The sequence below is a fragment of the Chiloscyllium punctatum genome, chromosome 36 (genome assembly GCF_047496795.1).
Source record: "Chiloscyllium punctatum isolate Juve2018m chromosome 36, sChiPun1.3, whole genome shotgun sequence".
Lineage (NCBI taxonomy): Eukaryota > Metazoa > Chordata > Chondrichthyes > Orectolobiformes > Hemiscylliidae > Chiloscyllium > Chiloscyllium punctatum.
This window is the reverse complement of record NC_092774.1, coordinates 9,392,290-9,536,468: the sequence shown is the minus strand read 5'-3', so window position 1 is coordinate 9,536,468 and position 144,179 is coordinate 9,392,290. Positions and strand designations below refer to the sequence as shown.

General features: G+C 50.0%; 4 protein-coding genes across 6 annotated transcripts; 2 read left to right on the top strand and 2 right to left on the bottom strand.

Moving 5' to 3' along the window:
* Positions 1-43,753: 43,753 nt before the first annotated feature.
* LOC140460222 (uncharacterized) lies at positions 43,754-47,628 on the bottom strand. Of its 3 annotated transcripts, none has more exons than XM_072554647.1 (2): positions 47,517-47,628; positions 43,754-46,067 (listed from the first exon to the last, which is right to left on the bottom strand). In XM_072554647.1, exon 2 carries the CDS (start codon positions 45,755-45,757, stop codon positions 44,972-44,974), a length of 786 nt encoding a protein of 261 aa, XP_072410748.1. In that variant the 5' UTR covers positions 45,758-46,067; positions 47,517-47,628; the 3' UTR covers positions 43,754-44,971. The 3 variants fall into 3 exon arrangements, with proteins under 3 accessions (XP_072410748.1, XP_072410749.1, XP_072410747.1); XM_072554648.1 differs by having other exon boundaries at positions 46,982-47,620; XM_072554646.1 differs by having other exon boundaries at positions 47,106-47,620.
* Positions 47,629-56,274: 8,646 nt separating this feature from the next.
* Positions 56,275-62,949, top strand: LOC140460221 (uncharacterized). The gene has a single exon (XM_072554645.1). The coding sequence runs from the start codon at positions 56,281-56,283 to the stop codon at positions 57,184-57,186; it is 906 nt and encodes a 301-aa protein (XP_072410746.1). The 5' UTR covers positions 56,275-56,280; the 3' UTR covers positions 57,187-62,949.
* Positions 62,950-64,984: 2,035 nt separating this feature from the next.
* LOC140459982 (uncharacterized) lies at positions 64,985-94,951 on the top strand. The gene is made up of 3 exons (XM_072554398.1): positions 64,985-65,086; positions 84,059-86,097; positions 93,985-94,951. Exons 2-3 carry the CDS (start codon positions 85,264-85,266, stop codon positions 94,621-94,623), a joined length of 1,473 nt encoding a protein of 490 aa, XP_072410499.1. The 5' UTR covers positions 64,985-65,086; positions 84,059-85,263; the 3' UTR covers positions 94,624-94,951.
* Positions 94,952-117,004: 22,053 nt separating this feature from the next.
* LOC140460223 (uncharacterized) lies at positions 117,005-124,426 on the bottom strand. The gene is made up of 2 exons (XM_072554650.1): positions 124,353-124,426; positions 117,005-123,140 (listed from the first exon to the last, which is right to left on the bottom strand). Exon 2 carries the CDS (start codon positions 122,840-122,842, stop codon positions 122,084-122,086), a length of 759 nt encoding a protein of 252 aa, XP_072410751.1. The 5' UTR covers positions 122,843-123,140; positions 124,353-124,426; the 3' UTR covers positions 117,005-122,083.
* Between the last annotated feature and the right edge of the window lie 19,753 nt (positions 124,427-144,179).

Sequence of the window (144,179 nt, the reverse complement as noted above, 5' to 3'; positions counted from 1 at the left end):
CCTTTCCCAGGACTCCGTCACGATACCAAGCACCTTCATGTTTCCCTGGTCCAGATGTCCTGGTAGCGCAGTTGGGGGATCCCACGTGGGTCTCCACCCGGATGCGAGCTCTCCATAGAGGGGAGACTTTGAGACGTGGCCGTCCTCCAGGCTGTGGTTGTGACCCCCTCCCCCCCCACCCAGCACAGTTTCTGCCACCTGAGCAGAGGTGGGGAGTGGGGAGAGAGAGGACTATCTTCTGTGTTCATCTCAGTTTTTAACTCCACCACCATCCCAGCGACCCATAAGCCTGAATGCAACCCATCTCTCTCTCTCTCTCACTCTTATTCTCTCTCTGTCTCTCTCTCTTGTTTCTCTCTCTCGTTCTCTCTCCTTTCTTTTTCTCTCATTCTCTCTCTCTCTCTCGTTCTCGTTCTCTCTCACTGTCTCTCTCTCTCGCTCTCTGTCTGTCTCTTTCTCTCTCCCTGTCTGTCTGTGTCTCTGTCTCTCTCTCTCTCTGTCTCGTTCTCTCTCGTTCTATCACGTTCTCTCTCTTGCTCGTGTTCTCTCTCTCTCATTCTGTCCCTCTCTCGTTCTATCTCTCTCTGTCTCGTTCTCACTCACTGTCTCTCTCGCTCTCTGTCTGTCTCTTTCTCTCTCATTCTCTCTCCCTGTCTCTGTCTCTGTCTCTCTCTGTCTCGTTCTCTCTCATTCTATCACGTTCTCTCTCTCTCTCGTTCTGTCCCTTTCTCGTTCTCTCTCTCTCTGTCTCGTTCTCACTCTCTGCCTTGCCCACCCTGAGGAGCAGCTGCCTGCCTCAAGCACAGGCAGGTGGGACGGTGTGGTGTCAGCCTCACGTGTTCCCTCCTGTACCCGACCTCCCGGGACCGTGGGCGCGCTGGTGCATTCAGCCACCCTGGAGCTGCAGTGTTTTCTTTTACAACCGGAGACCGTGAGAGGCCAAAGGGCGGGGTCAAGGGGGGATAAACATGTCGCCGGACTTCCCGAGTGACCTCTGCACGGGAGCGGGAGCCGACGTTGGCTTGAAGTCTATGGCGGCTGATGACGGTGGTCATATCCAACAAAAGGTACGGCAGGGCAGCTCAGTCCCGTGGAAGCCTCATCCTGTTCCGTGAGGGGGAAATCCGGATGCTTCCCATGTGCTAGAGCAACGGGAAGCAAAAGGGAACAGTTCCTTTGTGGAAGAGAGAACGCTTCCAGCCCGTGCCGTGGAGAACCACTAAATCCTTTGACTTCCGTGGGATGCACTTACACGTTAATGCGTTATTTCGTATATAGCAGGTATTAGCAAAGGTTTTGCAGCATTTATGACTGAATTTTTTTTTAAAAATGTATAATTTGGACATTATAGAAGTTTATAAGATCATGAGGGTCATGGATACCTCAGATTACAACGTGACCTTGACCAGATGGGCCGAGGAGTGGCAGATGGAGTTTAATTCAGATAAATGCGAGGTGTTGCATTTTGGGAAAGCCAATCTTAGCAGGACCTATACACTTAATGGTAGGGTCCTAGGGAGTGTTGCTGAACAAAGAGGCCTTGGAGTGCAGGTTCATAGCTCCTTGAAAGTGGAGTCGCAGGTCGATAGGATAGTGAAGGAGGTGTTTGGTATGCTTTCCTTTATTGGTCAGAGTATGGAGTACAGGAGTTGGGAGGTCAGGTTGTGGCTGTACAGGACATTGGTTAGGGCCACTGTTGGAATATTGCGTGCAGTTCTGGTCTCCTTCCTATCGGAAAGATGTTGTGAAACTAAAAAGGGTTCAGAGAAGATTTACAAGAATGTTGCCAGGATTGGAGGATCTGAGCTACAGGGAGAGGCTGAACAGGGTGGGGGTGTTTTCCCTGGAGCGTCGGAGGCTGAGGGGTGACCTTATAGAGGTTTATAAAATCATGAGGGGCATGGATAGGATAAATAGACAAGGGCTTTTCCCTGGGGTCGGGGAATCCAGAACCAGAGGGCATAGGTTTAGGGTGAGAGGGGAAAGATATAAAAGAGACCTAAGGGGCAACTTTCACACGCAGATGGTAGTACGTGTATGGAATGAGCTGCCAGAGGATGTGGTGGAGGCTGGTACAATTGCAACATTTAAGAGGCATTTGGATGGGTATCTGAATAGGAAGGGTTTGGAGGGATATGGGCCGGGTGCTGGTAGGTGGGACTAGAGTGGGTTGGGAGATCTGGACGGGTTGGACCGAAGGGTCTGTTTCCGTGCTGTACATCCCTATGACTCTATGTCACCAGACCTGCTGAGTCTGTCCGGCAATCTCTGCTTTAGTTTCGGATTCCTGGCACCCGCGGTCATTTTATTACAGCTACAGCGTGGCATCCGCACTTGCAGTAAAGGGTGTGACTGCACCAGTGAAGGTGCAGAGAATGTGGGTGGGAGTGCCGCGTTTACCCGCACGGGGAAATTGAGTAGACTGAGGCTAGAGCAGTGGAGAACGAGGATTGTGTGTGTTTGGTCGAAGAGGAATTCACTTCCTTGAGCAGAGGGGAGGAGGCGGAAACTTAATGCAATCAGCGGGAGAGATGGGAGGAGGAATGCGGAAATCATTTCACCCGAGGGGAGGTGGGGACCCAGAATTCTACTGCCTGGCAGATTTATTGGTAGCTATTGAAAACCACTTGGACAGGAGTCAGAGATGATCTTAGTTAGAATGCGGGCACAAACGCGATGGGGCAAATGGCCTCCTGTGTGACCGATGTACAGTGTTACTATCCTGACAGCTGGGGTTTACGCTGCAGATGTGAACGACCTCCCAGAAGTGGACCAGAGTTGAGTATTCTGGATGAATGTGAAATAAATTGGCTTTGCGTTCCGCATACCGTCCTGCATTTTTTGTCTTTTCCCGACCGGTGTGTTTAATTTAGAATCGTACAACACGGAGTCGTCGAGTTCCTGGAGTATGGAAGCGGGCCACTCAGCCCATTGAGTCCACACTGACCCTCTGAACAGCATCCCACCCAGACCCACCCTATGCCTGTAAATCTGCATTTCCCACGGCTAACCCACCGAGCCTGCGCACGCCTGGATGCTATGGGACAATTTAGCACGACCAATCCACCCTAACCTGTACATCCCTGGGCACTATGGGTAATTTAGCACGGCCAATCCACCCTAACCTGCACATCCCTGGGCACTATGGGTAATTTAGCACGGCCAATCCACACTAACCTGCACATCCCTGGGCACTATTGGGCCATCATGCCACTCCTCTGAAAAATATCTTTAAGTCGAACCAGGTAAACAGACCCTTCGACCCAACCAGTCTGTGCCGCCCCCAATCCCAAATTAAACTAGTCCCGCCTGCCTGCGCCTGGCCGATTTCCGATATGTGTGCTTATCCAAATGTCTTTCAAATGTTGTAACTGTAACTGTATCCTCAGGAAGTCCATTCCACACGTGAACCACTCTTTGTGTGTAAGAAATTTGTCCCCCCCCAGTCTTGAAATCCCCCACCCTCAGGGAAAAGATACCTGGCATCCATCCTATCCATACCTCCCAGCTGGAGCTCACCTTGGGCAGCGTTACAGCAGGAATGAACTTTAACCTGGGCATTGTCCTTTGGGGTCAGACCGGGGGGGGGGGGCAAATCGAATGGTCTCTCTTCACCTGCAGCGCTGGTGTTCAATTTTGAGGCGCTTTAAGAACTGTGATGCTCCCTTACAATTGTGTTCAGAGTCAGGAAGAACGAGGGTGAAATGTGCTGTCAATTCGGAGACAGATGGGACGTGTTGATCGAAAGTTAATCTGGATTAAAAATAGCAGAGCTAAAAGGAGCCTCTTAAAAGCAGGAACTGTCACACGGTAGATACTTGACCTTCAGGTAAAGAAAGACTGGCAATATGTGTGGTGGAGAAAATGTAGAGAACCACCAGAGAGTTTGTTAAGAATGAGGTCTTTTATTTGCAAACAAAAAACAGAAAGCAGATTCTCGAATGCCCACAAACCTCAGCGTCCATGGTTTTTAACATTTTTTTAATCATGTTTCTGTGAACTTATCAGCATGTCCAACTATATCAATCAAAGTACCTTACTCTAGCCACACAATAAACCAATGATGTTAGTTCCCATTATCTCTTTAGTTGTACATTCTACTTACTGTTATTCTAATGTCACGGTTAGATATTTAGTGCTAACCTTTGCAACAACAGTCCTTCACTCTAAACCCTACTTAATATTTTCCTAATGTCACGATTAGATATTAGATCCAGTGATCTTCCATTCCAGACTAACCTGTCACGATTAGATATTTAGCTATTCCATCTCTTACAATCGTCTCCTGTCTCAAGCGGACTCGACTAACTATTCATTAGATACTTAATGACATGTCCCAAATATTTATAGACAATAGACAATAGACAATAGACAATAGATGCAGGAGTAGGCCATTCTGCCCTTCGAGCCTGCACCGCCATTCAATATGATCATGGCTGATCATTCCTAATTAGTATCCTGTTCCAGCCTTATCTCCATACCCCTTGACTCCACTATCTTTAAGAGCTCTATCCAATTCTTTCTTAAAAGAATCCAGAGACTGGGCCTCCACTGCCCTCTGGGGCAGAGCATTCCACACAGCCACCACTCTCTGGGTGAAGTAGTTTCTCCTCATCTCTGTCCTAAATGGTCTACCCTGTATTTTTAAGTTGTGTCCTCTGGTTCGGCACTCACCCATCAGCGGAAACATGTTTCCTGCCTCCAGGGTGTCCAATCCTTTAATAATCTTATATGTCTCAATCAGATCCCCTCTCAGTCTTCTAAACTCAAGGGTATACAAGCCCAGTCGCTTCAGTCTTTCCGTGTAAGGCAATCCTGCCATCCCAGGAATTGACCTCGTGAACCTACGCTGCACTCCCTCAATAGCCAGAATGTCTTTCCTCAAATTTGGAGACCAGAACTGCACACAGTACTCCAGGTGTGGTCTCACCAGGGCCCTGTACAGCTGCAGAAACACCTCTTTGCTTCTATACTCAATCCCTCTTGTTATGAAGGCCAGCATGCTATTAGCCTTCTTCACGACCTGCTGTACCTGCATGCTTGCCTTCATTGAATGGTCCCAATCTTGTCATAATGGCACTTAACATGGAGACTACCTCTCCTAACTGTTATCTCATCTCGCCATAGTGACCTTTCAGCCTCAGCCTTACTCTGCTAATTGGTGTTAGAGCATTCCAATATTCTTACCCCATCCTACCTTCCACAGACCACAGGTTGCCAGTGGTCTTCATGCTTTAACCCTGCCTATACTTTCATGCTCTTTATTTCCCATACACCTTCGTGCTCCCCCGTTTTATCGACGTGTGTGATTAAAACACAAGGGTGAATACAAACACCTTGAATGAGGCACGTGTTGCGACGCGATGCCGAAAGTCACCCTGGCACACTGCCATCGTCAAACCCCTGACGACTGGAGGTCGTTGGCTTAAGGAGCAGTAAGAGAGCTGGCTTTCAAAAATCCCACTCGTAAAGGAGGGTGTGAGAGCGGCCGAAGGCCCCGCTCCCGCGCTGAATGAGATCGTGGCTGATCTGACCATCTTCAACGCTCATCTTTCTGCCTTTTCCCCTTGTTTTCTTTCCCCGAGTCAAAAATCTGGTGGCGGGGTTTGCTCTGTTGATTCAGGAATCAGCGAGAGGGTTGGCCGATGATTAGATTCCCTTCGGTGTGGAAACAGGCCCTTCGGTCCAACAAGTCCACACCGACCCTCCAAAGAGCAACCCACCCATTCCCCTCCCTTTACCCATGACTAATCCAGCTAACACTACGGACAATTTAGCGTGGCCAATTCACCTGACCTGCACATCTTTGGACTGTGGGAGGAAACCGGAGCACCCGGAGGAAACCTACGCAGACACGGGGAGAACATGCAAACTCCATACAGACAGTTGCCCGAGCTGGGAATTGAACCCGGGTCCTTGGCGCTGTGAGGCAGCAGTGCTAACTACTGAGCCACCATGCTGCCCCACGGATTGAGTCGACCATGACTATATTCATTGAAATTTAGAAGGATGAGGTGGGGGGATCTTATAGAAACATATTAATTTATGAAGGGAATAGACAGAAAATAGGTGCAGGAGTGGGCCCTTTGAGCATGCATCCCATTCAATATGATCGTACAATCTCCCATTCCAGCCCTCTCCCCAGACCCGTTGATGCCTTTAGCTCCCGTCCAGCCCCATCCTGAATGTATCCAGTGAACTGGCCCCAACAGCTTTCAGTGGGTGACAATTGCTCAGGTTCCCAACCATCTTCCAATGTGCCAGGTATGATTCCAATCAGCAGAGTGTTTGCCCCCCCCCCCCCCGATACTTATTGGTTCCAGTTTTGCCAGGGCTCCTCAGTGCCACACTCGGTCCAATGCGGCCGAGATGTCAAGGGCTGTCACCCTCACCTCACCTAAGGGATTCAGCTCTTTTGCTCACGTTGTTCAATAGGGTGTTAGATAGTTCACAGATGCCTTGTGTACGCTGTCGTTAACACGCTTATAGGACCCCCTTTTTCAATACCTTACATCAGTCTTGCATCTAAGTGACAGGTTTGCTGCTATTCCAAGGAATCTGTTCAGATATACTATTTGTCTGACATTAAATCCTCCAAACTCATCCAAACCTTCCCATCACTATTTGTCCCTGAGATGTTGGTGGCCTTACTGAACCACTGCAGTGCACGTGAAGTAAGTAACCCCCCCCCAGTGCCAGCGGAGAGACCCAGCGACACTGAAGACATGACCGATACGTTTCCGAGTCTGGCTCGGAGGGATGGTTGCGGAGGGTGGAAACCGAGGGTTTGAAAGGTGCTGCCCAAGGACCCTTGCTGAGTTTCGGCAGGGAGCCTGGTTGGTGGTACTCTGTGCTCTGTACTCTGGAGGGGTGGTGGGGAAGGTAGCCTGGCGCACGCGTGGAATGAGCCGCCAGATGGAGTGGTACAAGGGCAACCGTGGAAATGGCACCTGGCTGGGGACATGACTAGGAAGGGACGCGGGCCAAAGGCGACTGGGTCAGTTTCGGGCATCTGGTCGGCACAGGCGAGTTGGAACGCGAGGGTGGGCTCCTGTGCTGCTCGCCTCTGACTCGAGTGGACCCTCGCTTGGCAGAAATTGCCGTGCTCCAGATAGAATCGTGGAATCCCGACTGGGCGGAAAGAGGCCGTTTGGCCTGTCGAGTCTGCACTGGCCCCCTGAAGAGCTCCCCTACCCACCCCCCGTTCCCCCCACCGCCCTATTCCTGCTTTTCCCCACGGCTAATCCACCTACGGTGCACCCATCCCCAGTTGCTATGGGACAACTTTAGCGAGGCCGGTCCACCCAACACTTCTTTGGGCTGTGGCAAGAAACCAGAGCACCCGGCAGAAACCCACTCAGCCAAGGGGAGAAGGTGCATACTCCACACAGTCAGTTACCCGAGGCTGGAATCGAACCTGGGACCCTGGTGCTGTGAGGCAGCAGTGCTAACGACTCAGCTACCATGCCACTCTACGTTGTGTGAATTCAGTTTTGATTCAGTGTTGGGATTTTAAACCACATCCTCTAGGTGTTCACCTGTGTCTCTGATTTACTGGTTCAGTATTAGTACCATGACACAATCCTTCTTCCTCTAAGTGGTCATCGAAACCCAGTGACCAGGAGAGAAAGTGATCGACCATTAATTTCATTCTCACTCTGGCAAACGTGGTCTGGAGAAATCGACTGGAATAGAGTGAGATGAAATAATGTACAAAGTCTTCAGATTTGGCCCAGGTGTGAGATGGTTGATTAGATTAGATTCAAATCCCTACCGTGTGGAAACAGGCCCTTGGGCCCAACAAGTCCACACCGACCCTCCAAAAGGGTGGCCCACCCAGACCTATTTCCCCCTGACTAATGCACCTAACACTACGGGCAATTCAGCGCAGCCAATTCACCCTGACCTGCACATCTTTGGACTGTGGGAGGAAACCGGAGCACCCGGAGGAAACCCACGCAGACACGGGGGTGGGGGAGAGAATGTGCAGACTCCACACAGACAGTTGCCCGAGGCTGGCATCGAACCTGGGACCCTGGTGCTGTGAGGCTGCACTGCTAACCACTGAGCCACCGATGGAGGACGTCTTGGGACAGGGAATCACAGCTTTAGAAGAGCCCGAAAGTGTTCCGCCGGGTCTAGAATCCCCCCTCTGAATTTCTGTCCAGTACTTGGCAGTGAAAGGTTTTGTGAACTTTATTCTCCAGGCGTTTGGGACCGAAGGATTCACAGACGGGAATCTCGGAATGCGGGAAGGCCTTCACGGTCTTGCCCGGGCTGCTGAGGCACCAGCGGGTCCACACCGGGGAGCGGCCGCTCGCCTGTCCCCCCCCCTGGGTGCGGGGAGGGACCCGCTCAGTCCCGCTGCCTGGCCAGGCACCAGCGGCTTCACGAGTGACCTGCGGCTGTGGGATCCCGCTGCCGCCGGGGCGAGAACGACCCGCTCGCCGTTCACCGTCCCCCCCCCGGTAACCGGCTGCTTCTTCGACGTCCGGGATACGTTGCCGAGTTCCCGCACTGTTGGGCGTCTCCTCGTGAAAAAGAGTCACCTGGGCTCCTTCCTCCCTACACCAGAACTCCCGGTTCCCGGTGAATTCGCAGCAACGTGAGGATCCTTTTTGCTTCCATATCTCAATCCCCGTGCCGACACTCCCGGGAAATTCTCTCAGACTATGAGTTTCCTTTCAGGGATTTCCCCCTCAGTTCGCACGATTTCATGTTGTTATACTTGTTTCGGGTTCCTCTCTGGTTGGCTAATATATAGGACGTACCAAGGACTGTGCCGAGGTATACGTGAGTGATTGAATCTTTTCAACTAGGAGTCTATAAGTCAGACCCTTGTTAATTTATTTTAAATACATTCTTCCCCCATTCCGTTTCTGACGTTATAAACTACCTGCAGTAGGGTCTGATGAGTCTGGTGTGTGCGTCGCCAGGTTGGTGGGAAAGGCAGAAGGCAGAGAGTTGGGATAAAAGGTTCTTTTTCAGAATGGCAGCCGGTGACGAGCGGTGTCCCGCAGGGTTCGGTGCTGGGGCCAAGGCTGTTCGCATTATATATTAATGATTTGGATGAGGGAACCGGGGGCATTCTAGCGAAGTTTGCCGATGATACGAAGTTAGGTGGACGTAGAGTGGCATGGTAGCTGAGTCGTACTACTAAGACTTTATAAAGCTCTGGTTAGGCCCCATTTGGAGTACTGTGTCCAGTTTTGGTCCCCACACCTCAGGAAGGACATACTGGCACTGGAACGTGTCCAGCGGAGATTCACACGGATGATCCCTGGAATGACAGGTCTAGCATATAAGGAACAGCTGAGGATACTGGGATTGTATTCGTTGGAGTTTAGAAGATTAAGGGGAGACTTAATAGAGACGTACAAAATAATACATGGCTTGGAAAAGGTGGATGCTAGGAAATTGTTTCCGTTAAACGAGGAGACTAGGACCCATGGACACAGCCTTAGAATTAGAGGGGGTCATTTCAGAACAGAAATGCGGAGACATTTCTTCAGCCAGAGAGTGGTGGGCCTGTGGAATTCATTGCTGCAGAGTGCAGTGGAGGCCGGGACGCTAAATGTCTTCAAGGCAGAGATTGATAGATTCTTGTTGTCTCGGGAATTAAGGGCTACAGGGAGAATGCTGCTAAGTGGAGCTGAAATGCACATCAGCCATGATTGAATGGCGGAGTGGACTCGATGGGCCGAATGGCCTTACTTCCACTCCTATGTCTTATGGTCTTAGGAAAGGGTGTCTCTTGAGCTTGCGTGGGGTGATGCATTAGGGGAGTTAAAAGTTCTATTTTCCAATAATAAACAAACGTGCTCTCTAAAGGATCTGTTTTTTGCATACCGTCTTTTTACATGTCTGACTGGCTGGTGCCGTTCAATATGGTCCCAGCTGATGGTTTTTATTTACAGAGGAACCTCAATGTGGGGCGGCACGGTGGCTCAGTGGTTAGCACTGCTGCCTCACAGCACCAGGGACCCAGGTTCAATCCCTGCCTCGGGTGGCTGCCTGTGTGGAATTTGCATGTTCTCTTCCCCCGCACTCCCCCGCCTCGTGTCTGCGTGGGTTTCCTCCGGGTGTTCCGGTTTCCTCCCACAGTCCAAAGATGTGCAGGGCGGGTGAATTGGCTGTGCTGAATTGCCCACAGTGTCAGGTGCATTAGTCAGGGGGTAAATCGAGGGTAAGGGGACGGGTTACTCTTCGGAAGGTCAGTGTGGACTTGTTTTCATACTGTGCAGAATCTACTCGAAGGACACGGGCGGGGCAGTATTTCGTCTTCGGTTGATCGAATGCTGGATAATCGAGTAGAAAGGCAAACATCGGGACCTCGTGACCTTGTCTGGATAATCGAGGTTCCTCTGTACATGGCAGTTCAGATTCCAGACTGAAATCCGACTTGATTGATCGATCATGTTTTGTTTTGGTTTTGACCAGGTTGTCTCACTGAAATATTTATGTACAGACTGTTTGTTGGTTTGCCTCTAACGAGAGAACGAAATTTTCTTAAGCAAAATAAATAGCGACAAAGCAGAACAGACCGAACTATTCGCATATGATACATCTGTTTAAAGATTTTGAAACTCACGAATGCAAAACACTTAATTGGTACCAAAATTGGCTTAAGGGCAGGAGATAAGGAGGTTATACTGCAGCTGTACAGGATGTTGGTGAGGCCGCACCTTAACTACAGCGTACAGTTCTGGTCTCTTTACTTGAGAAAGGACGTACTGACACTGGAGGGGGTGCACAGACGGCTCACTGAGTTGATTCCAGAGTTGAGGGGGTTGGATTATGAGGAGAGACTGAGAAAACTGGAATTATACTCGTTGGAATTTAAAAGAATCATGGGAGGTTGTCTTCAGGTTCCCCCGAACAGTAGTCTGGATGTCGGATGTAAGTTGAATCAGGAGCTGAAATTGGCCTGTCGCAAAGATGTTACTACAGTGGTTATGGGGGATTTCAACATGCAGGTAGACTGGGAGAATCAGGATGGTATTGGACCTCAAGAAAGAGGCTTTGTGGAGTGCCTCCGAGATGGATTCTTAGAGCAGCTGGTGCTGGAGCCGACCAGGGAGCAGGCAATTCTGGATCTGGTATTGTGCAATGAACCAGAATTGATCAGCGACCTCGAAGTGAAGGAGCCATTAGGAAGTAGTGACCATAATACAATAAGCTTCAATCTGCAATTTGAGAGGGAGAGGGTACAATCAGAAGTGACAATATTTCAGTTGAATAAAGGGAACTATGGAGCTATGAGGGAGGAGCTGGCCAAAGTTCAATGGTGCAATACCTTAGCAGGGATGACAGTGGAGAAATAATGGCGGATATTTCTGTGTATAATGCAGAAGGTGTAGGATCAGTTCATTCCAAAAAGGAAGAAAGATCCCAGGAGGAGGCATGGGTGGCCGTGGCTGATGAGGGAAGTTAAGAAACATGTAAAGTTAAAAGAGAAAAAGTACAACATAGCAAAGATAAGTGGGAAAACGGAGGACTGGGAAGCTTTTAAAGAACAACAGAGGATTACTAAGAAGGAAATACGCAGAGACAAAAATGAGGTACGAAGGTAAACTGGCCAAAAATATAAAGGAGGATAGTAAAAGCTTTTTCAGGTATGTGCAAGGCAAAAAAATGGTTAAGACTAAAATTGGACCCTTGAAGACAGAAACAGGGGAATATATTCCGGGGAACAAAGAAATGGCAGAAGAATTGAATTGGTACTTCAGATCTGTGTTCACTGGGGAAGACACAAGCAATCTCCCTGAGGTAACAATGGCTGAAGGACCTGAACTTAAGGGAATTTATATTTGCCAGGAATTGGTGTTGGAGAGACTGTTAGGTCTGAAGGTTGATAAGTCCCCGGAACCTGATGGTCTACATCCCAGGGTACTGAAGGAGGTGGCTTGAGAAATCGTGGATGCGTTGGTGATTATTTTCCAGAGTTCGATATATTTGGGATCAGTTCCTGCAGATTGGAGGGTGGCTAATGTTGTACCACTTTTTAAGAAAGGTGGGAGAGAGAAAACAGGAAATTATAGACCAGTTAGTCTGACCTCAGTGGTGGGAAAGATGCTGGAGTCTATTATACAGGATGAAATTTCGACACATCTGGATAGTAGTAACAGGATAGGTCAGAGTCAGCATGGATTTATGAAGGGGAAATTATGCTTGACTAATCTTCTGGAATTTTTTGAGGATGTAACTCTGAAGATGGACGAGGGAGATCCAGTAGATGTAGTGTACCTGGACTTTCAGAAAGCTTTTGATAAAGTCGCACACAGGAAGTTAGTGAGCAAAATTAGGGCACGTGGTATTGGGGGCAAAGTACTAACTTGGATTGAAAGTTGGTTGGCTGATAGGAAACAAAGAGTAGTGATAAATGGCTCAATTTTGGAATGGCAGGCAGTGACCAGTGGGGTACCGCAGGGATCCGTGCTGGGACTGCAGCTTTTTACAATATATGTTAATGATATAGAAGATGGTATTAGTAATAACATTAGCAAATTTGCTGATGATACTCAGCTGAGTGGCAGGGTGAAATGTGAGAAGAATGTTAGGAGATTACAGGGTGACCTGGACAGGTTAGGTGAGTGGTCAGATGCATGGCAGATGCAGTTTAATGTGGTTAAATGTATGGTTATCCACTTTGGTGGCAAGAAAATTTAGGTAAAGGGGCGAGTACAGAGAGATCTGGGTGTTCTTGTCCACCAGTCAATGAAGGTAAGCATGCAGGTACAGCAGGTAGTGAAGAAGGCTAATAGCATGCTGGCCTTCATAACAAGAGGGATTGAGTATAGAAGCAAAGAGGTTCTTCTGCAGTTGTACAGGGCCCTGGTGAGACCACACCTGGAGTACTGTGTGCAGTTCTGGTCTCCAAATTTGAGGAAAGACATTCTGGCTATTGAGGGAGTGCAGCGTAGGTTCACGAGGTCAATTCCTGGAATGGCGGGATTACCTTACACTGAAGCGACTGGGTTTGTATACCCTTGAGTTTAGAAGACTGAGAGGGGATCTGATTGAGACATATAAGATTATTAAAGGATTGGACACCCTGGAGGCAGGAAACATGTTTCCGCTGATGGGTGAGTGCCGAACCAGAGGACACAGCTTAAAAATATGGGGTAGACCATTTAGGACAGAGATGAGGAGAAACTTCTTCACCCAGAGAGTGTGGTGGCTGTGTGGAATGCTCTGCCCCAGAGGGCAGTGGAGGCCCAGTCTCTGGATTCATTTAAGAAAGAGTTGGATAGAGCTCTCAAGGATAGTGGAATCAAGGCTTATGGAGATAAGGCAGGAACAGGATACTGATTAAGGATGATCAGCCATGATCATATTGAATGGTGGTGCAGGCTCGAAGGGCAGAATGGCCTACTCCTGAACCTATTGTCTACTGAGTTGGGGGGGGGGTGCGTTCTTGTGGAAACTCAAAATTATGAAGGAAATAGTTAAAAGAGAAAGGGGAGTGGTTATTCCCACTGGTGGGTGAAACTAGAACTGGGGGGGGGCGCATAGCCTCAAAATAAGGGGTAGGAGATTTAGGGCGGAGTTGAGGAGGAACCTCTTCACCCAAAAGGTCGTGAACCTGTGAAAATCCCCGCCCAGCGAAGGGGTTGAGGCCCCCATTTTGAATGTTTGGAAGGCACAGGTAGATTTTTGAACAGTGAAGGGATTAAGGGTTAGAGGGGGGAGCGGGTGGGTAAGTGGGGCTGAGTTCCCAGAAAAAGATCCGCCGCGATCTTATTGAGTGGCGGAGCGGGCTCGGGGAGTGGGGTGGGGCCCAGAGGGCTGACTCCTGCTCCCGTTTCTGAACACTGCCTTTTTTTTATTTTCGGACTGGGTGCCTGTGACCAGCGGTGCTCCACAGCATTCAGGGCTGGCTCCACTTCAGTTTGTGGGTGGGGGGGGGCTCTTTGGAAAGTCAGTAACGGGCCGAACGGCCTGCTTCCACGCTGTTGGGATTCAACGATTTGATGCCAAAGTCCATGAAATCACTGGCAGAGCACGTAACTGAGTCATGGAGATGTCACACCAGGGGGTATGCACATCACTGTTCTACTTTATCGCTTGCATGATGGGAATGGAACTTTGCCGTCAGTAAAAATTGCCAGCAGAGAGCTTCCTCACTCACACGTTCAACTGAGTAGAACGTAGGACAGTTCAGCCCAGGAACAGGCCTTTCGGCCCACAATGTTGTGGTACCAAATTAAACTAATCCCTTCTGCCTGCTCTTGGTCCTCGTCCCTCCATTCCTTGCAAAATCGTCTACTTCTCTGTAAGTCCCTTAAATGCCCCCATCGTATCTGCCTGCACCACCATCCCCCTTGCAGTGCGTTCCAGACCCTTACCACACTTTGTGGGAACCAAACACTTTACCCTCCCATCTCCTTTGAACCCCCCCCCCCCATTCCCCCCCCCCTCACCTCAAATGCGCGTAGGAGACATTTCAAATCTAGGGAGGAACGATTCCAATCGTCGACCTTATCTCTGCGTCTCATAATTTTATTGACTTCTTTCAAGTCTCCCCTCAGCTTCCGCCACTCGGGAGAAAACAACCTGAGTTTTTTTTTTCCCCTAGCCTCTCCTTATAGCTCATACCCTCAAATCCAGGCAGTACGTCTTTATGCCCCCTCTCCAAAGCCTCCACATCCTTCCTGGAACGGGGTGACCAAAATCAAATGCAATACTCTAAACTGCGGCCTGACCAAAGTCTTCTCAACCTGCACTCGGGGCCCTGTGGAGATTGCAAAAATACAATGGACTTCCCGTATTTCCGGGACCGAGGGACCTCAATTATCTGAACGCCTAGGGTGGGGAGTATTTTGTTCGGAAAACCAATGGTTCGGATAATCGATCGCCGGATAACACAGTTAGCCAAGCATCAGGACCTTGCAATCTTGTCTGGATAAACCGTAATTCGGATAACCGAATGCTGGATAATCGAGGTTCCTCGGTATATATCTTTTACTGGTTTATCGAGAGCGCATGTTCAATACGATACCAGTTAAAACAGAGTTCCCACAGGTGGGTAAACTGAGCAGCTCAATGGCGAAAGATCGGTCCCCAGTATTTGCCACTATGTACAAGGAGATAAAACCAATCTCTCCTGAATTTCTATTCGGTACTGACCGTGATCATTTCTGTAAACTGTGTTTACAAGGGATCAGAGCGAGAAGATTTGCAGATTTTCCTTAATCCGTTTGCGAGATCTAGCTGCCTTTATTGCCCTTGAGGGGATGGTGAGCTGCCTGTTTGATCCTCCGCACCCCTTGGGGTGTAGCCCTGAATTGGAAAGGTCAGTTCCAGGATTCTGACCCTGTGGCGCTGAAGAAACCGAGAGGTATTTCCCAAGTGGGGACGGTGAGTGGCTTGGAGGGGGATCCTGCAGGGGGTGGTGTTCCCATGTATCTGCTACCCCTTGTCCTACCAGATGGAGGGGGATGGAGAAACTGCTGTCTAAGGAGTCCTCGGTGAGTTACTGCAGTGCATCTTGTCGATGGTGCTCGGTGCTCGGTGCTGGGACTGACCGTCGGTGCTGGGACAAGCTTCTCAAGTGTTGTGGGAGCACTGGGCGCCAGCAACCAATAGGAAACGCTGATGGATATTTCACTCCACAGTTGGGCTGGCTCTTGTCTATTCCCACATGTGCACATGTCCGGCCTTTTGTCTGTCCGTGGGAAAACACACGTTTCCTTGTTGATTGCATGGAATTTCCTCTCCCCCCCCCCCCCAGAATTCAACTGTCTTCCTCCACTAAGCTAGTCCGGGCAGGCTCAAAGCATGACCTCGTCAGCACAGATTCCACACCGCAGATCAAATCACAGGCAGAGGCAGCACACAAAATGGGCAGGCCAAAAAGCAACACAACTCCTACAGTTTATATTAACGCACTGACAAAGTAAGGAAACAGCTCCTACAGGCTATATTAACACTGACAAAGAAAGGACACAGCTCCTACAGGCTATATTAACACTGACAAAGAAAGGACACAGCTCCTACAGGCTATATTAACACTGACAAATAAAGGACACAACTCCTACAGGCTATATTAACACTGACAAAGAAAGGACACAGCTCCTACAGGCTATGTTAACACTGACAAAGAAAGGACACAGCTCCTACAGGCTATATTAACACTGACAAAGTAAGGACACAGCTCCTACAGGCTATATTAACACTGACAAAGAAAGGACACAGCTCCTACAGGCTATGTTAACACTGACAAAGAAAGGACACAGCTCCTACAGGCTATATTAACACTGACAAAGAAAGGACACAACTCCTACAGGCTATATTAACATTGACAAAGTAAGCATGCAATACCTCCGGATTAATATTGTCCGTAATAAATCAAGAACACAACATCTACAGGCTGTATTAATACTGACAAAGAAAGGACACAATGTCTACAGGCTAAATTAACACACCGACAAAGAAAGAACACAACACTAAAGGCTATATTAATACTGACAAAGAATGAGCACAACACCTACAGACATTAACACCGACAAAGCAAGACTAACATAATACCGACAGGTTATATTAATGCACTGATAAAGAAAGAACACATCAATACAGGCTATAATTACAGCACCAAAGGAAGAACACAACTCCTACAGTCAACATTCACGCTGATGAAGAAAAAACACAATTCCAAGGATTACATGAACACACTGGCGAAGAAAGAGCCCAACTGCTACAGGCTATATTGACACCACCAAGAAAATGCACATCACCTACAGCTTGTATTAACACACTGACAAGAAAAGTACAGAACGCCTGCAGACTAATTACATCAACACACTGACAAAGGAAGACACAACACCTACAGACTACATTACCACTGACAAAGAAACAGCACAACACCTGTAGATTAGACTAAAACTGACAAAGAAAGAACACAACACCTATAGAGTATATTAACAGTGACAAATAAGCTACACAACAGGGACAGGCTGTGTTAACACAGACAAAGCACATGATGCCTACAGGCTAAGTTACCACTGACAAAGAAACAGCACCTGCAGGCTATGTTAACACTGACAAAGAAGGAACACAGTACCTACAGGCTATGTTAAATCTGACAAAGATCACAGCACTTACAGGCGATGTTAACACTGACAAAGATCACAGCACCTACAGGCTATATTAATACTGACAAAGAAACAGCATTGATGAGCTATGTTAACATTGACAAAGAACACAGCACCTACAGGCTATGTGAACACTGACAAAGAACACAGCACCTACAGGCTATGTTAATACTGACAAAGAACACAACATCTACAGGCGATGTTAACACTGACAAAGAAAGAACACAGCACCTACAGGCTATGTTAATACTGACAAAGAACACAACACCTACAGGCTATTTTAATACTGAAAAAGAACACAGCACATACAGACGATGTTAACACTGACAAAGATCACAGCACCTACAGGCTATGTTAATACTGACAAAGAACACAACATCTACAGGTGATGTTAACACTGACAAAGAAAGAACACAGCACCTACAGGCTATGTTAATACTGACAAAGAAATAGCATTGATGAGCTATGTTAACACTGACAAAGAACACAGCACCTACAGGCTATGTTAACACTGACAAAGAACACAGCACCTACAGGCTATGTTAATACTGACAAAGAACACAACATCTACAGGCGATGTTAACACTGACAAAGAAAGAACACAGCACCTACAGGCTATGTTAATACTGACAAAGAAACAGCATTGATGAGCTATGTTAACACTGACAAAGAACACAGCACCTACAGGCTATGTTAATACTGACAAAGAACACAACACCTATAGGCTATTTTAATACTGAAAAAGAACACAGCACATACAGGCGATGTTAACACTGACAAAGATCACAGCACCTACAGGCTATATTAATACTGACAAAGAACACAACATCTACAGGCGATGTTAACACTGACAAAGAAAGAACACAGCACCTACAGGCGATGTTAATACTGACAAAGAAACAGCATTGATGAGCTATGTTAACACTGACAAAGAACACAACACCTAAAGGCTATATTAATACTGACAAAGAATGAACACAACACCTACAGACATTAACACTGACAAAGCGAGACTAACATAATACCGACAGGTTATATTAATGCACTGATAAAGAAAGAACACATCAATACAGGCTATAATTACAGCACCAAAGGAAGAACACAACTCCTACAGTCAACATTCACGCTGATGAAGAAAAAACACAATTCCAAGGATTACATGAACACACTGGCGAAGAAAGAGCCCAACTGCTACAGGCTATATTGACACCACCAAGAAAATGCACATCACCTACAGCTTGTATTAACACACTGACAAGAAAAGTACAGAACGCCTGCAGACTAATTACATCAACACACTGACAAAGGAAGACACAACACCTACAGACTACATTACCACTGACAAAGAAACAGCACAACACCTGTAGATTAGACTAAAACTGACAAAGAAAGAACACAACACCTATAGAGTATATTAACAGTGACAAATAAGCTACACAACAGGGACAGGCTGTGTTAACACAGACAAAGCACATGATGCCTACAGGCTAAGTTACCACTGACAAAGAAACAGCACCTGCAGGCTATGTTAACACTGACAAAGAAGGAACACAGTACCTACAGGCTATGTTAAATCTGACAAAGATCACAGCACCGACAGGCAATGTTAACACTGACAAAGATCACAGCACCTACAGGCTTTGTTAACACTGACATAGAACACGTCAGCTACACGCTATATTAATACTGACAAAGAACACAACATCTACAGGCGATGTTAACACTGAGAAAGAAAGAACACAGCACCTACAGGCTATATTAATACTGACAAAGAAACAGCATTGATGAGCTATGTTAACACTGACAAAGAACACAGCACCTACAGGCTATATTAATACTGACAAAGAACACAATATCTACATGCGATGTTAACACTGACAAAGAAAGAACACAGCACTTACAGGCTATATTAATACTGACAACACAACACCTACAGGCAATGTTAACACTGACAAAGAAAGAACATAGCACCTACAGGCTATGTTAACACTGACAAAGATCACAGCACCTACAGGCTATATTAATGCTGACAAAGAACACAGCACATACAGGCGATGTTAACACTGACAAAGAAAGAACACAGCACCTACAGGCTTTGTTAACACTGACATAGAACACGTCAGCTACACGCTATATTAATACTGACAAAGAACACAACATCTACAGGCGATGTTAACACTGAGAAAGAAAGAACACAGCACCTACAGGCTATATTAATACTGACAAAGAAAGAGCATTGATGAGCTATGTTAACACTGACAAAGAACACAGCACCTACAGGCTATATTAATACTGACAAAGAACACAATATCTACAGGCGATGTTAACACTGACAAAGAAAGAACACAGCACTTACAGGCTATATTAATACTGACAACACAACACCTACAGGCAATGTTAACACTGACAAAGAAAGAACACAGCACCTACAGGCTATGTTAACACTGACAAAGATCACAGCACCTACAGGCGATATTAATGCTGACAAAGAACACAACATCTACAGGCGATGTTAACACTGACAAAGAAAGAACACAGCACCTACAGGCGATGTTAACACTGACAAAGATCACAGCACCTACAGGCTATATTAATACTGACAAAGAAACAGCATTGATGAGCTATGTTAACACTGACAAAGAACACAGCACCTACAGGCTATGTGAACACTGACAAAGAACACAGCACCTACAGGCTATGTTAATACTGACAAAGAACACAACATCTACAGGCGATGTTAACACTGACAAAGAAAGAACACAGCACCTACAGGCTATGTTAATACTGACAAAGAACACAACACCTACAGGCTATTTTAATACTGAAAAAGAACACAGCACATACAGACGATGTTAACACTGACAAAGATCACAGCACCTACAGGCTATGTTAATACTGACAAAGAACACAACATCTACAGGTGATGTTAACACTGACAAAGAAAGAACACAGCACCTACAGGCTATGTTAATACTGACAAAGAAATAGCATTGATGAGCTATGTTAACACTGACAAAGAACACAGCACCTACAGGCTATGTTAACACTGACAAAGAACACAGCACCTACAGGCTATGTTAATACTGACAAAGAACACAACATCTACAGGCGATGTTAACACTGACAAAGAAAGAACACAGCACCTACAGGCTATGTTAATACTGACAAAGAAACAGCATTGATGAGCTATGTTAACACTGACAAAGAACACAGCACCTACAGGCTATGTTAATACTGACAAAGAACACAACACCTATAGGCTATTTTAATACTGAAAAAGAACACAGCACATACAGGCGATGTTAACACTGACAAAGATCACAGCACCTACAGGCTATATTAATACTGACAAAGAACACAACATCTACAGGCGATGTTAACACTGACAAAGAAAGAACACAGCACCTACAGGCGATGTTAATACTGACAAAGAAACAGCATTGATGAGCTATGTTAACACTGACAAAGAACACAACACCTAAAGGCTATATTAATACTGACAAAGAATGAACACAACACCTACAGACATTAACACTGACAAAGCGAGACTAACATAATACCGACAGGTTATATTAATGCACTGATAAAGAAAGAACACATCAATACAGGCTATAATTACAGCACCAAAGGAAGAACACAACTCCTACAGTCAACATTCACGCTGATGAAGAAAAAACACAATTCCAAGGATTACATGAACACACTGGCGAAGAAAGAGCCCAACTGCTACAGGCTATATTGACACCACCAAGAAAATGCACATCACCTACAGCTTGTATTAACACACTGACAAGAAAAGTACAGAACGCCTGCAGACTAATTACATCAACACACTGACAAAGGAAGACACAACACCTACAGACTACATTACCACTGACAAAGAAACAGCACAACACCTGTAGATTAGACTAAAACTGACAAAGAAAGAACACAACACCTATAGAGTATATTAACAGTGACAAATAAGCTACACAACAGGGACAGGCTGTGTTAACACAGACAAAGCACATGATGCCTACAGGCTAAGTTACCACTGACAAAGAAACAGCACCTGCAGGCTATGTTAACACTGACAAAGAAGGAACACAGTACCTACAGGCTATGTTAAATCTGACAAAGATCACAGCACCGACAGGCAATGTTAACACTGACAAAGATCACAGCACCTACAGGCTTTGTTAACACTGACATAGAACACGTCAGCTACACGCTATATTAATACTGACAAAGAACACAACATCTACAGGCGATGTTAACACTGAGAAAGAAAGAACACAGCACCTACAGGCTATATTAATACTGACAAAGAAAGAGCATTGATGAGCTATGTTAACACTGACAAAGAACACAGCACCTACAGGCTATATTAATACTGACAAAGAACACAATATCTACATGCGATGTTAACACTGACAAAGAAAGAACACAGCACTTACAGGCTATATTAATACTGACAACACAACACCTACAGGCAATGTTAACACTGACAAAGAAAGAACATAGCACCTACAGGCTATGTTAACACTGACAAAGATCACAGCACCTACAGGCTATATTAATGCTGACAAAGAACACAGCACATACAGGCGATGTTAACACTGACAAAGAAAGAACACAGCACCTACAGGCGATGTTAATACTGACAAAGAACACAACACCTACAGGCTATTTTAATACTGAAAAAGAACACAGCACATACAGACGATGTTAACACTGACAAAGATCACAGCACCTACAGGCTATGTTAATACTGACAAAGAACACAACATCTACAGGTGATGTTAACACTGACAAAGAAAGAACACAGCACCTACAGGCTATGTTAATACTGACAAAGAAACAGCATTGATGAGCTATGTTAACACTGACAAAGAACACAACACCTATAGGCTATTTTAATACTGAAAAAGAACACAGCACCTACAGGCTATGTTAATACTGACAAAGAACACAACACCTATAGGCTATTTTAATACTGAAAAAGAACACAGCACATACAGGTGATGTTAACACTGACAAAGATCACAGCACCTACAGGCTATATTAATACTGACAAAGAACACAACATCTACAGGCGATGTTAACACTGACAAAGAAAGAACACAGCACCTACAGGCTATGTTAATACTGACAAAGAAACAGCATTGATGAGCTATGTTAACACTGACAAAGAACACAGCACCTACAGGCTATGTTAACACTGACAAAGAACACAGCACCCACAGGCTATGTTAACACTGACAAAGAACACAGCACCTACAGGCTATGTTAATACTGACAAAGAACACAACACCTACAGGCTATTTTAATACTGAAAAAGAACACAGCACATACAGGCGATGTTAACACTGACAAAGAAAGGACACACCTCCTACAGGCTATGTTAATACTGACAATGATCACAGCACCTACAGGCTATGTTAATACTGACAAAGAAAGGACACACCTCCTACAGGCTATGTTAATACTGACAACGATCACAGCACCTACAGGCTATGTTAATACTGACAAAGAAAGGACACACCTCCTACAGGCTATGTTAATACTGACAACGATCACAGTACCTACAGGCTATGTTAATACTGACAAAGAAAGGACACACCTCCTACAGGCTATGTTAATACTGACAACGATCACAGCACCTACAGGCTATGTTAATACTGACAAAGAAAGGACACACCTCCTACAGGCTATGTTAACTCTGACAAAGATCACAGCACCTACTGGCTATGTTTGTGGGCGGCACAGTGGCACAGTGGTTAGCACTGCTGCCTCACAGCACCGGAGACCCGGGTTCAATTCCCGCCTCAGGCGACTGACTGTGTGGAGTTTGCACATTCTCCCCATGTCTGCGCGGGTTTCCTCCGGGTGCTCCGGTTTCCTCCCACAGTCCAAGGATGTGCAGGTCAGGTGAATTGGCCATGCTAAATTGTCCGTAGTGTTAGGTGAAGGGGTAAATGTAGGGGAATGGGTCTGGGTGGTATACGCTTCGGTGGGTCGGTGTGGACTTGTTGGGCCAAAGGGCCTGTTACCACACTGTAAAGTAATCTAATCTAAAACACTGACAAAGAAAGGACACACCTCCTACAGGCAATGTTAACACTGACAAAGAACACCGCGCCTACCAGCTGTGTTAACACTGGACATAACTATATTACCACATGAAGAAGCAGCATAATTTTACACACCAGGAACTCGATGCTCCCTTGTCCACCTCCACCTCAGTGCCATTGATGCAGACAGGGATGTGCCCCTGAAGTCAATGACCAGCTCATTTGTTTTGGCTGAAGATGAGAAGAGATTCTTGGGTTTGAGGCTGTGCATCAGGTCAGCTATGCTATTGGCAGCAGAAACACACGTTCACCTCTGCTGAGGGGCTCTCAAACCAGTCCATCTCTCCCTCCCCAAATGTTGCTGCTGCTCCGTCAGAAATCGGTGAACACGGTGACTTCCAAACCCTTCATCACCATCAGCGTGTAACACGTTTCACGACGTCACACTCTTCGATAATTTAGGTTCGGAATGGAGAGGTCACAGTAGAGAAGGTGCGAGAATTTGGCGTATCATTTTATTGCACTTTGGGGCCAGTGACCATACTTCTATTCGTTTTAAAATAGTGATGAGAAAGGACAGACCAGATCTAAAAGTTGAAGTTCTGAATTGGAGGAAGGCTAATTTTGATGGGATTAGACAAGGACTTTCAAAAGCTGACTGGGGGCAGGTGAAGGGACGGCTGGAAAATGGGAAGCCTTCAGAAATGAGATAACGAGAGTCCAGAGAAAATATATTCCTGAAAGGGTGAAAGGCCGTTAGCTGTAGGGAATGCGGAATGACGAGAGAAATTGAGGTCTGGATTAAGAAAAACAAGGAAGCATATGTCAGGTGTAGACAGAAGAGATCAAATGAATCCTTCGAAGAATATAAAGGCAAGAAGGAGTATATTTGAGAGGGAAATCAGGAGAGCAGAAAGGGGACATGAGTTAGCTTTGGCAAATAGGATTTAGGAGAATCCGAAGGGTGTTTATAAATAAATAAAGGACAGAAGGGTAACAATGGAGAGAAAGGGGCCCCTCAAAGATCAGCAAGGTAGCTGAGATGTGGAGCCACAGGAGATGGGGGAGATACTAATTGAGTATTTTGCATCAGTGTTTACAGTGGAGAAAGACATGGAAGACATAGTCTGTAGGGAAATAGCTGGTGACATCTTGAAAAATGTCCGTATTACAGGGGAGGTGGTGCTGAATGTCTTGAAATGGATTCGAATGGATAAATCCCCAGGACCTGATCAGGTGTACCCTAGAACTCTGTAGGAAGCTACGGAAGTGATTGCTGGGCCTCTTGCTGAGATATTTGTATCATCAATAGTCACAGGTGAGGTGCCGGAAGACTGGAAGTTGGCTAACGTGGTGCCACTGTTTAAGAAGGGTGGTAAGGACAAGCCAAGGAACTATAGACCAGTGAGCCTGACCTCGGCGGTGGGCAGGTTGTTGGAGGGAATTCTGAGGGACAGGATGTACGTGTATTTGGAAAGGCAAGGACTGATTAGGAATAGTCAAAATGACTTTGTGGTTGGGAAATCATGTCTCATGAACTTGATTGACTTTTTAAAAGAAGCAACAATGAGGATTGATGAGGGCAGAGCGGTAGATGTGATCTATATGGACTTCAGTAAGGTGTTCGACAAGGTTCCCCATGGGAGACTGGTTAGCAAGGTTAGATCTCATGGAATACAGGGAGAACTAGCCATTTGGATACAGAACTGGCTCAAAGGTAGAAGACAGAGGATGGTGGTGGAGGGTTGTTTTTCAGACTGGAGGCCTGAGACCAGTGGAGTGCCACAAGGATCGGTGCTGGGTCCTCTACTTTTTGTCATTTATGTAAATGATTTGGATGTGAACATAAGGTATATAGTTAGTAAATTAGCAGATGACCCCAAAATTGGAGACGTAGTGGACAGCGAAGAGGGTTACCTCAGATTACAACAGGATCTTGATCAGATGGGCCAATGGGCTGAGGAGTGGCAGATGGAGTTTAATTCAGATAAATGCGAGGCGCCGCATTTTGGAAAAGCAAACCTTAGCAGGACTTATACACTTAATGGTAAGGTCCTGGGGAGTGTTGCTGAACAAAGAGACCTTGGAGTGCAGGTTCATAGTTTCTTGAGAGTCACAGATAGATAGGATAGTGAAGAAGGTGTTTGGTATGTTTTCCTTCATTGGTCAGAGTATTGAGTACAGGAGTTGGGAGGTCATGCTGCAGCCACTTTTGGAATATTGTGAGCATTTCTGGTCTCCTCCCTATCGGAAGTATGTTCTGAAATGTGAAAGGGTTCAGAAAAGATTTACAAGGATGTTGCCAGGGTTGGAGGGTTTGAGCTACAGGGAGAGGCTGAACAGGCTGGGGCTGTTTTCCCCGGAGTGTTGGAGGCTGAAGGGTGACGTTATAGAGGTTTATCAAATCATGAGGGGCATGGATAGGATAAATAGACAAAGTATTTTCCTGGCATGGGGGAGTCCAGAACTAGAGGTCATAAGTTTTGGGTGAGAGGGTAAAGATTTAAAAGGGATCTAAGGGGCAACTTTTTCACACAGTGGGTGGTGCGTGTATGGAATGAGCTGCCAGAGGAAGTGGTGGAGGCTGGTACAACATCTGGATGGGTATATGAATAGGAACGGTTCGTGGGATGTGGGACAAGTGCTAGGAAATGGGACTAGATTGGGTTAGGATAACTGGTCTGCATGGACGAGTTAGACCAAATTGTCTGTTTCTGTGCTGTACATCTCTCTGACTCCATGATTCTAATTGTCGGTGAGAATTCAAATGAGATGTTCATTGGTGGAACTGAATTTTGCACCCAAGATCCATTCAGGTTTGAAGCAAATGTTCTTCATTTTATTGCAAATGAGTTCCTGGTGAGACCTCTTCGATGACGGAAACAAATTGCACTTTTACAAAATAAAACACTGCAGCCCCGAGCAATGGACAGAACATTAAACCCTGGCTTGTTATTGGGACTGTTAATGACAGCAGTAACAAACCTAACAGTGTTAAATGATCAATTGTGGACATCCTGATTAACAGGAGGACCCAACCCCTGCAGTCACTTATGAACTCGCTGGTGTCTCAGGAGGTGTTGCGATTGAGTGAACTCCATCCCACAGACCGAGCAGCTGAAAGGCTGATCCACACTGTGGACCCGCTGGTGTGTCAGCAGCTGGGACGACCACGGGAACCCTTTCCCGCACACGGAGCAGGTGAACGGCTTCTCCCCCGTGTGAATCCGCTGGTGCTCGGCGAGCAGGGAGGAAGACTTGAACCCGTGCCCGCAGGTCGTGCAGCTGAACGGCCTCTCCCCGGTGTGAATGCACCTGTGGATATCCAGCCGGGACGAACAAGTGAACCTTTTACCGCAGTCCTCACACTTCCACGGTTTCTCCATGGTGTGGGTGACCTGTTAGACGATCAGTTGAAGCCACACTCAATCTCTATCCTCTGGTGACTGATGTGGTGCTTTTCTTCGGCTGTGTTAACTGGTCAGAGCTTTTTCCCGGAGAAAGTGAGGACTGCAGATGCTGGAGATCAGTGCTGGAAAACGTGTTGCTGGAAAAGCGCAGCAGGTCAGGCAGCATCCAAGGAGCCGGAGAATCGACGTTTCGGGCATTTCGGGATTCCTGAAGAAGGGCTCATGCCCGAAACGTCGATTCTCCGGCTCCTTGGATGCTGCCTTGACCTGCTGCGCTTTTCCAGCAACACGTTTTCAGCTTAGAGCTTTTTTTCCCACACTGGAATACTCTCACTCAGGTCATGTATTCAGCAAAGTTTGAAACCATTTCCCCGCAGGCAGAACCGAGAAGTGACTCTCTTTCCACGTTCAGAAGCCTTTGATCTTCACCTCTTGATGAATGCAGTCACTCTGAAAGGTGTTAATGTGATGATGGGGGTTGACCTCCCTATCTCCAGTGCCCTGCAAAAGGAGTTTTTAAACAGTTCTCACTTCCAGCACAAATCTTACTCTCACACACTCGTCCTTCCCCTCTGGGCTGGATTGAAAAAAAAACAACAAAGTGCTGGATAATTCTTCTCCTTTGAACAGACTGGTGCACTTGGAAGACAATAAAGATGGCACTGGTACCACTAACATCCATCTACCCAAAGATGGGGATCGCGCATGCGTCCTGTAGGGCAGCCTTTGCATTGCTTATGCTCCCGCGCAGTATGGGGCCATCACAATTGGCAGCAGCTCCGGCCAATAGGACGGAGAGGGGCGGGGCCAGGGCCCCACGTGGGTGCAAGCAGCGCCCTCAACCAATCAGAGTGAATGGAGGCGGCCGAAAGTGGGGAGGTCCTCCAACCAACCAGAATAAAGGTGGCCCGGTCCGCCAACCAATCGAAGCAAAGCGGCTGGATAAAAGGAGGGTTGGGTGGGAAACTGGTCCGCCAACCAATCCAAGTAGAACGGGCTGCTCCTCCAACCAGTAGCAGACAACGGGGCGGGGCTGGATGACAGAGAGGGGCTGGTCCTCCAACCAATGGGAATGAATCAGGAAACAAAGCCAGAAGTTAAAAATCACCCAACACCAGGTTATAGTCCAACAGGTTTATTTGGAAGCACTTGCTTTCTGAGCGCTGCTCCTTCACCAGGTTGTTGTTGGAGTACACAATCATAAGACACAGAATTTATAGCAAGTTTACAGTGTGATGCAAGTGAAATTATACCTTGAAAAATACCTTGATTGTTTGTTAAGTCTCTCATTTGTTAGAATGACCTTGATAGTTTCACTTCTTTGATATGTAAATCACAAAACGTTTTTTTAGAAGTTACATTCTTCAGCTTAGCTTTAACAACTGGGGTCAGCCCAGATAAGATCTTAAGATGTTGAAGGTGTCTGTCCCCGTGTTTTGTTGTCTGTGCCATAATGTTTCGACTGATTCTAATCTAAGAAGTGAGTTGACAGAGTCTTACATGGATTCATGCAGTTTTTGAGCAAAGTACAATGTAACTCTGAAAGTACACGTCCACCCCACAAACGTATATGTGTACATGTGGGATTTTTTTTTCAACCAATCCCATACATGCTGATCAGATATCTAAATTAACCTAGTCCCATCTGCCAGCACTTGGCTCACATCTCCCTCAACCCTTCCCATTCATATACCCATCCAGATGCCTTTTAAATAGGGGAGGCAATGGCCAGGTGGTATTATCACTGGACTGTTTATCCAGAGACCCAGCTAACGTTCTGGGGATCCAGGTTCAAATCCCGCGAGGGCAGATGGTGGAATTTGAATTCGACAAAACAAGATCTGGAATTAAGGGTCTAACAATGACCATGAATCCATTGTCGATTGTCAGGAAAATCCATTTGGTTCACGCATGTCCTTTAGAGAAGGAACCAGCCATCCTTACCTTGTCTGACCTACATGTGACTCCAGACCCAAAGCAATGCGGGTGACTCTTAACTGCCCTCGGGGCAATTAGGGGTGGGCAATAAATGCTGTGCCCAGCCAGTGGTGCCCTCATCCCATGAATGAATAAAGAAAGCAAAAATATTGTAATTGTACCAGCCTCCACCACTTTTTCTGGCAGCTCATTCCATACATGCACCACCCTCTGCGTGAAAGAGTCACCCCTCATGTCCCTTTTATACCTTTTCCCCTCTCACCCTGACCTTATGCCCTCTAGTTCTGGACTCCCCCAGCCCAGGGAAAAGACCATGTCTATTTATCCTATCCATGCCCCCTCATGATTTTATAAACCTCTATAAGGTCACCACTCATCCTCCGATGCTCCAGGGAAAACAGCGCCAGCCTCTCCCCATAGCTCAAACCCTCCAACCCTGGCAACATCCTTGTAAATCTTTTGTGAAACCTTTCAAGTTTCACAACATTACTCGGACAGAAGGGAGACCAGAATTGCACACAGTGTTCCAGAAGTGGCTTAACCAATGTCCTATACAGCTGCAATATGACCTCCCAACTTCTACACTCAGTGCGCTGACTAATAAAGACAAGCGTACCAAATGCCTTCCTCACTATGCTGTATACCTGCGACTCCACTTTCAAGGAACTATGGTCTCGCACTCCAAGCTCTCTTCATTTCAGATGTACCTTAAATGACGTTTGAGCAATTAAGGACTGACAATAATTCCGAGCCAGCAATGTCCTTATCCCAAAAATAAATTCAGAATCTAATCCCAGTTGTCTCAGCCTGTGGATCCATAGCAATGTGCTTGACTCTGAATCTGCTGTCTGCCCCAATTAGAGAAAGGCAATGAATCCCATGAACGAATAAAAATCAAGTCGTCATAACACAAATTCCTCAACCACTTCACAATCCACTACTCTGTCTCTGATCTCCCGTTGTCATTCCAAAATCCTAAAACATTTTGTCACCTCACAACACGGTGGCTCGGGGTTTAGTGCTGCGGTCTCACAGCGCCAGGGACCCGGGTTCGATTCCAGCCTCGGACAACTGTCTGTGTGGAGTTTGCACATTCGCCCCGTGTCTGCGTGGGTTTCCTCCAGGTGCTCCGGTTCCCTCCCACAATCCAAAGATGTGCAGGTTAGGGTGGATTGGCCACGCTAAATTACCCACAGTGCCCAGGGATGTGCAGGTTAGGGTGGATTGGCCATGCTACATTACCCATAGTGCCCAGGGATGTGCAGGTGACGTGCATTTGTCGGGGATAAATGTAGAGTAATGGGGATTGGGTCTGGGTGGGTTACTCTTGGGAGGCTCAGTGTGGACTTGTTGGGCTGAAGGGCCTGTTTCCACCCGGTAGGGATGCTAAGATCATAAGAATGACTGTCTGGCTGAATGAATACAACAGGTGAGTGAGTGAGTGAGTGAGTGAATGAGTGAGTGAGTGAATGAGTGAATGAGTGAATGAGTGAATGAATGAATGAATGAATGAATGAATGAATGAATGAATGAATACTATGAAACTCCTAAACGCATAGCTATCTTTCCTTAGAATGCCTCCAATCCAGCTTTCCGCCCCTGCAACAGTTCTCCAACCAATGTCTTGTCGTGAGTGACATTCTCCGGGACGGAGACACCCTCCCCGTTCTTCCTGATGTCTCTGCAGCCTTCAACGAGGTTGAGTACACCATCCACGCAATGCACCTCATCCAACGGCTCCCAATTCAGCGTTCTCGACAACGGAGCTTCGTTTTGAATCAACTTTAACGAGGCCAAGTCACAGAGCCAGAGAAACGGGCCCTTTGGCCCAACCAGTCCGTGCCGACCCTAATCCCACCTAAGCTAGTCCCACCTGCTTGCTCCTGGCCTCTTGTTCATGCCCTTATCCAAATGTCTTTTAAATGTTGTAAGTGTACCCGCATCCACCACTTCCTCCGGCAGATCGTTCCACACGCAAACCCACTCTATATAAAAAAAAAGTCGCCTCACGTCTTTTTGAAATTTCTCTCCTCTCTGCCCCTTTGTCTTGAAAGCCCCCATCCTCAGGAAAAGACACCTGTCATTCACCTCATCTGCACCCCTCATAACTTTATAAACCTCAACACTCCAGTGAAAAAAACTCCCAGCCTCTCCTTATAACTCAAACCCCAGCAGTATCCTGGTAACTCTCTTCCGAACCCTCTCCAGCTGAATAATATCCTTCCTATAACATGCGCACAGTACTCCAGAAGAGGCCTCACCGATGTCTGGTACAAGTTAGGACAAGCTTCTCTCCCCTGCAACAAATGACAGCAACAAACCCAGGCAATTGATTTACAGATTAACCCGGTCGATATTTACTTTCCTTTGTTACCGGTGTTGAGAACGAGTGAAGGACTTCCATCAGTTTTCACAGCATCAACTCTTGGTCTTTCATCTCCGTCTGGTTCCTGACCATCACTTAACCTCGCTCTGTGTCCCCGTGAACAATGCTCGCTTCATTGAACAGGGTGTTCGCTCGCCTGTTTCCCCTTTTTATCACAAAGCTGCGACATTCAGTTCGAAATTCTTTCGAACAGAGTCTCCTGCGCGAGCAGTTTTCGAGCCTTCCTTAAGAGATTTGATTAACTCCCGGCGTTACGCAAAAGCCATTCGCCGTATCACTCATGAACCTGCTGGTGTTTCAGCAGGTGGGAGAGCTGAGCGAATCCCTTCCTGCACACAGCACAGGCGAACGGCCGCTCCCCGGTGTGAAGCCGCTGGTGTATCAGCAGGTTGCACGACTGAGAGAATCCCTTCCCGCACACAGAGCAGGTAAACGGCCTCTCGCCGGTGTGAATGCGCCCGTGTGTCTCCAGGTGCTGCGAGCGAGTGAACCCCTTCCCACACTCGGGGCAGACGAAGGGACTTTCCCGGGTGTGGGTACGCTGGTGTCTGTGCAGGTGGGATGAGTCGGCGAACCCTTTCCCACACTCGGCGCAGGTGAAGGGCCTCTCCCCAGTGTGACTGCGCCGGTGAATCTCAACCTCAGATGGGGTTCTGAATCCCTTCCCGCAGTCCCCACATTTCCACGGTTTCTCCATCGTGTGAGGATCGGGCAATCGGCTGATGCTGGTCGTCTACATAAAGAGAACACACATCAGTTTCCCCCCCTGCTATGAATGATACAAATATTCATCAGCCGGTGTAAGCTTTTTTCATCCAGTCCCTCTCACTCAGGATTGTAACTGGTTCAAGGCCCTTCCACAGTCAGTGCGCTGAAACGTGCTTACTCCTGAGTGTATGGGCATCTTGGTACTCTTGCAGTCTCATCAATGTTTGAAATCTTTCCCACAAACAGAACAGACAAAGGTACTCCTCCCAAAGACTGATGGTACTCAGGTCAGTTTGAATCAAGTGACTCCGCCAGATCTTGAAGTGATGTTCAATTTGCGTTTCCAGTCTGGGAATACTCTCATTTTAAGATTCTGCAAATGGAGATTACAAACCCTGTCAGTACGGGATAGAAATGCATGAACAGACATCTCTAGTTTCTGCAGAACATGGTTTCCCCTTCTTCTCAATCGTTGAAAATGTCCCATCCCACATACCCTCTCCCTCTGCCTCCACCCATCGCTTTCCATCAGTCCATTTCCCCCGTCTCTCTCTCTCTCTTTCTATCTCTCTCTATACTTGGGATGGGTTCAACACTCCAGCCCTTCTTATGCAGAATGGAAGTTAAACCGATCATTTTCTCTTCTGATTGCAGTGACCCTAAAACTCCCAGTGAATCAAAATGGGTCATTTTATCTGTCTCGGGAAATGCCTGCAGGTTTTGGTATCTTCGAACTGACTTGCTCACAAACGCTATCGTAGAATCCCTACAGTGTGGAAGTGGGCCATTTGACCCATCAAGTCCATACCGCCCCTCTACCTATCTCCTGTAACCTTGCACTTCCCATGGCTAATACACCTAATCTACACATCTTTGCACTGTGGGAGGAAGCCACGCAGACATAGACTTCACACCTCACGTTTAAAAACCTGAGCTACCTTGAGAATGTAATTTAAAAGCAGTTCTGGGATTTATATATCAAAGAACAGAAACCAGCAGATCCCATTATAAAAGATGAAATTATGGAGAAAGTGAGGACTGCAGATGCTGGAGATCAGAGCTGAAAAACGTGTTGCTGGAAAAGCGCAGCAGGTAAGGCAGCATCCAAGGAGCAGGAGAACCGACGTTTCGGTCATGAGCCCTTCTTCATTCTCCTGCTCCTTGGATGCTGCCTGACCTGCTGCGCTTTTCCAGCAACACATTTTTCAGTAAAAGATGAAATTCTCAATCTAAGATTGTTTACTGTACATGACACTGGGCTCCTTTGGCTATATATTCTGTGAACATGATCTTAACCTCCATAACCACCTGATGAAGGAGCAGTGCTCTGAAAGCTAGTGCTTCCAAATAATCCGGTTGGACTGGAACCCGATGTTGTGTGATTTTTAACATAGGACATTACAGCACAGGACAGGACCTTTGGCCCTTGATATTGTAGCGACCAGTGAAAAGGGGGAGGACATGCAAACTCCTCCCGGACAGTCGCCCAAGGGTGGGATCAAACCCAGGTCCCCACCATTTGCAAAGCAGCAATGCTAACCACTGAACCACTGTGCTGCAATGTTATTGCACACCTCTGGACCAGGTGGGATTTGAACCTCAGGTCTCCCTACCCTAGGAGGTAGAGACATTATCACTGCAGGAGCCTACCTGTAGCCTTGGGGCCTCCAACTTGCGGGTGAATCTTCCCCATCCACCTTCCAGGGTTTCCGTCCTGATCAGAGCTTTACTGATCCCCACCCCCCCTTCCTAAGTGTTACTCCTTATTTATTATATCCTCTCCCCTCCCTCCTCGAATTGCACGGCTAGAGTTGACTCCAGTGTCTCTCTGCCCCAACATCCCAGCGCCTCTGACTCCAGTAGCCATCACTCCCTGTACCACCTCAGCACAGCTTCCGGGAACAGTGTCGCGCACGCTCAGTCAGGCCTCCCGGGGCGGAGACCCGGGGATTGATGCACTTGCGCGGCACAACCGCAGCGATGGAGATAGGCCGTATTCACACGCGCGGGGCGTGCTGGGTAACCTTCCCTCCATGCGTTACATTGCAAGTGCAAACAAAAAATCTCTGGCAGGGCTGGGAGCAAGACATTCCTGAATTTTTAAAACCAGTTCCGAAGTTCGAAGGGTGGAGTTTGAGACTATCAATCAGCACAGCCCGTGCGAAACCCGCAGCAAATAATTTATCTCTTGGGAAACATTTACGTTGTCCACTGAATCGTTCAACATTGTCAGTGTTTGGGTTCAAAGACAGAACTAGCTGGAGAAACGCAGGCTGCCCCCTGTCTTTCTAAATGCAAACGGTCAGGAGGTTGGAAGGTGCCGTTTAAAATCTTTAGTGAATTTCCGAAGTGTGTTTTAGATTAGATTAGATTAGATTACTTACAGTGTGGAAACAGGCCCTTGTTAGCGCCTGACAGCGCCAGGGACCCCAGTTCGATGCCAGCCTTGGGCAACTGTCAGTGTGGAGCTTACACGTTCTCCCACAGAGGCCAGACATGTGCCGGCTCGGAGGAGTAGACAGTGCGGAGTTATGCGGGCAGGGTGTGGGTCTGGGTCGGATGTCTCCCGAGTCTGTACAGACTTGTAAGGGCCGAATGGCCTTTACCTGGACAGTAGACATCCTCGGACCCTAGATAGTATATATTACTGCTTCAAGGCATCAGTGGTTGAGAGAGTGGATGCATGTGTATGTTATTTTGTCCTGGATGGTTATAGAGTGAGAGAGGTCTCCAGCACAAGAGGGAGGCCCTTTGGCCCATTGAGTCAAAAACAAGCAACGATTCGACTCCTATTTACCCGCACTTGGCTCACAGCCTTGTTTGCCTTGATATTATTAGTGCATATCTAAATATTTCTTAACTGTGACGAGGATTTCTGCTTCCACCACCCTTAGAAGCAGCGGGAGGTGAGATGGCTGAGCTCACAAACAACCACAAGCAACTTCATTTGTGCCGGGTGTGTTTTCGTTCCCCGATTCCTCCGTTTTGACAGGGATCCTTGATGCAGCGCTCAAGTCATTCTCACCTTACCTCTGGAATTCAGCTCTCTGTTTGAACTGAGATTGTAATGAAGTCAGGAACTGAGTGGCCCTGGCAGAATCCAAACCGGTTGTCACTGAGCAGGTTATTGTTGAGCAAGAGCTGCTTGATCGCTCCTGTTGGTAACCACGTCCATCGCTTTCCCGATGGTGGAGGGTAGGCTGATGGAGCGTCCAGTTTAGTTTGCCCTGCCTTTTTGTGTGTCCAGGACACATTTGGGCAACTTGCCACTGCGTCAGGTTTGTGCCAGCGTTTTAGCTAGACCGGAAGAGCTTAGCTAGGGCTGAGGTATATCTGGAGCAGAATTCTTCATCTTTGGTAAATTCAGCGGAGTGGGGGGGGAAGGAATGGAGGATTTGTAAACACCAAACTCACACCCATAAAAAGTGTTTGTCTCTTTTTGAATTTCTAACCTAAAGTTGTCTGCAATTTTACAGCAGAGTGGAACCAGAGGATTGACAGATGGGAAGGTGAAGTCAAACGCCACGTTGAGACTTGACTGGGGGGGGTCACTTATTTCTTCACGATCGGAATGTCATTAGTCTTGGAACATGAAAGGACAAAAGGTTTGTCTGCTCTGCCTACGGGTGGGGATTTCAAGTATTAGTTTGAATGGAAAAGCGCTGTAATTCTTAAACGTGGTTAGGTCAACTCCAGGTAAACTGTGTTCAGTCCTGAGCAATTAGCCTCAGTCGAGGTCGCTTCTGAGGGAGTGTAACAGGCTTACCTGGTGACCTCCCAACTGCAAGTGCTAAAATGCAAAGGGACATTTCACAAACAAGTCATTGTGGCACAGAAGGGGTTTACCTTAAAACGCGTCTACCAACAGATTCAAGAGCAGCTTCTTCCCCGCTCTTATTGGACTTCTGAATTGACCTCCCAAATTACAAACGTAATTATTGCTCTTAATATATTACTGCTTCGAGGCATCAGTGGTTGAGAGAGTGGATCCACGTGCATGCTATTTTGTCCTGGATGGTTATAGAGTGAGAGAGGTCTCCAGCACAAGAGGGAGGCCCTTATTGCTCTTCATGCACCGCCTCTGAATCTATTACCCTATTCCTCCCTCTGATCTATTACCCTAATTATCTCTGTATGGCATAATCTGCCTGTACTACATGCAAAACAAAACTTTTCACTGTACCTAGTTATTTGGGGCAACACTACATCAAATTAAAAACTCAGCCCATTGAGTCCAAGTCTCTGGGGGCAGAGAGACTGAGTGTGACGGGGCTTTACAGCTTTGGGAGAGCGAGAGGGGATAAATATTTATAACAATTTAGATTAGTTGGTAAATTACTAACTCCGGTCTGACCGTGATGATGTCTGTGATGCCCTTCTACAGAGAATTCAAAAGGGGAGAGGTTACATTCGGAAGGCTCAAATCAAACAACACAGCAAGTCATTTGAGACATCAGGACCTGAATATCATCAGCCATTGCATATGGAAGGGGAAGTGCGTATCTCTTTGTTCTGACTTTGAGGGTGCATTTTAAGGGTCAGTGTGGCTGGAACAAGTACTGAGGGACGGACACACACACACACACGTGTGAGAGTGTTCCAGTGCAGCAGAGAGCGTGGAAGCACCTTTCACCAGTTACACAGCCTGCAGAAAATAAAACACACCATTCAACATGTCTGCACCCAAGGATTGAACCTGAAGAGACGGATGGACACCCCAGCTCCATGGTGAAACCGTGGAGACGCGCGGACTGCGGGGAGGGATTCGATCACCCATCTCGGCTGGAATTTCACCGTCGGACTCACACCGGGGAGAAGCCGTGGGAGTGCGGGGACTGCGGGAAGGGATTCAATTATCACGACCCGCTGGAAGCCCATCCACACTGGGGAGACGCCCGGACGTGTGCTCCAAGGGCGGGGAATGCGTTCGCTCAGTTGGCCCGGCCTGATGTCACACCCTTCTCGAAAGCAGCTCTCAAACTTTCAAACCTATTGTCGAGCTTGCCCTGCGTGCACCTTCTCCGCACCTGGAACATCGCATCCCTCGCACTGTTCTATCGCCCTCTGGTCTCTGTGCAGCACGATCTGCCTGTACTAAAAAAACTTTTCACCAGCCCGTCAGTGTCTTGATTATTAAGCAACAGGACTCCCGATTACGCATGTAACAGGACCAGTCAATGTAATCGGTCTCTGGGCATTGCCCTGACAGGGTCCTCCCATTAATGACGACACAGAAGTGGTTGGAAAGGCTAGAATTAGCCAGGATTAACCCAAGAGTCCACAGAGGGTTGAGAGCGTGGATGTGGGAATACTGCGTGTGAGAACAGGCTTTGGCTACACATAGAGAGTAAAGAAAGTGGGTTATTTTACCACTGCAGAGGAGTCGTGATAAGAATTCAAAGTCATGAACGATTCCGACAGAGTAAGTGAGGAGAAAGTGTCTCCAGTACGACACCGAGGTATCGAAGGCTAAGTGCTGGAACGTGGGATTAGAATACAGAGGAATCTCGATATTCTGAATATTAATTGCCTGAATTTTGGATTATTTGAGGAAGATCTCAAGGTCTCATAAAAGCGTTCCATCAAAGTGGTGTTACCAACACTGGTGCGACAATCACATCTTCTGTTGACAATGGTTAAAAGTGAAGTTGGCTTACTCGAAATGCTGCCAAGAAGAGTCCTGGGCATTGTTGGGAGCCCAGGCACCACTTCCAAATGACTGACCTCCCTCCCTCTCTCTCTCTCTCTCCAAACAAAGACAGACAGAATGACGGTCTGGGCAAATTCAGAGCACTGAATATTCTCAAATACAGACCCCTGATCATCTCCCCAACATTGTCCTGTACAGGGCAGGGCGGGCTCTTGTTGACTGGCCCACGGTGCTGCTGCCTACTCTCCTGAATGGGGAGTGGACTCGCTCTGTCGATCCCACTGAAGTGAAGCAGCGGCAGGGAGAGGCTACAGCGATGCTGCAGGTCCCTTGGGCACAAGTGCGTGTCTGCTCAGGAACAACCCCTGAGACAGAGGGAGGGAGCAAGGCAAGGCAGAGTGAGGAAAACAGGAGACTTCAGAAAACTCCCGAGTCCCAGAAGAGAGGCATTGAATCAGTCATCTGAGTAATCAATTATCCGAATGAAATACTGCCCGCCCATCTCGTTCCTCTGCAGTTAGGTGCTTGCTTTCGACTGGCACAGACCCCCGATGGGCTGAAGGGCCTTTATCTGTGCTGTAGATCTCCATGGCTCTGAATAGGAGGGGACTTTGCAGAAGAAAGGAAGATTAGAAAAGGAGCAGTAGTTTGTGTAATGGTGGGCTTGAGAGTTTTGTCCCCCCCCCACCCCACTCAGGTTGGGGGAAGACGGTGAATATGAAGATGAAAGAGAGACCACCACAAACATTGCCTGTGAATGTGGGAGTTTGCACAGTCATTGGTTTTGTAGGAGTTGAGAGACTCGGAATCGGGCCTCCTGGGAAAGGTGAGCTCTGACAGGTTATAACTGGAGAGAAACAGGAGAAAGGTACGAGTGGAGATTTAAATAAAAAACACCTTGGGCGGCGGGGGGGAAGCTGCCTGTTGATTCACGGTATCTGATCGGATGGCCTCAAGGTAGTCTTAGTGACACATTTCATGAGCTCCTGACACTTGTGACAGGGACCAGCCCACCCCCTCAAAACATATTGAGAAGACAAACCTCTTCTTATTTTAAAGGCATCGCATTCCAGATGCAATTCCATTGGTCAAACTACCAGGCTTGAAGCAAAACACACTTTATTCTTATACTCTTGTTCAAAGAATGAAAACATTGGAATAACTTAACTCTATTAGAAAACACAACAGAATAATGGATTTCTTTACGACTGAATAGTCACAGTCCCAGGATAGTATAACGTTCATAAACACACCCTTGGCAAAGGCAAACTTAGTAAAATAGATTGTCTCGATTAGATTAGCTTAGATTCCCTACAGTGTGGAAACAGGCCCGACAAGTCCACACCAACCCTCCGAAGAGTAACCCACCCAGACCCATTTCTCTCTGACTAATGCAACTAACACTATGGGCAATGTAGCACGGCCAATCCACCTGATCTGCAAATTTCTTTTTGGGTTGTGGGAGGAAACCAGAGCACCCAGAGGGTGCTCTCTCTCTCTCTCCCTGTCCCTCACTCCCTCACCAATGACTGTGCAAACTCCCACATTCACAGGCAATGTTTGTGGTGGTCTCTCTTTCATCTTCATATTCACCGTCTTCCCCCAACCTGAGCAGGGGAGGGGGGGAACAAAACTCTCAAGCCCAGAGGAAACCCACGCAGACACGGGGAGGATGTGCAAACTCCACACAGACAGTTACCCGAGGCTGGAATCGAACCTGAGTCCCTGGCGCTATGAGGCTGCAGTGCTAACCAATGAGCCACCGTGCGTCCTCATGCAATTCTACAGTCCAGTCAGCAAAACATCAAGAGAAGCCTCTGAGACTGAGAGGGTGGCAGGGACAGATGTACTGCAGCTTCCAAACTCGGTTTCAAGACCCCAGCAACTGCTCCTAAAAGACTAAAACCCAAAATTCCTGGCTCTGGGGCGGGAGCTTGATCCCACCCACTCAGGCTGCTTCTATTGTTCCAACTTCAAAACAAACAAAAACAATCCCAAGCCCTCTCAAGCTGTTTACTTTATTGGATTCAAATAGACTGTTCGGTACTCCTGTCTTAAAACCTCTCTTCAAAACAAAAACCCAGAACCTGTTAAAGCCATAGTGTCAGCATACAATGAGAGTGGGGGAGACACAGAGAGCACAGAAACAAGAGTAGATCAATCTATTGCACCAGCTCTGCCACTCAGTTAGGTTGTGCTGATCATTTTCCACCTGCATTATTCCCATCATGTCATCAGTGCCCAGGAAACTATTGATTTCTGTCTCGAACATTCTCAGTCATTGGAGCGTCCAGAAACCTCTGGTTTGAGAATGCCAAAGAGTCGACATCCTCAGAGTGGAAAAAGGTCGTCCTTAAACGACTTGCTTCTTACTAAATCCACTGGTTCCACACGCTGAAGCCAGGAGCAATGTACCATGAACATCCACCTTGTGAGAATCTTGTATAGATGAGATAATCAATCATGCTACGAAGCCCAGCTGAAGGTAATGGTGCACAAATAGATCACAGGTTTTATCTTTTTGGTGTTTAGTTAGGATGGTAGTCACTGAATATAATCACATGAGGCTGCCAATGTTCTTTTAACAAAATAGTTGATTACACAACAAAAATCCTGTATATATAGAGTCATAGGATTGTACAGCATGGTAACAGACCCTTCGGTCCAACCCGTCCATGCCGACCAGATATCCCAACCCAACATAGTCCCACCTGCCAGCACCCGGCCCATATCCCTCCAAACCCTTCCTATTCATATACCCATCCAAATGCCTTTTAAATGTTGCAACTGTACCAGCCTCCACCACTTCTTCTGGCAGCTCATTCCATAAATGCACCACCCTGCGTGAAAATGTTGCCCCTGAGGTCTCTTTTATATCCTTCCCCTCTCACCCTAAACCTATGCCCTCTAGTTCTGGACTCCCCGACCCCAGGGAAAAGACTTTGCCTATTTATCTTATCCATGCCCCTCATAATTTTGTAAACCTCTATAAGGTCACCCCTCAGCCTCTGACGCTCCGGGGAAAACAGCCCCAGCCTGTTTAAGCCATCTCCCAGTGATGTCCTTTGCAGATACTCAATCCCAGTAAAGAGTCATCTGACCCATTTTTAAATGTTGCAGCTACAGCTCATCCCTAATTGCCCTCCAGGTGGTAATGAGTTGTCTTCCTGAACATCTGCAGTCCTTGTAGGTGTCAGATCACCTACGATACTGTTAGGAAACAAGTTCCAGGATTTTGACCCAGTGATGGTGAAAGAATTTGCAATGCGCTTCCACGTTCAGGGTGGAGCGTAGTTTGGGAAGGAACTTGCAGAAGGTGGGGTTTCCACAAGCTTGCTCTCCTTGTCCTTTGAGATGACAGAGATCGAGGGTTTGGAAGTTGGAAGGAGTCGTCTAATTGCACTGCAGTTTGGAGATGGTGTTTCTGCCACGGTCCATCGGTGAGGAGGGAGTGAACGTCAAAAATGGTGGATGCAGTGCCAGTCGAGTGGGCTTTACATCTCTTCTGTTTCATTCACCGACAGAAGCTTTTACCATTGACCTTTTGTTTCCACACAAGCTTCTATACACCTTCTGTTTTTGCCTTCATCAGTTTCTTGGCTGGATTCTAAGTTGCTCCCAATCCCCTGCGTACCATGTCTTATTAGAATCCCTACAGTGTGGAAACAGGCCATTTGGCCCAACCAGTCCACACCGATCCTCCGAAGAGTAACCCACCCAGACCCAGTTTCCTCTGACTAATGCACTGAACACTATGGGCAATTTAGCATGGCCAATTCACCCTGAGCTGCAAATCTTTGGACTGTGGGAGGAAACTGGAGCACCTGGAGGAAACCTACGCAGACACGGCGGGGAGAATGTGCAAACTCCACACAGACAGTCGCCCCCGAGGCTGGAGTCGAACCTGGGTCCCTGGCGCTGTGAGGCAGCAGTGCTAACCAGCGTTCTTACAATCATACAATCCTTTGAAATAATTCAATCTTTAAGTCCTTTTGCTGTCTGAAGTAGATTTCTTTTTCCTGTCGCATACAAAATCCTCTAAGAAATGAATTTTTTTTTGTAGACCAGGTAGTGCTTCTTCAAGTAAAAGCTGCTGATGGTTGATTTTCTAGCCCTTTAGTGTATCTAGCCAATCCGTCGTAACAAATTGCTGCTCACACAGTTCATTCCAAATCTGTACAACAGAAACTGTGTGTGCCTCTCACATCTAATTAATCAAACACTTTACAATGTCATGACCATTAATTCCTGAAGCAATCCTTGAGATTTTCAGGGAAAGGTGGGCGCCGCAGGGAGTGATTAGATTAGATTCCCTACAGTGTGGAAACAGGCCCCTCGGCCTGACCAGTCCACACCGGCCCTCTGAAGAGTAACCCACCCTGACCCATTTTCCCTCTGACTAATGCACCTAACACTACGGGCAATTTAGCATGGCCAATTCACCTGACCTGCACAGCTTTGGACTGTGGGTGGAAACCGGAGCACCCAGAGGAAACCCACGCAGACACGGGGAGAATGTGCAAACTCCACACGGACCGTCGCCCAAGGCTAGATTTGAACCTGGGTCCCTGGTGCTGTGAGGCAGCAGTGCTAACCACTGAGCCACCATGCCGCCCCAAATGTGTAGTGCAGTGTAGTATTTCCCCCTCCAACTCTATTTTGATTTAATCCCTGCCCTCCCCTTCACTGTTTTGATCACACAGGATTGCCCTTTGATGTGAAGGGCACTGCTTGTCACTGGCCACTCTTTTCAGAGTGGCGGAAATTGAAGAAAGATTTGTACGCCTGTTGTCTTTTCACTGTCTCTCTCACTCCTGCAGACACACAACATGGGTGCTGGGGGGGGAAAAAGAAACAACAAAACAAAAATTCCCAAAGCTCCCTGAACAGCAAGATTACTAATTGCCCGTTTTCATGACATCATATGAAACCCAAAACAGCTTGATCCCCATGATGCTCGACTCCAGAAACCTATCTCACACAAACTCCAGAAATTTGCCCTGCACGGTATTGGTGCTGGCTAGGTTTACCCAGTCTATCTGGAAACTGAAGTCACCCCTTGTTACCAATGGGACAGGCACATCAGTTCAGATTAGGCATACAGACAATCTCCTCTAGGACGTCACATCTCCCCGAGTGGAATCGTCTCATTCTCAACCTGGACTTTTAGTTTTGTTGCCGTCAACGATTTCTGCGTTCTGTGGTTGTAGGACAACTTGAGAACTTGATGAGAGGAGTCCAGCCCACGATCGTTTATTTCTTGCACGTGCAGCGGGACCTGGTCTTATTACCGTGAGGCGTAAAACCTCTTCGGGTGGATTACAGAAACCTCAGATTCTTACATAGAACATCACAACATTTATACACTACTTCCCACCCTGCTCTGCCTGGGTGTCTCACGTTATCTGCTGTTTTGTACAGAGGTCAACGCTCTGCTAGTATGGCTTCTAGGCTCCTCGTCTCGACTGTCTTTGTGTCCTGATTGTTCTGTACATTTGTTGCGGTTCCCAGTTGCTTTGCTATTACTAATGACAGGACGAAAGCCTTAACCCTTGGCTCACTCAACCCCTTCAGCGTCCCCCACTCGGCCTACCCCAATGGTAGTGAACTTACTGGTAATGCATTTCCCTTTGCGTCACCCATTGGCCAGCTGTCAAGCGTAGGGGTTGGAGAGGCGCTTGGGTATGCCACCTGTACAGAATGGACCAGTGCAATAAGCCCCTGCTCTCCGACCCCTGCGTTCTCCAACTCTCAACTCCTTACCATTCTCCTGTGTGTCCTTGCGGCGCTTTCGCCCAAGTAGTTCAGGTATACGACCAATACCAGCTGAGCAGTAGTCAGAACAGATGATCCTAACTCATGGATAGACCTGTCCATTTGATCCCCAGTGACAGAGCAGTATGGCATGGAAACAGACCCTTGGGTCCAACCAGTCTCGGCTGAGCATCATCTCAAAGTAAAGTAGTCCCACCTGCTTGCACTTGGCCTATCTCCCCCCCCCAAACGTTTCTCCTGTAAATCGTTGGAACTGCACCCACATCCACTTCCTCTGAAAGTTCAGTCGACTCGCAAAAACAATTGCCTCTCGTGTCTTTTTAAAAAAAATGTCTGCCCTCACCTTAAACAATGCCCCCCTTAATCTTGAAACGCCCCCACCCTAGGGAAAAGACTCTCGAGATTCACCCCCCACGCCCCAGTGAAAAAGGTCCCAGCATCTCCTTATAGCTCAAAACCCTCTGTCCCCGGCAACATCCTGACACATCTCTTCAACTGAATAATATCCTTCTGATAACAGGGCGATAACTGGACACAGTACGGCAGAAGAGACCTCACCAACGTGACGTTCTCAGCTCCTCCACTCAAAAGGTCTGAGCAATGAAGAAAGTGAGGACTGCAGATGCTGGAGATCGGAGCTGAAAATGTGTTGCTGGAAAAGCGCAGCAGGTCAGGCAGCATCCAAGGAGCAGGAGAATGAAGAAGGGCTGATGCCCGAAACGTCGATTCTCCTGCTCCTTGGATGCTGCCTGACCTCTGCGCTTTTCCAGCAACGCATGTTCAGCTCTGAGCAATGAAGGCAAGCGTGCTAAGTGCCTCCTTCACCACCCTGTCTGTGTGCGACGCAAAGAGTTATGTACCTGAACCCCCTCGGTCTCTCCGTTCTACAACAGAACCCAGTTCCTCCCCAGCAAATGGGGGGGGGATATCGTCTATTTGCTCTCACTTGATGCTGCAGGCTGGTCTTACTGGAAGGCTGTTGTCACTTGTGTGTCACCGCAAATCTCCGCACACTGTTCAGGCAGCAGTGGGGTTACACAGGGACAACGGACTCAGACACTCTTGTCAGGCTGTATGCCATCACCCTGAAATGTGAATTGTTTCTCAACTTGAACCTGGCGCCCCTCCCCCCGCCCCCAACCTCTGACTGAAGAGGCTTCTCCACTGCATCTGCTAGTAGCTCCTGAGTAGTCTGACCTCTTTGCCCTTATTTTCTGGCTCTTTCCCCTCCCAGCTTGCCAGCAGCTTCCACATCTGGGTTCCTCCCACCTGAGTCCTTCAGGTCCTGGAGTCTCATCCACACCTGTCCCACACACTGCTCTGACCATAGTTGGCAAATTAAAATGTGACTCGTTTGTTGCCGTACCCCATTAACACGATATTACAGCAAGGACGACAGTTGTAGAGTCAGAGAGATGGACAGCACGGAAACAGACCCTTCGGTCCAACCTGTCCGTGCCGACCCAGATCTCCCAACCCAATCTAGTCCCACCTGCCAGTACCCGGTCCATATCCCTCCAAACCCTTCCTATTCATATACCCATCCAAATGCCTCTTAAATGTTGCAATTGTACCAGCCTCCACCACATCCTCTGGCAGCTCATTCCATACACGTACCACCCTCTGGTGTGAAAAAGTTGCCCCTTGGGTCTCTTTTATATCTTTCCTTCTCTCACCCTAAACCTATGCTCCTCTAGTTCTGGACTCCCCCACCTCAGGGAAAAGACCTTGTCTATTTATCCTATCCACGCCCCTCATAATTTTGTAAACCTCTATAAGGTCACCCCTCAGCCTCCGACACGCCAGCTGCTCTACTCAAATACACAACGTACAAGTTGGAAACAGTCGTCATACTTAATACACGGCAAAATTTTAAACTCCAGCCTGGCCATAGGGGTGATTAACTGTCAAAGGAACAGACCCCATAGTCCAGTCTTGAATACCATTGATGGGAAGCATCACTCATGAACTTGCTGGTGTCTCAGCAGATGAGAGGACTGAGTGAATCCCTTCCCACACTCCGAGCAGATAAAAGGCCTCTCCCCGGTGTGAACCCGCCGGTGTCTCAGCAGTTCAAACGACTGAATGAATCCTTTCCCACATTCCGAACAGATGAACGGCCTCTCGGCCGTGTGAATTCGCTGGTGTCTCAGCAGTTGGAACAACTCGGCGAACCCCTTCCCGCACTCCGAGCAGACAAACGGGTTCTGCACGCTGTGAATCTGTTGGTGTCTCTGCAGAGTACAGGACCGGGTGAACCTTTTCCCGCACGTCACACAAGGGAAAGGTCGCTCCTCGGTGTGGACGCGCTGGTGTCTCACCAGGCTGGACGACCGAGTAAACCCTTTCCCGCAGACGGAGCAGCAGAACGGCCTCTGACTGGAGTGGACGTACCGATGTCTCAGTAGATCCCGCGCGCTTTTGAAGCTTTTCTCACAGTCAGGACATTTATAAAGCCTCGTATCGGTGTGAACAAGTTGATGCGAAGTGAGGTTACTTAAACAAGTGAATCCCTTCCCACAGCCAGTGCAGGTGAATGGCTTCTCCCCAGTGTGAACTCGCTGGTGTTCGGTGAGTTGAGATAAACGCGAGAATCCCTTCCCACACTCAAAGCAGGCGAATGGTTTCTCGCCGGTGTGACTGCGCCGGTGAATCTCCAGCTCGGACGGGGTTCGGAATCCCTTCCCACAGTCCCCACATTTCCACGGCTTCTCCATGATGTGGGCGCCCTCGTGTCTCTCCATGCTGGATCAGTTGAATCCTCGTCCAGGCACACGTGGTAGTTCTCTGCGCGGGGAATGGTGCGATGTATTTTTCAGACTAGTTGAAGCGATTTCTGCAATCAGTCCATCGAAACAGTCTAAGCAGAGTGTGCAAGTCTCGGCGCTTTTCCAATCATACTGATGTTTGAAATACTCCCATGGGGAAGACAAATAGTTCTCCTTCCATATTCAAAAGCTGACGATATTCAGTAACTGATGAACTGAATGACTCTCCAAGATCTTGGCTTGATGTTTGGTTTGTATTTTGTGATAAGATTTTGAAACATCATCACTGTGAACACAGGATAGAATTTCAGAATGGACAATTCAACTTACTATTAAATATTTTTCTCATCTGGCCCCACTAAAGCTGTAAATTCCCATCTCACTGTGGCCTAGAGGTATCGTCATGACACTATTGATACAGAGATCCAAGTAGTGCTCCAGAGAATGAGGTTTGAATCAGCCATGGCAAGTAGTCAAACTCGGAATTCAGTAACGAAAATAATCTGCAACTAATGAGTCAAATGGTGACCATTTGTCAGAAAAAAAGCATGTAGTTCACTAATCTCCTTAAGGGAAGGAGATCGCTGTTCTTACTTGGAATGTGCTATATGTGAGGAAAGATCCTACAGCAATAATGATTGACTCAGAGTCATCCAGCATGGAAATAGACCCTTTGTTCTAACCAGTCCACTCCAATCATAATCCCAAACTAAACTGGTCCCACCTGCCTGCTCCTGGTCCATATCCCTCCAAACCTTGCCTATTCATGTACTAATCCAAATGTCTTTTAAATGCTCTAGATTATGATCTTAGATTAGATTACAGTGTGGAAACAGGCCCTTCGGCCCAACAAGTCCACACTGACCCGCCGAAGCGCAACCCACCCATACCCCTACATTTACCCCTGACCTAACACTACAGGCAATTTAGCATGGCCAATTCACCTGACCTGCACATCTTTGTGACTGTGGGAGGAAACCGGAGCACCCGGAGGAAACCCACGCAGACACGGGGAGAATGTGCAAACTCCACACAGTCAATCGCCTGAGGCAGGAATTGAACCCGGGTCCCTGGCGCTGTGAGGCAGCGGTGCTAACCACTGTGCCGCCCTCCTAATTGTAACCACACCCACCATTTCCTCAGGAAGGTCACACCACACACGAAACACCCTCTGTCTTTTTTCAATCACTCTCCTCTCACCTTACAAACGTGCCTCTTGGTCTTCAAATCCCCTGTCCTAACTGTTAGACGTTCGCAATACATGATGGACTGGCCAGAGAAAACCTCATCCCATGAGTGATGAAGAAAAAAAAGAAGCACTTGCCTCTCTCTGTTTGTACCAGAAGTTTTGCCTAAGCACACTCCAGGCACGCTTGACCTTCACGCTGCCGCTATTTCTTAATACGTTGGTTACTAATTTTACTGATGGCGGAACCCGTCCCGCTCTCCGAACCATAAATTTCGTTCTCAAGAGGTCAGGCGAGAGCAATGGCAGCGCCTTTACCCACCATCCCTCGCGGTGGGGAATGCCCCCTATCCAGGCCACGGGAGAGCAGGTGCGCAGGCGCGGTACCACCCAGCGGCCGGAGCATGCGCACTGACCGCCAACACCAGGAGGGGGCAGAGACGCCGTGTTTTTCATCCGCCGGCGGTGAGTTTGCGGGACCGCGCGGTGGTGGTGGGGGGGGAGCGTCGGCGCCGGCGGAGGGACCGGCAGGGTTTACTAAACACTTACTAAGCAGCCCGAACCTCGATGGGCCACCTGCGGGCCGGGGGTGGGGAGGAGGCGGCGGGGCCTTTTCACGGGATCAGCGCCCGCCGAACGGCCGCCATCTTGGATCCGCGGGGGGTGGTGTTGGGAGCGGAGCGCATGCGTGGCCGGGCGGGTGACGTCACCGGTCGTGGGTGGGGACTCCGGTGGAGTCGCGTTGGGTCCTAGGGACCGTCCTCTTCCCCACTCCCCAATGTCACCCAGGGACAGTGAGGGCTGCAGATGCTGCAGATCAGAGTCCAGGTTAAAGTGGTGCTGGGGAAAAAAAAAAAGCACAGCATAAAAGCAAAGCACAGGCAGCATTGGAGGGGCAGGAAAATCGACGTTTAGGGCAAAAGCCCTTCATCCTTTCCCATTCCTTCATCGGCCAGGGCACCGAACACAGGAATTGGGAGGTTATGGTGCGGCCAAATGGGACATTGTTTAGGCCACTTCGAGAACGGTGTTAAGTTGGTCGTCATTGATGGGCTTGGAGAGGTCCAAGATGGAGGAGGTGGGGGGGCGTGGGAGGTGTCAGCGATGGTCCAGGTGAATTTAAGGTCGGGGTGGAATGTGCTGGTGAAGTTGATGAACTGCTCAACCTCCTCGCGGGAGCACGAGGTGGCACCGTTGCAGTCATCGGTGTAGCGGAGGAAGGGGGGGGGGGGGGGGGGAGTGGTGCCGGTGTAACGTAGCCTTTCCGTCTCCATCTATAATGACCGACTGAACACTGACGTTTTATTCACAAACCCACCGACTCCCACAGCTACCTGGATTACACCTCTTCCCACCCTACCCCCTGCACAAATGCCATCCCGTATTCCCAATTCCTCCGCCTCCGCCGTATCTGCTCCCAGGAGGACCAGTTCCGCCGCAGAACACCTCAGATGGCCTCCTCCTTTTTTAAAGACCATAATTTCCCTCCCCACGTGGTTGAAGATGCCCTCCAACGCATCTCGTCCACGTCCTGCACCTCCACCCTTGAACCCCAACCCTCCAACTGCTACAAAGACAGAAACCATCCCCACCCCAGTCCTCACTTTCCACCCTACCAACCTCCACATAAACCGTGGGCGGCACGGTGGCACAGTGGTTAGCGCTCTTGCCTCACAGCACCAGGGACCCGGGTTCAATTCCTGCCGCAGGCAACTGTCTGTGTGGAGTTTGCACATTTATTCCTCTGGGTGCTCCGATTTCCTCCCACAGTCCAATAGTGTGCAGGTTAGGTGAATTGACCATGCTAAATTGCCTGTAGTGTTAGGTGAAGGGGTAAATGTAGGGGAATGCTTATGGATGGGTTGCTCTTCGGAGGGTTGGAGTGGACTTGTTGGGCCGAAGGGCCTCTTACCACACTGTAAGTAATCTGATCTAATCTAAACTGCATCATCCACTGATATTTCCGCCACCTACAAACGGACCCCACCACCAGGGATCTATTTCTCTCCCCAGCCCTATCTGCCTTCCGCAAAGACCGTTGCCTCCGTGACTACCTGGTCAGGTCCACGCCCCCCCCGCAACAACCCACCTTCCCCGACCCATTCCCCAGTGGTAGTTGTGCCCTCTAGTGGATTCATGGAGGCGTCAATACAACGCAGTCGTCCTGCCCTCATGTTATCAGAAAATTGTGTAGTAACAGAATATTGAAACTAATGGGGCTGGAATCGCATTATAACCAACATGCGCTTTGAAACTCACTGCTAATCACATTACAGCGAATTTGTGATACCGAGACGCGCGTTATCGCAAGACGACCTGCGTAATGTATTCACTGCGACCGTCCTGTGGAGGCTTCCCCCTCCATATTTGACGATAAGGCCGTTGAGCGACCAATGACAAAGTTTAAAAGACACTTGGATGTGGACCCGGATGGGAAAGGCTTGGAGGGATGCAGGCCAGGAGCTGGCAAGCAGCTAGGAATGGCTCAGTTTGGGATTGTGCTTGGCGTGGAGAGAGTGAAGGCTGCGGGTGCTGGAGGGTCAAGAGTTGAAAAGTGGGGCGCTTGGAAAAAAAGCTCAGCAAAGTCAGGCAGCATCCGAGGAGCTGGAGAGTCGACGTTTCAGGATTCTGGGTCTTCCAAGATGGAGGAACGGGAAAAAAAACACTGTGGCTGTAAGAGCTGCTCCCTTTTTTTAGTTTGAGGTATTTTAGGTGTTGGAGGTGATTTCCTTGGATTCCAGGGGTTACTGATTTATATGCAGTTGCATCGTTTTGGAACTTTGGGGAGAAAAGGATCAAAAACGACACTTTTAAAAGCAGGAAGAACAGACAAAAGGCAGCGACCACACGGTCAGTGAGGGGGAGAGAGAGAGAGAGAGAGAGATAACCTGTACTTTTAACGGACACAACAGTGAATCTGCCTTTGCTGTTTGAGTTCATGCACCTCTGGACATTGGAGTGTGAAAAGGAGGAATTAACAAACAGCAAAATTCATAGCTGACCTTGGAGGAGCCCGAGTGGGTGAGCTCACAGCAGAGGAACAGATAAGTGCATAGTTTATTAACGAGTAACCTTGCTTTAAGTCTGCAGTAGCGAGTTGAGTGGGTTCTTTCTTGATTATGTGTTGTATTGAGACCTGTCTCTTAGAGTCATCGAGATGTGCAGCAGGGAAAGAGACCCTTCAGTCCAACTCATTCATGCCGACCCAGATATCCCAACCCCAACCTAGTCCCACCTGCCAGCACCCGGCCCATATCCCTCCAAACCCTTCCTATTCATGTACCCATCCAAATGCCTCTTAAATGTTGCAATTGTACCAGCCTCCACCACCTCTTCTGGCAGCTCATTCCATACATGTACCACCCTCTGCGTGAAAATGTTGCCCCTTAGGTCTCTTTTATATCTTTCCCCTCTCACCCTAAACCTATCCCCCTCTAGTTCTGGACTCCCCCACCCCAGGGAAAAGACCTTGTCTATTTATCCTATCCATGCCCCTCATAATTTTGTAAACCTCTATAAGGTCACCCCTCAGCCTCTGACGCTCCAGGGAAAACAGCCCCAGCCTGTTCAGCCTCTCCCTGTAGCTCAAACCCTCCAACATCCTTGTAAATCTTTCCTGAACCCTTTCGCAACATCTTTCCGATAGGAAGGAGACCAGAATTGCACATAATATTCCAACAGTGGCCCTAACCAATGTCCTGTACAGCCGCAACATGACCTTCCCAACTCCTATACTCAATACTCTGACCAAGAAAGGAATGCATACCAAACACCTCCTTCACTATCCTATCTACCTGCAATTCCATTTTCAAGGAGCTATGAACCTGCACTCAAAGGTCTCTTTGTTCAGCAACACACCCTAGGACCTTACCATTAAGTGTATATGTCCTGCCCTGATTTGCCTTTCCAAAATGCGGCGCCTCGCATTTATCTGAATTAAACTCCATCTGCCACTCCTCAGCCCATTGGCCCATCTGGTCAAGATCCTGTTGTAATCTGAGGTAACCCTCTTCCCTGTCCACTACACCTCCAATTTTGGTGTCATCTGCAAACTTACTAACTGTACCTCTTATGCTTGCATCCAAATCATTTATGTAAATGACAAAAAGTAGATGACCCAGCACCGATCCTTGTGACACTCCACTGGTCACAGGCCTCTAGTCTGAAAAACAACCCTCCACCACCACCCTCTGTCTTCTACCTTTGAGCCAGTTCTGTATCCAAATGGCTAGTTCTCCCTGTATTCCATGAGATCTAACCTTGCTCACCAGTCTCCCATGGGGAACCTTGTCAAATGCCTTACTGAAGTCCATATAGATCACATCTACCACTCTGCCCTCATCAATCTTTTTCATTACTGCTTCAAAAAACTCAATCAAGTTTGTGAGACATGATTTCCCACGCAGAAAGCCATGTTGAATATCCCGAATCAGTCCTTGCCTTTCCAAATACATGTACATCCTGTCCCTCAGGATTCCCTCCAACAACTTGCCCACCACCGAGGTCAGGCTCACTGGTCTATAGTCCCCTGGCTTGTCTGTACCACCCTTCTTAATGTGGCACCACGTTTGCCAACCTCCAGTCTTCCGGCACCTCACCTGTGACTATCGATGATACAAATATCTCAGTAAAGGGCCCAGCGATCACTTCCCTAGCTTCCCACAGAGTTCTAGGGTACACCTGATCAGGTCCTGGGGATTTATCCACTTTCGGACCCCCTTCCCCCCCCACCTTATCCCGGATCCAAACCTCCAACTCGGCACCGCCCTCTTGAACTATCCCACCTGTCCGCCTTCCTTCCCACCTGTCCGCTCTGACTTATCACCATCACCGCCCGACCTCTATCCAGCCATCGCATTCCCAGCAACCTTCGCCCCCAGCCTCTCCAACCCCCTCCCCCCTCCCATTTATCTCTCAGCCCCCTTGGGGCACCCCCCTCAACATTCCTGATGAAGGGCGTATGCTCGAAACGTCGATTCTCCTGCCCCTCGGACGCTGACGTGCTTTTCCAGCACCCCACCCTTTGACATTCACCTGCTCTATCCTCCTATTCCCTAGCCTCACTCGCTCGTAGTACCGGGAGTAATCCAGATGTTCCAACCCTCGAGGACCTCCTTTTTAAATTCCTGCCTACCTTTCTATATTCTCCCTTCCGAATCTCATCCTTTTCCCTTCCTACGTCGTTGGTTCCAACGTGTACAATGACCTCCTGTTGGTCCCTCTCCCCCTTGAGAACATTCTGCGCCCTCCTTAATCCTGGCACCAGGGAGGCATCACGTCATTCTGATTTTTCGCTGCTGGCTGCAGAAACATCCGTCTTTGCCTCTGACTAGAGAGTCCCCTATTACAATCGATCGCTTGGAACCTGAGGTACCCCTCATTGCATTAGAGCCTGTCTCGATACTAGAAACCTGGCTGTTTGTGCTAAACTCCCCTGAGAATCCATCACCCCCTACCTTTTTCAAAACTTGTTTGAAATGGGGATAGCCACAGAAGACTCCTACACTACATACCTCCCTCTCCTACCTTTCCTGGAGCTAACCCATCTATCGGACTGTATCTGCGGCTTTTCCCCCTTCCTATAACTGCCATCCATCACATCCCCCTGGCTCCCGTAAACTGAGCACTGCCGCTCCAAACGATCCCTGCAATCCGATAGGATTCGCAACTAAAAGACAGATTCCTGCAGCCATGATCCATCAGTAACATGGGAAACTCTCCCTAAATGACCAACGGAAGAGCCCATCACTCTATTAAAGGCCATCTTTGCTCCTTCACAGTCGACAGACCCAAGAAATAGCCCTGATTTTTTGCTCTAAAAAGACTGTGCTCCGGGGCTAACTTAGTACTTATGGTTTATATAGGGCGACCCCCCCCCCCCCCCCAAACGTATCTGCGAGTCCAGTTACTATGGTTTCAGTTACTTGCAGCTTACTGCAGCTCAAACATATTACAGGGAATGTTCCAGAACCAGGGACCATGAGGCCGCCGGGAAGTTAAGTTTCCCATTTAAGTTAAGGGGATCACACCTCTCCGCTGTTTCGAGGTTCTGCAGATACAGGGGAACGACTGTATTTTTAAAATTTAATCAAATTGAAAGTGGACTCGCAGGTCGATAGGATAGTGAAGGAGGTGTTTGGTATGGTCTCCTGGGGAACTATAGACCGGTGAGCCTGACCTCGGTGGTGGGCAAGTTGTTGGAGGGAATCCTGAGGGACAGGATGTACATGTATTTGGAAAGGCAAGGACTGATTAGGGATAGTCAACATGGCTTTGTGCATGGGAAATCATGTCTCACAAACTTGATTGAGTTTTTTGAAGCAGTAACAAAGAAGATTGATGAGGGCAGAGTGGTAGATGTGATCTATATTGATTTCAGGAAGGCATTCGACAAGGTTCCCCATGGGAGACTGATTAGCAAGGTTAGATCTCATGGAATACAGGGAGAACTAGCCATTTGGATACAGAACTAGCTCAAAGGTAGAAGACAGAGGGTGGTGGTGGAGGGTTGTTTTTCAGACTAGAGGCCTGTGACCAGTGGAGTGCCACAAGGATCGGTGCTGGACCCTCTACTTTTTGTCATTTACATAAATGACTTGGATGTGAGCATAGGAGGTAGTTAGTAAGTTTGCAGATGATACCAAAATTGGAGGGTGTAGTGGACAGCGAAGAGGATTACCTCAGATTACAACAGGATCTTGACCAGATGGGCCAATGGGCTGAGGAGTGGCAGATGGAGTTTAATTCAGATAAATGCGAGGTGCTGCATTTTGGAAAGGCAAATCAGGGCAGGACATATACACTTAAAGGTAAGGTCCTAGGGAGTGTTGCTGAACAAAGAGACCTTGGAGTGCAGGTTCATAGCTCCTTGAAAATGGAATTGCAGGTAGATAGGATAGTGAAGGAGGTGTTTGGTATGCGTTCCTTTATTGGTCAGAGTATTGAGTATAGGAGTTGGGAGGTCAGGTTGTGGCTGTACAGGACATTGGTTAGGGCCACTGTTGGAATATTATGTGCAATTCTGGTTTCCTTCCTATCGGAAAGATGTTGCGAAAGGGTTCAGGAAAGATTTACAAGGATGTTGGAGGGTTTGAGCTACAGGGAGAGGCTGGACAGGCTGGGGCTGTTTTCCCCGGAGCGTCAGAGACTGAGGGGTGACCTTATAGAGGTTTACAAAATTATGAGAGGCAGGGATAGGATAAATAGACAAAGTCTTTTCCCTGGAGTGGGGGAGTCCAGAATTAGAGGGCATAGGTTTAGGGTGAGAGGGGAAGGATATAAAAGGGAGCTAAGGGGCAACTTAATCACGCACAGGGTGGTGCGTGTGTGGAATGAGCTGCCAGAGGAAGTGGTGGAGGCTGGTACAAGGACAGCATTGAAAAGGTGGATGGGGACAGGGATAGGAAGGGTTTAGAGGGATGTGGGTCAAGTGTAGGCAAAGGGACGAGATTAGGTTCGGGATATCTGGGGTCAGCACGGACGATTTGGTCAAAGGGTTTGTTTCCTTGCTGTGTGAACCCATCGGGAACGGTAAAGACCTTATGCCCGAAACGTCGACCCTCCTGCGTCTCGGCTGCTGCTGCCTGACCTCCTGTGCTCTTTCCAGCTCTTTCGACTCAGTTCCGCTTGGCACAGACTGGTCGGTCCGAAGGGTCATTCTCTGCGCTGTATGGGTATCTGTGGTGATTTTTAACCGGAGGGTCACCACAGCCTGGGCGGGGGGAGAGACTCCGATGGGCGGCCGCAGACGGTGCCGTGGTCCCCGGCCGTTCAGCGTGGACAGGGAAGCAGGGCCGCGTGGCTGGGAGCATCCCCTTTGGGGTTCGGCGCTCACCGGAACGCTGGTTTCCGGGACCCGGATGAGCGGGAGAACGCTGGGTAGGGGGGGTGTTGTTGAGAATGTGGCACGGGGTGGGTCACACCGGCTGAAGTAGGATTTGGTCGTGCGCTTAATCCCAGAATCCCCGTCCTGTGTGTGTGTGTGTGTAGAGTTTGATGCGGAGGTGTTAGACTGAGGTGTGTAAAGTCAAAAATCGCACGGCAGCAGGTTACGGTCCAACGGGTTTGTTTGAATCCGTCAGAGCTTGGTACCCCCACCCCCACCCAGCTCCTTCCTCGGGCAGCTGACAGAGGCTCGGAAAGCTTGCAGTTTCAAATGACCGTGTTGGAGTGTAACTCAGTGTCATGTGGTTTGTGACCTTGTGTTGAGATTGCACGTTCTCCCCACGTTTGCGTGGGTTTCCTCCGGTTGCCTCCCACAACCCAAAGATATGCAGGTTGGGTGGATTGGCTGTGTAAAATTACCCATGGTGCCCAGCAATGTATAGGTTAGGGTGGATTGGCTGTGTGAAATTACCCATGGTGCCCAGGGATGTGCAGGTTAGGGTGGATTGGCCGTGCTAAATTACCCATAGTGCCCAGGGATATGTAGGTTAGGATGGATTGGCCGTGCTAAATTACCCATAGTGCCCAGCGATGTGCAGGTTAGGATGGATTGGCCATGCTAAATTACCCATAGTGCCCAAGGATGTGCAGGTTAGGATGGATTGGCCTTGCTAAATTACCCATAGTGCCCAGGGATGTGCAGGTTAGGATGGATTGGCCATGCTAAATTACTCATAGCGCCCAAGGATGTGTAGGTTAGGATGGATTGGCCGTGCTAAATTACCCATAGTGCCCAGCGATGTGCAGGTTAGGATGGATTGGCCATGCTAAATTACCCATAGTGCCCAAGGATGTGCAGGTTAGGATGGATTGGCCTTGCTAAATTACCCATAGTGCCCAGGGATGTGCAGGTTAGGATGGATTGGCCATGCTAATTACTCATAGCGCCCAAGGATGTGTAGGTTAGGATGGATTGGCCGTGCTAAATTACCCATAGTGCCCAGGGATGTGTAGGTTAGGATGGATTGGCCGTGCTAAATTACCCATAGTGCCCAGGGATGTGCAGGTCAGGGTGGATTGGCCATGCTAAATTACCCATAGTGCCCAGGGATGTGCAGGTCAGGGTGGATTGGCCGTGCTAAATTACCCATAATGGCCTGTTTCCACCCACCCCGGCATTCCACGGCAATGCCTCCTGGATTCCTGACTGGTGCTGGCAGTGCCGTTGACCCTTTGCGTCTCCTTTTGCAGGTTGAGAAGGAGCTGGGGACCTTGACCCAGATGAAGAGCTGACGGGGGGGGGGAGTTGGGGGAGTCAGAGCACCGTTGACCCGCGGCAGGAGGAAAAGGCTGGGCGTAGGACCCCGGTTCCAGCTGCTCGGTCCCTCCCCCCCCCCCCCCCCCCCCCCCCCCCCCCCTCCCCCCGGCCATGGAGAAGCCCTGGAAGTGCGGTGACTGCGGCAAGGGCTTCAACTACCCGTCGCTGCTGGAGATCCACCGGCGCAGCCACACCGGGGAGCGGCCGTTCACCTGTGGCGCCTGCGGGAAGGGCTTCACCCAGTCCGCGCACCTGCTGACCCACCAGCGGGTCCACGCCGAGGAGCGGCCGCCGGAGGAGGGGGGGGGGGCCGGAACAGCCGCCCCGGGCCGCGTTCTGCTGCCCTCGCTGCGGGAAGGCCTTCAAGCGCTCGCAGAACCTGGTGGAGCACCAGCGCACCCACACCGGCGAGCGGGCCCGTTCGTCTGCTCCGCCTGCGGCAAGGGCTTCACCCGGTCCTCGCACCTCGCCACCCACCGGCTGGTGCACACCGACCGGCGGCCCTTCCGCTGCTGCCGGTGCGAGAAGAGCTACAAGACCAGCAGCGACCTGCTGATCCACCCAGCGGGCGCACAACGAGGAGCGGCCCTTCCGCTGCGCCGGCTGCGGCAAAGGGTTCACCCTGCTCTCCAGCCTCCAGAAGCACCGGCGCTCGCACACCGGCGAGCGGCCCCTTCGCCTGCCCGCTGTGCGGCAAGTCCTTCGTCTACCCGACCAGCCTCAGCTCGCACCGGCTGGTCCACTCGGGACCGCCGGCCCTTCCGCTGCTCGGAGTGCAGCCGGGGCTTCAAGACCAGCAGCGACCTGCTGCGGCACCAGCGCACCCACACCGGCGAGCGGCCCTTCGCCTGCGCCGACTGCGGCAAGCGCTTCACCCCGCTCGGCCCACCTGCTGGCCCACCGGCACACCCACACCCGGCGAGAGGCCCTGAGCGCGGGCGCGCGGCAGAGGCTTGTCCCCGACCCCCGACCCCCGACCCAACCCACCGGCACACCCACACCAGCCAGAGGCCCTGAGCGTGGCGCGCGGCGGAGGCTTGGCCCCGACCCCAACCCCAACCCCGACCCAACCCACCGGCACACCCACACCGGCGAGAGGCCGTGAGCACGGCAGAGGCTTCCCCCAACCCCACCCCCCCATCCCCCCACAACCCCAACCCCAACCCCAACCCCAATCCCAACCCCCACCCAACCCAACCCACCGGCACACCCACACCGGCGAGAGGCCCTGAGCGCGGCAGAGGCTTCACCCCAACCCCAACCCCAACCCCCGGCAGCTCCACAAGCAAGGAGGGGGGGCTGGGCCCAGGACTGAGCTGGTGCTGGCTGGCGACGAGCCCTGGCGTTCATTCTGGCTCCCCTCCCCTCCCACCCCCTCTCCTCTAACCCTCCCTGCCCCGCCCCCTCCCCTTTCCCCTCCTCCCCTTTCCCCCCCTCCCCTTCCCCCCTCCCCTTCCCTCGGGCTCCTCCCCTGCATCACCGGTGACGGTCTTCAGCCAACCCGATTGGCCCCGCCCCCGGGAGAGGCGGCTGGACGGCGCGAAACCCGTCAGCGGGAAAGCCAAAGGACTCGTGCTCCAGACGTGACCCCCCCCCCCATCCCCATCCCCGCCAAACCACTCCGCTACAGCGACGGTATTGGGACGTTGCCCAGGCACATCCTGCGGGCGAAAGGAGAAAGCAGGACAGATTCGACCTGAGTAATTACTGAACCCACCACCACCACCCCATGTCTCATCTCCTCTTAGCCCACAACAAACCGATGGAAGGGACCATCAATCGGGCGACCCAGCTGTACTTCGTAAAGGGAGGGACGAGCTCAACTCAGCCGAGAGCCGCTCAGCTCTTGATGTCTTTAAGGTCCCCCGTCCAAACCTGGACAAAAGGGCTGCACGCCACAGGTTTGTTAAGTGACTGCCTTAGCCTCGGGGGAGGGGGTGGGGACTCTGAGCAAAAACCAGACTGAATGGAATTCCGAGTGGTGGGTGGGGAGGGGTGGGGGGGGGTGGGGGGCAGAAGAAAACACGCCACTGGTTGGAGTCGCACCTGACCAACGTAGGAAGATGGGCGTGGTTGCTGGAGGTCAGTCAGCTCAACTCCAGGACATCTCTACAGGGGTTTCTTGGTGGTGGGGGGCGGGGGGGGGGGGTCATAGAGTCATGGAGATGGACAGCAGGGAAACAGACCCTTCGGTCCAACCCATCCATGCCGACCCAGATCTCCCAACCCAATCTAGTCCCACCTGCCAGCACCCGGCCCATATTCCTCCAAACCCTTCCTATTCATATACTCATCCAAATGCCTCTTAAATGTTGTAATTGTACCAACCTCCACCACATCCTCTGGCAGCTCATTCCATACACGTACCACCCTCTGAGTTAAAAAGTTGCCCCTTAGGTGTCTCTTATATCTTTCCCCTCTCACCCTAAACCTATGCCCCTCTAGTTCCTGGACTCCCCGACCCCAGGGAAAAGACTTTGCCTATTTATCCTGTCCACGCCCCTCATAATTTTGGTAAACCTCTCTAAGGTCACCCCTCAGCCTCCGACGCTCCAGGGAAAACAGCCCCAGCCTGTTCAGCCTCTCCCTGTAGCTCAAACCCTCAACATCCTTGTAACTCTTTTCTGAACCCTTTCACAACATCTTTCCGATAGGAAGGAGACCAGACATTCCAACAGTGGCCCTAGCCAATGCCCTGTACAGCCGCAAGGCAACCTCCCAACTCCTGCACTCAATAGTCTGACCGATAAAGGAAAAAAATACCAAACGCCTTCTTCACTATCCTATCCGCCTGCGACTCCACTATCAAGAAGTCCAAGGCCCAACCAACTGCAACTGCTTCACAGCTGACCTTCCCTCCATCAGAAGGTTAGAAGTGGGGATTTGATTGCACAATGTTCAGCACCATTCTTGAATCCTGAAGTGGTCGTGTTCAGACACGGCAATATGTGTGTAACGTCTTTAGCTTGAGCAGATAAGAGCAAACTAAACAGGTTCACCACACAAAATGCGGGCAGTGGACTGTTATCAGAATGCGAGAATCTAACCACCATCGCTTGGTGTTTAATGGCGTTAACTATCGCTGAATTCCCCCCCCACCCATGACCAATGGTTTACCATTGACCAGAAACTGAACTGGGCCATCTCCATAAGAGAGAATCGAACTACTGCCCCTTGGTGTTCAATGGCGTTACCGTCACTGAACCCTCGCACTATCCAACATCTTGGGGGTTCCCATTGAGAGAGAATCTAACTACTGCCCCTTGGTGTTCAATGGCGTTACCATCACTGAACCCTCGCACTATCCAACATCTTGGGGTTCCCATTGAGAGAGAATCTAACTACTGCCCTTTGGTGTTCAATGGCGTTACCATCACTGAACCCTCGCACTATCCAACATCCTGGGAGTTACCATTGAGAGAGAATCTAACCATCGCCCCCTTCACGTTCAATGGCGTTACTGTCACTGAATCCCCCTGCCCCCACTATCAACATCCTGGGGGTTACCATTGAGAGAGAATCTGACCATCGCCCCATTGATGTTCAATGGCGTTGCCATCACTGAATCCCCATTCCCACACCCCCCCACCCCCCCACCCCCAACTATCAACATCCTGTGGATTGCCATTGACCAGAAACTGAACATGGACCAGCCCCATATAAACACACAGCAGCTACAAGAGCAGGTCCGAGGCTGGGGATCCTGCGGCGAGTCGCTCCCCCTCCTGACTCTTCCCCCCCCCCCGCCCAAAAGCCCTGCCCCACCATCGACAAAGCACAAGTCAGGAGGGTGAGGGAACACTCCCCATTTGCCCTGGAACATGTGCAGCTCTGACAACACTTGAGAAGCTTGACACCATCCAGGGACAAAGCAGCTCCCCCCCCCCCCCCACCCCCCCCCACTTTGATTGAAACCCATCACCCATCTACCTTCACCGCTGACCCACAATGGTAGCAGTGTGTACATCCACAATATGCACTGTGTAACTCAGCAAGGCCTATTTGGCTTCACCTTAAGTGCTGACTGGAAGGATTGGGGCACAAAGTAGATGGGAATGCCATTCCCTGCAAATCTCCCTCCAAGCTACTTCTCATCCCGATTTGGAAATATGTCGGCCGTTCCCTCAGTGTTGCCGGTTCAGAATCCTGGAATTCCCGCCCGAAGGGACATTGTGGGTCTACCTTCAGCACCTGGCTGAGCAGGCAGTTCACCCCCACCTTCTCGAGGAGGAGCAGTTAGGGGCAGGGGCGATAACTGCTGGGCCCAGCCAGATTCCAGGGATCAACTTTTTAAAAGGAGCTGGTACTATGAAAGCATCAGCGGGTTGTTCGGTTCCCCATCTCCTGCGAGAGGGGCAGCCGATCTCCGTGACGGTTAGATGGACCTGCATTGTAAACAGTGTGAAAAGAAACTCGCTTCTTCGTTGCGCCGGTGGAATTCGGGGAAGGTTTAATCCCCGTTTGAGAGATCTCGCCCTGGCGTGAAACGAGTCGAAGACATTGGAGCGGTCCTCACAGAGTCTTGTGCTGAGGGTGTGTTGGAAAGTAAGGGGAACAAGGGAATACGGTATCCACCGTCTCAAGATGGAAAATAAGTCTTCGTCTCTGGAAATAATTAGGCCTGAAGATACTTGTGTCTGCTGCAGTCTTTGGAGACCAAGGGTTATCCATACAGAAGTAAATAATTTCTGCGGTCAACGTGTTTTGTAAGGAAACGTTTGGGGAAAGTAAGGAGTCAATCTGAGTGCGTGCGTTGTTCCCAAACTGTGTTATTTAATCGTGCTTGCTTTGCTTAATTCACTTGTGTACAATGGTGTTTTTAAAAAAAATGTGTAATCTTGTGCTGTAGTCCTAATGGTTGCAACAGCTGCCACGTGTTAAGTGTCACAGATTGCCGACAGTCTGGAATCAGGTCGTTTGGACCTTTCAGTCCACACCAACCCGCCAAAGAGCATCCCCCCCCCCTGCATTTCCCTGGGCTAACCCAGCTTGATCAGCTGCTACTCAGAAACTCGTGGTGGTGAACGTTCAAGGCCCCCCCAGCTGTTGTGCCCTTGCCCCCATCAGTTGGCGTCCAGTAACAATGAGTCCACACAAGTATGGACTCATCAGCTGATGGGAAGCAGTTGTTGCTAAACAGTAGATTTCCTGACCCAATTCTTCACCTGATGGCACAGGGGCAGAGGTCGATGTCAAGAACTTCCAGGGCAACGCTCCCTCTGACTGGATAACACTGTGCCAATGCCCCCATTGGGTCAGTCCTGTCAACATCAGGGGCGACAAAGTCGCCGTAATTATCAGGTATGACTGCCTGAGTACAATTGGTGCTCGACTAGTCTGCGGGACACTGTTCCCGGTTTTGCAACAAACCCACGAGAGTGAGTTGCCTGGCCATTGCAGAGAGCAGTTAGGAATCAACTACGTTATTGTGATTCAGGGATCACACCTTGCCTAGGTCAGAGAAGGATGGTGAATTTCTTTCTCTCAAGGCTATTAGGGAACTAGATGGATTTTTGCAAAATCAAATAGACTAGTCACGTCACTGAGATTGCATTAGATTCCCTACAGTGTGGAAACAGGCCCTTCAGCCAACACTGACCCTCCGAAGAGTAATCCAGCCAGATCCATTTCCCTCTTGACTAATGCACCGAGCACTATGGGCAATTTAGCACGGCCAATTCACCTGACCTGCACATCTGGACTGGGGGAGGAAACCGGATCACACCCACGCAGACACGGGGAGAATGTGCAAACTCCACACAGACAGTCACCTGAGGCCTGGAAGCGAACCTCGGACCCTGGTGCTGTGAGGCAGCAGTGCTGAACACTGAGCCACCAAGGGAGGACTTGTCAGAGTTGACTGGCACTGGGCTGTCGTCGTAATGGGATACTGCAGAGTTCATCTGCATGCAAGTGTTCCCAGAAGAGGGTTCGATTGTCATCACAACAGAAAGAAACGTCAATTGCCAAGGGGAGGGAGGCCATTCACCTGACTCCTGTGTGGAAGCAGGGGACCTGGGGGGGTCCTGGCAAATCATTACAAGCAGTTGTCACCTGAAAGCTGAAGGTACTCAACATTTTAGTGGAATTTTCTGCACCCTGGCTGTTTGCAGACAAGCTGAGAAGCCAGGACACGATGAGAGATCGGTTCATGCGTTTTTAATTCTTATCACACGACCCATGGTAAACAGGGACCGCTGGAATACAGGAGCAATTTACTGCAGATGCTGGAATCTGAACGGAAGACTGATTAAACGCTGGAGATCGCAGCGGCTCGGGCAGCATCCGTAGAAAGAGAGAGCAACTTTTCAAGGCTCGGTGACTCTTCGTCAGAGCTGAATGAAGTGCAGAGAGGCAGCCCCCCCCACTACAGGGGAACCTCAATTATCCGAACGAGATGGGCGGGCACTGTTTCGTTCGGATAATCCAATTTTCGGATAATTGGTGTTTGGATAATCGAGGTTCCTCTGTATAGCATGAATGCCAACCCCTCCATGTCAGCTCGGATAAAAGATTCACCTCGACTTGAGACCTTAGCTTGCTGCCTGACCCGCTGTGATCTCCAGCATTTGCTGTTTCCGTCAGTTTGGAGGACGATCATGGGAGAACGCAAGAGACAGAGTTGTGAGTGCATAGTTCTAATGTCAAACCCAAAGGCCAGCGCGGGTTTTGTGTTTTTGATTTGGTTTAAGCTACACGTTGCGAACTTAATAGCATGTTGACAAGTTTCTTTTATTCAAAATGGAAAGCATTAAACCACGAGCTGATTTTTGTAAATTACACTGGAAAGTGACTCTGTGTTGTACTGATGTTGTTTCTCTGGTGGTTGGTATCTGAATATTTCATCCCTTTCTGAAAGGTTGGAAGTGTCTCTCTTTTCAGTTCGTGGCCTGACTTGCTGCTCAGAGCGAGCCACTGTCCTTTCAGATCATGAAGATATGGTGTCTGGTCACGGGTTCTCGAATCTTCAAGCTCCAGATGAACTAATTTCTTACCACAGGGCCTTTGTTTTACTGTCAGGATAGGTGCAGATCTGGGAAACCCGACACCATCCAGGACAAAGCAGCCCCCCATCCCCCACTCGGTTGGCACTGTGAGAAACGAACCCCACTCAATTAATAATTTTCAGTCCGAGTTAAAGAGTTCCAAAGCAGCACATTTATTCGAACTTCTTTAAAGATGGGTGGCTCTACAAGGAGAGACACACCTGACAGTAAAATACAGAGCTTTTTATACTTTTCTGAGGGCTCTCTCTCGACACCCCTACACTGAGCAATAAACCTATCATAAGTGTCTATTTCATTCTATCCCCTTATTTGGTTATTACTTGCACCCGTTATTCCTTCATTTGGTAATCCCCTGCACCCAAGCCTAAGCTGATCATACTTATTAATTACCTCACTTGATTTTCTTTAAATCTGCCTGATTTGGCTGCCCTTGTTCGTTACAGCCTTCCTGTTATTTTGTCCAGTTCCTCTTATCGTATCTAACCTTCTGACTTCTGAGATCGTCCTTTACTATCTTGATAGTCCAAAAAGTGGACCTACTAAACTGAGCTGATTGCAAAATGCCCCTCCTGCTTCTTTTTTTCTTTTGTGGTCAGCTACAACACTCAAAACTAATTTCTTAAAAGACCCTCTATATTCGTTAAAATCAACATACACCTGACAACCTGAAATTTTTCTCTCTCAGCACCACATCCACAAACATCCGCTCCCTCCACCTCCAAGTCGCAGCGCAAGGTGCATTGCGGCAGTTCACCAAACCCACACCCTCTACCATCTATAAGGATAAAGGGCAGCAGATACCCATCTGGGGGCACTATCTCCCTGCAAGATCTCCTTCCAAGCCTCCACCATTCAGATAGTAATCCACCTTCTTGTTTTTGCCACAACCCCAATATCTATCCACTCTACACTTTATCAGCCACTAAACTTAGCAAGTCACACTGAAGCATCGCTACTCCATTCTAACAGTACAGCCTCCCATCCAACTTGGAGATATTACGACGCAAAGCCTGATGGAAGGTTTGTGCGCAGAACTTCTGAACGTTCCGCATGTTGGCGCCCCGTCTCCCCAGTGTGGAGGAGACCACCTCGGGAGCAACAGGCCACCGTAGATGGTGTGTTTGGAGTTACAGGTGAATCTCTGACGGATGTGGAAGGATTCCAAAGGAACATCTCCGGGACACGTGCACGAAACAAGCCCACCGCCCCACCGCCGAACACTTTTAACACCCCAGCCACTCCGCCAAGGGACGTGCAAGCCCTGGGCCTCCTCCGCCGCCGAACCCGAACCACCCTGACGTCTGGAGGAAGGGCGCCTTCCTCATCTTCTGCCTTTGGGGGTCCTCCAACCCATGCGGCATTAATGTAGATTTCACCAGTTTCCTCCCCCCCCCCCCCCCCCCCCCCCAAACTTCATCTGCCTGTTGCATTCCTGGCTCCCTACCCTCCCCATTTGTCTCTCAGCAACCCCTTGGGGCCAACAAGCCTCATTTCTGACGTATCCCCTATGTCGGCCCTCCAGCTCCTCGGATGCTGCCTGACCTGCTGTGCTTTCTGCAGCCCCACACTCTGGACCCATGATCTCCAGCATCTGCAGTGGGTTCCCTCGGAGGACCACCTGGCTCCCTAGGTCCTCCAGCCCCGCCCCCCACGCCCCCCAGCCCCGCCTCCCCGTTCAGCCCCGCAGCCCAAGCCCCGCCTCCCCGTTTGACTCCGATTGGTTCGGGGGAGGGGGTGGGGAAAGGCGCGCGCGGCGACAGCTCCTCTTGCTATTGGTCGGGGCCCGACGTCAATCAGGCTCCGCCCCCGCCCCGCGCATCCGCGTAGGGAGGCTCACGACGGCGGCGGCGGCAGCAGCAGCGCGGACGGGAGCGGAGCGGAGCGCAGTGGCGCCGAGAACTCGCTGGCGGGTGAGCGAAACGGTTTCCGCGGAAAATCGTCTTCGGGCTGAAAAATGAACGAGAGTCCGGCGCGGAGCCGTAAACCCCGAGTTATCCCCCCACCCCGTCTCCCCCCTCTTCCCAAACCTCGCAGCGGTGCCGCGTTTCCCTGGGTTGCCCGCGTTGCAAAAATGGCCGCCGTCGGCCTCGGGCGGCCGTTGGCGCCGCGCCCTCCGATTGGTGGGAGGACCGGGTGACGTCGGGGGGGGCGGGGAATAGATCCTCCAAGCCCGCCCCCTCGTCCCGATTGGCCCGAGCGCGCGTCCGTCGCAGCCGCCGCTCCCCGACAATGGTTGACGTGTCTTGACCTCGAGGTGACCTTCCCTGGCACTTGGCCCATGTGCCCATCAGCCTGTTCCTCCTTGTTCCATGCCCAGGTTGGCCTTGGGTCAACGCTGTGGTGGCACCAGCCCCCCACCCCACCCCCACCCCACCCCCCCACCCCACCCCACCCCCCCACCCCACCCCCCCCCCCACCCCACCCCCACCCCACCCCCCCACCCCACCCCCCCCCCACCCCCACCCCACCCCACCCCCCCCACTCCCCCCCCCACCCCCCCCCACTCCCCCCCCCACCCCCCCCCCCCACTCCCCCCCCACTCCCCCCCCCCACTCCCCCCCCCCCCACTCCCCCCCCCCACTCCCCCCCCCCACTCCCCCCCCCCCACTCCCCCCCCCCACTCCCCCCCCCCCACTCCCCCCCCCCCACTCCCCCCCCCCACTCCCCCCCCCCCCCACTCCCCCCCCACTTCCCCCCCCCCCCACTCCCCCCCCACTTCCCCTGGCAGTTCATTCCACAAGATTAGATTAGACTGGAGTCACATTAGACTGCATTGCAGTGTGGAAACAGGCCCTTCGGCCCGACCAGTCCACACCGACCCGCCGAAGCGCCACCCAGCCATTTCCCCTATATTTACCCCTTACCTAACACTACGGGGCAATTGAGCACGGCCAATTCACCCTGACCCGCACATCTTTGGACTGTGGGAGGAAACCGGAGCACCCGGAGGAAACCCACGCAGACACGGGGAGAACGTGCAAACTCCACACAGTCAGTCGCCTGAGGCGGGAACTGAACCCGGCTGCGTGATGCCTGCGTGAGAAGTGCTGCCCCCCCCCCGGTCCCCTTTCCCCACTCACCTTAAACCCTGTGTCCCACCAGTTTTCACCCTATCCATGCCCCACCCCCCCTTGTGATTTGATACACCTCGCAGAGTCATAATTGGTATGATATCCCCCAGTCCCATGTTCCTGACTATGCCCTGAGTTCATCTGCCTCCCCTGCTAGGCACCTTGCATTGAAGTAAATGCAGAGTGGAAAAGCGCAGCGGGCCAGGCAGCATCCGAGGAGCGGGAGAATCGACGTTTCGGGCATAAGCTCTTCTTCAGGAACAGTGCTGGTGTGCCCAGCGGGCTGAGATAAAAGGTGAGGGGAGGGGCGCTGGGAATACGATAGGTGGAAGGAGGTGAGGGTGACAGGCCGGAGAGGGGGTGGGGGTGGAGAGGTCTGGAGGAAGATTGCAGGTCAAGTGGGCAGTGCTGATTCTGGGGGTTGGAATTGAGATAAGGTGGGGGGGGGGGTTCAGCCCCTCTTGACCTGCAATCATCTTCCTGACCTCTCCGGCCTGTCACCCTCACCCTCACCTCGCTCCACCTATCGTATTCCCAGCGCCCCTCCCCCAAATTCCCCCAACCCCCCCGCCCCCCACCTTTTATCTCAGCCCCATTCCTGAAGAAGGGCTTATTTCTGAAACGTTGATTCTCCTCCTCAGATGCTGTCTGGCCTGCACTTTTCTAGCACCACACTTTTCAACTCTGGTCTCCAGCATCTGCAGTCCTCACTTTCTCCTCGTTGAAATAAATGCACTTTTAGTTTATTAGTCCTACCTTGTCCCTGCCTGCCCTGACTGTGTGACTTGATAAGGTCACCCCCTCAGCCTCTGATACCCCAGGGTAAATACCCCCAGACTATTCAGCCTTGCCCTGTAGCTCTGTTAAAGCTCCCTTGGCTTTCCTACTAATAACGAGAGAACAAGCAAAATATACGAAAGTATGAGCTTTGAGACAAAGTAATTAAGTAAGTTAGTGAGTAAGACACTGTAAGTTTAGGTTTAAACCGCGGCTGCTTAGGTCAATGGAGTGAAATGTGTCACTCTAGAAGTCTGTTACTGTCTGCACTACTGTCTTAGATGACCACATGTGCAGGAATGCTCCCAGCTGCAGAAATTTGAGCTTTAAGTTTCAGAGTTTAAGCAATGGCTGGACACTGGTACCTTCTCAAGGCTGATGGCTACATGCTTTCCTTTATTGGTCAGAGTCTGGAGTACAGGAGTTGGGAGGTCATGTTGCGGCTGTACGGGACATTGATTAGGCCACTGTTGGGATATTGCGTGCGGTTCTGGTTTCCTTCCTATTGAAAAGATGTTGTGAAACTTGAAAGGATTCAGAAAAGATTTACAAGGATGTTGCCAGGTTTGGAGGATTTCAGCTGTAAGGAGAGGTTGAATAAGATAGGGCTGTTTTCCCTCGAGCATCAGAGGCTGAGGAGTGACCTTATTGAGGTTTATAAAATCATGAGGGGCATGGATAGGATAAATAGACAAAGTCTTTTCCCTGGGGTTGGGAGTCAGAACTAGAGGGCATAGGTTTAAGGTGAGAGGGGAAAGATTTAAAAGAGACCTAAGGGGCAACTTTTTCACACAGAGGGTGGTACATGTATGGAATGAGCTGCCAGAGGAAGTGGTGGAGGCTGGTACAGTTGCAACATTTAAAAGGTATCTGGGTGGGGACATGAATAGGAAGGGCTTGGAGGGATATGGGCTGGGTGCTGGCAGGTGGGACTAGATTGGGTTGGGATATCTGGGTCGGCATGGATGGGTTGGACCGAAGAGTCTGTTTCCGTGCTGTACATCTCTATGACTCTATTAACGATTCTTTATTGGTTGCTGCTCACCATGTGGCGGGGGAGCCCAGCAATCCTGAGTGTGTGCTTACACACTTAGGCAGTGCTGCAAGCGCTCTCCCATGTGTTAGAAACAAACTCAATAAAATTAGCTGAGACCCCCAAAAGCTGGAAACAAGGCAATTTATTTACGGACTTGCAAGTAAGGGCATCAAATGCATTAAGCAAATGAGCTCTGAGCATTGGAACATGTACATAGTTATATCCCTGGTGCTGCATGAGATAACCTCTCCCACCCCTTTATCCTACCTAACAGCATACTGGCTGCTACGTGACTTCTCTTTATCTAAATTAAAAAACCCCTTCTGTTTCCTGGAACATACGCTGTAACCACCTTGCAAAACCACTGTCATATGTCTGCAGGTGCAAGAAGCCAGTTTTAACTATCACTCATGTTAGCACATCTGAATTTTTATAGCGCCCATATCCAGCAACTCAATTCTTTGCAAAAACAGCACTTTTTACAGACATCTCTCACAATTTCCCCTTTTTCTTTTTCTTTAACTGTTGTTTCTGCACTTATTAAATACCCTTTTAATTCATTTTTCTAGGCTCTGCCCTCTTCCGCCTTTTGGCGATGAGGTTCACAATCTTATCCGTTTTTCAAACTCCTGAAGCAGTCTTTGACTTTCCCTTCGCTACCCATCCTCTGCATCCTTAGTTATTATAGCCTGTTCTTTAAGGGTGCCCATTCCCTTGCCGTTCAAGAGATGGAGTCCCTCAACTTGATTTCCTCTTGGGGTCACTTGTTTAGCTAAGGCCGTTCCAATTAATCGTTGGGTTAATCCTGGTATACAAGGTATAATACAACAACCAACTGCAGTTAGTACCCCAGCCACTATTATCAAGGATGTGAACAAAGACTACCACCCCTTTCCACTTCCCAAACCATGATTCCAGCCATCCTGTGAGTGGTGTGTCCACTCCTGAATTCTTAGCCAATTCCTCCGAGAGGGTGGTCAATCCTTGCAATGCTTGACCCATCAGGTGCTGTGTTATTCGGAATAAAGGTAGAGCAGCTTCCCCTTAACATTACACATACACCACCTTTTTCAGCTAGAATCATGTCTAGGGCTAGTCTGTTTTCCCAAGCCATCCTGCAAGTAGCGTCAAGCTGTTCGGCAGCTCCCTTGACTGCATCTCTAGTATAGTTTATAAATCTTTGTTGGTTGTAAAAAATGTAGTTTATCCAATCTACATTTTTGTTAGTTGTTACCCACCAGAATAGGGATGATTCAAAACCTGCTGCAATCTGGTTGCGGGCCTTAAGCTCGTCAGGCCCCCCATCTAGGAACCCCTATGGAGTCAAGATAAATCCTGTCATCAAAGGAAGTCCCCAATACCGAACTCTTACTTCGCTCATCCTTCTTCCTTACTACCTTCTCCTCTTTCTCAAATGCCAAGGTAAATGGAATTGCCAATTGTACAGTCGCCAGCTAGAGGGCACAGTGGGTCGTAAAATCTTCCTGCCACAGTACCACCACAAATCCGCTCGGGGTACTTTTAAGGCTGAATAGTTCCTTCTCCACTCTGCCTCGGAAACTGATTCAATTTCCGAGCATAGCGTTAAATCTCCTAGAAATCGGGACTGGTCTGTTCCGTTCCTCTGTACACAGGAGGTATGATCCCCAACCACATTCGCAAACATAGGGGGAGTTTTTAATTCTCTCCCCTTTAGGGAAGGAAACATAGACAGCAATGGCCGGCAACCGGGGTTTCCTCACACCGTCTCATCCCGGTACAGGGCTATCATGCGTAGTATACCGGCCCTGTCTTCCTTCCACCCGAGCGGAAAGGGAACCACCCGAGCCACCGGGCTACCTGAGGCACATACATAGCAATTGCTTTTAGTTATGCTTTTTACTGTATATTTCACCCATTCAACCCAGGCATTTGTATTCCTGTATCCAGTTTCTATTTCAAGGGTCTGTCTTAAGTCTTTGACCTCTATAACTTTTAACAGTTTCGGGTCACCGTCAGGGATACAAGATTCTTGTTCTTTTCGCTGTCCCTTTTCTACCATTATTTGAAAGCAGCAGCCTACAAGACACTTCCCAGGGTACCTCCCAGTCACCGCACCCCTACATATTTTCAGGGGGTCCTCGGGGGCTTCCATTAAGATCATAAAGTTGCTGCTTGCTGCTGAGGGGGTCGGCATTTTCACTGGGGAGGGAGAACGCGAGCAGGAAAGGATTCTTCAGAGGAGGTATTTTTAACGGTGAGGTATGCCGGGTTACATTTCTCATCAGTACATTCTGGGGATAGTGATGCCGGGTGGTAATCCTTGTACACCAAACGTTTCCTGCATCTGCATCTGGAGACTGATTGATTGATTGTAAAGGAACTATATTCTCTCCAATCCTTTACATCTCCGCGATCTACTAGGCTGCAAACATCACTCTTTATTACCTGCGGGTATTCAGATTCAGGGACTTTTAATAGTTTCGAACATGCCACCCCTATTTCGTAAAGCCTTAACACTAAGAGGGTGAAGTTGGTAACTCTATTATAGTTATAATATTATCCCCGTACTCGCCCACCCCATTCTCTCACGTCTGGGAAAGGTGAGCCCACACTGCACTTACAATCAATGGCAGCAGTTTTAAAAGTCTCTCATTTCAGTTCAGCCTTCCTACTCAGCTTGATTTTCAGAGGGTCCTCGGTAGGATTAACTTGCCACTCCACCGAGGAAGAAGGAGCGCCTACCGGACCCTTAACGCGAGTGTGACGGCTCCACCCTTTTTTCTGCAGTCCGTACTGCTGTTTCAGTAGTCAGGAGGGTGAGGGACGGGCCTTCCCAGTTTGGGTGCAGTTTAGTGTCTTTCCCGGTCTTTATCAGATCCCAGTCTCCCGGTTTTATCTGGTGTGCCGCAAACTCCAAAGGTGGTGTCTGCACCAGTAGACCCTTATTCCGAAGAAGAGACAGTGAAGAACCGAGAGCCACAATATAATTTTTCAGAAACTTATCAGTAAATTCGGCCGTCGGCACTTTCCCTCTTCCTCCCAGGAAACATCATTTCGTAAGGCGAGAGACTTATGTCACGCCTAGGCGCAGTCCAAATTCGTAGCAATGCTATTGGCAGACATTTTGTCCATGGTAATCGAATCTCTAATATCAGTTCAGACAACTGTTTTTTTTTAAGGTTTGGTTCATTCGTTCCACCCGTCCTGAAGAGGGAGGGTGCCAAGGAGTCTGAAATCCCCATGAAATTTCCAATGCTGCCATTACATTCTGTAATACTTTAGGTGTGAAATGAGTGCCTTGGTCAGAATCTATATTTTCTACTATTCCGTATCGTGGGATTATATGCTCAAGGAGGGCTTTTACCACCCCTTTTGTAGGTGGCTGAGGACATCGGGAAGGCTTCCACCCACCCAGTCAAGTGGTCTATCTACTATGACCAACAAGTACCTCTGCTTCCCAACAGGAGGTAATTCAGTGTAATCTACCTGTATCCTCTGAAAGGGTCTCAGCCCAGGATTTCTTCCGCCCCTTTCTCTCCTTCTTATTACTTTCTTATTAATCTTTTGGCAAGTCGGACATCCCGCACATATTTGTTTCACTAAGGTACAGGCTCCCTTACATCCATACTTTCTCAACACTATGTCACTATGGGAGCCCCAATGACTGCCTTGGTGCAGGGTATTCAGGATGTTCCTCATTACTGGTTTATTCAGCATTTCTCTCCCATCAGGGAGAATCCATCTTTCCTCACTTGTCGAAGTGGCTCCTATTTCTTGGAATCCTTTCTCCTCTTCCTCCATGTACACGGGGTTTACGGAGGAAGAGTTTACAAGGGGTGTAAGAATTTATATCTTTGTCACTGTAAGGTTCATACCTGCCTCTTTGGCTGCTTCATCTGCTAGTCTATTTCCTCTTGCTTCTAGAGTTATTCCCCTCTTGGTGCCCCAGTACATGAACAATCACTATTTCTTGCGGTAATTTCAAACTTTCTAATACTTGTCCTGTCAACTCTTCATGTACTAATTCCTTTCCTTGGCTATTGATTAACCCACGTTCTTGCCATATTTTACTGAAGGTATGGACCACCCCATAGGCATACTTAGATTCAGTGTAAATTGTCCCATCCCGATTTTCTAGTCATTTTAAGGCCTGGTTTAAAGCATACAATTTGCAAGTTTGGGCTGACCACGTGTTAGGTAACCGGTCACCTCGACTATGCGGTTTCCACTACCGTCTACTACTGCATATCCATTGTGTCTTTTTCCTTGTACTACCCTTGACGACCCGTCTATAAACAGCCTATTTCCTTCATGTAAGGGACTATCCTTTAAGTCTGCTCTCATTCTGGTCTGAAACTCAAGAATATCTAAACAATCATGTTCCACTTCTTGCGTGTCTAGGGGTTCTCCCTTCCACATGAAGGTGGTTGGGTTCAGACAAACGTCTGTTGTTAACTCCAGGTCGTCTCTCTCCTTAAGAATGGCTTCATATTTTAGAATTCTTGAATCTGTCAACCATCTTCCTGCCTTTTAGTTCAACACTGTTCTGACTTGATGGGGAGTGCTAGCAACTAGCGCCCCTCCAAAGGTTAGTTTGTGGCTCTCCTCTACCAGAATGGCAGTGGCCGCCACCGCCTGTATGTGCTCGGGCCAACCTCTCGAGACAGGGTCTAAAATTTTGGACAGGAAGGCTATGGGTTGTTTCTTTCCTCCTGTTTTCTGGGTTAGCACTCCTACTGCCGCTCCATTATTTACTGTCCCAAAAAGGTGGAAGGGTTTCCCAAGGGAAGGGAGGGCCAATACTGGAGCTTTGTTTTAATTCCTGTAACCCTTCCTTCTCCTCTTCTGTCCATTGTAGTTTTTCATGTCCAGATTCTGTCAATTTGGAATACAGTCCTTTCATTTTCTGAGCATATCCATCGATCCATAACCTGCAATAGCCCACCAACCCCAATAATTTCTGTAACACTCTTTTGGTGGTCAGTAGGGGTAGTTCTGTTATTCCTTTAATCCCTTCGGGGTTTATACGCCTAGTGCCTTCACTAATGAGGTGTCCCAAATATTTTACCTCCTTTTCCACATGTTGTAACTTATTCCGAGATACTTTTAGACCCTGTTTCCCCCGGGAATTCTATTGGTAGCCTCGCTCACTTCATTTCTCTTTAATCCTGATACAAGTAGGTCATCCACCTATTGTAACAACATCGTCCCTTTGGGCATTGTAAACTGTTTCAAGGACTTGCTCCAGTACTTGCCCAAACAAATTAGGTGATTCCGTGAATCCCTGGGGAAGTACCGTCCAGCGGAGCTGCTGTTCTCTACCCATGTATGGATCCTCCCATTCCAAGGCGAACATGTCGCAGCTTTCTGTGGCTCGGGGACAAGCCCAGAATGCATCTTTTAAATCTATCACACTAAACCAGCGATGGTCACACGGTATTTTACCTAGCAAAGTATATGGATTAGGTACCACTGGGTGCCGTGTTCCAACCAATTGATTCACTGCTCTAAGATCCTGCACCAGTCGATAGGTTTCGTCTGGTTTGCGGACAGGCAATATCAAGAGTATTAAAGCGTGACATACATGATTCCAATAACCCAGTTTTTATCAATGAATCTATAACTGGTTGTAGACCTCTGCGGCCGTTTGGGGATATCAGGTATTGTTTGACACAAACTATCTTATTTTCTTGTTTTAACGTAATCCTTATCGGATCAATATTTAACCGACCTGGATTACCATCTTTTGCCCATACATCAGGATGGATTTGCTTTTCATCGCTCGATGTTAACATGGCCATTTTTACAGTCATGTTACAATTTTCTACCTCTACTTTTAGGCCTAATTTAATAATCAAATCCCTACCCAATAAATTGCTCCCGAGGTCAGGGATATTTAAGAATTGTCCTGTTATTTCCTCATTACTTCCCTTAATTAAAGTCAGCTCAAAAATGGGTACTAAGAATTCTTCGTTCTTTACTCCAGAAATCCTGATCCTTTGGTTAGTCAGTTCAACGCCAGTAGGCCTAAAACTTAGAGGTGACCGGGCCGCTCCCGTATCTACCAGAAATACTGTCTCCTCCCCTTTAGGTCCCACCTTTAGATTTACCAAGGGCTCCCGGTGAGTCTCAGGAGGAAGGAACCCCTGACCCCACTATTCTTCTTCGAAACCCATTAGGGAGACTGTTTCCTTTTCTGTTTGAAAATCTGGACAGTCTCGTTTGAAATGTCCGGCTTTGCCGCAATAATAACATCCTGCCTGTTGCTTTCTTTCCCTGATTACTGGGTTTTGTTTCTCGTATTTTTCCTCTTTCTTCCTGTCGTCCCTATATTCCTGCCGTCGTTTTGTTATTTCCTCTACTGCTGCCACCATCATTTTGGCTTTCTGTTTCTGCTTCTCATCTTCCCTTTTCACATACACTTTCTGTGCCTCACGTAACAGCTCTTCCATCTGTCTATCACTCCATCCCTCTAATTTCTGTCATTTCTTTTGTATGTCTGGCCATGATTTAGTCACAATCTGGACTTTTAAAAGTCCCTGTGCTACCGGGTCATTGGGATTCATTCCCGAATACTTCTTTGTAGCCTCCTTAAGCCTTTGAAGGATGAAGCACCTTCTGCATTCCTTCTCTTGTTGTACTTCAAAGTGTTGTGATTTTGGTGCTGCCTCTTTAATTCCCATTGTTACCATTTCTCGTAGATCCCACATTGAGTTCCTCTCAATCGCCTCGTTATTATCCCAGTGAGGATCAGTATTAGGAAATTTCAGATCTGCTGGGACTACGCCTGCTCCAACCAGGATGTCTCTTTTCCCATTCCTGTAAGGCCGCCCTCCTGATCATACCTCGCTCTTCCCCCCCCCCCCCCGAGAACAATGTTCCCAGAATTGCCATCATTTCTCCCCACGTATACAAACTAGGTCCCAGGACACTGATCTAACTGCTCGGCCAATCCGACTGGATCCTCAATCAAATTTTTCTTTTCCTTCTTGAAGGCCCTAGCCTCGTTCCTAGTTAAAAGGACATTTACAATACCAATTTTCTTTATCCCCAATCGGGACCTCTCTCAAAGGGCATATTTTTGTATTTTCAATTATCTCCCCTTTACACATGGTAGATCGAGTTCTGGGCCCCCCGACTTCTGAATCTTTTCGTTCAGAGTCTGTTTCTCTTTTTGGGTTCGATTTTTGTGCTACCTCTGAAGAGGATGTTACGAGTGATTCTGTGTTGGGGGGGGGGGGGGGGGGTGAGGGGGAGCTGTAGGCTCGTCCTGGGGAGTATCATTTGGGGGAGGCGGCAAACACATTAAGGGATCCCATTGTGGCTTCCTTCTTCATTTCTCTGTTCTATCTTTATCGCTCCCTCCATATTTAGGGGATATAAATTTACTCCCGCGCTTCCCAACCAACAAGCTGCATAATCTGACTCTCCCTGGCCTTGATTTTGTTGTCTATTCACATATAGATTTAAGTCTTGACACAGCCAATCTTCATCGGACCCATATTTAGGCCAAAATACATTTGGTGATTTTATACTTTCACGAGTTCAAACAAAGCAACAATAATTTATCATCACAGTTCTATCTTTTCCCCGCGTCCTGGGGATTGTTTTCCCAATTTATCAACATCCTCCCCAAGGGCGTGTCTGGTGGTATATACTCAGACTTAGCGCTGTTTATTGATCGATCCTTAGTCAGGCAACTTCCTTTGCCTCCCATTTTCGAATATTGTAATTGATCTTACAGAGGTCCGGTGTCACCTTCTTCCAAACCCACTTCAGGGTCCTGACCTTCGCGTGGGGGATTTCCCCTCTTAACAACCGGTCTAAGGCTGGGCGCTCGAAGCAGGTAGACACCTTACTCGTCCGATCAATTTGGCCAATTATGCACTCTTAATTTTACTTTGCCAATTCCCCGCACCTTCCGTGCGTCCCCGACCACCAAGGCAATACTTAAAGGTCCTTTTCTTACCTTGGTCTGTGCACAGAGTTACCTGGTCATGCCAGCTCCTAACCTGCACAGCAATATCTGCAACTCTTATTGGTCACTGCAAAACCTTTCAGCCTTACTGCTCGCTGCAAACCCTGGTCACCCGGATACATCTTTTTTTTGTTCAGACCTTAAGACCTTCTTAAGACCCGGGTCTCGTGCACAAGGGTTGCCCGACCAAACCCGCCGGGTCTCCCTTATCACCTTGTTTCCAGGGTCTCTCCGTCCAGATCACGCTCGCCCAAAGCCGCTGCGGCAACAAGGGAAACTAGAGACCGCCAAAATCGGCGAGGTGCACCTTCTCCGTTTTCCCAAAGAGATTGCCGAGCGACTGGAGCGTGGGATCCCGGATGAGCCCCCAACTCTGTTAGAAACAAACTCAATAAAATTAGCTGAGACCCCCAAAAGCTGGAAACAAGGCAATTTATTTACGAACTTGCAAGTAAGGGCATCAAATGCATTAAGCAAATGAGCTCTGAGCATTGGAACATGTACATAGTTATATCCCTGGTGCTGCATGAATTAACCTCTCCCACCCCTTTATCCTACCTAACAGCATACTGGCTGCTACGTGACTTCTCTTTATCTAAATTAAAAACCCCCTTTCTGTTTCCTGGAACATACGCTGTAACCACCTTGCAAAACCACTGTCATATGTCTGCAGATGCAAGAAGCCAGTTTTAACTATCACTCATGTTAGCACATCTGAATTTTTATAGCGCCCCATATCCAGCAACTCAATTCTTTGCAGAAACAACACTTTTTACAGACATCTCTCACATGTGATTACATAAGCCAAGGCTTTTTATATTTTCTTTTCCAAAAAAAGAGGCATTTCCTGCAGTTTCGCGTGCAACTGCCCCCCCAGTTCAGTTACTGCTGGGACATGTTGGGATAAGACTTTTGTCACATGCACTTGTTACCTTGCGGTTCATAGTCGTTTCTCCGTTTTCTTTGTTTACACTCGGCCGTGCCCAAGCTAACCACACCTTGCCCCGACACCATTTTGCTTAACATATCAATTTCAAGCAAGCTAAAATCTGTCCTAAAACGTACCATTCTTTCACCTCCAACCCCAGCAACATCTTTCCTGCACACTTTCAAACTTTGCAACATCCTTCTCATTGCGGGGAGACCGGAATTGAACGCAGTATTCTAAAACCAGCCCAAACTAATGTCCTGTGCAGCCGCAGCAGGATCTCCCAACTCGTAAGCTCCGTACGCTGACCAACAAAGGCAAGCGTACCAAATGCTGCTTTCCCTACCCAGTCGTTCCTGATGAAGGGCTCCTGCCCGAAAACGTCTGGGATGCTGCCTGACCTGCTGTGCTTTTCCAGCGCCACTCTAATCTTGACTGTGACCTCCAGCGTCTGCAGTCCCCACTTTCTCCTTCTTCACCACCCTTGCCTACCTGTGGACTCCACTTTCAAGGAACAGTGAACCTGTAAGACACAAGAGCAGAAATTAGGTCATGCCTGATATGTTTCTCAACCCCCATTCTCCTGCTTTCTCCCCATAACCCTTGATCCTCAAGAACCTTTTCATCTCCGTCTTAAATATACTCAATAATCTGGCCTTCACAGCCTTTTGTGGCAACAAATTCCTTAGATTCCCCACTCTCTGGTTGAAGAAGTTTCTCCTTATCTCTGTTCTAAAAGGTCTTCCCTTTAATCTAAGACTATGCCCTCAGGTTCTAATCTCTTCTACCAATGGAAACATCTTCCCAACATCTACACTATCCAGGCCATTCAGTATTCTGTATATATTTTAATTAGATCCCCTCTCATCCTTCTAAACTCCGTAAAGTATGAACCCAGATTCTTCAAGCATTCCTCAAATGCGAAGCTTTTCCTTCTTGGGACCATTCTCATGAACCTCCTCTGAACAGGCTCCAGGGCCAGTACATCCTTCCTGAGATATGGGGCCCAAAACTGTGCATAATACTCCAACCTGCAGTTCAAGGTCTCTTTGTTTGGCAACACCTCCCAGGGGCCTTACCATTAAGTGTATAAGCCCTGCCCAGTTTTGCTTTTCCAAGATGCCGGTCCTCATTCCATCTGCCACTCCTCGGCCCATTGTCCCGTCTGATCAAGGTCCTGTTGTCCTCTGAGGTAGCCTTCTTGGCCGTGTCCACTGCAACACCAATGTCGGTGTCATGTGCAAACTTAGGAATCACACCTCCTCAAGATATTTCAAGCAAGTAGCTGTCGTGGACATTAAATCGACTCGACTCAAATGCTGGCAAGAGCAAAGAAAAAGTTTATTTTAGACCTCTGCAAAGGGACCCGATACATTTGCAAAACACCTCACGTATGGGGCACCTGATAGCTTTCCCATATTTCCTTTATACTATAATTCACTTCTCTTCATCAACACCTCAAGGCCAGGAGCCTGGAACATTCGAGTTCCTTTCCATATATGGAGTTGTTTTTCTCATTCCTTGACTGTTGAGATGGTAGTTTACTGGCCTTGTAAGTCTGCTGGGCATTACCTCACTTTATTGTAATGTTAGGCATCTCCAATAACACAGTATTGTATCTGAGCCGACGTGGTGCCGACATATGTGTCCTCTTTTATGCTCGGCCAGCAGTGAGGTTACTGCGTGTGGGACCAGTAGGGGTAATTCACCATAGCCGACTATGTCCCGGGACGCTACGACGGCCTTTTCAGCCACGGCCCCGGCTTGCAAGCATTTTGCCAATCCTGCCGCTATGGGGTCTAGTTTAGCCGAAAGGTAAGCTACCGGCCTCAATCTTTCCCCCATGATCCTGCAACACCACAGGTGTCATGCAGCCACGCTTTACACCTACCGTTTGTACAAAAGGCTTGTTTGGATTCAGAATCCCCAGTGCAGGTGGAGTTTGGAGGGCCTTTTTAAATTCAACAAAGGTCCTCTCGGCCCCGGACTTGAAACAAGAGTCTCCAGACCCCTGCGAGGAGCCTCATTATGTATGGCTGGGGACTCCCAGAAACCTTGACAAAGTCACGTGAAAGTACACGATTTCCCTTTAAATGAGAAAACGAACCAGAATTGACTCTCTGGGTGCACTAAAGAAGGTATTCGCTAAATCTACAACACCAGAACCACTTACTGTCCGGTGGAATTTGAGCCAGTATAGTATAGGGGTTGGGAATATTTGGGGCACGTGGGATAACAGCGTTATTGACTGCCGGCAGGTTTTGAACAAACCTCCATTCCTCCGGTTCACCGGGAATGTTTGCCTTTTTGAATGGATAAATGGGGGTTCTCACCGGTGAGTTTTCACAGGGGATTATCGCTCCAGCCTTTAGGAGGGACTCAAAGACTGGAGTAATTCCTTCCACAGTCTTGGGTTTTAACTGGTATTGTGCTCTGCAAGGACGATACTCAGACTTCGGGGTTATTTGTATGGGTTCACAGCCTCGTATGAGCCCCACGTCATGTTTGCCTTTTGCCCACAACTCTCGGGTCCAAGACCTTAGGAAAATGCCTTCCTAGGCTCTTCACGGCTAGCGGGAGTTACCTGGACTGCCCTAGCTGCCTGAGTTAGCCAATTTAGTTTCTTCCTATATGTCCGCATATCTGCACTGAACCAGATACCCACATCGTCCCTGAAGACCCAATCTTTCGTTCTCTGTGCTGTTAGTACCCATGGTCCCAGACCCTGCCACCTGTCGCTGGACACCTTCGCCAGTGACACATGCGGAAAAGAGCTTTCCACATCAAGAAGATAGGGTCTAATTGCCGTCACCGATACTTCAGGTAAGTTCACACTGCCTGTACATCTGTGATCACTCCTATAAAATTCGGACAATAACAACTGATCTGGTTGAACCAATCTCCTGAAACGATCCTTCTCATATGATTTGCCAGGGCCATCGCGGTGCATGTGTGCTGTGCAGTGCAGCATATCCCCAGCAGGAAGGTCGGTGTTAAAAGGATTAGCATAGTTACTCGCTTCCAGGGCGAGTGAATCGCTCAGTGAACCTATCACGCTCTGGCTTAATCGCCACTCCCAGACACACGTCGGGGTCGTGGGTTGTATTTTACAGCCTGCACTGATCAATCTTCTTTTTGTATGACCTGCAAGCACGTCGGGGTACTGAGCAAATCCATCCCCAGTTTTCCACGCGCATCTGCATGTGCGCTAGCGTTTGCATGCATATTTGACCTGTCTTTTACTTGAGATTTCCTTTCCCTGATATTAGCCTCAGCCTCCCACATGTTATGAGCACTCCAATTCACAGGTTCTATTTTTCCCTTCCTTTTCTCCTTCTCTCTCTCCCCTCCTCCAACCGCCTTTTACTAAAACTTCCTTCCTCCAGAAAACCACATTCCTTAATCCACGAATCCTAACTGCTTTACAGACTCTGGGCTGTATTTATTGAACATGTGTTGTATTTTTGACTGGCCATTCTAAGTCCTGTGTGGACTCTCCCTTTGTTTGCTCTTGCCGGAGAGTGTTCAGCGCTCTCTCTCTCTCTCTCTCTCTCTCTCGCGTGATACCGTTATCTTTTCCCTTTGACTTGCTTTTACCTCCGGAGGTCCCCTCTTGCATTGGGCATGTCGGTCTTAATGCCGTGGTTTTTTGTAAACCAAGAAACCACATACCCGGTATGTCTTTGGCGAGTCCAACCCAGCCAGTGGTGGTTCCAAGTCTAAAACCACCCTTATACTTGCTGTCTCTTAAGCACTATAGAGACGGCAATCTTTTCTTTTTGAGTTTTACTCGAATACCGTGCGAAAGTTCATTGGAGCCTCTTCCTGCTTTGTTTATCCTCTTAGAATGAGTCTCTGTGTTAGGATTACTTAAGCCACGACTCTTACCCCGACCCTATTCGGTTCGGACCCGAGCACTGGGGAGATCCACAGATTCCCAGTCCCCTCATGTAAAGGGGCCAATTCAGCGCATGAGACAAAGTGAAAGACCTTCAAGGCGCTGGCGCTTGTGCCTCCTGGGAATCTTCAGAACCTTACCCAGTCGCGGGATCCCAGACAAGCCCCCACGTTTACTGTCGTGGAAATTAAATCGACTCGACTCAAATGCTAGCAAGAGCAAAGAAAAGGCTTTATTGTAATCTGTGCAGGGGGCCCCAATACACTTGGCAAAAACACCTTATGTAAGGGGCCTGAACAACTTTCACATATTCTCTTTATACTACATTTCACTTATCCTTATCACACGCTCAAGGACACGAACTGGGAACATTCGTGCTGCTTTCCACATATGGTGTTGGTTTTCTCATTCCTTTGCTGTTGACGTAATTGCTTACTGCCCTTTATGTTTTCCCTGACTCTTGCTGAATCTGACTGTTTGTGAGACTTGCAACGCCAAGCTGTCTGCTTCCAAAATTCAGCAAAGTCAGGCTGCCTACTTAAAACCTTTAGCAAAGTATTCTCTTTCAGATTTCACAGTAAATGTTAATTTTCCACGACATGTCCTTTCACCATTTACCCTGTCCTGCCCCTTAGGAATTCTTATGTCTTTTAACCGTTAGTGACTATGTACCTGCATCCACCACTTTCTCAAGGCATTCATTCCACCGTTTCCTGTGTTAAAAATCTTTTTAAAATCTTTCTCCTCTCACCTTGAAAATATGCCCCTCACGTCTTGAAAATCTCCCACTTTAGGGAGAAGACATCTGCCGTTCACCTTATTTAAACCAGATCTTCCCCACCCCCCCCCCCCCCCCCCACACCGACTATTTTATAAATCTCAGTAAGGTGACCTCCCCATAGTTCAAACTCTGCATTTTGGGCAAAATCGTGGTAAATCGGCTCCGAGCCCTCTGCCCACGGACTACCGTTTTGAATACTAACTCAGCAGATTAGTTGCCAGTCATTCCATTGAGACAGAATGCAACTGGCAGGAGACAGATGTTCATATTGTGCACACTCTCTGCGAGCAGGAATCTTTCACTGGGACCTGGTTAGGAATGGCGGCCAGGTTATTTGCAATCCCCTGTAACTCGGAAACTGCAGTCTCTGCCGCTCTGGGGTAGGGTGACCCTTGATAAATGTGTATATATCATTGATGAATACACACACGAGTGTGTGTGTGTGTGTGTGTGTGTGTGTGTGTATATATATATATCTCTGCAGGTTCAAGAAAGCAGCTTACTGCTGTCACCTTAAGGGCACCTAGAAACAGTCACTGAATTCCCTGCACAGCGATATCCACGTCCATGAGTCTGGCAGTGAGCTGCTTTCTTGTACGTTGGCCCACTGTTCTATTCAGGAGGGAGCTTTTGACCCACAGGCAGAGAGAGGACGGCGATTATATTTCCAAGTCAGCGTGGTGAGTGGCTCGGAGGGGAACTTGAAGGGGGCAGTGTTCCAGTGTACCTGCTGCACCTCGGTGGAAGTGGGGTTGGACAGTGCGCTCTAAGCATTAGGCTCTTGATGTCCCGAGGCCCTGACACACCACACACTGTGGACCAGCAAAATTTTATTCAGCACAGTACAACACCATCTTTGGAGAAACGCTGAACGCTCCTCGCCAGGCGTGTCGAGGGAAGCTCTCCCTGAACAAAAGAAACGGTCCTTCCTTTAGACTAAATCTTTACATCACAGTCAGTGAAGCCCACAAGACGACCCCCAGTCACATGTCACTCGTGACACAATACAGTGACCACCTGACCTCCAGAAACAATGTCACATCCCTCAGTGGCCAGATCTGGTGTGAATTGTATATACTGTGTATATATATTTTTAAAACTGCAGGGTGTAATCAGAATTCCAGCTATAATGTTATTACTGCCTTCTGATTGGAGGATGAAAATGTAAATAGGCTTTTGAATGGTACGGAATTGGCCATGTAAATGGCTCTGCAGAGGAGATGAGAATGCAATTTCTTACAGTCCATCTGTAAGCCAGAGGCATCCCAACCTAGTGTCAGGACATCCCATTTCCTCAGGTCGGCAGAGCAAGTTAACTCGTTCATATCACATAAGGAGCCTTCAGTGTGTGAGAAACAAAGCTCACTCACTTCAATAATTTCAGTCCCAGACAAGATCTGAATCAGTCGTGTCATTTATTTTACTCTTGCAAGTGGGTGTGATGTCCAGTGTCTATAAGGCAGAGGACAGACACACACCCAATTCAATTCATACACAACATTTATATAGTTTGGTTTCTTTTGTTTTACATTGCTCCTCCCCTGCTTACATCTTCCACTTCCCTAAGACCGGCCCCCATTACCCCTGTTTGTCTCTTGCCTTATCCGGCCTTGTCTGTGATAAAATGCTTATTTCTGGCCTCACAAGGCTATTTGACCTCATCCCACTGTAGGTCATTGTTAGGCATATTCTTTCTTCATCATTATCTACCCCCTTCATCTGTACCTTTCCCTCACAGCATCTTATCACTAAGCCCTTTTAATTGGGGTTTGTTCCTGTGTTTCTGTAAAAGTGGGAAACAGATGTTTATACCTACTGTTTGTACAGGCGTATCTAGCTTAACTTCCTCCCCTCACAACATCTTATCTATTTGCCCGTAATGTCTATCATTGTTTTGTAGTCACGTTTCTTTCTGGCATACAATGTTAGCTAATATAAAAACAATTTTATATATTTCCTCCACATCGTTTCTATTCTTGTTGACTCAGCTCTTGGCCAAAACAATTACACACCGGTGTGAGTTCATTTACTTTGCAAAATGGAATTGCAGAATTGCAGAAGTAACATTAATTTACCTATATCCCACAAGTGCGTCTTGTAGATGGTACACACTGTTGCGACTTTTGAAGGGAGTGTGTTTTTGACGTTCATAGGACCCTTACAGTGTGGGAGTAGGCCGTTCAGCCCATGGAGTCCACCCGACCCTGCGAAGATCATCACGCACAGGCCCAATCCCTCCCCCCACCCCCCCGACTCTGTGTCCCTGCAATTCACACAAGCTGACCTGCCCTGTGGACACTACGGGGCAATTTAGCGCAGCCAGTCGGCCTGACGTGGCACAGCTTTGGAGGGAACTTTGCGTGGATGTGGAATTGTCCGTTCTGAATTTTCACCACGCACTGACGGTGATTCCTGTAACCTCCTTTTGCAGTGGATGAAAAAAGGGGAGGACGGACAAGGCAACAACGTGAGCCGGTCGCTCGGATTTTGTCAGGAGCTGCGTGTCACTGAGCCGTTTGGGTGCGGCAGGTGAATTGCCTCGCTGGGAAACTCCTTCAACCACCAGCCCGTCTGGAAAAGCGCACCGCCCGAAGTGAGCATTCCGGCTCGGCGACTGTGGCCCGGTGTTACACTGCCCCGCCCGAGAAAACATCGCACCTCTCAGGGCCAGGAGGAAAGCGACCTGTCGTCTCTGTCCGAGCAGAGCTTCGCCTGTTCGTCAAGGGGTGAGTGTCCACCCCACAGGTTCGAGCTGCCGGTGGGGGGGGAACACGCTAAACACTGGCTGGTTGTCCCCACCACCCAACGTCGAGGAAAAAGCGCGAACCGCGGAGAGAGAGAGAGAGAGACCCCCACCACGTCGAGGCAAAAGCGCGAATCGCATAGAGAGAGAGAGACCCCCACCACGTCGAGGCAAAAGCGCGAACTGAGTAGAGAGAGAGAGAGAGAGACCCCGACCACGTCGAGGGAAAAGTGCGAACTGCGTAGAGAGAGAGAGACCCCCACCACGTCAAGGCAAAAGCGCGAACCGGGTAGAGAGAGAGAGCGAGAGAGAGAGCGAGAGAGAGACCCCCACCACGTCGAGGCAAAAGCGCGAACCGCGTAGAGAGAGAGAGACCCCCACCACATCGAGGCAAAAGCGCGAACCGCGTAGAGAGAGAGAGACCCCCACCACATCGAGGCAAAAGCGCGAACCGCGTAGAGAGAGAGAGCGAGAGAGAGACCCCCACCACGTCGAGGCAAAAGCGCGAACCGCATAGAGAGAGAGACCCCCACCACATCGAGGCAAAAGCACGAACCGCATAGAGAGAGAGACCCCCACCACATCGAGGCAAAAGCACGAACCGAGTAGAGAGAGAGAGACAGACCCCCACCACGTCGAGGCAAAAGCACGAATTGCATAGAGAGAGAGAGCGAGAGAGAGACCCCCACCACGTCGAGGCAAAAGCACGAACCGCATAGAGAGAGAGACCCCCACCACATCGAGGCAAAAGCGCGAACCGCGTAGAGAGAGAGAGCGAGAGAGAGACCCCCACCACGTCGAGGCAAAAGCACGAATCGCATAGAGAGAGAGAGACCCCCACCACGTCGAGGCAAAAGCACGAACCGAGTAGAGAGAGAGAGAGAGACCCCACCATGAAGAAGCCGTGGAAGTGTGAGGACTGTTACAAAGGTTTCAGAGCCCCGTCTGAACTGGAAGTCCACCGGCGCACTCATACCGGGGAGAGACCCTTCACCTGCCCCGAGTGTGGGCGGGGGTTTATCAGGCTCGCCAACCTGCAGTCGCACCAGCGGGTTCACGCCCCCGGGAGGCGCTCTAAGTGCCCCCGCTGTGGGAAGGGCCGGGAGGTGTCCGCCCAGCAGCCCCCGCGGCCCGGCGCCTGCTCTGAGTGCGGAGCCGGGCTGAGCCAGCCCCCGCCCCCTGCCCCCCCGCCCCCCGCTCCCCCGCCCGCCCCGGTCGAGCGGGCTGCCGACCCGGAGCGGCCGTTCGCCTGCGGGCAGTGCGGCAAGGCGTTCACCTGCTCGTCCAACCTGTCGCGGCACCGGCACCTCCACTCCGGCCGGCGGGCGTTCCGGTGCCCTGACTGCGGGCAGAGCTTCCGGCGGAGCACCGACGTGTCGCGGCACCGGCGGGCCCACACTGGCGAGCGGCCCTTCGTCTGCTCCCGCTGCGGCAAAGCCTTCGCTGACTCCGGCAGCCTGATGAAGCACGAGCAGAGCCACACCGGCGAGCGGCCCTTCCCCTGCCCGCAGTGCGGCAAGCGGTTCCCCCGCTCGGCCACGCTGCTGCAGCACCGGCGCACCCATACCGGCGAGCGGCCGTTCGCCTGCGCCGACTGCGGCCGGGCTTTCACCTGGTCGTCGCACCTGCAGCGGCACCGGCGCACCCACGCCGGGGAGCGTCCGTTCGCCTGCGCCAAGTGCGGCAAGCGGTTTACCCGGTCGGCCCACTTGCTGCGGCACCAGCAAGTTCACAACTGAATCCTCCCCCCCCCCCCCACCCCCATCCCACCATCCCCTCTGCCCCATCCCTCCACCCCCCCTGCCCTGTCCCTCCACCCCCATCCTCTGCCCCGTCCTCCCCACCCCCATCCCCTGCCCCATCCCCCCATCCTCTGCCCCATCCCCCCACCCCCTCTGCCCATCCTCCAGCTTTCCCCTCTTGTGGATTGGCGTTCCTCAGATTGATACCTGGTTTTATATTTACTTCCTGCAGGGACAACGTTCACTGCTTTACCTTTGGGGGGGAGGAAGGTCTGGACCATTTCTTTTTTCACCCGCGGGAGGTTGGTTATCACTGGCCAGTCTGGATTGCCCCCATCCCGAAGTGCTCCACAGGGTGGTTTAGAGTCAGCCACGTTGCTGTGGGAGTCTGGACACTCACGTCAGCCTGGCCAGTGAAGGATGGCAGTTTCCTTTCAACAATTGGCTGTAGATTTGTGGTCATTTCTATCGACCTCAAATGTCATGGCGAGATTTGAACCTAGGTCCTCAGAATATCGCTGGGGTCTCTCAATTACACTGGCACCATCCCCCACCTTTTCCTCCGCTACATCGATGACTGTATCGGCTGAACACTTCTTTGACTTCACTTACACATTTTATCCCCATGTCAAATTTACTTGGACCATCTTGGACACTTCCCTCCCCTTCCTGGACCTCTCCATCTCCACCTCCGGTAACCGACCAACCAAGGACATCTCCTACAAATCCACCGACTCCCACAGCTACCTGCACTGCACCTCCTCCCACCCCGCCCCCTGTAATGCAACAAGGGCAGGGCCCCCTCAGTCCTCACCTTCTACCCTAGCAACCTCCATACACATAGCGTCATCCTCCTCCACCATTAGTGGATATATTTTCCCTCCCCATCCCTATCAGCGTTTCGGAGAGGCCATTCCCTCTGCGACTTCCTTGTCAGATCCATGCCCCCCACCACCACCAGCCCACATCCCACTCCTGGTACCTTCTCCAGCCACCACAAGAAGTGCAAAACCTGTGCCCAGACCTCCCTCCCACCTCACCTCCGTCCAAGGCCCCAGAGGATCCTTCCACATCTGACAGAAATTTACCTGCACTTCCACAAATGTCACCTACTGTATCCGTTACATCTGATGTGGTCTCTTGTACAGTGGGGAGACAGGATGCCGACTTGCGTATCGTTTCAGAGAACATCTCTGGGACATCTGCACCAACCAACCCCACCGCCCCGGTGCTGAACACTTCAACTCCCCGTCCCACTCCACCGAGGACGTACAGGTTCTGGGCCTCCTCCATCACCAAACCCTAACCACCCGACACCTGGAGGAAGGACACCCTTGGGACCCTGCAACCACACGGGATCAATGTGGATTTCACCAGTTTCCCCATTTCCCCTCCCTCCACCTTTTATACCAGTTCCAACCTGGCACCACCTCCTTGACCTGTCCGTCGTCCTTCCCAGATGTCGGCTCCACCCTCCTCTTCTACCTATCGCCTTCTTTCCCCCCCCCCCCCCCACCTTCATCTACCTCTCGCATTCTCCGCTACCTTCCCCCTCCCCCTGTCCCATTTATCTCTCAGCCCTGGCCCACAAGCCTCATTCCTGATGAAGGGCTCATATCCGAATCGTCGATTCTGCTGCTCCTCAGATGCTGCCTGATCTGCTGTGCTTCTCCAGCAACACATTTTTGTCTTTGGATTAACAGTCCAGCGATAATATCACTGGGGCTATCGTCTCGTCCTAACTGTTTTATATTTGGGCCTGTATCTCATCTCTGTCTTTATTTTAACATTTATCTGTGATAGTAGTTTATGCCGCCCATTCCCAGTTGTCGCACAGAGTGTGTCCCCTTCCCGAACCGCTGCAGTAGAATGTGATATTGACCCCTCGCGAGCTGAACCCAGGCAGCCCCTGAACTGCTGGGACTGATGTACAACTTAGTTTCAGACATGGAGACGGGCCAACAGGAGAATCTAGTGAGGTCCTTTCTGCAATTTGAGGAGCCTTGGAAAAATCTCAGCCAGGAGTGATGTTGAAATTGAGGAGATCTACACCGATGAAGCAAGGTGCTTGACGTTTCTGCCTGAAATGCAGTGACATTGGCATGTTAGAAAGTGCCCTGATTGAACCCAGTTCAATCTACTGACAACTGGGTGTCTCTTGTGTTAGTGTCAAAAGCAAAACGTCCTCTGGATTCCACATTGATTACAAGACATGATGCAGTGATGAAGACCAGACTCCTGCCTGAATAATCAGATTGTATTGATCAGGGTTGGCAGTGCTTCCATCCTGATCAAGATGGATGCACAGAAGGAATTTGGCAAGGACCGTTCTGGAGATATCGGCCCCTGTAAGCCGAATGGGATGACATAAAACTCGTGTCACCAATGCTTCAGCTACTTTCCAAAGACTCGCGAACCAAGTCTTAACTCGTGTTCCGACCTGTGTAGTTTACTTGGATTAGGCATTAATATACAGCAGTGCCTGGGAGGAATATGTAAGTGTTTAACTAAAGGCTTCCAATTGTGCTATGCCATCTAATTTGATGATAAATCTTACCGAGAGTGAGTTTGTAAACGTGTGTCATTGGGTGAGGGCAAATATTGGCAAGGACAGTAAAGTAAATGGCTTTGACAGAATTCCTCGGACCTAAAACTGACTGGAAATCATGAGATATTTTGGCAAGCGTGGTTTTGACTAAACATTACAGCTATCCCCTCTAACAGACCGATTGCCGTTGCCTATAGTGCAGGATGTGTGCCCATTTGCCTGTCCCTGACCTGCTGCAATGTTCCAGCGAATCAGAGCGCAAACCAGGGCAGCAACATCTCGCCTTCGGACTCGGTACTTTCACCGCCTTCTGGCCTTAATATTGAGTTCAACGCCTTCAAATCGTGAACCGACTCCTGTTCCTTCCCTTCCCTTCCTTTTAAGCTTTACTTGTTACATTCCCCTACTACTTCCCTCTCTTTTCACTCAAAACTCACACAACACTAGGTTCTCGTCCCAACAGGTTTATTTGAAAGCACTAGCTTTCGAAGTATCGGTCCTTTTTCAGGTATCACGAGAGAGGAGGTTTCAGAGACAGAATTATCGAAGCAAAAGATCAAAGGGTCATCCAACTCAGATGAATATTCCAGGGTACAAATGCCCTAGGAAGGATAGAAAGGGGTTCAGGAAAGGAGGGGGAGTGGCCTTTTTGATAAGGGATCACATTATGGCGGTTCTTAGGGAGGTTATTCCTGGGAATACCCCTCCGGAAGTTATTTGGGGGGGACTGAGAAATAAGAAAGGGACGATCTCTTTCTTCGGATTGTACGCCAGAGCTCCCTCCAATCCTCAGTGGAAAATTGAGAAACAAACTTGTAAGGAGATCTCGGCTATCTGCAAGAATAATAGGGTAGTCATGGTCGGGGGATGTTACTTTCCAAACAGAGACCGGGACTGCCATAGTGTTACGGGTTTAGACGGAGAGGAGTTTATTAAGTGTGTGGAAGATAATTTTCTGATTCAGTACGTGGATGCACCGACTGGAGAAGGTGCAAAACTTGACCTACTCTTGGGAAATAAGGCAGGGCAGGTGACTGAGGTGTCAGCGAGGGAGCACTTTGGGGCCCCCCAACCATAATTCTCTCAGTTTTAAAAGGATAGACCGCATCTAACTTTTGAAATTCTAGATTGGAGGAAGGCCAACTTTGACAGTATTAGGCAAGAACTGTCAAACGTTGAGTGGGGGCAGATGTTCGCAGGTAAAGGGACGGCTGGAAAATGGGAAGCCTTCAGAAATGGGATAACGAGAGTCCAGAGGCGATACATTCCTGTTAGGATGAAAGGGACGACTGGTCGTGGAGGGAATGCTGGATGACTAGAGAAATTGAGGTTTTGATTAGGAAAAAGAAGGAGGCATATGTCCGGTACAGAGCAGAGATCCAGTGAATTCTTACAAGACTATAAAGGCAGTAGGCGTGTACTTAAGAGGGAAATCAAGCGGGCAAAAAAAGGGGACATGAGATAGCTTTGGCCATAGGGTTAAGGAGAATCCAATGGGATTCTGTAAATACATTAAGAACAGAAAGGTAACTAGGGAGAGAATAGGGCCCCTCCGAGACCGGCAAGGCAGCCTCCATGTGGAACCACGGGAGATTGGGGAGACAATAAATTAGTATTTTGCACCAGAGCTTAATGTGGAGAAAGACATGAAAGATATAGAATGTGGGTAAATCGATGGTGGCATCTTGAAAAATGTCCATGTTACAGGGGGAGGAGGTGCTGGATGTCTTGAAATGAATAAAGGTGGATAAATCCCCAGGACCTGATCAGGTGTACCCTAGAACTCTGTGGGACGCTATGGAAGTGATTGCTGGGCCCTTTACTGAGATATTTATATCATCGATGGTCACAGGTCATGTGCTAGAAGACTTTAAGAAAAGTGATGAGGACAAGCCAGGGAACTGTGGACCGGTGAGCCTGACATCGGTGGTGGGCAAGTTGTTGGAGGGAATCCTGAGGAGCAGGATGTACATGTATTTGGAAAGGCAAGGACTGATTAGGGATAGTCAACATGGCTTTGTGCGTGGGAAATCATGTCTCACAAACTTGATTGAGTGCTTTGAAGAAGCAACAAAGAGGATTGATGAAGGCAAAGTGGTAGATGTGATCTATATGGACTTCAGGAAGGCATTCGACAAGGTTCCCCATGGGAGACTGATTAGCAGGGTCAGATCTCATGGAATACAGGGAGAACTAGCCACTTGGATACAGAACTGGCTCAAAGGTAGAAGACAGAGGATGGTGGTGGAGGGTTGTTTTTCAGACTTGGAGGCCTGTGACCAGTGGAGTGCCACAAGGGTCTGGCTCCACTACTTTTTGTCATTTATATAAATAATTTGGATGTGAACATAGGAGGTATAGTTTGTAAGTTTGCAGATGACATCAAAATTGGAGGTGTAGTGGACAGCGAAGAAGATTACCTCAGATTACAACAGGACCTTGATCAGATGGGCCAATGGGCTGAGGAGTGGCAGATGGAGTTTAATTCAGATAAATGTGAGGGGCTGCATTTTGGGAAAGGCAAATCAGGGCAGGACTTACAATTAATTGTGTAAGATCCTAGGGATTGTTACTGAACGAAGAGACCTTGGAGTGCAGGGTCATAGCTCCTTGAAAGTGGAGTCGCATGTCGATGGGATAGTGAAGGAGGTGTTTGGTATGCTTTCCCGTATTGGTCAGAGTATTGAGTACAGGAGTTGGGAGGTCATGTTGCGGCTGTACAGGACATTGGTTAGGGCCACTGTTGGAATATCGTGTGCAATTCTGGTCTTCCTGCTATCGGAAAGATGTTGTGAAGCTTGAAAGGGTTCCGAAAAGATTTACAAGGATGTTGCCAGGGTTGGAGGGTTTGAGCGACAGGGCGAGGCTGAACAGGCCGGGGCTGTTTTCCCCGGAGCGTCGGAGGCTGAGGGGTGACCTTATAGAGGTTTATAAAATCATGAGGGGCATGGATAGGATAAATAGACAAAATCTTTGCCCTGGATTTGCGGAGTCCAGAATTAGAGGGCATAGGTTTAGGGTGAGAGGGGACAGATATAAAAGGGACCTAAGGGGCAACATTTTCACACAGAGGGTGGTACATGTATGGAATGAGCTGTCAGTTGAAGTGGTGGAGGCTGGTACAGTTGCAACATTTAAAAGGCATCTGGATGGGGACATGAATACGATGAGTTTAGCAGGATATGGGGTAACTGCTGGCAAATCGGACCAAATTAGGTTAGAATATCTATCTGACTGCCATGGATGAGTTGGACCGGAGGGTCTGTTTCCGTGCTGTGCATCTCTATGATTCAATGACCTCATGTGAATGTATTGAACAAACCTTAAAACGGTTCCTTACCCTTAAATGTTTAATCAGTTAGAAAGGAGATGCAGGTTTTGATTGACTAAATGCAAACTTCTTGCAGAACACTGCCCTGAGATAACTAAAGATTTTATTTTTATGTATACAAAGGACGACATCTTTGCTTGTTACATTCTCTGTCACCATGTCCTGTCTCCTCTCCCTCACCCAGCTCCGGCAGGTAGACAGACCATTGTTCTGTTATTCTCACATTCCGATCACTTAACCTGAACTATCAGCATTTTTTTTTTCCCCTCCAGCTGTAGCATAACTGCTGTCCCCTCCACACTCGACCAGCTCTGAAGAAGAGTCCGCGAGACTCGAAACTTGCTCTCTCTCTCTCTCCACGGCTGCTGTCTGACCCGCTGTGATTTCCAACATTTGTTCTGTTCAGCACGGATGCCAACAATTCTGCAGTGATTTGCTGCTGCAACAGTAGGCCATGCTCTGGAAAGGAGAGGGTTTGCCCGCTGTTTTAAACAAGGAATGAAAGTCATTGCAGCATCAGCTGTGAGCAGGTCAGACCTCGAGGTGAGGGAGGGAGGTTTATGGCCTGGTTTTAAAAGGAAGAGGGACATATAGACGACTGGTTGCTTGCCATCCCTTCCCTGGAGTCAGTCTTTCCATGCCTAAGTTTTAGTGAGCAAGATGCCTCCAAAAGTTGCAAGGCTTTTCCTTTACTCCATGCAAGTTCCTGGGGAGATGATGAAACCGCAAGTGGTATTCTCACATTTTATCCTTGCAAAAACCGGAAAGGTCGGACTATAATCGCTTCCTCGCGATGCATCCAGTTTGCGTGAGGTGAAACAAAGTTCATCTTTCAGTCGTGAAACACTGAAAGCTGGCACATTGGAGGCAACAGGTAATCAGAGTCGATAAAGTGTAATGCTGAAAAAAGCACAGTCGCTACTTTTTCCAGCGCCACACTTTATCGACTCTTGACTTCTCCAGCACCTGCAGTCCTCACTCTCTCCTCGTTGTAACAGGTAATCAGGCATGCAAGTGGTAGATACTGGACCATTATTTGAGCACAGGAGTAAGGAAGTCTTGCTGTAACTGTCTCTGAAGTACTGTGAGCAGTTCTCTTTATTTCAGGACAGATATTTTTCACTGGGGGCCAGTTCCGAGAAGGTTTATTAAGACCATCCCTGCTGTGGATAATTGCCTTGTGACTGTGCTGTACACCCCCTGTGTAACTCTCTGACTGAATAGGTGCTGTTTCCCCTCGTGGCAGAGTCCAGGACCAGGCTGCGTTGTCTCACAAATACAGAGGTCCCAATTTAAGACTGAACTAAGTAAGAATTTCTTCTTTCATAGTCATAAAGTCATACAGCACGAAAACCGATCCTTCGGTTTAACCAGTCCAGGCCGGCCATTAATCCCAAGCTAAACTAGTCCCACCTGCCTGCTCCTGGCCCATATCCCTCCAAACCTTGTTTATCCAAATATCTTTTAACTGTACCCGCATCCACCACTTCCTCCTCTGGAAGATCATTCCACACACAAACCACTCTCTGTGTAAAACTGAATTGACCCTCATGTCTGTTTTAAATCTTCCTTGTCATACTTTAAAAATATGCGCTCTAGTTTTGAAAGACCCCACTCACAGGAAAAGACCCCTTCGTTTACCTAATCTGTATCCCACGTGATTTTATAAAACTCTTTATCAGGTCACCCTTCAACCTCCTACGCTCCAGTGAAAAAAAACTCCTGGCCTCTCCTTCTAACTCAAACTCTCCAGGCCCGGAAACATCCTGGTAAATCTTTTCTATCCTTCCTGTAGCAGAGTGACCTGAACTGGACACAGTACTCCAAAAGAGGCCTCACCAAAGTCCTGCACAGTCTGCTCCTCTTTTTTATGAATTATTATGATGACATTTTCCTGCTCCTTCATTCAGCTCAATTTCAGAGACTTAGCTTATACTCTTGTGGCTTCTCTTTCACCCCCCCCTCCCCTTAATTTTTCTCTGCTTTAAAACAGTTTCACGGATTATTGGAAGAGGGGGATTTGGAGTCGGGGAAACTCGAACGTCAGGATCGGACGGGGTTTCTCGGCACCTGGGCACGATCAGACCTGGAGATGGCGGTGAACGGCGCAGTCCGGGCTGAGGAGAAACGCTACCTGTGCTCCGTGTGCGGGCAGGCCTACAGTCGGTGCTCCGGCCTGTGGAAACACGAGCACAGCCACACCCTGGAGAAGCTCTGGAAGTGCGACGACTGCGGGAAGGCGTTCGGCTACCCGTCGGACCTGGAGGCCCACCGGCGCTGCCACACCGGCGAGCGGCCGTTCTCCTGCTCGACCTGCGGGAAGGCGTTCGCCGGCTCGTCCACCCTGGCGATCCACCAGCGGCTGCACACCGGCGAGAGGCCGTTCACCTGCTCCGACTGCGGCAAGAGGTTCACCCGGTCGTCCAACCTGCAGGAGCACCGGCGGGTGCACACCGGCGAGCGGCCGTTCGCCTGCGCCGACTGCGGGATGGAATTTGCCCGCTTGTCCAACCTGAAGAACCACCGGCGCGCCCACACCGGGGAGAGGCCGTACTCCTGCTCCGAGTGCGGCAAGGCTTTCACCCGGTCGGTCAACCTGCAGAAGCACCAGCGGACCCACACCGACAAATAAACCTCACCAATGTCCCAGTGCAGAAAATGCCACAAAGCTTCACAGGAACTGATGCCCTCACTCGAGACTGTTTTGACTGCCCCAGTGGGTAGAGGCGATCAGGAGAGAATTTCCAATTAACCCACAGTATCAAGAAACCAGTGAGTCCACAATAAACTCGTAGAATTAGATTCTGCCATTAGTCACATGTAGGATTGAACTAGGGTTTTTTGGAGTTGGTGTCTGCCGATGTTAAGAAAAATCTCATGGGTTACAATGGGTTAATATTATGGATAAAACCCAAATTAATCATCACTTCATTAAACCACATGATGAATCTTTCTTGAAATGCTTTGAAGTTTACTTCCTCCCGCTGGCTTCTCCTCCTGCCTTCTCCATTCTCGCCTCTAAGAAGAAACCCTCGCTGATGGAGCTTAGTGACAACCCAATGAACTGCAGATACTGTAAATTAAAAGCAAAAAAAAAGATTGCTGGCCTGGCAGCGTCGGCAGAGAGAAATCGGAGTTAACGTTTGGGAAACGTTAAATCGGACCTCTCTGCACAGCTGCTGCCAGGCCCGCTGAGGTTTTTTTTTCCAGCAATCTCTGCTTTAGCCGCTGAAGCTTCTTTTGTTCATAAGGTTGAGACAAGCCGATCAGCCTCCTCCTGTTGCTGGTTCTCCATTTGAAGTTATACCGAAAAGGAGTCAGACCTGTGTGTGTGTGTGTCGTGTGTGTGTTAGTTGCCAGTTTTAACATTGTTTTTGGCGCTCTCTTTCCAATGTCCTGCCCTGAACTTCCTGCAGGCTCATTCATTGCAACCGGGGTCATTCCTTGTTCTGATGGTTAAAGATCAACACACCAGGTTGCAGTCCAACAGGTTTATTTTGGAAGAAGCAGCTTTCGGAGCACTGTCCCTTGGTCGGGGAGCTGGTGGAGTCGGAGTCAACGGTGATGTAACTACATGGACTGACCTCCCAACTCCCTTCCATGAGGCCATTCGCTTCCGGGCATGCGCAGTTGGAAAGGCGGCGGCATCACCTCCGGTTGCGCGTGCGCACTCAAAACCACGCCAGCCTCCCACCTTGTTTCAATGTGCTGGCATGGTATTCCATCTCCGTTCATCCCGATTGGTCAGAAGACAGGTCACTCCTCGTTCACTTCGCTCCGATTGGCCAGAGGGCCAGCCGCTCATTCACACTCCTCTGTTCCGATTGGTCGGAGGGCCAGCCGCTCATTCACACTCCTCCGTTCCGATTGGTCGGAGGGCCAGCCGCTCATTCACACTCCTCCGTTCCGATTGGTCGGAGGGCCAGCCGCTCATTCACACTCCTCCGTTCCGATTGGTCGCAGTGCCAGCCGCTCATTCACACTCCTCCGTTCCGATTGGTCGCAGTGCCAGCCGCTCATTCACACTCCTCCGTTCCGATTGGTCGCAGTGCCAGCCGCTCATTCACACTCCTCCGTTCCGATTGGTCGGAGGGCCAGCCGCTCATTCACACTCCTCCGTTCCGATTGGTCGGAGGGCCAGCCGCTCATTCACACTCCTCCGTTCCGATTGGTCGGAGGGCCAGCCGCTCATTCACACTCCTCCGTTCCGATTGGTCGGAGGGCCAGCCGCTCATTCACACTCCTCCGTTCCGATTGGTCGGAGGGCCAGCCGCTCATTCACACTCCTCCGTTCCGATTGGTCGCAGTGCCAGCCGCTCATTCACACTCCTCCGTTCCGATTGGTCGGAGGGCCAGCCGTTCGTCGCGGTCCTCCAACCGAAGCGGAAGGAGGAATTCGGGGTTGGGAGGTTTCGTAAACAGCCCGGCGCGCGTCCTAAACTCAAAACAGGCGAGGACACGCCCCCCCTTTTTTTTTAAAATTGTCTCTGCGGCGAAAGTTGACTCGGTTTTTCTCCGGCCGGAAGCCTCGGCGCCATCTTTATGTGACGGCCGCGGCGGGAGGCACTGCGCACGCGCGCGGTCTCTGCGCCGGCATGGTTTTGAGTGCGCACGCGCGGCTGGGGGTGGGGGGCGGGGCAAGTGTCGTTGCCGCCGCCGCCGCCTTTCCAGCTGCGCATGCCCGGAAGCGAATGGCCTCATGGGAAGGTAGTTGGGGTGGTCAGTCCGTGAACCTCACCACACGCCCCCTGAGCGTCCAGGTGCAGAGGTAAGGCCACTCGGCCCCTTTGGTTGCGCCCCGCCATTCAATGCAATCATGACGCACTCAACCAGTGTTCAGAGGAATGAGGGGAGCCCTTTACTGGAACATGTGGGGAGTTTGACAGAGTGAGATGTGGAGGGGGTTGTTACCCCCCCACCCCTTGTCTGGGAGAGTCGAGAGGCATTGGGGCATCATCTCAGAGTGAGGTGGGGGTGGGCGTGGGGGGGGGAAGGAATGGGGTCGCCCACTGAAGACAGAGATGAGGAAGACTCTGTATGTTTGCGATGTGGAGTTGCCGCTGTTGGAGTGGGGTGGGCAACGTTAAAACTCACACGACGCCCAGGTTGTAGTCCAAGCAGTTTATATTTGAAAGTGCAAGCTTTCGGAGCGCTGCTCCTTCGTCAGGAACATAGGACACGGAATTAGCCACTCTCCAGTCATTCAGCACCTCTCCCATAGTGATAGATGACACAAATGTCCAAAGCGAAAAATCAAAGTGTCAGACGACTTATGCAGTGTCTTGAAGAAACCTAGATTGCTATTACGTCTTTAATCACTTAGAACGGGGATGCAGGTTTTGATGCATTAATGTGTAAATCCCACAATTTCTTTCAGGTTATATCCCTGAGATGACCTAACGTTTTATCAGTTTTTTTTTAAAAACGGTGACATCTCAGTTCAGACAATGCACTAAAGGTGTGATGTTCTGTCTGTATCCCAGTCTTGAGTCGGACTGAGATGCCGGTGTTGGACTGGGGTGGACAAAATTGAAAAATCGCACATTACGAGGTTATAGTCCAACAGGTTTATTTGCAAGTGCTAGCTTCCGGAGCGTCTGGCAACCACATGATGAAGGAGCAGCACTCCAAGCTAGTACTTCCAAATAAACTTATTGGGCCATAACCTGGTGATGTACGATTTGTAACTTGAGTCAGACTGGTTCTGTTTCCAAAGTAGGAATTTACAAAATACCACATTGACTGACTGCCTACATATTGTGTGCTCTTTGAACAAAATGGAATGTATCTGCAAATACAAGTCTGCAAATGCAAATTCACCCTGTCGACTTATCTGTACATGTGTGTGTGTCTGTGGGAGAGAGAGAGAGACCTGCATACCCATTCTACGTGATTGAAGACTTAACAGCAATCTTGGTTTGGTCAATACATTGCATCAGTTGTATGACACTTTGGTCTTTTACAATAAACTCTGTGTCCTCTGATCCTGCCCCACCTGAAGAAGGAGCAGTGCTCCGAAAACTTGTACTTTCAAATAAACCTGTTTGACAATAATATCTGGTGTTGTGTGATTTTTAACTTTGTACATTTGCGTTATCTACAACTACGGCTGAGGTGCTGAATGATTGGAGAGTGGCTAATGTTGCGTCTTTGTTAAAGAAAGGTTATCAGGAGAAGCCTTGGAACTCTAGACCTGTGAGTCTAACCTTGGTGGTGGGTAAGATGTTGATTCTGAAAGAGAGGATTTATATGCATTTGGAGAAGCGAGTAATGATGGGGGATAGCGAGGTTTTGTGCGAGGGAAGCAGTGTCTCACAAGCTTGATTGAGCTTTTTGAGGAGCTTATCAAAGGTTACCTAAGATTACAATGAGATCTTGATCAATTGGGTCAATGGGTTCAGGAGGGGCAGATGGAGTTTAATTTGGATAGGCGCGAGGTGTTGCATTTTGGTAAAACAAGCAAGGACAAGACTTATACAATTAAAAGCAGGGCCTTGAGCAGTGTTGAAGAACACAGGTACCCAAGCATTCAGGTACACTTCTTCGAAGTTTGATTCAAATGTAGACAGGGCGGTTAAGAAAGCGTTTTAGCACGCTTGCCTTAATTGCTCAGAGCTTTGAGTATAGGAGTTGGGGACGTCACGTTGAGGTTGTACAGGACATTAGTGAGGCCTCTTCTGCAGTACTGCATCCAGTTCTGGTTGTCCTGTCACAGGAAGGGTATTATTAAACTGGAGAGGGTTCAGAAACGATTTATCAGAATGTTGCCAGGAACAGAGGGTTTGAGTTTGAAGAAGAGGCTGGGACCTTTTTGACTTTAGCATAGGACCTTGAGGGGTGACCTTACAGAGGTTTACAAAAGGGTCTCTTCCCAAAGGTGGGGGATTTCAAGACTGGGGGCATATTTTTAAGGTGAGAGAAGAAAGATTTCAAAAGAATACGAGGGGCAATGTTACTACGCAGAGAGTGGATCGAGTGTGGGATGAACTTCTCACGGAAGTGGTGAATGTGGGGACAGTGACAATGTTTAAAAGACATTTGGATGGATATGTGAATAAGAAACATTTGGAGGGATTATGGGCCTGGAGCAGGCAGGTGGGGACTAGTTTAGTTTGGGCTTAGGGTCAGCATAGACTGGTTGGACCAAAGGGGAAGTGTGACTCTTTTTGTCTCTCCCTCTCTCCTCTCTATCTGTCTTTCCTACTTTCTCTATCCCCATATCTATACCTCTCTTCCTATGGAAGCCTACGTGTCGTGTAGGCAAAAGTGAGGACTGCAGATGCTGGAAACCAGAGTTTAGATCAGAGTGGTGCTGGAAAAGCACAGCAGGTCAGGCAGCATCCGAGGAGCAGGAAAATCGACGTTTTGGGCAAAAGCCCTTCATCAGGAATAGAGGCAGGAAACTCCAGGGTGGAGAGATAAATTGGGTGGGGGGGGGGGGGGGGAAGGTAGCAAAGAGTTGAATAGGGGTGGGGATGGAGGTGATAGGTCAGAGAGGAGGGTGGAGTGGATAGGTGGGAAGGAAGATATGCAGGTAGGATCGTTCATGGGGACAGTGCTGAGCTGGAAGGTTGGAGCTGGGGTGAGGTGGGGGAAGGGGAAATGAGGAAACTGGTGAAATCCACATTGATGCCCTGGGGTTAAAGTGTTCCAAGGCGGAAGATGAGGCAGGCGTCGGGTGGTGAGGGAGCGACGGTGAAGGAGGCCCAGGACCTCCATGTCCTCGGCAGAGTGGGAGGGGGAGTTGAAATGTTGGGCCACAGGGCAGTGTGGTTGATTGGTGCGGGTGTCCTGGGTAGTGTATGCTCAGTCTGGGTATCAGTCAGATGACAGTCCGGCACCTTTTCATAGTCATTGCTTCCCAGTCCCAGGCCTGCAAATTGATCAAGTTCAATCAGCTCGACTCTTAACAACCTCCTTTCAAAGAACCAAGATCTCCTAGTCTGAGCCGATCCAAATCTACTGTCTAAACCTGTCGCCCAGTTCCTAAACATCTGTACCCCTCTGCTCCCCAACTACTCATGCATCTGTGCAGACGCATCCAGGCACCTACCGCCCTCTGTGTAAAGTTATTTTGTCTTTTCGTCGGCTGTCTCCCACTCACTCTTCTATTTCTGTTTTAAATGAAGTTTGCAGGGTGTTGCATTAGACAAATTGCCAACGGGAAAACTGAAGACAAACGGCTGAGGGGTCCGCCGCGTTGACCAAACCTGAGCGCTGGTCAGGTTTTGAACATGGAAGGAGACAGTGCCGTTTGCAACGGAGAGAGACCCATACGTGTGCCCCGCCTGTGGACAGGGCTTCAGCCAGTCATCAGCTCTGTCTAAAACAGAAGTGCAGGCATTAGATTAGATTACTTACAGTGTGGAAACAGGCCCTTCGGCCCAACAAGTCCACACCGACCCGCCGAAGCGCAAACCACCCATACCCCTACATCTACCCCTTACCTAACACTATGGGCAATTTAGCATGGCCAATTCACCTGACCTGCACATCTTTGTATTGTGGGAGGAAACTAGAGGGAACCCATGCAGATACAGGGAGAACGTGCAAACTCCACACAGTCAGTCGCCTGAGGCGGGAATTGAACCCGGGTCTCTGGCGCTGTGAGGCAGCAGTGCTAACCACTGTGCCGCCCATTCCGGGGAGAGATCCTGGAAGTGCGGGGGGGGACTGCGGGAAGGGGGTTTCAGTGACCCATTTCAGCTGGAAATTCATCGGCGCCCTCACACCGGGGAGCGGCCGTTCGCCTGCCCGGAGTGCGGCAAGGGATTCACCCCGGTTGTCCCACGCTGCTCACCCACCACCGGGTCCGCACCGGGGAGAGGCCCTTCACCTGCGCCGAGGGTGGGAAGGAATTCACTTGTGCGTCCCACCTGCTGACACACCAGCAGGACCACGAGTGACCGCAACGATAGCGTTTATGCTGTTCCTCGTCACCGGCAGGAGTCTGTCTGGCTGAACTTCCAGAAGGTAAAAACAATGACTGCAGAGGCTGGAAACCAGACTCTGGATTAGTGGTGCTGGAAGAGCACAGCAGTTCAGGCAGCATCCAAGGAGCTTCGAAATCGACGTTTCGGGCAAAAGGATTCCTGCTGAAGGGCTTCTGGCTGAAAATTCCAGCCCAGTCATCGAGATTAATGTTCTGATAACCGAAGAGCTCTGTGGGCGAGTGAGTCTTTTCCATGTCTCTGAAAACAGATTCGTCTCCCGGACTTTCCAAATGGCTATTTCCTGACTGCGATGTTGCTCCCCGCCCCCCCCCAACCTCCCAACAATGCTCTTGGAGATTTTATGCCACGGAGATTGAGAGAATCTGACCAGGTATCTCCTCTGCTTCCCTCCCACTGGACAAAAACCGTCTCGCAACATTTCCCCCTTTGATCGGAGTCGGGAGTGTGGCGCTGGGAAAGGCACGGCAAGGGGTCAGAGGAGCAGGAGAATCGATGTTCCGGGTGTCAACCCTTCAGTCGGGAATGGGAATGGATTCCTGATGAAGGGGCTTATGCCCGAAACGTCGGTTTTCCTGCTCCTCGGAAGCCGCCTGACCCAGCGCCACACTCCCGACCTCCGACTTCACTCACTCCCATCTGTGATCGCTCAACCTGCTCTAAGTTTTTACCCTTGTCCCTGTAGCGGGGAGGCAGTGGCTCCTGTGCTACCATCGCCGGACTGCTAATCCAGCCGCCCAGGTCGTGTCCTGGGAATCTGGGTTCGAATCCCGCCCGTGGCAGAAGGTGGGAGTTTGGATTCAGTCGCTGTTGGGAATTAAGAGTCTGATGATGATTGTTGGAAAAGCGCATCTGGGGGGGGGGTCCTTTAGGGAAGGAAGCCGCTATCCTTATCTCGTCCGGCCTACATGTGACTCCACACCCCCACAGCCAATGTGGTTGACTTTATTAAAAAGTAATCTCTGCTTTTTTTTTCCCGTCCCATGAGAAACACCGAACGTCTATTCCCGGTAAACCGCCAACTCCTTAAATCAGATTGTGAACGCTTCCTTCTCCTCAATCGCCAGCAACAAAAGAGCACGCAAGACAGGAGCTAAGGCCGGTCCACCAGTGGATCGATCGCCCCCCGCCCCCCCTCCCTGAGCTGGGTTTTCTGAACCAACTCTGCTCCCGCCTCTGCAATACAATTCCGGCCTCTTCCGTGTCCCGTCCAGCCTCCTCCCCCATCTTTCACCGAGCCGTGCAGCACGGGAAACAGACCCCCTTCGTTCCAACCAGTTCGCGCCGACCATAGTCCCAAACTCGCCTCGTCCCACCTGCCTGCTCCTGGCCCGTATCCCTCCAAACTTTTCCTGTTCACGTACTTACCCAGGTGTGTTTCAAACATCACAGAGTCATACAGCGGTCATCAGGACATTTGTTCCACACGCCCTGTGTTTTTGGGTGTATTTTGTTTTATTCGTCATCGTTTTGTGGCCTGGAAGGGGCAACTGCTACCCATCCTGGCTGTACTTTGAACTGGATTGCTCTCTTGGCCATTTCGGGCTCACCGGAGTCGCACATTCGGAGTCGGAGGTCAGGATTGCTTTACCTGGAGGGTGTGTGTGTGTGTGTGTGAGATCCAGGTGGGGTTTTTTTCTTACGTGATGATAGTTCCGTGGTCACCATTTTCTTGCCGGTTTGATTTATTGTCGTCACGTGTACCTAAGTACAGTGAAAAGCTGCGTTTTTGTCAGCGGTACAGGCAGGCCGTAGCAAACGAGGACATACAGATCATAGCGTGCACGCCGGGAGGATCAACATTACTCCAAGTGAGATCGTCCATTGATCGGCCTAGTAATCAGAGAAGCTGTTTTGGGGCTTGAGTTGGAGCTTCTGTCTGACGGGAGAGGTGAGGAAGGGCTTTTGCCCGAAACGTCGATTTCGCTGCTCCTTGGATGCTGCCTGAACTGCTGTGCTCTTCCAGCACCAAAAAGCAGGGGACTCGCAGCAAGTGAGGAGGCCTGTGACCAGTGGAGTGCTACAAGGATCGGTGCTGGGCCCTCTACTTTTTGTCATTTACATAAATTATTTGGATGCGAGCATATGAGGTACAGTTAATAAATTTGCAGATGACCCCAAAATTGAAGGTGTAGTGGACAGCGAAGAGGGTTACCTCAGATTACAACAGGATCTTGATCAGATGGGTCAGTGGGCTGAGAAGTGGCAGATGGACTTTAATTCAGATAAATAAAAGAGGTGCTACATTTTGGGAAAGCAAATCTTAGCAGTACAGGACATTAGTTAGGCCACTGTTGGAATATTGCGTGCAATTCTGGTCTCCTTTCTATCTATTGTGAAACTTGAAAGGGTTCAGAAAAGATTTACAAGGATGTTGCCAGGGCTGGAGGATTTGAGCTACAGGGAGACGCTGAACAGGCTGGGGCTGTTTTCCCTGGAGCATCGGAGGCTGAGGGATGACTTTATAGAGGATTACAAAATTATGAGGGGCATGGATAGGATAAATAGACAAAGTCTTTTCCCTGGGGTCGGGGAGTCCAGAACTAGAGGGCATAGGTTTAGGGTGAGAGGGGAAGGATATAAAAGAGACCTCAGGGGCAACATTTTCACACAGAGGTTGGTACGTGTATGGAATGAGCTGCCAGAGGATGTGGTGGAGGCTGGTACAATTGCAACATTTAAGAGGCATTTGGATGGGTATAAGAATAGGAAGGGTTTGGAGGGTTATGGACCGGGTGGGACTAGATTGGGTTGGGATATCTGGTTGGCATGGACGGGTTGGACCGAAGGGTCTGTTTCCGTGCTGTACATCTCTATGATACCACTCTAATCCAGAATCTGGTTTCCAGCATCTGCAGTCATTGTTTTTACCACTGTAGGAGGGCATGTCTGGGGTTAACTTTCAACTTCAGATGTGCTGTTTGCTAGCCCATGTCGAGATTTGAAGCCGCATTTTCCAGAGTGCTCTCCTGGATTAACACTCCCAGTGGGTTCAGCTCCATTGTAGCATCTCTGAGAATCACCGAAGCCTCTCCTGCTCCGTCCTCCGGCTCCACTCCTTCTTTCGTTCGATTGGTCGCAGGACTTGCACTATTCGGGTCCTCCAGCACCAAGATCTATGCCTGCGATTGGCTGGAAGGTTTGTTACGCCAGCTCGGTCCTCCAGCCCCCTTATTGTCTCCGATTGGCTGGAAGATTTGATGCGCCCGCGCTGTCCTCCGGCTCCGCCCCCTGATTGTCTCCGATTGGTTGGAAGATTTGATGCACCCGCTCGGTCCTCCAGCCCCGCCCCCTCTTATTGGCCAGCATCCGTCTGGAACCACCCCAAGTAGATAGCGAGAGATGGGTGCTTTTTGGGCCAACATCATGTCAGGAGTTGGACCTTCCTAGGAACTGTCTTCTGGGGAATGGCTTCTGAACTGGGGCAGCGACTAGATGATTTGCACCAAAGAGGGACCATGAATATGAGATTTGTCACCATCTTCCCACCTGCCTCGGCCTGGCCCATATCCCTCCAAGCGTTTCTCAGTCATGTGCTTATGGAAGCGTCTTTTAAATGTTGTAACTGTGCCCACGTCCACCACTTCCTCTGGAAGTTCATTCCACACACGAACCACTCTGCGTTTAAAGAAATGTTGCCCCTCGCATCCTTTTTAAATCTTTCTCCTCTCACCATAAAAAAGTTTTGAATTCCACCTCCTCCCCCCCCCCCCCCCCCCCGCCCATCCTAGGGTGAAGACTTTGCCTATTTAGGGTGGCACAGTGGTTAGCACTGCTGCCTCACAGCGCCAGAGACCTGGGTTCAATTCCCGCCTCAGGCGACTGACTGTGTGGAGTTTGCACATTCTCCCCGTGTCTGCGTGGGTTTCCTCCGGGTGCTCCGGTTTCCTCCCACAGTCCAAAGATGTGCAGGTCAGGTGAATTGGCCATGCTAAATTGCCCATAGTGTTAGGTAAGGGGTAGATGTAGGGGTACGGGTGGGTTACGCTTTGGCGGGGCGGTGTGGACTTGTTGGGCCGAAGGGCCTGTTTCCACACTGTAAGTAATCTAAAAAAAAATCTATTTACCCTATCCATGCCCCACCCCGATTTTATAGACCTTTGTGAGGTCACCCCCCCCAGCCTCCTGCGCTCCAGTGAAAACAAAATCCCAGCCTCTCCTTATCACTCAAACCTTCTTTTTTCTGGTAAATCCAGATGTTGGAAGCTGCTATTAAAAGGTGCTCTGTGTCAGAGAAGGTCAAGAAAATCAGGCAGAGTGACCATTGATCAGGAAGTGAAATTAGATTTTATGGTCATGTGTACTCAAGTGAAGGAGGGCAGTGAAAAGCGTACAAAGTTGCCATTCCGCGGTGCCATCTTACAATACAAAACCAGAATAAAAGAAACAGAGCCGAAAGGGAAGTGGGAAAACATCCAGCTCTTCGAAGTCCTCATCCAAAAGGAAATGAAAATGTCCAGAGACCCTCAGCATCACTTTTTTTTTCAGTCTGTGTTTCTACCTACGTGTTTGTCTATGTATGTGTCTTGAGTGTGTTATCTATATGTGTCTGTGTGTACCTATCTCTGCACGCAATGAGAGGTGCTTTGGGCTGGGAGACTGAATGACTTAAACTGTCGAAGCCTCTTCTCCCTGGCGATCTCTTGGTTGGTTAAAAATGATGCAACACCACCATCTCCTGGCGAATCAATGCTACTGTACTAGTGGCAGGTATTTGAAAAGGCCATCAAATCCTTTTTTTTCTTCATGACTACCTTCTGGTGTTCGAGGGTCTGGTTTCATTCCCATTAACTCCCAAAGCCATCAGCGAGTAACAATACCCTCTGCATGCTAACAATTATTTATCGTATTAGTTAGCCAAATCCGCTATCCAGCACCTGATTAAGTTGATTGATGCATCAAACACCATCTGGAAATCCAAATTGACATCTTGTTCCCTTTTATCCGACTCGTTATCTCCTCAAAGAATTCCACTAAAGTTGTCGGACATGGTTTCCCCTTCACCAGGGTGGCACGGTGACTCAGTGGTCAGCGCTGCTGCCTCACAGTGCCAGGGACCTGGGTTTGATTCCAGCCTCAGGCGACTGTCTGTGTGGGGTTTGCACATTCTCCCCCTGTGTCTGCGTGGGTTTCCTCCCACAATCCAAAAGATGTGCAGGTCAGGTACATTGGCTATGCTCATAAAAATTGCCTGTCGTGCTAGTTGCATTAGTCAGGGGTAAATGTGGGCAGGGTTACTCTTCGGAGGGTCGGTGAGGACTTGTTGGGCCGAAGGGCCTGTCCCTACGTACTGTAGGGAATCTAATCATTACAGCCTTTCTAACAGTGTCCTGCTGACCAATGTTAAGCTAACTGGCCTAGAGCTACCTGTTTCTCTTCACTCTCTCTCCCTTTTCAATAAAGGTCCTGAGACTGAGTACAAGGAAAGTGAGAGATGCCACTAAGGGTGAGACTCAGAGATGCAACCACATGGGAGAAGTTGTGAATGAATACTGTGATGCGGAGAAAAAGTAATGCAGGGCAGAATATGAAGTCTTACGTTTAGCTGGTGAGATTGCAGAGGGCTGTGTTTTCTCTGCTTTGCCAGGAGCAATGACACAGGTTTGCAAACTGTTAAATACACAAAGGTGAAACGAAGCTATTCTGTTTTTCAGTTTCTCAGTATACCAACGTTTGAAAGGCTCCCAAGTGATGTGGATGGACTGAAATCATCTCATTTATCAATCTTTCTGTCCATTCATCTGTCTATGTCTCTACCTGTCTGTCGATTTAGAGTCTTTGAGATGTACAGCATGGACACAGACCCTTCGGTCCAACCCGTCCCTGCCGACCCAGATGTCCCAACCCAATCTAGTCCCACCTGCCAACACCCGGCCCATATCCCTCCAAACCCTTCCTATTCATATACCCGTCCAGATGCCTCTGAAATGTTGCAATTGTACCAGCCTCCACCACTTCCCCTGGCAGCTCATTCCATACACATAGTACCCTCTGTGTGAAAAACGTTGCCCCTTAGGTCTCTTTTATATCTTTCCCTTCTCACCCTAAACCTATGCCCCTCTAGTTCTGGACTCCCTGACTCCAGGGAAAAGACTTTGCCTATTTACCCTATCCATGCCCCTCATAATTTTGTAAACCTCGATAAGGTCACCCCTCAGCCTCCGATGCTCCAGGGAAAACAGCCCCAGCCTGTTCAGCGTCTCCCTGTAGCTCAAATCCTCCAGCCCTGGCAACATCCTTGTAAATCTTTTCTGAACCCTTTCAAGTTTCACAACTAGGAAGGAGACCAGAATTGTACGCAATATTCCAACAGTGGCCCTAACCAATGTCCTGTACAGCCGCAACATGACCTCCCAACTCCTGTACTCAGTACTCTGACCAATAAAGGAAAGCATATCAAACACCTTCTTCACTATCCTCTCTACCTGCGACTCCACTTTCAAGGAGCTATGAACCTGCACTCCAAGGTCTCTTTGTTTAGCAACACTTCCCAGGACCTTACCATTAAGTGTATAAGTCCTGCTAAGATTTGCTTTCCCAAAATGCAGCATCTCGCATTTATCTGAATTAAACTCCATCTGCCACTTCTCAGCCCATTGGCCCATCTGGTCCAGATCCTGTTATAATCTGAGATTTACCTGACTTTTTATTCTCTAGGGTGTAGGTTTGCTCGCTGAGCTGTAGGTTTGATATCCAGACGTTTCATTACCTGGCTGGGTAACATCATCAGTGGCGACCTCCAAGTGAAGCGAAGCTGTTGTCTCCTGCTTTCTATTTATATCTTTCTCCTGGATGGGGTTCCTGGGGGTTTTGTGGTGATGTCATTTCCTGTTCGTTTTCTGAGGGGTTGATAGATGGCATCGAGATCTGTGTGTTTGTTTATGGCGTTGTGGTTGGAGTGCCAGGCCTCGAGGAATTCTCTGGCATGTCTTTGCTTAGCCTGTCCTAGGATAGATGTGTTGTCCCAGTCGAAATGGTGTTTTTTTTTCATCCGTGTGTAGGGCTACGAGGGAGAGGGGGTCGTGTCTTTTTGTGGCTAGCTGGTGTTCGTGTATCCTGGTGGCTAACTTTCTTCCTGTTTGTCCTACGTAGTGTTTGTGGCAGTCCTTGCATGGAATCTTGTAGGTGACGTTGGTTTTGTCTATGGGTTGTACTCTCTGTCTTTTTAATCTCTGTCTTTCCTTCTGTTAGCCCATCAATTGTTTCGAGTCATCGGATCATACAGCATGGAAATAGACCCTTCGGCTGAAGGGCTTTTGCCCGAAACGTCGATTTTCCTGCTCCTCGGATGCTGCCTGACCTGCTGTGCTTTTCCAGCACCACACTCTAATCTAGAATCTGGTTTCCAGCAGCTGCAGTCCTTGTTTTTACCTTCGGCTGAACCAGTCCACGCTGAATATAATCCTACACTGAACTAGTCCCACCTGCCTGGTCCTGGCCCAGAGCCCTCCAAATATTTCTGATTCATGCGCTTATCTAAATGTCTTTTAAATGCTGTGAACTGTACCTATTCCCACCACTTCTTCTGAACGTTCATTCCACTCATGAACCACTGTGTCAAAAATTGCCCCTCATGGGTTCTTTAAATCTCTCTCCTCTCACCTTAAAAATACTCCCCCCATCCTGAAATCCACCACCCTAGAGAGAAGACCCTTGTCATTTACCTTATCCATATCCTTCATGATTTTATACATTTGTCTCTCCAATGACCATTTAAATGCCTTTAAAGTTGGCGAGTCTACTACTGTTGCAGGCAGGGAGTTCCACGCCCTTACTACTCTCTGAGTAAAGAACCTACCTCTGACATCTGTCCTGTATCTATCACCCCTCAATTTAAAGCTACAGCCCCTCGTGCTAGCCATCGCCATCCGAGGATAAAGGCTCTCACTGTCCACCCTACCTAACGCACTGATTATCTTCTAAGTCTCAATTAAGTCACCCCTCAAACCTTTTCTCGAATGAAAACAGCCTCAAGTCCCTTGGCCTTTCCTCATTAAGACCTTCCCTCCATACCAGGCAACATCCTGGTAAATCTCCTCTCAACCTCTTCCAAAGCTTCCACATCCTTCCTATAATGCAGTGACCAGAACTGTGCACAATACTCTTAAGTGCGGCCGCGCCAGAGTTTTGTACAGCTGCAGCATGACCTTGTGGCTCCGAAACTCAATCCCTCTCCCAATAAAAGCTAACACACCATATGCCTTCTTAACAGCCCTATCAACATGGGTGGCAACATCACAGAAGCGCTTCACAGGAGGCTCCCAAGCACTGAGGATGTCACTTAGACAGGGGACGAAATGTTTGCAACACAAATTCCCAGCTCGGCGAACAGAACCACAACAATGGGTGGCAACTTTCAGGGATCTATGTACATGGACACGGAGATCTCTCTGTTCATGTTCACGACCAAGGATCTTACCATTAGCCCTCTGCATTCCTGTTACTCCTTCCAAAGTGAATCATCTCACACTTTTCCGCATTAAACTCCATTTGCCAACTCTCAGCCCAGCTCTGCAGCTTACTTCTGTCCCTCGTAAATCTGCAACATCCTTCAGCACAATCCACAACTCCACCGACCTTAGTGTCATCCGCAAATTTACTAACCCAGCCTTCTATGCCCTCATCCAGGTCACTTATAAAAATGACAAACAGCAGTGGCCCCAAAACAGATCCTTGCAGTACACCACTAGTAATTGAACTCCAGGATGAATATTTCCCATCAACCACCACCCTCTGTCTTCTTTCAGCTAGCCAATTTCTGATCCAAACCACTAAATCACCCTCAATCCCATGCCTTGGTATTTTCTGCAATAGCCTACCATGGGGAACCTTATCAAATGCCTTACTGAAATCCATATATACCACATCAACTGATTTACCCTCATCCACCTTCTCAAAGAACTCAATAAGGTTTGTGAGGCACGACCTACCCTTCACAAAACCATGCTGACTATCCCTAATCAACTTATTCCTCTCTAGATGATTATAAATCCTATCTCTTGTAACCTTTCTAACACTTCATCCACAACCGAAGTAAGGCTCACTGGTCTATAATTACCAGGGTTGTCTTTACTCCCCTTCTCAAACAAGGGAACAATATTTGCTATCCTCCAGTCTTCTGGCACTATTCGTGTAGACAATGATGACATAAAGATCAAAGCCAAAGGCTCAGCAATCTCCTCCCTAGCTTCCCAGAGAATCCTAGGAAAAATCCCATCTGGCCCAGGGGACTTATCTATTTTCACACTTCCCAGAATTGCTAACACCTCCTCCTCCTTGTGAACCTCAATCCCGTCTGGCCTGGTAGCCTGTATCACAGGATTCTCCGCGACAACATTGTCTTTTTCCAGTGTGAACACTGATGAATGGGATTCAGGCAATCCCGCAAAACACCAGCGAGATCCTCATCGGGGAAAGGGACTGATCTCCCACTCCGTGTACGGGAAGGGACTCGGTCAGTCGTCCAACCATTTTACTCCAGGTACAGAATGTGTGGCATGTGTCATGGAGTCCAGTGGATGTGGACACAGTAATGACATTTGGGTAAGTACATGAATAAGAAACATTTGGAGGGATATGGGGCCAAGCGTGGGCAGGTGGGACGAGTTTAATGTAGGATTATGGACTGGCTGGACCGAAGGGGCTGTTTCCACGCTCTATCACTGTCTCCTGCTCTGTTGGGAGGTAGGATCCATTCCGCAGGATGTGTTCGAAGCAAAAAAAACAAAACAGATCATCACGATTTAACAGGAACAAAGATACTGGAGGAGATTGCACTAATCCAAAGGGACATGATTCACTGTCAATAGGAAGGCCTTCACTGGGCTTGAAAAGACTTCACCAACCAAGTGTATCCAGTGTCACAGTGCTGCCACGTTGACCAGGAACATGATGTACCCCACACACCAGCTATAACGGAGGTGTAGAGATCAGGACTTGCCTCCTTACTTTTCTTCAGTAGATGTCAAAAATAAAAAGTGCTGACAGCAAGAAGATTTTGGGGAAAGTCCACCAAAGCCTGTCAGTGTTATCCCCCCCCCCCACCCCCCTTTATGTGACCACATGGCCTGTGTTGTATCGCCTGACAGCACTGGGTCCAATAGTATCAAGATGAGGAGGGCACCCACATCAAATTCAACACTCCACAACATCTGATAACTGTGAGTATTAGTAACCCCTCAGGGCAATAGACCAAGGAGGCGTGCTGTTGAATGACGAGATGAGGAATGAGACTGGCGCTGTTACAAGTTCAAAAGGAGGTCGTGTCAAGTCACCGCATCCCAAACGTTTCCTGGTGAGAGCCCATTTTCTGTGACTCCAGAGAGGTGGGCATGAGAGTTGTTCAGAGGAAGGGTGGAAGGTGGAGCAGCCTCCTGGCTGCTAAAAAAAAAACAAAACAGATAGATCGCTAACTTGGCCAAGCAGCAAGGGATGCTGGGTACATTGGCCAACTCAAACGCTGCGGTCACAAAACCCACACAACCAGACACAGCGCAAACACAGCAGCCAGGCGCTGATGGCATTGGCGTAATGTAAAAGGCAACAGTGATCCTGGACAGACATATTCTCAACAACTCATCCACCGAACAAAGGAGGGCCAGACAGAATGGCACTGGGTCGGGCGACACAAAGAAACAAACACTGACGGGCCATCCAAACCGTGTTTCCAACTATGAAGTGAGTTGGCCAGAACTATAGAAAATGCTATCTAACAAGATATAAAAACTGGGTTCACCTGCAGACTGCTCTCTCGAATCTTCTGTGCAGACCAGTGTGGCAGGAAGCAGAGACGAGCTGACCATCCAGAGAGAGAGAGTTACCTAATAAAGTTGAGATTGTTTTGCATTGCCTCGTGGATGTAGTGATTTGACTGCTTCTGGGATTGCGGGACACTTGGGCAAATTCCTTCTAACCAGTCTGGTTGTCTAACTTGTTTGAAGGAGGAACTGGACAACAGAGGTTATTAGTCAAGTTTAGAGTGGTGCTGGAAAAAGCACAGCAGGTCAGGCAGCATCCGAGGAGCAGGAAGGTTGCTGTTTTAGGTAAAAGCCCAACATTAAGCATGTGACGGCAGGCAGCTGGCCAACGAGCAGTTTGGAAAAATGGGGCATCATCAGCCAAAACCACGGCTCCTATTGGCTCTGTCAGTGTGGGAGTGTGAGTGTGTGAGTGGGAGAGAGAGAGAATCTGTGTTTGTATGGGAGAAAGTGTCTGTGTGTGTGTGTGAGAGGGAGGGAGTGTGTGTGTGTGTGTATGAAAGTAAGTATGTGAGAGAGCATGTGTGTGTGTGAGTGGGAGAGAGAGAATCTGTGTATGTATGAGAGAAAGTGTCTCTGTGTGTGTGAGAGGGAGGGAAAGTGTGTGTGTGTATGAAAGTAAGTATGTGAGAGAGCATGTGTGTGTGTGAGTGGGAGAGAGAGAATCTGTGTATGTATGAGAGAAAGTGTCTTTGTGTGTGTGAGAGGGAGGGAGAGTGTGTGTGTGTGTGAAAGTAAGTATGTGAGAGAGCGTGTGTGTGTGTGAGTGTGTGTTTGGGTGAGTGTGAAAGTATGTGTTTTGAGAGTGTGTGTGTGTGCACGTGAGTGAGTGTGTGTGTGAAAATATGTCTGTGAGAGTGTGTGTAAGAGAGTGCATTTGTGTGACTCGGTGTGTGTGTGTTTTCCTCAGTATCAGCTCCTGTGCACAGTGTGAATGGGATTTGCAGCCTGGTGGACCCACAGTTGGAGTGATGGATTAGATCCTGAGGAATCCCAGCGATCAGCCCACCAGGAACTGAATCAGACCCTGGACCCAGGCGAGAGAGTTTCCCTTTCGGATCACTGGCTGTGCCCTGCAGGCGCTGTCAGCTCAGAGCGTTTACTAGATTAGATTACATTACAGTGTGGAAACAGGCCCCTTCGGCCCAACAAGTCCACACCGACCCGCCGAAGCGCAACCCACCCATACCCCTACATTTACCCCTTACCTAACACTACAGGCACATTGTTGTGGTTCTGTTCGCCAAGCTGGGAATTTGTTTTGCAAACGTTTCGTCCCCTGTCTAGGTGACATCCTCAGTGCTTGGGAGCCTCCTGTGAAGCGCTTCTGTGCTGTTTCCTCCGGCATTTATAGTGGCCTGTCTCTGCTGCTTCCGGTTGTCAGTTCCAGCTGTCCGCTGTAGTGGCCGGTATATTGGGTCCAGGTCGATGTGTTTGTTGATACAGTCTGTGGATGAGTGCCATGCCTCTAGGAATTCCCTGGCTGTTCTCTGTTTGGCTTGCCCTATAATGGTAGTGTTGTCCCAGTTGAATTCATATTGCTTGTCATCTGTGTGTGTGGCTACTAAGGATAGCTGGTCGTGTCGTTTCGTGGCTAGTTGGTGTTCATGGATGCGGATCGTTAGCTGTCTTCCTGTTTGTCCGATGTAGTGTTTTGTGCAGTCCTTGCATGGGATTTTGTACACGACATTGGTTTTGCTCATGTTGGGTATCGGGTCCTTTGTTCTGGTGAGTTGTTGTCTGAGAGTGGCTGTTGGTTTGTGTGCTGTTATGAGTCCTAGTGGTCGCAGTAGTCGGGCTGTCAGTTCGGAAATGCTCCTGATGTATGGTAGTGTGGCTAGTCCTTTGGGTTGCGGTATGTCCTCATTCCGTTGTCTTTCCCTTAGGCATCTGTTGATGAAATTGCAAGGGTATCCGTTTTTGGCGAATACCTTGTATAGGTGTTCCTCTTCCTCTTTTTGCAGTTCTGGTGTGCTGCAGTGTGTTGTGGCCCTTTTGAATAGTGTCTTGATGCAACTTTGTTTGTGTGTGTTGGGGTGGTTGCTTTCATAGTTTAGGACTTGGTCTGTGTGTGTGGCTTTCCTGTAAACCTTTGTGGTGAATTCTCCATTCGGTGTTCTCTGTACCATCACGTCTACGAATGGAAGTTGGTTGTCCTTTTCTTCCTCTCTAGTGAATCGGATTCCTGTGAGTGTAGCGTTGATGATCCAGTGTGTGTTCTCTATTTCTGTGTTTTTAATGATTACAAAGGTGTCATCCACATATCTGACCCAGAGTTTGGGTTGAATTTGCGGTAAGACTGTTTGTTCTAACTTTTGCATTACTGTAACACTACACAGGACAAACAGGAAGACAGCTAACGATCCGCATCCATGAACACCAACTAGCCACGAAACGACACGACCAGCTATCCTTAGTAGCCACACACACAGATGACAAGCAACACGAATTCGACTGGGACAACACTACCATTTTAGGGCAAGCCAAACAGAGAACAGCCAGGGAATTCCTAGAGGCATGGCACTCATCCACAGACTCTATCAACAAACACATCGACCTGGACCCAATTTACCAGCCACTACAGCGGACAGCTCGAACTGACAACCGGAAGCGGCAGAGACAGGTCACTATAAATGCCGGAGGGAACAGCACAGAAGCGCTTCACAGGAGGCTCCCAAGCACTGAGGATGTCACCTAGACAGGGGACGAAACGTCTGCAAGACAAATTCCCAGCTCAGCGAACAGAACCACAACAATGAGCACCCGAGCTACAAATCTTTTCCCAAACTTTGAACTTACTCAGTTGAGTTCTGAGGATCTGGAGGACATTGCCTGGAGGTCTGCTGTGATCACATCCGACAGCAACTTCCAAGAGTGATCTGAAAGATTACTCAACAAAGAGTTTCGGTGTCAGGGAGTGGGACAGATTGGCAGCACATTCGGAGACAGTACGCAATGGACTGATTGGCCCATCTCTTGTGCTCAATGATGGACTTTGAAACGGTGATTGAATCTTTGACTGCAGCGCAAATGGGGGCCATCTGGGCTCGTGCAGGATGTGAGCCAGTCCATCCCACTCCCTCCCTTTCTCCCACATTTCCTTGAACGAGACCACAGCCCATCACCCGGCCAGTGTGAAGCAAGCAATGGGGAGGAAGGAAGTGGGGGGGGGGGGGGGGCACGCAGGAAGGGATTCAAATCCCCATCTGAGCTGGGAACCCACGCCAGCGTGCACCAGAGAGGGGCCGTTCACCTGCTCCGTGTGTAGGAAGGGGTTCGCCCGGTAATCCGGTTTCCGAACACACCAGCAAGCTCCGGAGAATAGAAGGAACAGGAGTAGGCCATTTGCGCCCACCCACCCCCCAAGCTCGCTCCACCCTCCAAGAAGATTGTGGCTTATCTGTTTTTTTTTGTGTGGACTCAGCTCCACTCACTGTAACTCTTTAACTCCTTCTCTGTTCAACCCAACCAGGTAGCCTCAACCGCTTCACTGGGCAAGGGAGTAGGATTGACTGGCTCTCCCTCTGTATGGTGGGGAATTCCAGATTCACAACTCTCTGGGTGAAGTAGTTCCTCCTCAACTCTGTCCTCAACCCACTCCTCCTTATTTTGAGGCTATGCCCCTTTGTTCTAGTTAGAACAACCTCCCCACTTATCTCTTATCCATGCCCATCTTGATTTTTTTGTGTGTGTGTGTTTCTATAAGATTCCCCCTCCCCCCCATCCAATTCTTCTAAGTTCCATTCAGTCCGTCGACACAGTTAAGCCAACCCTCTCCAACTCCGGAATCAACCTCGTGAACCTCCCCCTTTCCAATGCCAGGACGTCCTTTCTCAAGTAAGGAGACCAGAACGATACACGTTACCCCAGGTGTGACCTCACACCTGGAGAGAGAGAGAGATGGAGAGAGAGAGAGGAAAAAGGGAGAGGATTTAACTGTTCAGGCTGTGACAATTACAAGACACAGCAGGAGCCACAGCTTTCCACACTGAGTGATGGGAATTCCAGTGGGATCGTGAAGCAAAATCTTGGTGGGTACCAGCTCTCAGGGAGCCTGATGTCTGATAGCTGCAAGGTCCCTTAAAAAACATCTTGGGTCTTTTTTTGTTGCTGGCTCCCCTGGTGTCCCATCGCCACTGCAAAACCAACCTGTGAAAACAAAGACCTTTTTGTTCACTTTTCATTGAGTTTTCAATAATCAGGATTCGTTTTGTCTCGGCGTCCATCGTTGTGATGTGTTAGTGCTTAAGATTCAGTTGCGTTTATAATCAGACTCCTGTTGGATCGGTGATCGATGCTCAGAGAGGGATGACTTTGGTCGTCAGCTTCCGAATATTCAGGAGATACGTGCATTAATAATCAGGGCACTGCCACGTTAAACAGACCACAAAGGGTCTGTTTCCATGCTGTACGTCTCTATGACTCTATGAGAAGCGTGCAGTTAAAGGCAGAACTCTGAACATGTACAGAGGAATGTTGGGGTTCAAGTCCCCCACTCCCTGAAAGTGGCCGCGCAAGTGGGTAGGATGATAAAGAAGGCTTATGGCACACTCAGAAATGTTGGCCGGGGAATCGAGTACATGAGTCAGGATATCATGTTGCAGCTTTGTAAGACTTTGGCTCGGCCACACTTAACAGAGTATTGCGTTCGATTCTGGTCACCACGTTACAAGAAGGAGAAGGTGTCGAGCAGGATGCTGCCTGGATTAGAGGGTATGAGCTATAAGGAGAGGCTAGGAAAACGCGGAGTGCTTTCTCCGGAGCGGCGGAGGCTGAGGGGAGGTAGAAGTCTAGAGAATGATGAGATGCCTAGATAGAGCTGACCATCAGAATTTTTTTACCCTAGTCTAAAACTAGGGAGCATGCATTTAAGGTGAGAGGGAGGAAAGTTCAAAGGAGATGTGAGGGACATCTTTCTTTTACACGTAGAGTGATAGGAGCCTGGACGTGCTGCCAGGGGATGGTGGTGGAGGCAGATACAATAGGAGCATTTAAGGGGTGTTTAGAGAAGAACAAGGAATGGAAGGATGTGGACCAAGGACAGGCAGAAGGGATTTGTTTAATTTTCCATCACGTTCGGCACAACATTGTGGGCCGACCGGCCTGTTCCTCTGCTGTGCTGTTCAATTTTAATTGTGGTCAGGGAGGGGGGAGGTCATGGCCGAGTGGTATTATCACTAGATTATTAATTCAGCGATGCAGCTAGGGTTCTGGCGATCCTGAGTTCAAATCCTCCCATGGCAGATGGTGAAACGAGAAGTTGGTAAAAGAGGAAAAGAAAAACTTGGAACTAAGAGTCTAATGATGCTCATGTAACTGTCTTCAATTCTGCTTACAGTCTCCTTCTGGTTCATTAACACAGAAGGCATGGGTTAGTCAGTTTGCGAATGACGCCCGAGACCGATGGTATAGTGGACAGTGAAGGTTACCTCAAATTACAAAGAGGTCTCAAATAATTGGGTCAGTGGGCTGAGGAAGGGCAGGTGGAGTTTAATTTGGGATAAATGTGAGGTGTTGTAGTTTGGTAAAACAGACAAGGGCATGGGACTTAAACAGTTTATGGTAGGGCTTTGGCTGGCGCTGTAGAACAGAGAGAGAGACACCTAGCGGTTCAGGTACATCATTTGCCTCATATATAGGCGGGGGGGGGGGAGGGTTAAGTAGGCATTTAGCACGCTTGCCTTCATCATTCAGAGCTTTGAGTATCGGAGTTGGAACGTCATGTTGAGGAGGTCAGCGAGCTCTCAGGAATACTGTATCCAGTTCTGGTTGCTCTGTTATAGGAAGGATATTATTAAGCTGGAGAGGATTCAGAAGAGATTTACCAGGATGTTGCCAGGATTGGAGGGTTTGAGTTATAAAGGAGAGGGTGGATAGGTTGGGGCTTTGATCACTGGAGCATAAGAGGTTGATAAAGTCATGAGGGGTAAGGGTGAGACAGCTGTCTTTTCCCTGGGGTGGGGGAGATTCAAGACCGGGGGACATATCGTTAAGGTGAAAAGAAAAACATTGGAAAAAGACATGGGGGGTGGGGGGGGGGGGCAATTTTGTTTTTAGACACAGAGTGTTTGGGTGTGGAATGAGCCTCCAGAGGAAGTGGTGGATGTGGGTACATTTAATGTGCTTTCGTGAAGAAATTCTGCCATCCTTACTGGTCTGGTCCACACGTGACCCCAGACCTGCAGAAATACTGCCCCCTGGACAATTAAAAATGGACAATAAATGCTGGCCTAGCCAGCAACACCCACATCCCCTGAACAAGTAGAAAAAAAAGATTCATCAGGGTCCAAAGATGTGCAGGTCAGGTGAATTGGCCATGCTGAATTGCCCATAGTGTCAGGTGCATTAGTCAGAGGGAAATAGGTCTGGGTGGGTTACCCTTTGGAGGGTCGGTGTGGACTGGTTGGGCTGAAGGGCCTGTTTCCACACTGGAGGGAATCTAATCTAATTCATGACATATTTTCTGTTGCATAATGAATTAGTGGCCAATTGCGTTAACAGTCAGGAGGCTAATTGTTTTTTTTTTAAAAATCCCAATCGTTTCCATTAACACTCAAGAGTTGTATTACATCAATAATTTGCCAGTTCTGTTCCAGTTCCATGAAGTGAGTAATCCGAAGGGTATCACATTCATAACCAGAGTCCAAATTAATCCGTTGATAAGCTCCCTGTCTGCTCATTAGCTGACGATTCACCACTCCGCTACCCCATCAACAAGCCTCATTATTGCCCCCCCCTCCTTTGTTTGTGCCCCACCTCCCCCCCACAAAAAAATTATTACTCTGGGGGGTCACACACAGTCTGGAGCATTTTTGCACAGATGACTGGGTTTAGGTATGTAGGGGGTGGGGGGGGGGGGGGGTGAAGGAGGTGAATCCCGCCAGCTTGCAGAAAAGGTTGTGCCCCTCGCTGAGTTTCCAGCCAGGCTAGGTCGAGAAACGCATTTCAAAACCAGACCCCCTCCCCTGCCGTGCTCAGTGAGATGCCCCTGTAGTTGCTGCAGTCTTCCTGTAATCAATGAGGGCCTTTTGGATTCAGGCTGGAACTGATCTGTCCTCCCAGCTTTACTCTGGCTGCCTAGATTGGTTCATCTTGTTTACTAGATCTCACGTACTGTTCATGTTTGCTTTTAAGTGCGGAGAGTTGAACAGTACAGAAACCAGACCCTTCGGTCCAACTCATTGAAAAAGCAAGTCAAATTATTCTATCCATTCCAGATTCAGAAGGAACTGTGGTGGCGTGGAACTGTGCCTTTAGATTGGAGACAGAATTGATTCAGAGTTCCATTTCAACAAGCACCACTGAGTCAGAGGTAACAAAGGGCCTGAATAGTTCGTGAAAGCATTTTGTCCGCTACAGTGTTCAATGCTCAAAACCTCTGTCAGTATTTATGTGAGCAAAGCCCCATCCAGTCCAATAGAAAAATCACAAAGGGGCAGCAGGAGAATGGGACTCTCGGTGTTTGATCAAAGCACCTGTGTGAGGCTGTCATTACCCACGACAGCTCAAAAATCGATGGTCCTTTTTAACATTCAGGGCTCCTTGTCCAACTTAACCAGGAGCCAAAAAGCCCTTGGGAAAGCATCAGATGCTGGGAGGCAGGCAGCATAGCCACGCCCAACCCCACGGGACGTATCTTTGCTCCTGGCGGTGAGGACTTTGCCAATTTTGGGACAACGCTGGGGAATGGTGGGACTCCAAACATCATACATAGCACGTCAGGTCTACACTGTCGAGAACAGGTTGGATGGCTTGATGTACAAACAGATCCAGTGTTTGTTTGCACAGCGTCTCTCCGTCTGTCGATGAGTCCCTTGGGCGTTGTCCAGGTTTGGCAGGGTTCTGGATGCTGGAAATGACGTCATGCAGTTGGTCGGTTTTGCTTTTAACATCCGTGACTGACGTCACTGAAAGGAATGCGATGGCCCAGTGGTATTATCACTGGGTTGTTAATCCAGAGACTCTGGTGATGCCAGTTCAAATCCTCCCAGGGCAGCTGGTGGAATATGAATTAAGAGTCTAGTGGTGTTGATTGTTAGTGGGAAAACCCATGTGGTTCACTCATGTCCTTTAGGGAGGGAAACAGCCATCCTTACCTGGTCTGGCCTACATGTGACTCCAGACCCACAGCCAATGTGGTTGAATCTTAAATGCCCTCTGGGCAAGACGTTGGGCCTGGGCAATGACATACTCATTCGTTTAATATTTTTCTTTCATTGAGGCGGCACGGTGTCTCAGTGGTTAGCACCGCTGCCTCAGAGCACCAGGGACCTGGGTTCAATCCCACCCTCAGATGACTATGTGTGTGTGTGTGTGTGTGTGTGTGGAGTTTGCACATTCTCCCAGTGTCTGCATGGGTTTCCTCCCACAGTCCAAAGATGTGCAGATTAGGGTGGATTGGCCATGCTAAATTACCCATAGTGCCCAGGGATGTGCAGGTTAGGGTGGATTGGCCGTGCTAAATTACCCAAAGTGCCCAGGGATGTGCAGGTTAGGGTGGATTGGCCATGCTAAATTACCCATAGTGCCCAGGGATGTGCAGGTTAGGGTGGATTGGCCATGCTAAATTAGCCATCATGCCCAGGGATGTGCAGGTTAGGGTGGATTGGCAGTGCTAAATTACCCATAGTGCCCAGGGATGTGCAGGTTAGGGTGGATTGGCCATGCTAAATTACCCATAGTGCCCAGGGATGTGCAGGTTAGGGTGGATTGGCCATGCTAAATTAGCCATCATGCCCAGAGATGTGCAGGTTAGGGTGGATTGGCTGTGCTAAATTACCCATAGTGCCCAGGGATGTATAGGTTAGGGTGGATTGGCCGTGCTAAAATACCCATAGTGCCCAGGGATGTGCAGGTTAGGGTGGATTGGCCATGCCAAATTACCCATAGTGCCCAGGGATGTGCAGGTTAGGGCGGATTGGCCGTGCTAAATTACCCATAGTGTCAGGTGCATTAGCCAGGGGTAAATGTAGGGGAACAGGTCTGGGTGGGTTACTCTCCGGAGGGACTTGTTGGGCCGAAGGGCCTGTTTCCACTCTATAGAGGGAATCTAACCTCTGTTCTGGGCTCCACCTTTACCAGATCTTGCTGCTGGGTCTGAAACGATTAAACTCAGCGCACGGCCTATCATTGTGGCTCACTGCTGCACAATACTTCATCCAGTCCTGGTCTTCCTGTTAACGGGAAGGCTATTATTAAGCTCCAAAGGGCTCAGAAGAGATTTACTGGGATATTGCCGGCGATGAAGAGGCTTGAGTCATCTGGGGTAGGCCGGGACTTTCTTTCATGGTTGTGCTGGAAGCTGAGATTTACAGAGGTTTATAGAATAAGGAGGGGCATAGATAAGGTGAATTGCACCTGTCTTTTTCTTAAGGTGGGGCGTAGGATTTCAAGAGCGGGGGGGGGCATATTTTTAAGGTGAGAGGAGAAAGATCTTTTTCAAAAAGGACCTGAGGGGCAATTGTTTCACACAGAGGACAGTGTGTGTGTGGAATGAACTTCCAGAGTAAGTGGTGGTTGTAGGTGCAGTTTCAAGGTTTAAAAGACATTTCGATAAGCACACGAGTAGGAATAGGGATATGGGCCGGGGAGGGGGGCGCGGGCAAGTGGGACGCGTTCAGTTTGGGGATTATGGACTGGTTGGGACGCCAGGGTCTGGTTCCGCGCTGTGTATGACTCTGCAGGGCACAGCAGGCTGGATGGGACGGCAACATTGCTAAATTACCCATAGTGCCCAGGTTTGTAGGTTCAGGTGGATTGGCCATGCTAAATTACCCATAGTGCCCAGGGATGTGCAGGTGAGGGCGGATTGGCCGTGCTAAATTACCCATAATGCCAAGGATGCATAGTTTCGGGTGGATTGGCATGCTAAATTACCCATAATGCCCAGGATGTGTAGGTTTGGGTGGATTGGCCATGCTAAATTACCCATCGTGCCCAGGGATGTACAGGTTAGGGTGGATTGGCCGTGCTAAATTACCCATAGTGCCCAGGGATGTGCAGGTTAGGGTGGATTGGCCGTGCTTAATTACCCATAGTGCCCAGGGATGTGTAGGTTTGGGTGGATTGGCCGTGCTAAATTACCCATAGTGCCCAGGGATGTGTAGGTTAGGGTGGATTGGCCGTGCTAAATTACCCATAGTGCCCAGGGATGTGTAGGTTAGGGTGGATTGGCCGTGCTAAATTACCCATAGTGCCCAGGAATGTGCAGGTTCGGGTGGATTGGCCGTGCTAAATTACCCATAGTGCCCAGGGATGTGCAGGTTAGGGTGGATTGGCTGTAGGAAAGGCAGGGTTACAGGGCTGGGGAGGGAGGTTGGGTCTGGGTGGAACGCTGTCCGGAAGGTCGGCGCAGACTGAACGGACCGGGGCCACCCCGCTGCGGTCACTTGTGGACTCGCTGGTGCGACAGGAGGTGCTGCGGCTGAGTGAAGGCCTTCCCGCAGACCGAGCAGGCGAAGGGCCTCTCCCCGGTGTGGATGCGCCGGTGGGTCTGCAGGTGGGACGAGCGGGTGAAGCCCTTGCCGCAGACCGAGCAGGCGAAGGGCCGCTCGCCGCTGTGGATGCGCTGGTGCGCCCGCAGGTTCCAGGCGTGGGTGAAGCCGCTGCCGCAGACCGGGCAGGAGAAGGGCCGCTCGCCGGCGTGCCCGCGCTGGTGCCGCAGCAGGTTGTTGGACTGGGCGAAGCACTTGCCGCAGGCCGGGCAGGTGAAGGGCCTCTCGCCCGTGTGCACCCGCTGGTGCTTCAGCAGCTGCGAGGAGTTGGTGAACCCCTTGCCGCACTCGGAGCAGGCGAAGGGCCTCTCGCCGGTGTGCACCCGCTGGTGCGTCTGCAGGGTGGTGGACTGGGTGAAGCCCTTCCCGCACACCGAGCAGGTGAAGGGCCTCTCGCCGGTGTGGACCCGCCGGTGAGCCGTGAGGTTGGACGAGCACCGGAACCGCTTCCCGCAGTACGTGCAGCTGAACGGCCTCTCCTCGGTGTGAGCCCGCTGGTGCGACTGCAGGCAGAAGGACTGCGCAAAGCCCTTGCCGCACACCGGGCAGATGAACGGCCGCTCCCCGGTGTGACTGCGGTGGTGGTTCTCCAACTGCGATGGGTAGCTGAACGCCTTCCCGCAGTCGCCGCATTTCCACGGTTTCTCCATGGCCTGGTCTCTCCCTCCGGGTTCCGATAACCAGTTAAACGTTCATCCACGTCCACACGCACGCCTACCACTGTGGATGGTGCGATGTTACTGAGGGCTGCGTAACTGGCTGATGGCACTGGAAGACTCTCACGTGGGTGTGTGCCCGCCGTTGCGGTCTCACTGAGGTTTGAAAGCCAGCCGGCAAAACGACACACATGTTCTCTTTCCTTCCCACCTTCAAAGGCCAGGTGCCTGTCAAAACTCAACACACTGCTCGGTTCGAGTGTTCCACCTGTGAATCCTCTTCCTCAGCACCCTGTCAAAAGGAGGAGTTCGCAAACATTGCTTCTGGCAGCACGGCAAGGAACCCGGGAACGTCGACAGTGTCGGCGCAGGCCCTCCGGAGGATCGCCGCCACATCCACCCCTCTACCCCGTAGCCCAGCATCTCCCCACATGGCTCATCCTCCCAGCCTGGACACTAGGGGGCGACACGGCACAGCCAAACCACCCCGAAAGCCTGCACGTCTTCGGACTGTGGGAAGAAACCGGTGCACCCGGAGGAAACTCGCAGTCACGGGGGAGAGAAGGTGCAAACTCCGCGCGGAGAGACAGTCGCCCCCCCACCCCCACCCCCACCCCCGAGGGTGGAACCGAACCCGGGTTCCTGCCATGAGCCACCGCGCCATAGTCATTCCCATCGACCGCCAATCGAATGTCAAAAAAAGCAAGGCGGGGGATTTTAAAGGGACGCGCAATCGGATGTGGGGGGAATGCACGGAGGTCTCAGCAGAGAAAAGAGCCCCAATGGTGCAGCCCCTGGGGGTTGGGGGGCTCAGCGACCTTGGGTATGGGAGCAATGGAGCATCCATCCCCTCACCAAGATGGCGGCCGGGTGGGGGCAGGGCAACCAAAGGGAACGGGCAGCCCCTTCAGACTACTTTCCCTTACCAAAATGGCCGCCGGTGTAACAAAGGGTGTTGGGGGGGTCACGCCCAGTTAGTTCCCCTCACCAAGATGGCGGCCGGAGAGAGAGAGAGCGAGAGACAGACCCGCCCATCTCGTCCCTCACCAAGATGGCGCCCGGAGCCGCGGTGAGAGGGAGCCCAAGCCCGTCTCGTCCTTCACCAAGATGGCGCCCGGAGCCACGGTGAGAGGGAGCCCAAGACCGTCTCGTCCTTCACCAAGATGGCGCCCGGAGCCGCGGTGAGAGGGAGCCCAAGACCGTCTCGTCCTTCACCAAGATGGCGCCCGGAGCCGCGGTGAGAGGGAGCCCCCGCCCGTCTCGTCCTTCACCAAGATGGCGGCCACCGCGACGACATCTCGCCTCCCAACCCCCCCCCCCCCCCCCGCCGCCCTTCAGGGGGCCTCGGGGGTAAATATCGAAATCTTACTCCGGGCCTCCCCCCCCCCCCCCCCCCCCCGCCACTCAGGGTGTTCATAAACAACCCTAAGGTTAATTTGCACCCCCCCTTCCCCCGGGGGGAGGGGGCGGTTCCCGGTTCCCCCTCTCATTCCCGCCGGCTCACCGCCATTCCCGGAACCCGCGGACCGTCCGCCTCCCCGCACGCCGGCACTGCGCATGCCCGGCCGTGCCGCCGCCGTCGCGACTGGGAGGGGAACGGGCTGCGCGTGCGCGTGCGCGGCGCCGGCACGGCCGGCCGCGCATGCGTGCCGCCGGCACCGCTCCCTCCTCCAACCTTCCCCACCCCACCGTCCCTTACCAGGCCCCACCGCTGGAGGGCGCGGCGCCGCGCTTTCGCCGCCTCCACCTGGTCCAGGGACCCTTCGGCCCGTCCAGCCCATGGCGACCCTCGCTCCAAGTTCAAACCAGTCCCCCGCCACCTCTCCGGCGTTTAATGGAATGAACTGAAAACCTGTGGCTGGAAAAGCTTTCCCAGCCACACATTTACAGCCCTGATCTCCAGCATCCCCAGTCCTCACTTATCTCCTTAAATGGAATGAACTGCCAGAGTAAGTGGTGGGTGCAGGTTGAGTCACAGCATTTGAAAGGCATTTGCATCGGTACCCGAAAAGCTAAAGGTTACCCTGATGGTAAATGAGCCAAACGAGGCATGTGGGACCAGTTTAGTCTGAGGAAGATTTGACGCCAAGGTAGCGGACAGTGAAGAGCCCAGTGGGATCTTGCTCGACTGGACCAAGTGAGCCCAAGGAATGGTAGATGGGAGTTTAAGTGAGTTCAGCAATTTTGGTAAGGCAGACAAGCTGGGGAATGTTGCTGAGCAGAGGGACCCTGGGGTACAGGTCCTTCAAGGCGGAGTCACAGGCAGACAGGGTGACGAAGTAGGCATTTGGCACCGCTTGCCATCATCGGTCAGAGCACTGGGCATCGGAGTTGGGACGCCACGTTGCGGCTGTACAAAACATCACTGAGGCCACTTTTCGAGTTTTGGATTAGATTAGATTAGATTTACAGTGTGGAAACAGGCCCTTCGGCCCAACAAGTCAACACCGCCCCGCCGAAGCGCAACCCACCCATGCCCCTACATCTACCCCTTACCTAACACTATGGGCAATTTAGCATGGCCAATTCACCCTGACCCTGCACATCTTTTGGACTGTGGGAGGAAACCGGAGCACCCGGAGCAAACCCTCACAGACACGGGGAGAACGTGCAAACTCCACACAGTCAGTCGCCTGAGGCGGGAACTGAACCCGGGTCTCTGGCGCTGTGAGGCAGCAGTGCTAACCACTGTGCCACCGTGCCGCCCAATTTTGCGTACAATTCTGGTCACCCTGCTACAGGAAGGAATGTTGCTAAACTGGAGAGGGTGCATAAAAAGATTTACCAGGATGTTGCTGGAACGGGGAATGTTTGAGTTATCGGGCGGGGCTGGATAGAACTGCGACCTCTTCCCCTGGAACATCAGAGGCTGATGGGGTGACTTATAGAGGATTATAAAAGCGTGTGGGGCTGAGGTAAGGTGGATAGGCGAGGTCTCGTTCCCCAGAGTAGGGGAGGCCCAAACGAGAGGTTTAAGATGAGAGGGGAAAGATTTAAAAGAAACCTGAGGGGCACTATGTTATGCAGAGGGTGGGGTGTGTATGGGATAAGGAAGTGGTAGAGGCTGGTACAATTCCAATGTTTATCCGGACGGATACATAAATAGGCAGGGTTTTAAGGCAAATGGGACTAGTTCAGTTTAGGGCAACTTAGCCCCATCCTTCTCCCTCACCCTGAACAAGTAACACATTCCCACTTGAGATGTCCAACTCATTTTTGGAAGTTGGATCTACTCCCACCAGGAATTCAGACAATATCGTGGAGATCATCCGACGCCCAATGAGTAAAATTAATCTCCTCCTGGCCCCTGCTCCGGATTTCTTTCTTCTCCCCATTATTTCGGAGCTGCGTGCTGTGGTCACCAAACACCCTTGCAGTGTCAGTCATTTCCTCCTACTGTCCGTCTCATAGCGTTCGAACTCCTCTGGTCTGAGGAACGTCTCCAGTCTCTCTCTGTGCTCAGAAACACATTTGGGGATTAAACAGGCGCCCGAAACTCATGGACCCAAGCCCCAGACAGATCCCAGGAAGCAGGACAGACTTGAGGGTCTTCCCAATGTTCGACTGGAAGTAAGGACGGGCAGTTTCCTTCCCCCAAGGACATGGGTGAACCAGATGGATGTTCTCCCCCCCCCCCCCCCAGTAATCGACAGTGGATTTACGGTCACCATTAGAATCTTAATTCCAGATTCTGTTTCTTTTCACTGAGTTCAAAACCCACCGTGGTGCAGACTCGAAGCTGGTTCCCAGAAGATTGCTGGATCTCTCGATTAACAGTCCAGCGAAAGTAGCGCCAGGACATCGCCAGGTCACTGAAAGGCAGCTAGAGAGAGAATGTTAACCTGGTCAGTGGGGCACAGTGGACCCGGGCTCGATTCCAACCTCGGGTCCATGCAGAGTCTGCACGTTCTCCCCCCCACCCCCACCCCCACCCCCACCCCCACCAACCCCTTCCCTCAAGCCCATGGTACACTCCAAACATGCACAGGTTCAGGTGGTTTGGCCATGGTGTCCAGGGAGGTGCAGGTTAAGGTGGAGAAACACAGGGTGACAGGGATGGGGGTTCTGGGGGTGGGGGGGGGGGGGGGGAGGTTTCTGCGGAATGGGAACAGGGTGGAGGGCACCAGGTCCCGGGAGGTCCTGTAGCAGCGGCCGCAGTCCGGGCACTGGAAGGGCCGGTCCACGGGGTGCACCATCCATTAGGACACCAGGTCCCGGGACGTCTTGTAGCACTGGCCGCAGTCCGGGCACTTGAAGGGCCGCTCGACAGTGTGCGCCAATCGGCGGGACACCAGGTCCCGGGAGGTCCGGTAGCACCGGCCGCAGTCCGGTCGGCGGTGTGCGCCATCCGGTGCTGCAGCAGGTTGGACGTCTGGGTGAATCCCTTGCCGCACACCGGGCAGGCAAACACCCGGCTCCCGCCGCCGCACTTGCCCGGTGTCTCCCCGGCGTGACCGCCCTGGTGCGGGGCGAGCTCCGATGCCCGGCTCCCTCACTCCCCGCCGCCTTTCCCTCCCGCGGTCAAGGTCTGGCGGCAGTCCGCTGGTGGCAACGCGGACGGTTCCATCGGATCACCGGCGCCCGGCCCTTCCCTTTCGGATGGCCCTGGTGGGGTGGGCGGGGGGTGGGCAGATGCTGGAAACCAGAGTCTAGATTAGAGTGTGGTGCTGGAAAAGCACAGCAGGTCAGGCAGCATCCGAGGAGCAGGAAAAACCGACGTTTTGGGCCAAAAGCCCCACCTACTTTCCATATAGAATCCCTACAGTACCGCAGTTCGGCAGTAGTGTGGGGGGGAAGAGAAATAAACAGGTATGCCGACAAAAAAATAAGCAGGAAAACCAATAAATGGGGGTGTCAGGCTTTGCTGTTCTGAGGGAGCTGGCCCATCGTTCAAGGACCCTCCTCGAGATTGCTTCAGGAGAAGGGGGGACTGATTCTGGGACGAGCCGGCCCACAGCCAGTGCGAGAGAAGGAGCAAAAGGTACATCCCTACAGCGTGGGCAACAGGCCCTTCGGCCCAATAGGTCCACACCCACCCATTCCCCACCCCCGTGACTCGATATTTACCATCACCCGCCCCCCCCCCCCCCCCCAATACCGACGCTAACCTGTTGGAAGAGATTCTGAAACTGAGGATTCAGAGGGGTGAGGAACGGCTCGGGATGGTCAGTTTGTGGGAGGGAACCGCGTCTCGCGAGCCAAGGCTGACGCGCCCGCTGGGGAGCAGCGGGTCGAGCGGGCGGGTGTGGGCACCGCCACCTCCACACTCCCCTTTCCCCGGTCACAGACCCGTCGGCCATCCCAGTCCAGGAGGGGGGGGGGGGCGGCTCCAGGGGAACCAGGGACCAAAGCTGAGGGCCGGCGTCCTCAGGTCCCTGAAAGCTGACTCCGCTGCCTCGCCCATGGACTGCCTGGCAACCGTCTCAGGCTGGATCAAACAGGCCATAGCCATGGTGGAAGAGATTCGTAGAGATGGGCAGCAGGGAAACAGACCCTTCGGCCCAACCCGTCCCTGCCGACCCAGATATCCCAACCCCAATCGAGTCCCACCTGCCAGCACCCGGCCCATAATCCCTCCAAACCCTTCCTGTTCATGTACCCATCCAAGTGCCTCTTAATGCTGTCATTGTACCAGCCTCCACCACATCCTCTGGCATCTCATTCCATACACGTACCACCCTCTGTGTGAAAGTTGCCCCTTAGGTCTCTTTTATATCTTTCCCCTCTCACCCTAAACCTATGCCCCTCTAGTTCTGGACTCCCCCACCCAGGAAAAGACTTTGTCTATTCATCCTATCCATGCCCCCTCATAATTTTGTAAACCTCTATAAGGTCACCCCCTCAGCCTCCGACGCTCCGGGGAAAACAGCCCCAGCCTGTTCAGCCTCTCCCTGTAGCTCAAACCCTCCAACCCTGGCAACATCCTTGTAAATCTTTTCTGAACCCTTTCAAGTTTCACAACATCTTTCCGATAGGAAGGAGACCAGAATTGCACGTCATATTCCAACAGTGGCCCTAACCAATGTCCTGTACAGCCACAACCTGACCTCCAAACTCCTGTACTAAATACTCTGACCAATAAAGGAGAGCATACCAAACACCTCCTTTACTATCCTATCTACCTACAACTCCACTTTCAAGGAGCTATGAACCTGCACTCCAAGGTCTCTTTGTTCAGCAACACTCCCCAGGACCTTACCATTAAGTGTATAAGTCCTGATCTGATTTGCTTCCCAAAATGTAGCACCTCGCATTTATCTGAATTAAACTCCATCTGCCACTCCTCAGCCCATTGGCCCATCTGGTCCCGATCCTGTTGTAATCTGAGGTAACCCTCTTCGCTGTCCACTACACCTCCAATTTTGGGGTCATCCAAATCATTTATGTAAATGACAAAAAGTAGAGGACCCACCACCGATCCTTGTGGCACTCCACTGGTCACAGGCCTCCAGTCTGAAAAACAACCCTCCACCACCACCGTCTGTCTTCTACCTTTGAGCCAGTTCTGTATCCAAATGGCTAGTTCTCCCTGTATTCCATGAGATCTAACCTTGCTAATCAGTCTCCATGGGGAACCTTGTCGAACGCCTTACTGAAGTCCATATAGATCACATCTACTGCTCTGCCCTCACCAATCTTCTTTGTTACATCTTCAAAAAACTCAATCAAGTTTGTGAGACATGATTTCCCAACCACAAAGTCATGTTGACTACCCCTAATCAGTCCTTGTCTTTCCAAATACTTGTACATCCTGTCCCTCAGGATTCCCTCCAACAACTTGCCCACCACCGAGGTCAGGCTCACCGGTCTATAGTTCCCTGGCTTGTCCTTACCACCCTTCTTAAACAGTGGCACCACGTTTGCCAACCTCCAGTCTTCTGGCACCTCACCTGTGACTATCGATGAGACAAATATCTCAGCAAGAGGCCCAGCAATCACTTCTCTAGCTTCCCACAGAGTTCTCGGGTACACCTGATCAGGTCCTGGGGATTTATCCACCTTTACCCATTTCAAGACATCCAGCACTTCCTCCTCTGTAATCTGGACATTTTGCAAGATGTCACCATCTATTTCCCTCCAGTCTATATCTTCCATATCCTTTATCTAGCCTTGGTAACCAGCCTCCCATGGGGAAACCTTGTCGAACGCCTTACTTGAAGTCCATATAGATAGTCCATCCCAGGATGAAGAATCTGTCCCCATCATCCCCCCAAGTGCCCACTTTCCCCACACTGTTCTGCCAGCGTTCTCAGCTGCGGCTGCAACTCGCGCCCATTCCCTTCGGCTTTTCGGTTTCAGTTCATTCACCGGATGAGGGCCATCAGATGCGAGGCCAGCGTCTACTGCCCCATCCCTTATTACCCAGGTAAGAGTCAACCACATCGCTGCCGGATCTGGAGTCACACGTTGGCCGGGTCAGGTAAGGATGGCAACTTCCTTCCCTCAAGGACCTCAGTGGAGCAGACGGAGCTCCGGGCCATGGGTTCCCGGTCATTGCTAAGATTCCAGACGTTCACAGAGTGCAAAGTCCGCTGTGGCGGGATTTGGAGCCCGATCCCCAGGACGTGACCTCGGCCCTTGGATGAACAGTCCCGCGATAATGCCGCTAAGCCATCGCCTCCCCTTGAGATCTCTCGAGTTAACCCCCCCACCCCCCTCTCTCTCCTTGGGGTCTCCGGTGTTAATACCCTCACACACTCACCTCGCTGTTCTCACCATGTTCTCGGTCGACTTCCTTGAATTGAGCTCTGCTTACTGTTCCATTGCCACGTCGGTTGACTGGATCTAAACGAGACGACTGCCACTGTCCATTCCCCCAACCGGGCGTCGCTCCCTTGGAAATGTCATATTGCCTCCCCCCACCCCTCCCACAGTGCTGCAAGGGAAGGAGATACAGGTTATTCACCCACTGATGTAATCCGAGGTCCCTCAAATCTCTTTTTCCCCTGTGCATAATCGCACCTAGTCTTTTTATTTTAGATTAGATTACTTACAGTGTGGAAACAGGCCCTTCGGCCCAACAAGTCCACACCGCACCCACCAAAGCGCAACCCACCCATACCCCTACATCTACCCCTTACCTAACACTACGGGCAATTTAACATGGCCAATTCACCCTGACCTGCGCATCTTTAGAGTGTGGGAGGAAACCGGAGCACCCGGAGGGAACCCACGCAGACACGGGGAGAACGTGCAAACTCCACACAAGAGAGTCGCCCGAGGCGGGAATTGAACCCGGGTCTCTGGCGCTGCGATGCACCAAGTCTTGGAATCGTAGAATTTGTGGAACGCCTACGAGATTGTTTTTGTGGCGGAGCCCACGAGGGGACAGGCAATACTGGATTTCGTGTTGTGCAATGAGATAGGGAGCTGAAAGTGAAGGAATCCTTCGTGATCACAATATGATTGAATGCGCTCTGCAATTTGAGAGAAGAGACAGGAGATAGCATCAGAAGGGACGGTATTGCAGCTGAATAAAGGCAGTGTCAGAGGCATGAGGAGGTGCTGGGTAGAATTGACTGGGAGAGGGGTCTAGCAGGAAGGACAGTGGGACAGCAATGGCAGGAAAATCTGGGAGTAATTCAGGAGACACAGCACAGATTCACCCTGAGGAAAAAGCAGCAAGGTACAGGGAGGATGAGGCAACCATGGCTGACTAGGGAAGTCAGAGACAACATAAAAGCAAAAGAGAGAGCGTACATTGTGGGAAGGGCAGCGCGAAGCGAGAGGATTGGGAAGCTTTCAAAGACCAACAGAGGACAATAAAAGAAGAAATAAGGAGGGAGAAGATTAAATGTGAGGGTAAGCTAGCTCGTAATATGAAGGAAGACTGTAAGAGCTTCTATAGATTTATTAAGGGCAAAAGAGAGGCAAAAGTGGACATTGGGCTGCTGGAAAATGTCGCTGGAAGGATAGCAGTGGGGAACAAGGAAATAGCTGAGGAACTGAAGATTTTCTTCGTGCCAGTCTTCATGGTAGAAGACATGAGGAATATCCCAAAAATTCAAGAGAGTGAGGGGGCAGGAGTGAGCATGGTGGCCATCAGCAAGGAGAATGGGCTAGAAAAACTGAATGGCTTAAAGGTGGATCAATCCCCTGGACCAGATGGACTACAGCCCAGAGTTCTAAGGGAGATAGCTGAAGAAATAGTGGAGGTGTTAGTGATAATGTTTCAGGAATCGCTAGAATCGGAGGGAGAGGGTCCCAGAGGACGTTTTTTAAAAATCACTAAAGTGACACCTCTGTTTAAAAAGGGAGTAAGGCAAAAGATTACAGACCGATGAGCCTAACCTCTGTTGTGGGTAAGATCCTGGAATTCATTGTGAGGGATGAGATTTCTGAATCCTTGAAAGTGAATGGTAAAATAGGGCCGATTCAGCTTGGCCTTCGCCCAGGGGAGGTCATGCCCGACAAATCTGCTGGGCTTCTTTGAGGAAGTAACGAGCAGCTTAGACCAAGGTGAGGCAGTGGATGTTCTCTACCTGGACTTCAAGGATGCCTTTGACAAGGGGTTGCACAGGAGGCTACTGAGTGGGATAAGGGCCCACGGTGTCAGAGGCAAGGTGTCAGGCATGGAGAGAAGTCTGGCTGTCAGGCAGAAAGGAGGAAGTGAGGATCAGAGGGCCCTTCTCAGGACGGCAGCCGGTGACAAGTGGTGTTCTGCAAGGCTCAGTGCTGGGAACCACAACTTTTCACTTGATGCATTAGTGATCAAGATGGAGGAGCTGAGGGCATTCTGTCTGAGTGTGTAGACAATACAAAGATAGGTAGAGGGACAAGTAGCAATGGGGAGGCTGCAGGAGGATTTGGACAGGTTAAGAGCGTGGGCAAAGAAGTGGCAGATGGAGAACATCGGGGTAAAGTGTGAGGTCACGCGCTGTGATAGGAGGACTAGAGGCATGGACTATTCTCTAAGTGGGGAGAACATTCAGAAATCTGAAGTGCAAAGAGACTTGGAGTTCTAGTCCGGCATTCTCTCAAGGGAATTGAGCCATTAATTAGGCAGGCAAATCCAATGATGGTATTTATTTTGAGAGGACTTGAATATAAAAGCATGGATGTACTTCTGAAGCTTTTCAAGGCTCTGGTCAGATCACATTTGGAGTATTGTGCGCAGTTTGGGCCTTGTATCTCAGGAAGGATGTGTTGGCCCTGGATGATGTTCAGATGGTGGTTGATGAGAACAGTCCCAGGAATGGCAAGTTTAACATGTCAGCAACGTTTGAGGACTCTGGGTCTACACTCGACGGAGCTTAGAGGGACGAGGGGGAGATCTAATCGAAACATACAGAATACTGAATGGTCTGGAGAGAGTAGATGTTGGGAAGATGTTTCCATTGGTCGGAGAGACCAGGAGCCAAGGGCACAGCCTCAGAGTAAAGGGAAGATCTTTTAGAAAGGAGATAAGGAGAAACTTCTTCGGCCGGAGAGTGGGGAATCAATGGAATTCGTTGCTACAGGAGGCTGAGGAGGTCAGGTCATTGAGTATATTTGGGACAGCGATAGGTCGGGTCTCGAGTATCAAGGATTCAAGGGTTATGGGGAGAATGGTGTTGAGAAACTTATCAGCCATGGCGGAACAGACTTGATGGGCCGAACGGTCTAATTTCTGCTCCTATGGTCTTAGCATCTATGGAATTCCTACAGTATGGAAGTAGGCCATTCACCCATTGATGCCACACCGCCACTTACGTAGGGTACCCCGCTGAGAACCAACTCCCTCCCATTTTGCTGTAATCCCTCATGAACCATGATGAAACCACCTAGCTCGCACATCCCAGGGCACTATGGGTAATTTAGCACAGCCAATCCACACTAACCTGCACATCCCTGGGCACTATGGGTAATTTAGCACAGCCAATCCACCCTGACCTGCACATCCCTGGCCACTATGGGTAATTTAGCATGGCCAATCCACCCTAACCTACACATCCCTTGGCACTATGGGTAATTTAGCATGGCCAATCCACCCTAACCTGCACATCCCTGGGCACTATGGGTAATTTAGCATGGCCAATCCACCCTAACCTGCACATCCCTGGGCACTATGGGTAATTTAGCACGGTCAATCCACCCTAACCTGCACATCCCTGGGCACTATGGGTAATTTAGCACGGCCAATCCACCCTAACCTGCACATCCCTGGGCACTATGGGTAATTTAGCACGGTCAATCCACCCTAACCTGCACATCCCTGGGCACTATGGGTAATTTAGCACGGCCAATCCACCCTAACCTGCACATCCCTGGGCACTATGGGTAATTTAGCACAGTCAATCCACCCTAATCAGCACATCTTCGGCCTGTGGGAGTGAACCAGAGTACCCGGAGGAAACCCACGCGGACACAGGGTTGGCGGTAGGGAGAACATGCAAACGCCACACATTCGCCCGAGGGTGGGAGTGAACCTGGCTCCCGGGTGCTGTGAGGCAGCAGTGCCAACCACTGAGTCATCGTCTCGTACCCTCCCCTCCCCACCTGCTCTCACCCCATCCACATTTTCCAACGTCATATTCTCCCGTTCGAATCTTGTCATTGTGTCGCGTCACTCTATATCTCGAATCGCCTCCCACAGCCCGCCTCTGATTGGTGAGTGCAAAAGAAACCTTCAGACATAGCTGCAATTCTTCCAACTCTTGCCCGTTCCCAACTTTAAACCATCCGACCTTTGACAGCTGGGCCCGGGAGTTAGCTCAGTCAGCTGGCTTGCAGTGCAGAATGACTCAACTCCCACCCTGCCTGAGATCACAAATGAGTCACAGAGATGTACAGCACGGAAACAGACCCTTCGGTCCAACCCGTCCTTGCCCACTCCTAACATGGCCCCGTTTGCCAGCGCTTGGCCCCCTATCCCTCCAACCTCTTTCCTCTCCCTGTCCCCATCCACCTTTTCAATGCTGTCATCGTACCGGCCTCCACCCCCTTCCTCTGGCAGCTCATTCCACACACACGCACCACCCTCTGGGTGAGAACGTTGCCCCTCAGGTCCCCTCTCACCCTAAAACCTGCGCCCCTCTAGTTCTGGACTCCCCCCACCCCCAGGGGGAAAAGACCTTGCCTATTCACGCCTCATGGTTTAGTAAGCCTCCATAAGATCACCCCTCAACCTCCGACGCTCCAGGGAAAACAGCCTTGGCCTATTCCGCCTCTCCCTGTCGCTCCAACCCTGGCAATATCCTCAGAAGTGTCTTCTGAACCTGTCCACGTTTCACAACATCCTTCCTCTCCGAAGGATGCTACCTCCTAGCTTACCTGACAAAGGAGTAGCACTCCGATAAGCTCACGTATCCAAATAAGCTGTTGGGACACCTCTCTGCTCACCTGACCCTCAGGTGATAACCACCACCAGTTCGCGCTCTCTCTCTCTCTCTCTCTCTCTCTCTCTCTCACTCGGTGGTTAAGATGGCAGCCCTAGGACTGTGCAATTTGACCCCAGTGTCCGGTGTTGAATGGAGAACGGGCCAGAGGTGACGCCGTCAGGTCTCAATGGGGTGTGCGCGGGTTGACCTTCCCATCTGCAGTTCCCCTTCCGCTACCCTGTAAAAGTTCTCCCGAAAAGTCATCGCCTCGGGCAGCTCGCTGCGTGTGAGCAGTCTCCCCCCCCACCTGCCTCACCACTTTTGAAGACAGAACTTTAAGAAAAAAATCACACCACACCAGGAGCTGTAGCCCAACAAGTTTATTTGGAAGCTTTTAGATTAGATCTTGGTGAGGGACGAGATGGGCGGGGCTCCTTCCAACTGTCTCTCTCCGGCCGCCATCTTGGTGAGGGGAACTAACTGGGCATGACCCCCCCCCCCCCTCTTTGTTACACCGGCGGCCATTTTGGTAAGGGAAAGTAGACTAGATTAGATTAGATTACTTATAATCTAATCTAATCTCGTCTACTTTCCCTTACCAAAATGGCCGCCGGTGTAACAAAGGGGGGGTCACGCCCAGTTAGTGGGCGGCACGGTGGCACAGTGGTTAGCACTGCTGCCTCACAGCGCCAGAGACCCGGGTTCAATTCCCGCCTCAGGCGACTGACTGTGTGGAGTTTGCACGTTCTCCCCGTGTCTGCGTGGGTTTCCTCCGGGTGCTCCGGTTTCCTCCCACACTCCAAAGATGCGCAGGTCAGGGTGAATTGGCCATGCTAAAATTGCCCGTAGTGTTAGGTAAGGAGTAGATGTAGGGGTATGGGCGGGTTGCGCTTCGGCGGGGCGGTGTGGACTTGTTGGGCCGAAGGGCCTGTTTCCACACTGTAAGTAATCTAATCTAATCTTTCTCAGGTAGTTCAGGGGGGAGGGTTATAGGCCACAGTAAAAGATCAAAGTGTCATACAAATGATGTGACATATTGAAGAAATCTAGATTGCTATTAAAGACTTAGAATGGGGGTTGCAGGTTTCAATTGATTAATATGCAAATCCCAGAACTGCTTGGGATTCCTGAGATATTGTTTCAAAAAGTGACATCCTGGCTCAGACAATGCATTAAAGGTGTGAGGTTAGAGTCTGTCCGTATCCCAATCTGGAGTCAGACTGGTTCTATTTCCAAAGTCGGACTGACTGCCAACAGATTTTTTTTGTTTTTAAAAAAAATCACATGACACCCCAGTTACAGTCTGGAGAAAGTGGGGACTGCAGATGCTGGAGGTCAGAGGCGAGAGTGCGGTGCTGGAAAAGCACAGCAGGTCAGGCAGCATCCGAGGAGCAGGAGAGACGATTCAGACAAAAGCCTTTCATCAGGAATGAGGCTGGTGGACCGGGGGGGGGGGGGGTGAGTGGGGGGTGCTGAAAGATAAATGGGAGGGGGAGTGGGGCTCGGGGAGGGAGGAGGTAGCTGAGACTGCGATAGGTGGATGAAGGTGAGGGTGAAGGTGATAGGTCAGTGGGGAGTGTGCAGCGGATAGGTGGGATGTATGGAGACTGCATCGGGTGCAACGGATACAATAAATGACATGTGTGCAAGTGCAGGTAAAACTCTGATGGACGTGGGGGGTTCTGTCCTTTCACCTGGTCCTCGCCTTCCACCCCACCAACCTCTGGATACATCACCTCATCCTCCACCATTTCCGCCACCTACAAACCGACCCCCACCACCAGAGGTATATTTCCCTCCCCACCCCTCATCTGTATTCCATAAAGACCATTCCCTCCATGACTCTCTTGTCCCACCCAACCCACCCTCCTCTCCCGGCACCTTCCCCTGCCACTGCAGCAATTGTAAAACCTGTGCCCACACCTCCATCCAAGGCCCCAAAAGGAGCCTTCCACATCCATCAGAGTTTTACCTGCGCTTCCACACATGTCATTTTCTGCATCCGTTGCTCCCAACGCAGTCTCCTCTACATCGGGGAGAGGTGGGGGGGTGGGGGGCGCCTACTTGCAGAATGCTTCAGAGAACATCTCCGGGACACCCACACCCAACCAACCCCCACCGCCCCTGTGGCTAAACACTTTAACTCCCAATCCCAATTAGGGGGTGAGTTATTCGCTGTTGGAGCCACTGTGTTGGTTATATGGTGAGTCCAGTTGAGCTGCTGGTCAATGGTTAACCCCCCGACGATGTTGAAACTGGGGATTCCATGACGGTATGAAGGGGGAGGACCAGTTGAGCCAGTCGAATGAGGGGGGCGGTGGAAGGGGGGACCGGTTGGGGTCGGCGAGAGAGGAGAAAACGGAGGGCTTGGAGGTCTTTGCAGTGGTAGACGGACATGGATGTCCACGGTGAAGACGAGGCGTTGGCGGGGGGGGGGGGGGGGGGGGGGGGGGTGGTGGTTGCTGGGGAAACTAAAGTCGCGGGTGGTGTCCCGAACCTAGGTCCTGGACCAAGGGGGACAGGACGGTGTCGAAGTATGCGCAGATACGTCCGGTGCGGCAGGAGGGGTCGGCCGGGGCAGGCAGGTTTACCAAGTGTGGGTAAGGGGTAGAGCAGGGTGGGTGCGGGGCTCCCTGGATTCTGAGGTCGGAGGCTGAGAGGGGGAGATCCCTCGGACGGGCTACCGCGGGGTCAGACAGCACCGGAAACCGGCTGTTCAGTCCACGCCGTCCCCAAACTGAACTCGTCCCACCTGCCCGCTCCTGGCCCAGACCCCTCCAAACCTCCCCTGTTCACGTACTGATCCAAATGAATTTTCAACGTGGTAACTGGAAACCCCATTCCCCTACTACCTCTGGCCAGCTCATTCCACACACAAACCACCTTCTGTGCAAAAAAAAACAATTGCCTCTTCCGTCTTTTTTAAAACCTCTCTCCTTGCACCTTAAGAACGTGCCCCCCCTAGTCTTGAAATCCCTCACACCAGGGGAAGTACAACGACTGTTAACTCTATCTATAACTCCCATTAGGTTATAAACTTCTATCAGGTCGCATTTCAACCTCCTACCCTCCAGTAAAGGAAGTCCTGGCATTACTTTATAACTCAAGCCCTCCATACCCGGCAACCTCCTGGTAAATCTCTTCTGGACCCATTTCCGGCTTAATAATATCCTTCCCGTGAGAGGCGGCCAGAACTGGACACAGTAATCCAGACGAAGCCTCACCGATGTCCTGTACAACATCAGCATAGGGTCCCGACTCCTACACTCAGAAAGGTCTGAGCGATGAAGGCAAGGGTGCTCCACGCCTTCTTAACTCCCCTGTCGACCTGTGACACAGACTTCAGAGAACTGTGTACCTGAACCGCTGAGTCTCTCTGTCCGACACCACCGCCCAAGGCCCGACGTTTAACCGTAGAAGCCCTACCCTTGTGTATTACTATACCTCGCATTTATCCAGACATCTGCTGCTTCGCAGCCCCACCGGCGCACTTGACCAAAATCCCTTTGTAATCTCAGGAAACCTTCTTCACTGTCACCGACACCCCCAATTTTGGTGTCTTCTGCAAACTTCCGAACCACGCCTCCCGTCTTCCACCCAAATCATTTATATAAATGACAAACGAAAGTGGTCCCAGCACCGATCTCTGCAGAACGCAGTCCGAAAAGCAACCCTCCACCGTCACTCTCTGCCTCCCGCTGTTAAACTTAGTGGTTCAGCTACGTAATTCTTTGGAATTTGCATCACAGATAGATTAGATTCCCCCACAGTGTGGAAACAGGCCCTTCGGCCCAACAAGTCCACACCGACCCTCCCAAGAGTAACCCACCCAGACCCGTTCCCCTACCCTATAGTTACCCCTGACTACCTGACACTACGGGCAATTTAGCACGGCCAATTCACCCTGACCTGCACATCTTTGCGATTGTGGGAGGAAACCGGAGCACCCGGAGGAAACCCACGCAGACACGGTGGGGAAGAGGGGGGAGAACGTGCAAACTCCACACAGACAGTCGCCCGAGGCTGGAATCGAATTCGGGGTCTCTGGTGCTGTAAGGCAGCAGTGCTAACCACTGAGCCATCGTGCCACCCCGAAGGGAGACAGGGTTAAGGAGGTATTTACCACACTTGCCTTCATTGCTCAGACCGTTGAGTATTGGAGTTGGGTGGTCGTGTTGAGGTTGTACATGTGTGGTCTCTCCTGCGTCCAGTTCCGGTTGCCCTGTTACAGGAAGAATATTATGAAGCTGGAGAGGGTTCAGAAAAGATGTAGCTTGTGATAATTTTAAGGTTGGGTTAAAAAAACTGAGGATGTTCTCTGCATTGCAAAGGGGATTGCGTTGTACAAGTTTATGACAGGGTTAGATAAGGCAGGAAAAGATTAGCTGCTCCCATTAACTGGTTGTAAAAGGATTATGATTAGATTAGATTCCCTACAGTGTGGAAACAGGCCCTTCGGCCCACCAAGTCCACACCCACCCTCCGAAGAGTAACCCACCCAAATCCATCCCCCTCTAACTAATGCACCTTGACACTACGGGCAATTTAGTATGGTCAATTCACCTGACCGGCACACCTTTGGACTGTGGGAGGGAAACCGGAGCACCCAGAGGAAACCCACGCAGACACAGGGAGAACGTGCAAACTCCACACAGTCACCCAAGGCTGGAATCGAACCTGGGTCCCTGGTGCTGTGAGGCAGCAGTGCTAACCACTGAGCCACTGTGCCGCCCCTAATGTACTTAACCGAGACACTGAGCAAGAACGACGGCGAGATAGTTGTTTTACGGAGTCCATGGGACGGCCTGGCAATCTATGCTTACATTCAAAAGTCGACAATGTCCCGTGCTGGTCGAATAACGGATCGAGTGACTGCCAGATCTGGATGCGGTTCTCGTTTCGAGTTACCCATCTGCAAACCCTCTTCTCGCATCCTGTTTTCAAAAAAAAAAGATTGACAAGATTGACTGATCACAAACTCAGAAAAGACAAATCCTTCTCTCGGGTAACAGCAGAAATTGTGGGAAAATCCCAGCAGGTCTGGCAGCACCCGTGGGGGAGAGAGAGCAGAGCAGAGTGATGCTTGCTCAGAATACTTAGCGCCCACTATGCGTAAATCTTCCCCTTCGAACATCACACCCCGGCCCCCACACGTTAAAAAAAAAGGCATATGGTTTAAAAAGCCCATCCTGCCAGCCCAGGAGATACGCTCGTGACATCGTCTCTTCTGCCCTCGGATCGCCCTCCCGTATGTTCGCACCCAGCGTGGCAGCGGTGGATACCCGTCGAGTGTGGACTGCTGGAAAAGCACAGCAGGTCAGGCAGCATCCGAGGAGCAGGGGTTCCTTCATCACGGTACTCCCTTAGTCCTGCTCACCATCGGCTGCCCCTCAACCCAAGGGGCAGGGTCAGGTCATAGTCATGTACAGCACGGAAACAGACCCTTCGGTTCAACTTGTCCATGCCGACCAGATATCCGTAATTAACCTAGTCCTGTTTACCAGCACTTGGCCCAGATCCCTCCAAACTCTTCCTCTTTATGTCCCCATCCAGATGCCTTTTAAATGTTGCAATCGTACCAGCCCCCACCACTTCCTCTGGCAGCCCATTCCACACATGCACCGCCCTCTACATGAAAATGTTACCCCTCAGGTCCCTTTAAAAGCTTCCCCTCCCCCCCCTCCTCACCTTGAACCTATGCCCTCTAGTTCTGGACTCCCCTAACCTAGGGGAAAGACTTTGTCAATCCACCTTATCTCTACCCCTCGTGATTTTACAAACCTCTGCAAGGATCCCCCCTCAGCCTCTGACGCTCCAGGGAAAACAGCCCCGGCCTATTCAGCCTCTTTTTAATTATTTACTAAAATACGGAGTAGACCGCTTTGGATGCGCAGTTTTGTGCAAATAATGGGTATACTGTGCAATTTTGGGACCAATATAGGAAAAGAATATTTGACGGCCGTTGGATTCAGGACAGGCAGAAGGGTTTCTTTCTGCACAGCATAATGCAATGAACGTACCGTTACTAGGGAGTGTTCCCGATGCGTCAGTGGAGAGAGAGTGAGCAAGGAAAAGTGGACAGTGACAAAAGAGAGAATGGGGGAGTCGGTGGAAGGGTGCGTTCCCTGTTTAACGTTTTAGCCAGGAATCCTTCCAGGTGCTCAGTGCGACATCGATAAACGTTTGTTAATTTTTAACTGAACGCCGTGGAACATGCACTCTCTCATTCTGCAGTCCTGTGCACAAGCCGAACTGAGTTAGCTTTCACTCAATCCTGTTTCAACGCTTATTGTGAGAAAGTCTTCCTCTCAAACCTGCCCATACTTGTGATTCGTATAAGATTATTAAAGGCTCCCGCAGTGATACCTCCTTTAATAGTTGCCGGTTGAAGTCAAATTTCAGATAGGGAATCAAGGTCATAATTGATTCTCTCATTCCAGGCTCCGGAGTGAATGAGACAGTGACTAGAAAAGGAATTTTAGTGTGGAAACAGGCCCTTCGGCCCAACAAGTCCACACCGCCCCGCCGAAGCGTAACCCACCCATACCCCTACATCTACCCCTTACCTAACACTACGGGCAATTTAGCATGGCAAATTCACCTGACGTGCACATCTTTGGACTGTGGGAGGAAACCGGAGCAGACACGGGGAGAACATGCAAACTCCACACAGTCAGTCGCCTGAGGCGGGAATTGAACCCGGGTCTCCAGTGCTAACCACTGTGCCACCGTGCCGCCCACAAAGTGGCAAAAGCAGATTCAATAAATGGGCTGTTGCACATTCACCAGTCTCAGATTTCCTACAGTATGGAAACAGGCCCCTTCGGCCTAACAAATCCACACCAATTCTCTGCAGAGTAACCCACCCATTCCCATATTTACCCCTGACTAATGCATCTAACACTATGGGCAATTAAACATATCCAATTCACCTAGAGTGCATATCTTTGGATTGTGGGAGGGAACCCACGCAGATATGGGGAGAACGTGCAATCTCAACACAGATACTTGCCTGAGGCGGGAATTGAATCTGGGTCCCTGGTGTCGTACGGCAGCAGTGCTCACCACTGAGCCACCCCAGGGAGATTATGTCCTGTTCTTCTGGACAGCACTGACATAATATTTTGCCTGATGCAGCCCTGTCGAAAATTTGTTTCCTCTCTCATGACCGGGGTTTAAATACTTCTGAGTTTGGTAAAGATATTATTAGACTTTTAGTGTCCTTGGAACATTCTTAATCAAATTCTGAAAATACAATCCACAAAAACGAGAAATGACCAATTTCGTGACACTCCGAACAAACGAAAGCAAGGAGAGTATTGACTGTGACTCGACTCTTATTTCTTCCCGTCTGCATTAAATCTGGGCAAAATTACAGAAAATGGGTTGCAGAGAGCTGCAGCTGAAGTAGTGGAAATGTGAATGATGTTCAAGAGAAACGCACTGGAACCTTGGGAGTTTTTAACGTCAATGGACTTTTCAGCTTAGACACCAGCTTGAATCGAACATTTGTCTCTCTGTTTTGATGCTCTTAATCTCACATACCACCCCCCCCGGCCCAACAAGTCCACACCGACCCTCCGAAGAGCAACCCACCCAGACCCATTCCCCTCCACCTAATACTACGGGCAATTTAGCAGGGCCAATTCACCCTAACCTGCACACCTTTGGATTGTGGGAGGAAACCGGAGCACACCCACGCAGACACGGGGAGAATGTGCAAACCGGGTCCCTGGTACTGTGAGGCAGTAGTGCTAACCGCTGAGCCACTGTGCTGTCCCCTCCTGAGTCTGCTTGTTCGGTTTAATTCATTCATGGGATGTGGGTTTCGCCAGCCTCCTGATTTCTCCCTCAGCGGCGTCAACAACATTGCTGTGGGTCTGCACTCAAACCTGGGCTTGTGATAAAGGACGGGTTTGAGACGGCCCAGGGAATCCCTCGTGAACTCAACCTGTAAGCCTCGCTTGGTTCGTACCGCAGGTCGTGCCTTTGGTATTTTGGAATAAAACAAACCTCTGACAGCCACTTTAGTGGGCGGCACGGTGGCACAGTGGTTAGCACTGCTGCCTCACAGCGCCAGAAACCCGGGTTCAATTCCTGCCTCAGGCGACTCTCTGTGTGGAGTTTGCACCTTCTCCCCGTGTCTGTGTGGGTTTGCTCCGGTTTCCTCCCACACTCCAAGGATGTGCAGGTCAAGTGAATTGGCCATGCTAAATTGCCCCTAGTGTTAGGTAAGGGGTAGATGTAGGGATATGGCGGGTATGGTGTGGACTTGTTGGGCCAAAGGGCCTGTTTCCACACTGTTTAATCTAGTTTAATTTTAATCATCCCCTTCATTTACCAAGAGCATCACTGTTACAACATAGCACTGGTACCCATAAGCCAGGCTAACTGGACTCTAATAACCCAGGAGAGGAGGAAATCACTCTTCCTTCAAGAGCCCTGGCAGGCTGCTTTGTTGGACTGTCACAAACAAACTACCTTTTATATAAGAGTTTACAGAGGCTGTATTGACACACGCGCAAAAAGTTAACAAAAGTACTGCATGTTCTGAACTAGACAGATAGCAGTGAAGGACAATAATTTTGGAGAGAAGTTCATTGATACTGAGTTTCGTTTTGAGGTCAGAATCAAACCCTGTTATTATTTTCACAAAGGAACAGCCGTGAATGTTATCGCCCAGTGTCCTGTATATACAGATTCACTTCACTGATGTTAAGGCAAATGTTCTTAACTGCCTTAATTCAACATTATATTTTAGTCTAAATGTTTAAGGCTATAGACTTTCTCATTCCCTCCTTTTGTCATTTCATGACGGGGGAAGCAATGAGCTAGTGGTATTATCGCGAGACCGTTAATCCAGAGACATAGGTAGTGTCCCAGGGAACCGGGTTCGATTCCCGCCGTGGCTGGTGGTGTAAACTCTGGAAGGCAGCGCCTGATGCTGACTGCGAATCCACTGTCGACTATTGGGAAAACCCATCTGGTTCACTAATGCCTTTGGGCAAGAGAAACAAGAATACATGATGAAT

Excerpts from the sequence above, each read along its gene's own strand:
- LOC140459982 (XM_072554398.1), top strand. The coding sequence starts at position 85,264 with ATGAAGAAGCCGTGGAAGTGTGAGGACTGTTACAAAGGTTTCAGAGCC. Across the intron at positions 86,098-93,984 it reads ACTTGCTGCGGCACCAGCAA|TTTCACGGATTATTGGAAGA; the intron begins GTTCACAACTGA and ends GCTTTAAAACAG.
- LOC140460222 (XM_072554647.1), bottom strand. The coding sequence starts at position 45,757 with ATGGAGAGACACGAGGGCGCCCACATCATGGAGAAGCCGTGGAAATGT.
- LOC140460221 (XM_072554645.1), top strand. The coding sequence starts at position 56,281 with ATGGAGAAGCCCTGGAAGTGCGGTGACTGCGGCAAGGGCTTCAACTAC.
- LOC140460223 (XM_072554650.1), bottom strand. The coding sequence starts at position 122,842 with ATGGAGAAACCGTGGAAATGCGGCGACTGCGGGAAGGCGTTCAGCTAC.